Source organism: Notolepis coatsorum (assembly GCF_963971535.1).
Source record: "Notolepis coatsorum genome assembly, chromosome: 9".
Lineage (NCBI taxonomy): Eukaryota > Metazoa > Chordata > Actinopteri > Aulopiformes > Paralepididae > Notolepis > Notolepis coatsorum.
In genome coordinates, this window is record NC_140173.1 from 109,955,388 (window position 1) to 110,099,566 (window position 144,179).

Sequence of the window (144,179 nt, forward strand, 5' to 3'; positions counted from 1 at the left end):
CTACTATGACTTAAAAAAAAATATATATATATATTAGATTTCGATCTGTATGTTTCTTCCATTTCATTGGATGTTTTATTCCTTTTAATTGTTTTTTGTTCATTTAATTTTTTATCTTTATCTCCTGTAGCACTTTGAGATTGTCACAAATATAAAGTGTATTACAAATTGAATTTATTATTATTATGACAGTACGAGGTCGAGGATCCAGCCAACTAACGCTAGAAATGACTTGATGATTTCAGTAGCGGCAGCTGTACTGTATTACTAATGCTTCCCCATTTAGCCTCTAAGCATTTCAAATATATTTTATATGGCCATGCCTGAGTGTAAGCAGATTGCTGCACACACACACTGCCCCGCAACTCTTATTAAAACACTGTCAAAGTACCGGTACTAATAAAACAGGGCATTGTAGCGTTTTTAATGGCAGGGTATTGCGATACCTTTCTAGTGCAACACTAGTTAAGCCAATGTTCATTTTCCAAAGCAACTGACAACACCATGAATCGGTTTACATGGGGGAACGCTTCCTCTACTTGACGTTTCCTTACAGTAGATTATTTAGGATTTGTTTACTTGGGGCCTAATTCAGTTGTTATAAATGCAATCAAGAAGTCTGAATTATACCACAGTGTGCAGGTTCTACTTCTAAGTTCTGCACTTAACTCAGCAGCACCCACTGTCCAAGTGCATTTAGTTAAAGGTATCCAACAGAATTTAACCCAGCACCAACTGTCCATGTGCATATAGTTAAAGGTATCCAACAGAAGGGATGGGACTTTCTAGCAGAAGTGCTATTTGAAAATCTGTGTTTCATAATTTCGAATATTCGTGTGATTTTTTTTTTTGACATGACATAAAACTAGACACACAAGCATTACAGTAAATATCCACAATAAATCACAGGATTTTTTTTGATCCACTTTTTCTCCCATTTTCTATATTTTCTCCCATCCCAATTTCGTATCATCCAATTCAACCCTCCCCTGTCACGAACGCTGTTTCTTGCCTCCCACAAGCCGGCTGCAATGTGGACTAAGTCATACATAGCACAAGTCCCCTCCGGTACTTGAGGTAACAGCAGTCGCATCTTTTCACCCGCGCAGCTCGATCTCTCAGTGGCGAGGAGTAACGCGTGGGAGGCTCACGCTGCCCCCGACACTTCCTGATTCTACTGCGCAAGCGCACCAACCGACCTGTAGGAGTCGCTGTCCACAACGCCCGATCCCCACCCATCAGTTTCGCACCCCCTAATACGGCCAATGTGTATTAGTATGAACGACCAGCTAAACTGAAAGCAATGTGGAGCGCTGGGCTCGAACAGGCGAGCCCAGCGTCTCCGCATTCGTGGTGAGCGCCTTGCCCACTACGCCACGTAGCCGCCCGAATAAATCACAGGATTATACATTCCAATATTTGAATCAATATAAATGTAGTTTACGAGATATATACATTATACTTGCAATACAATACATACATATGCTCTTACTCGCTCTTCTCCCCCCCCCCCCCAGGACCCCCCTTGGATAATCCATCCATTATTTCGCTTCTAACCAAGGATTACAATTCATATGCTAACCTTTATTCTCTCCACCACTTCTAACCAGATTGCGATGCTGTCTTCATTGACACCTAAAATTCTTGCTGTAGATATCTCTAGATAAATCACATCGAGATAAGTAAGCTGAAATGACCTCACCCCGTGCTGGTGGCCTGCTTGTGTGTCCTCGTGCACATGATGCTGGGAAGAACACGTGATACACAATGTTCAGGGACCCTTTTTGTCCTGTGTTTTATATAGCACCAGTTTATAGCACTAGTGGTCAAAAAGCCCATTGGATGCCTTCTAATTAGGGCTGGGCGATATGGAAAAAAATCATATCGCGATAACGATATGATAATTTTATTTTATTTCTCGATATCGATTATTATCGAATTGTTATAAGTGTATTTTTAACAACAGATGTATGTTTATTTTGCAGCAATTCTTTGTCATTGCCGCCATCTTTAGTGTTACATCCCCTCACACTCCAGTTCTCAGGCTGCAGCTGGTTTAAAAGCTAAAGTAAACCGGCTTCTCTGCTGGCTGTGGCTCCAGAGGAGTTGAACAGTTCTGGCTCTGCTAGTTTATTTTCGATCTTTTGGCGCTTTTTTTGGTGGACAAACCACCGCACATGTGCACTGTGACTTGTGACTGGAGTCTAGTTCTGCTAGCACACATAGCCTACTGTGTACAGACGGTTTCAAAATGTATTTTAAATTAGAAAGCAAACAAAATAAATGGACAAGAGAAAAAGAAATCTGAATTTTGTCAGTATTGTCATTTGGACAAGCAAAGCCATTACTTTAAGTTGCAGGCAAGAAAGACAAGTCTGTCCACTGTCTCTGGTTTTAAAACTGCCCTGTTGCAGGTATAAAAAAAAAAAAAAAAAAAAAACGATTTTTCGATTTTTTTTTAATTTCAATATTCGATATCGATTATTAAAATATATCGCGATATTTATCGTTATCGTTATATCGCCCAGCCCTACTTCTAATCCTTCACCTAATTCAGTTGTTATCCGTCAACAGTAAAAATGATGATCAGTCAGATGGATAGTTTAAAGTTCCCCAGCACATACAGGGTTGCGATCCCAATGACATAGAATTATACTGAAGGGTTGAATAAATACAGGCTGGGTGAGTAGACTTGATAAACAGCCATGGCCCGGAGTCTAGACTTGAGAAACAGCCCTGTGACAAGTGTTGTTTGTCTGGACCAGTGAGTTCTATAATATATCTGGACTTGTTTACCAGTCATTCGACCAGAGGTTGGGAGGCTGGCCCATCTCTCATGTTACGTCTTGACTGCTGTAGCTGACCATTTCAGCTTACTGTTCTTTTAAGGTTAAGAGAGCACTTCATGATTTGCTGTGTAGTTTTCATTGAGTGGATCATCCAAATGGAAGTGTTTTTCAGAGCCCTGAAATGTGTGTGTGTGTTCAGGCTTACTTGAAACCGCTGGGGGGGTGCTTGAAACCTCTCTCCTCCATTACTACTTAATGTGTTAAGAGAATATATTTGAATATATATATCAGGGCTGTACACTGCGACGAGATGGTCGCAAATTGCCCCTTTAATTGGCCGTTGCGATTGGTAAATATTATCTGGGGGCGGGCTTGCGAGTAGTGCTTTCAAGCCTTGCATTCGCATTTCACTCCTAAATTATCCAAGGCGTGTGATGACGCCACTCACGCGAGCTAAGCAGTGAGCACTCAGCAGGTATGATCAGCGGGAACAATCGACTGAGCACTCACTCTGATAGACTGGCTGACTGTCTGATTTAACTATGAAGAAAAGTAAAGTTAGTATTGCTTCATATTTTCGACGCGTTCGACCTCCTATAGTGAGCCGAACTGAACTGAACTCAGACACACGGAGAGAGCTGCGGCGTCTGCTGCTCCCGCACCCGTGGCTGTTGTAAACACTAGTCTCTAGTGGGACACTGGGACCTCGGTGAGCCTGCCAGCCGGCTAGCTACTGATATCAACAAATGCGCCTCCAGCAAGTCTAGTAGTGCATGATAGCTCGCGTTAGCTTACTGTTCAAAACGAAACGTCCCATTAAACTAAATAGTTCAGATAGCTCCTGATATCAATGTCTTATAACACTGAGTCGATGCGTATTCGAGCTGAGGGCACGCTGAATATAGTCAATAGGTCCAGCTGCAGCGCCGGAGAATCCTGGCCGTAGCTGGAGGCTACAGTATAGGGTCCAGCTGCAGCTCCGGAGAATCCTGGCCGTAGCTGGAGGCTACTCGAGTACACACAGACAGTGGAGCTGGTTGCATATAGCGAGCATTTTGACTTGTTGCGTGGTGGCGATGTCTCGCAGATAATACAACTACAAGTATGATTATATAATATATATATTTTATTAAAAAAAATTATATAAAATAATTTTTTTTCTTTTTTTTTTAAATAAAAAACAATCGATATAAATAATGGTAAAATTGTTATTTAAAAATGTGCCCCTAAAAAATATTTTTTGCCCCTAAATTTCTCATTTAGGGGCAAGTGTGCCCCTAGTGAAAAAGCTTAGCGTACAGCCCTGTATATATGATCCATGTTTGGGTATGAGTGTGTCATTAACTATTAGGGATGCAGCACCTAATTAGGGGTCTAACGGACGGTACACTTATTAATACAGGACATTTGGTACACATATTCGGTACAGGACATTTGGTACACCTATTTGGTACACTTATTCATACAGGACATTCGGTACACCTATTCTATACAGGACATTCGGTACACATATTCGGTACATGACATTTGGTACAGGACATTCGGTACACATATTCGGTACATGACATTTGGTACAGGACATTTGCTTCAGTGTGCATATGAACCAAGTTAATAGTCCAGCTTTAACCACAGAAGTGCAGAGCGGAACTCAAATTCACAACTCCTGAGTCCTGAGTGACATAACATTCACAAAGAGCCTGATGATGTCAGAGCAACATCCTAGCAAGTAGCAACTGAATTTAGCATTTAGTGCTGACCGTCTTCGTGGACCCTGGTCATCATCTATATGCTCTCTACCTGTAGGGTTCTGGTTGGTGTGGACCCTGGTCGTCATCTATATGCTCTCTACCTGTAGGGTTCTGGTTGGTGTGGATCTGGTCGTCATCTATATGCTCTCTACCTGTAGGGTTCTGGTTGGTGTGGACCCTGGTCATCATCTATATGCTCTCTACCTGTAGGGTTCTGGTTGGTGTGGACCCTGGTCGTCATCTATATGCTCTCTACCTGTAGGGTTCTGGTTGGTGTGGACCCTGGTCGTCATCTATATGCTCTCTACCTGTAGGGTTCTGGTTGGTGTGGACCCTGGTCGTCATCTATATGCTCTCTAACTGTAGGGTTCTGGTTGGTGTGGACCCTGGTTGTCATCTATATGCTCTCTACCTGTAGGGTTCTGGTTGGTGTGGACCCTGGTCATCATCTATATGCTCTCTACCTGTAGGGCTCTGGTTGGTGTGGACCCTGGTCGTCATCTATATGCTCTCTACCTGTAGGGTTCTGGTTGGTGTGGACCCTGGTCGTCATCTATATGCTCTCTACCTGTAGGGTTCTGGTTGGTGTGGACCCTGGTCGTCATCTGTATGCTCTCTACCTGTAGGGTTCTGGTTGGTGTGGGCCCTGGTCATCATCCTGACATTTTGCTGTATCTGTCAGCACCGCCGCTCCAAACAGCGCTTCCAGCAGCAGCGGCGTCAGAACGAGATAAACCTCATCGCCTACAGAGAGGCTCACAACAACACGCAGCTACCTCTCTATCTCAGTAAGGACACACCTAGCATTCTGTTAGCACATATACTACAGTACACACACACACCTAGCATTCTGTTAGCACAGATACTACACACATTATACACACCTAGCATTCTGTTAGCACAGATACTACACACATTATACACACCTAGCATTCTGTTAGCACATATACTACAGTACACACACACACCTAGCATTCTGTTAGCACAGATACTACACACATTATACACACCTAGCATTCTGTTAGCATAGATACTACGCACATACACCTAGCATTCTGTTAGCACAGATACTACACACACATCTAGCATTCTGTTAGCACAGATACTACACACATTATACACACCTAGCACTCTGTTAGCACATATACTACAGTACACACACACACCTAGCATTCTGTTAGCACAGATACTACACACATTATGCACACCTAGCATTCTGTTAGCATAGATACTACGCACATACACCTAGCATTCTGTTAGCACAGATACTACACACATCTAGCATTCTGTTAGCACAGATACTACGCACAATCATACACCTAGCATTCTGTTAGCAGTAGCACAGATGCTACACACTCACCTAGCATTCTGTTAGCACAGATACTACACACATACACACCTAGCATTCTGTTAGCACAGATACTACGCGCACACACACACCTAGCATTCTGTTAGCACAGATACTACACACATTCACTGATTAGCATACAAACAGATGTAGCATTTTTTTTTTTTAAACACGCACAGTTTTGTGACCTAGATGAACACTTTTGTATCTTCAACTTTCTCTCACTCATTCAAATCTGCTTTATTAGTGTGACGGGATAAACTAAATCCATGCTGCAGCCATGCAGTCCCATTGATTAAGTGAGTGAGCAGTGCACTCAGTGTTGCTTTGTGGGGCAGATTTGGAGGACTTGAGAAACCTGGATGATGTCCGCCATTGGTTTTAGGTTTTATTATCTCATTGGCCTGTAGGTTTTGGGCCGACGTGGCCAACATTTCACATCATAACATATGTAGCATTTAGGACCGTAATGATGTAAAACAAACAATTCGTTTTTCTTGTCATGGATCATATTCACACGGTGCAACACATTATGCAACCACTGTACCACTGATTACTCTTCCTCCAATGTAATGTCTTGCAAAGGGAGTGCCTCTATAGCTAGTGACTGTTCATAGCAACAACAGTGATGTAGCTAATGGTCAACAATTACTGGTGCACCCAGCTGGTAGAAGCATTATTGGTACATTTATACCTTGGCACAAATTTCCACTGGTCTTGTAATTTCTACCACTATAATATCCCAACCCCTATTAGCTATATACTACTATATTTAGTACAGGAAAGCAAAGGGTGACTTAAGTCTGTGATTTCTGTGCATTTGTTGAATTTGTCCAAGGGAAGCAAAAGTTTGAGGCAACAGTTGTGATTGGAGGATAGAGGAAAAGAGGGCGGGGCTTGAGAAAGGTCAATTTGAATGTGTCTCCGTCTCTAACCCATTCTTCAGGATTCTTGCCAGACTACCTGCTGCCTGCCTACGAGGAAGTTGTCGACCGCCCGGCCACACCTCCCCCTCCCTACAGCCCTCTCCAGTCTGCGATTCCACCCCCTCATCCACCTGAGAGTCCTCAGGTCCCGCCCCCTCAGCCTGCCACCACACCTCCAGATCCAGACACTCCCCTCACTGCAGCTCCAGAGTCGACACAGACCCAGCTGGAGAACAGTCCCTCCAGCAACAAAGACTACACGCCGGGCAGGTACCGGCGTTTCACGGGTGACTCTGGGATCGAAGTGTGCGACAGCCAGGAATTGTGGGAACAGCAAGGGTTTCTGGGACAAGAGGAAGAGGAGGAAGAGCCATGTGATGATGATGGCTGTGGTCTCCAGACCAACACTGATATCCATATTACTGATCCAGAAACACACAGCCATGCAGATACAGACACACGCGTGAATCCAGATCCACAGTCTCTGAGGTAATCCAGTAACTACAGTCTTAAAGGAGTACACCAACTTTCTGGCGAATAATCCCTTTGATCAACTCGCCATTATGACAGGAGATGACAAGATTGGTTTCAGATTGGTTAGTTTCATCCTTGTCTGTCCAGTTTTTACTGCGCTGCAGTGCATGCTAATGCTAGTGCACACTATCTGTTTAGTGGTCGGTACAAACTAGCTAGCTTAGCTGCATTTTGTTTTCTTTCGGCTACAGGGTGGCTGGTGGGTCCTAAAAGTCTTAAAATGTCTTACACGTATCACTGCAGAGACCCATGTTAAATTTCCGCCAGCGGTACCTCCACCTCGGTCAGTCGTCCCTACGAACACTATTGTCAATGTTCGCGAGTGGGAAACCAGTGGGGTATGAGTCCTGGTTGTTGCAACAGTGACAGTGCAGCAGGAAGGGAATTGGTGTAACCACTACATCGGGGGATGGGAGCAAACCAGAAAAGCTATTAAAAGTCTTAAATTTACTTTTACTAATTAAAAGCATGAAATAGTCTTGGGAAGGTCTTAACTCATTGAACGCCAAAAACGTAAATACTCGTTTTTTCCCCTCCAATTATTATATTCTAAACAGTCCGCCGGACCTTCTTGTGTGAGCTGTGTGTGAATTGGAATTGAAATGACGATCAAATCTCGATAGGTGGCAGTATTGCCTACTTTTTGAACTGGGCTAGTTTACTGTGGGGAAGGGGGTTGCTCACTCACTGCTGGCCAGAGTCGTAGCCACTAGCCTGCGGACTGTCTATGCAATGGCGAGCGAACTATTGGAGATTATTATGAAGAGGACAAAACGATCACACTTATGGATGATAAGGTGCGTCTTCACCAGACTACATTGGACTCTGCACTTCTGGTAAATCATAAAAATACTATAGTCAAACCGGCCGAGCATGTAACATCTGTTCACCGCTCCGCCGTAGTCGCCGACACCAGAGTTGAGAGCACTCCAGACTAGGTCTAACTAACGTTCGGCAATGGCGATCACCTAGACGAGCAAACTATTGGAGATTATTATGAAGAGGACAAACGGTGATGATCCATCCATAGCATAAGGTGCATTTTCACCAGACTATGTTGGATTCTAGTAGTTTCAAACAGGCTGTTTGGATGTAATGATAACGTTATCTGTTGGGTGCTGCCAGGGCCAACTAATGTTATTTATTGTTCTGACCCAAGCCACTTCGGAGCAAGAGTGGGCAGGTTTTGGTGGACCTGCTGACAAAGGTAACGTCTATTTTACCGAACCCCATCATAAAACATGCCTTTGTAAGGATCCCAGCATCAGAAAACGATTCCGCGAAGGGACCCCCCATGGTTTGACAATCATTCTACTATGGTCATGTTACCTTTTGACCTGGAAATAATATAGGTGGCAGGAGGCGAGCAACCCGCATGAAATGCGCACAAAACGTGTCATATCTCGCGTTCCAGGAAACTGAACTGGATTATTTTGAAACGGGATGATTTTTAAACTGTTTTTTTTCCCCCTGTTGGAGTATACATATTTCCTTTCAAATGAGCCATACTATTGTCTCCATAACTATAATATAGAATATACGATGGGTCTGCAAACATTGTGAAAATGGTCAAAAAACGCTGGCGCCATAGAGTACGGATAGAAAAACAGCGTGGCAGTCAAAGAGTTAAAGGTCCACAATTGTTCACAATTTGGGCAATTTTACACAATTCCTGTGAGTCTATGGAACACATCTGTATGTTTTTTTTTCAATAAAATTCATTGTTTTGTATTTTTAATCAAGTACTTTGGTGCACCACTTTCTCCCCTTCCAAAGTACAAGCTGTTTTTGGCTGGCTCCGCCCATACTCGCAATGCGCTTTGACTGACAGTCACCCACCTGCACTGGCAGATACGCTAGCATGGAGGAACCTTTTCAAAGCGCACACACACCCGCTCCGTCTCTGGGTGTGTGTGTGTGTGTGTGAGTGTGTGTAACTACAGTCTTGTGTTTCTGTGAGAGGGAGAGACACAAGAGGAGAGAAGCGCTGCTGGTAAAGCAAGTCTCATCTCAGCCGCGGCTGAGTCTCCTGAACAACAGCGTGTAGCCCAAGAACTGCCACTGCCCTGGCCCATTGCTTGTGGAGCACGATATCATTGGGAAACTATTAGGAAACGAGTGCAAGGACGTATTCGCTGCTTGCCCATTTTGCTCATAATTTCAACGTTATGCTAACTCCTCGAATCACAGTTGATTGTGGGCGGTGGCTATAACAACAGTAGTGGCTGAGGTATGCAGATCAGTGCCTCTTCACGTCACACAGCGAGTCAATTCAGAATGGCTTGTTTCAGTGGGGGGCGTTCTTGTCTCAGCTGAACTGCAGAAACGGGACTTAGTACAGATTTCACATTTTATCAGTGTTGGTACAACCCCACATTGCTTGAAAAGGCCATTTTTACAATAGGGGACCTTTTTAATATTTAAATTATTTATTTGAATGCTATAAGAAGGGTACAAAATGAGCACCAAGTGCCAAATGCCTGTAAAATTTATCTTTGGCGAAATCGATAGGAGTTGCATTGGAATGCCTCGTTATCAAATTACAGTCTTTGGTTATTGCAATTTGTGTTCTCAAACTAAAGTGTCAGCAGGCACCATAGCGCAGTAAGTACTGGATGCACAATGATGAAACTCAGGGCTGTGGCCACATAGTGCCTTCTCTGGCAGAACGGTGCTGGCAGGACAGCAGCACCTTTCGGAAAAGTTCAGATGTTTCCAACTTAAAAAGTGAAGCAGACACATAAAAAAGGTGAAGTGCTCGCATGCACCTCATTGGGAACAATTGAAAAAAGATGCTATATGGATACAAGGCTCCACTGAAAATGGTGATTTTGGCTTGACTGGAAAATCTGGAGATATTACCATATTTTGCCTCCAACTACTGTAGTTTCATAAAACAATCGTCAAAAGCAACTATAAATATTACATTTTTCACATTTTTGTACAAGCTGCATAATGTAAACCAAGCTACTGAACAAATGTTAACGTCCATTTTCTCAATGACATATTCCCCTTTTTCACCTTTTATAGTTACTGCCACCAAATTCGACATGATGCTTCTTAACATAAATAGCTGGTCATTTCCAGAAGCTTTTCTTTTAATATATCTTATGTCATTTCCATTTTATGGTGTATTTTATGTGGGAAAGAAATTACCTTGTACATAGTATTTTCTTAAATAACTCATGATGGAAACGACGTTGTTCATAACAAAATATATAAAAGTTTAATTTGGATGAGATGAAAGGAGTTTTTTTCCCACCCATTAAGTGGGTGTACCTCATAATGGCAAGTTGATCAAAGAGATTATTTGCCAATAAGTAAGTTAGTGATGCACCGATGTGAAAATTGTGGCAGATACAGATAACCGATATTAATATTGCTGTTCTGGCCGATACCGATATTTACAGATGTCGGTAAATTTCTCTGTATAGAAAACACTTTTTTATGATAATCAAATAAAGAGCTATTTTCCAAAACGCATTTTCTTTTTACTTTTGTAACTTATTTTCAGAAATGACTGATATTTTGAAACTATTTAAGGCCAGAACATGTAAAGAAGAAAAAAAATTGATTTTATTTTTATTTTTTTTATAAACGTCCTATCTTGATATCGGACCGATACCGACGTGTAAAGAAAACGGCCATATCGGCCGATATTATATCGGCGGCCGATATATCGTGCATCACTAAAGTAAGTATTAATTTAAGATAAAACTGCAGCGCAGTAGTTGAATGCAATAATGTAACTTTGGTGCTCACGGGTTGTTTTGTATGTTTGACTAACAATTGTGTGTATGATTTGATTTGTTAGTTTTTTTTAATACGCCTGCCACTGTGTAACTATGTTAATATCTGTATGTACTGTCTCCAGTTCTCATAGCACAGAAGCAACACAGAAAATGTGTGTGTGTGTTAAAGAAGAAAAAAATGCTTTTATTATATGCATTCTTTTGTGATGTCCATTGTGCCATAATGATTAGCCTTTATGTAGCTTTTTAGTTGAGAATATCCAGGCAAATTAGTAGGTGACATACTAACTACTAGATCTGGGGTCTTCTCTGACAGACGCTAGATTTCTGAGTAACTCTTTTAATACATGCTGTATAGTTCATTCACCACTGTGCTTTAACTGATTTCATATGGGTTTTTTTGTGTCACAAATGATGTTAAGCGGGGTTGGTGCTTCCTTGTAATTCTACCAAAAGCATGTGATGAATCAACCCTACCTAGACCTTACAGGGATACTTTATTTTTATATATATATATAAACTCTAGCCCCATTTCTTGCCAATGATAATGTTGATTTTGTAGCTCATACTAGCTCTGGATAGTTATTGGTAGCTCATACTAGCTCTGGATAGTTAGCCACAAGCCAATACTAAGTCTGTGTGGGGCTAGCTGAAATGTATTTTGTGTGCGCAGTGGAGTAAATTTCACAGAGCCTCAGTCAGCTTGTTCAGACGGGAGCTTACCATTTACTTTGCATTGGTTGTGGCTAACTACCTGGAGCTAATATGAGGAACAGCATGGATTGTGCTGAGAAAGGACTCTACTGGTCAACATAAATGGAAAGTAAGAAATGGGGCTAGTGTTGAAAATAATAAAATAATAATCTGAGCTATGATTGAGTTGATTTTAAGACTTTGAGCCAAGTCTGTCCCAGAGATTGTGTTGAAGTGCAGATTTATTAAATGACGATTGAATAATGTACTGCCCATGAAGATGTTAATTGCATACAACCTAAATGGTTGCCATGGAGAATATTGATTATGAGATACTCTGCACAAACTTGTTTTCTTATAGCAAAAAATGACCAGGAGGGCCTGTGATGTTGATGCTGCTTGGTGGTGCCAGGTGAAGCCAAGTCTGGCTTGCATCAGCAAAGTGCCCATAATCACAGGACAACCCTCCCAGGTATTACGGCTTTACACAGCAGTTACCTGTGCTACCTGAAAACCTTTTTGTTTAACGTAGCAAGAGTGAAATCCAGGAAAAGGCCAGCTCTCTGGTTACCATGAATAGTTTGCTTGGCAACCCAACCAATATAATTTTGCACAGCGATAATTTTGCTGTGCTTTATTAGGACTGTCGGGCATGGCTGAAACACCCGTTTGACCAATCTGATTGCTTGGCCGAAACTATCCATTGTATACATGAATAACTAACGCAAAGGGAGCACCTGGAGGAGTATTCCAATTATGACATTTCCAGCTCAAAGATTGACTGTAAAATTTGGAAACGGGTAAAGCCGTCAATGAAACCAAAAACTGCAGAGCACTGGATGAAATATTCTCCAATAATGATTGAACATAACAATTTAAGTGATGTCAATTCAGCACTTTTCTACATTTAACAGTGGCTATTAAGCCTCTGGTGCTATGTTTTTTTTTTGTATATACTGTATGGTCTCTTATCTGCCAAATGAAAATATATTTTTCTGTTTCTTGGTCATGTTTTATATTTAAACAAAAATAAATTACAAATTGTTATTAAAAGAATATGGATGATAACTTACGTTGTTGGTTGTCGTTTGTACAGTTTTTGATATGCATATAAATAAGTCAACTTTTTCACAAATTCAACTGTCATAATTCTGGGGTTGTGGTAATTGGGTATATTTAGGTTAATGGTTATGAGGAGGAGGAGACACTGGATACCCGTTAACACCCTACTGTTGTGGGCTATTCTTATGTAAATGCTGGTAAAATACATAACTCACTAGTACAATATCAGGGAAAATATACATTGTTATATAGCAAATAAAGGTAACAACTTTGAGTCTCCTGCTCTTTATTTATCAACCAGACAGAAAAAGTTTAAAATATACAACATTGCTAAATAACATTACAACATACATCATCATCATCATAGGTTAAAAAAAACTGTCTTATCAGGGAATGTCTGATTGGTAGCAAGATAGTGTTAGATTTTCACCATCACAGGTTCTTCCAGGTTGCTGAGATTTTTGCCACCTTGTTTAGATTATTAGATCTCACCTTTCCTGGATAGGGATTCTCAACACTTAAGAATTACATCAACATAATATAGCAGTCTGCACTGATAGTCTAGTAGGAAGAGGGGGGTATCATGCACCCCCCGGTAATATACTTCTAACCAGACTTTCTAGATTGAAAAAAAGGTGAAAAAAATTATAGGCTATGTTAAGAAGTTGTCAGTGTCCCATGTATCATTTATATACAAATTAAGGATGCTATTATCAAAAAATCGCAAAGAAATCAGTTTAATATATCTCACCCAATATTGCAGATAACTGAACAAATGATGTGTCTAGAGCCATGTTTCGAGGGTCAAAGATCACAATAACACTATCCCTAGAGTGATCACATGTTTCTATGTAAGTAGCCTATGCAAATCTGTGCCATCAATACAAAATAATCACATTTTTACCAATTAGTTTAGTAGGAAAGCTGATACTATCATGCACCCCCTGGAAATATATTGTTAACCAGTGTTTCTAGATTAGAAAATAATAGGCTGTGCGGCTAAGTGGCGCAGTGGTCAAGGCGCTCACCACTAACACAGGATATGCTGGGTTCGAGCCCAGCTCTCGGCGTTGCTTCCGGCTTGGCTGGTCGTTCATACTAATACAATTGGCAGTATTAGGGGGTGGGAAAGCCGGTGGGTGGGGATCGGACGTTGTGGGCAGCGACTCCTACAGGTCGGTTGGTGCGCCTGTACAGCAGAATCAGGAAGCAACGGGGGCAGCGTGAGCCTCCCACGCGTTACTCCTCGCCGCTGAGAGATCGCGCTGTACAGGTGAAAAGATGCGACGGCTGCCTCCTCGTGTACCGGAGGGGACACGTGATGCAAGGCTTCGTCCACATTGCAGCCGACCAGTGGGAGGCATGGTCTAACAACGTTCGAGACAGGGGAGGGTAGAATTGGACAATACGAAATTGGGATGGGAGAAAAATAGAAAATGGGGAGAAAAAGTAGATAAAAAAATAATAATAGGCTATGTTAAAAATATGTCAGTGTCCCATGTATCATTTATATGCAAATTAATGACGCCATCATCAATTTTTCAGCCAATATTGCAAATAACTGAACAAGTAGGTTGTCTAGACCCATATTTTGAGGGTCAAAAATCATAATAAAACTATTCCCAGAATGATCACCTGTTTGTGGTGAGCTAGTATGCAAATTGGTGGCACCTTTACAAAGAATAAAGCATTTTTACCAATAAAGACACATCATATTGTAGATGACTGAACAAAAAAAGATGTGGACTCGTGTTTTGAGCGTTATATATAGTAATACAATTTCTGAAGTGGTCTGTCATGCTTATATACAAGAGTGCTGCTTTCAATGCCATTTCTTATATAGGTCTACATGTATGTAATAAGGTAAATACGTCTGTTCAGCATCTTTGCCAATGACAACTCTATTTCCCTAGGTAAATTCAACCACCAAACAAACAAGGTAAGAAGTTACCTCAGTTACACACAAATGTGGATGTCAGTTTTTGCATGGAACCAGTAACAGGCGTGTGTGTGTGCGTGCACAGATTGATGTACCCTCTTGCTGTGAGTGCATGTATGTACAGTATATGTTCTTGTGTGCATGCTCTCCAACCAACCAACCTACCCCTCTTCCTGCTCTCCAACCAACCAACCAACCTACCTCTCTTCCTGCTCTCCAACCAACCAACCTACCTCTCTTCCTGCTCTCCAACCAACCTACCTCTCTTCCTGCTCTCCAACCAACCAACCTACCCCTCTTCCTGCTCTCCAACCAACCTACCTCTCTTCCTGCTCTCCAACCAACCTACCTCTCTTCCTGCTCTCAAACCAACCAACCTACCTCTCTTCCTGCTCTCCAACCAACCAACCTACCTCTCTTCCTGCTCTCCAACCAACCAACCTACCTCTCTTCCTGCTCTCCAACCAACCAACCGACCTCTCTTCCTGCTCTCCAACCAACCTACCTCTCTTCCTGCTCTCTAACCAACCAACCTACCTCTCTTCCTGCTCTCTAACCAACCAACTAACCAACCTACCTCTCTTCCTGCTCTCTAACCAACAGGGAGATAGGTAGTTTGGTTGGTTATAGAGCAGGAAAAGAGGTAGGTAGGTTGGTTAGAGAGCAGGCAGAGAGGTAGATAGGTTGGTTAGAGAGCAGGAAGAGAGGTATGTTGGTTGGTTAGAGAGCAGGAAGAGAGGTAGGTAGGTTGGTTAGAGAGCAGGAAGAGGGTTATGTTGGTTGGTTAGAGAGCAGGCAGAGAGGTAGGTTGGTTGGTTAGAGAGCAGGCAGAGGGGTAGGTTGGTTGGTTAGAGAGCAGGAAGAGAGGTAGGTTGGTTAGAGAGCAGGCAGAGAGGTAGGTTGGTTGGTTAGAGAGCAGGCAGAGAGGTAGGTTGGTTGGTTAGAGAGCAGGAAGAGAGGTAGGTAGGTTGGTTGGAGAGCAGGAAGAGAGGTAGGTTGGTTGGAGAGCAGGAAGAGAGGTAGGTTGGTTGGTTAGAGAGCAGGAAGAGAGGTAGGTAGGTTGGTTAGAGAGCAGGAAGAGAGGTAGGTTGGTTGGTTGGAGAGCAGGAAGAGAGGTAGGTTGGTTGGTTAGAGAGCAGGACGAGAGGTAGGTTGGTTAGAGAGCAGGAAGAGGGTTATGTTGGTTGGTTAGAGAGCAGGAAGAGAGGTAGGTTGGTTAGAGAGCAGGCAGAGAGGTAGGTTGGTTGGTTAGAGAGCAGGAAGAGAGGTAGGTTGGTTGGTTAGAGAGCAGGCAGAGAGGTAGGTTGGTTGGTTAGAGAGCAGGAAGAGAGGTAGGTAGGTTGGTTGGAGAGCAGGCAGAGAGGTAGGTTGGTTGGTTAGAGAGCAGGAAGAGAGGTAGGTTGGTTGGTTGGAGAGCAGGCAGAGAGGTAGGTTGGTTGGTTGGAGAGCAGGAAGAGAGGTAGGTTGGTTGGTTGGAGAGCAGGAAGAGAGGTAGGTTGGTTGGTTAGAGAGCAGGAAGAGAGGTAGGTTGGTTGGAGAGCAGGAAGAGAGGTAGGTTGGTTAGAGAGCAGGAAGAGAGGTAGGTTGGTTGGAGAGCAGGAAGAGAGGTAGGTTGGTTAGAGAGCAGGAAGAGAGGTAGGTTGGTTGGTTGGACAGCAGGAAGAGAGGTAGGTTGGTCACTAATTTGCATACTAGCTCGCCACAAACAGGTGATCATTCTGGGAATAGTTTTATAATGATTTTTGACCCTCAAAATATGGGTCTAGATTAGGGATGTTCGATATTGGCTTTTTTACCGATATTGTCCAACTCTTAATTTCCGATACCGATATCAACCGATACCGATATATGCAGGGCCCCCCCCCCCCCCCCAAAACGGAATAATTTCAGGTAATTAACATTACATATCTCTAGTTGTGGAATTAACACATTATGCATACTTTTGACAATAAATTAAATCAGAATGTGTTCTTACTTGCTTGCCTGGGTAAATAAAGGTTAAATAAATAAAATGTTTAATTATAAATAAAAATCTTTTTTTTAAACCGATACCAATAATTTTCGATATCATATTTTAATGCCAATATCGGACATCCCTAGTCTAGAACCTACTTGTTCAGTTATTTGCAATATTGGCTGAAATAGCGACATTAATTCTTTGATGATGGCGTCATTAATTTGCATATAAATGATACATGGGACACTGACAGATTTTTAACATAGCCTATGATTTTCTACAAATCTTTTCCAATCTAGAAACACTGGTTAACAATACATTTCCAGGGGGTGCATGATAGTATCCGCTTTCCTACTCAACTAATTGGTAAAAATGTGATTATTTTGTATTGACGGCACAGATTTGCATAGGCTACTTACATAGAAACATGTGATCACTCTAGGGATAGTGTTATTGTGATCTTTGACCCTCGAAACATGGGTCTACACCTCATTTGTTCAGTTATCTGCAATATTGGCTGAGATATATTTAACAGATTTTTCTGCGATCTTTTGATAATCGTGTCCTTAATTTGCATATAAATGACAACTTGTTAACATAGCCTATAATTTTTTTCACCTTTTTTCCAATCTAGAAAGTCTGGTTAGAAGTGTATTTCCGGGGGGTGCATGATACCCCCCTCTTCCTACTAGACTATGAAGTGTGGCTACAAAATGGTGAATGAATGAATGAAAACTTTATTTAACAGATTGCAGAATGGGTACAATACAGTACGGCTCAATACACACAATCGTTAACACATTCCCTGCCATGGTTATATCCATCAATGTAGCCTCACTGCCACCACTCTAAGCCTATGGAGATGTTCACCTTCTTTGCAGGGCTATAACTTTTTAAATTGTATTGCTAAATTTACATTACTATGGCCCATTCAACATCGATTATCTATCGTTCAGGATGTAGGAACGTTATACTTTTTCATTCTTCCAAAAATACCTTCTAGAATATAAGTATGTTTTTATCGTTTTCTGCAGTAATTCATAGAACGTGAGTTATAGGCATAAACGCATATATAGATTATCAACTGCCGTTTATTCCCGATACGCGGTATATTAAAAAATTCAACTGTACATGATTGTATACGTTATGCGTCATCATGCACGGATGAAAGGGGGGGGGGTCGTTTATAATTCTGTGATCGTCAGTAAATGCTTTATGTAGTATGGGTGATATATTGATCAGATCGGTTTGCAGTGAAAAGAATAAACAATTGGGCTGGAAATAACGTTATATTCCTCTTACCGTGCGTCAATGAGACTGGCGGTGGAAGATCCCAGGTATAGGACGTCGATCGCCTAGGTCCATTTCCGGTTTGTATGTCGCAATAAACGCCGAAATCATATTGATTATTAAGTTTATAAAGCGATCGATATGTACTATAGTATCTGTCGGGAGCCTTGCAACAATGTCTGATGGCCGGATGAATTTAATGGACGCACAGCAGTCATATCCTAAAAAAAAAAAAAAAGTTATTATTATTATCCTGTTTATATATTTAAAAAATATTTATGCGTGCATGACGAAGGATAATAATGATGATCTATCGTTGATTTCAGGGAGATCCGATAATCAGGCGAAAAATTACAACGTGTTTATTGAATTACACAAAAACGCTGTTTTCGTGTCTTTTCCCTGGAATTGCTCAGAAGCGGCCGGACTATGTTCATATTCAAAACGGTATAAAACGGAAATGTACGGATGAAAAAAGAATCTGTTTTTGCACGTTGACCAGAAGCTGCTCACTGAGACTCGAGGGAGTTATTAGACCCATAGCTATAATATAAAATATAGGTTTAGCTCTACAAACTACAACTATGTTTACATGGGTTTAATGAGCGGCACGGAAGGGGCGTGGCACTCAATGTGTTAAGAGTGGTTTTGAATGTGGGTAGGGATTCACATCTTTTTACGGCGTTCCACATTGTTGTGGAACATACATAATAACACATAATTGCGAAATGTGTTTAGTCCTTTGTTTGTGCCGAATCTGGGTTGCACATGATTTGTGGAGCTCCCTCTGGTGTTGTGGGCGTGGTATTCACTGACCTTTGGGAAGTATTTCGACATGTACATGGGTACCTGTGTGGTGTAGTGTATCTTGTAGACCAGGCCCATTGCAAGTTGCTGTACTCTGTCGTCTACTCTAAGCCATCCTAGGTAGTCAAAGTGGGCAGGAGTGAGGTGGGTTCTAGGAGTAAGGTCAAGTAGTAGTCTGACCAGTTTGTTTTGTGATGTTTGAAATCTTGTTTTTAGCGCCTTTGAGGTGCTTTGGTACCATGAGGTGCAAGCATAGTCGTAGTACCCTTGAATGAGTGCTCCTGCCAGAGTCTTCAGGGTATTCTTGTTTACCAGAGAGGAGATCCGGTACAAGAATCTAGTTTGTTGGTTGACTTTTTTTGATTACATTGGATGCCATTTTGTCACAGGAAAGATTTGCCTCTAGGATGGAACCCATGGCAGGTATGTAATTTCATCTTTCCTTGTGACAATATTTGTCACCCACTGTAACTGAGAAGCCGTCGGTCTTGCTGAGTTTTTGATCCGAAGAGAATGGACTCTGTTTTACCCAGGTGTAATGATAGTTTATCAGCGAGCCAGGTGCAGATTCTGCCGAGTTCTGAGCTGAGGGTTTTTTCAACCTGTAACTTGTTCTTGTCAGAGACCAGCAGGGCTGAGTCGTCTGCGAATAAGAACAAGTTGCAGTCACAAGCTGACAACCTGGTCAACCTCAATTCACTCCTGTCTCCACTTGGCTCTAATATGAACTCTGAAATGGTATGGCAATTCGTATCAGAACTACAATTTCATAGGATTTATTCTCTAGGATTTAATAGGATTCTCTATTTCTCTTGTTCCATTCATCCAACCGTGCGATGTTACAGTAATTAATAGTTGAGGACCATTTTTAAAGCTAGAATGTGTACGATCTTCAATTACAAATGTTATTGTTTGAATTTTTGCTTGAAAACAAACATCTTAACAGGGACACTAGTTTAATTGACTAGTGCAGCAGCAGAGCGGAGTTATTCCATTTAAAAGTTTCACGGCGAGGCTCACCTTTCTAACCAATCAGAGTAGCTCAAAGGGAATATAATTGGAATAAGCACTTTTAGTGGTTGAATCTATGTGGTTTGTTTATTCCAACAAAATCCCCTTTAAGCTTCTTTGATTGGCTTTAAGGTGGAGCCTTGCAATAAAACCTTCCAATATAATATCTCTGCACTGCTGCTACACTGGTCACTGAAATGTTGGACTAGAAGAATGTGGAAACAGGCTCTTGAGACATTGTGGCTTTAACATGGCTGCAATTCACTCCCTGCAATCTCCCAACCCGGCCTGGGCACAGCATTGACCTGGTATTTCATTGGCTGAAGGACCACCCCAAACTTTCCCTCCAGGCTGGGCAGCGGCTGACCCACTGGGACAGAGAAGGTGTAGCGCTGCAGCATCCAGGACAGGAATAGGAACAGCTCCATCTTGGCCAAGGCCTCCCCCAGACACACCCTCACCCCGGCCCCAAAGGGCAGGTAGCTGGGCGAGGGAATGACCAGACCTGTCCCTTCCTTGTTCAAAAACCGACCTTCCAACCAAAAAGAGAGATAATTATCACACGGCACAGAGCTAATGACCAGCTTTAAAGGAAAACTCCAACATTTTGGGAAATTAGCTTATTTGCCATCTACCCTGGAGTTAGACAAGAAGATGCATACCTTTTTTCTTCTCTGTGCATGCAGTAGGAGTAGGAAGACACGCACCGTTAGCCTAGCTTAGCGTCAGTCACTGGAAGTAGGTTCCTCCATTAGCCTAGTTCCCAACGTCTTCCTACTCCTACTGCATGCACAGAGAAGAAAAAGGTATGCATTTTCTTGTCTAACTCCAGGTTAGATGGCAAATAAGCTAATTTCACAAAATGTTGGAGTTTTCCTTTAAAGGCCCAATCTGGATTTTTCTTATCGTAGCAGTATACATTGGGGTTATATACACATACATTCTGAAATTTGTTGTCTTGTTTTTTAGATTTGAAATATGTTATTAGGAACGTTCTTACCTCATCATAAATCAAAACATAGGTTTATCGTACTGTAATGTTTACAAATATAATGGGGTTATAAATAAAGCTATTAAAGGAAATATAGTTTTAAAACTCATTTATCTGTCTACTACTGTTATTCCTTAAGAGCTCAGTCAATCAACTAGAGAATGGAAACATGTCTCCATCCCTTTTCTATTTTGTTAATTTGTTTAACATTTATATCATGGAGTGGACCTTTTAAAAATACCACATGCAATGTAATGTCCACCACACAATGATACCTTTGAAGAATAAACAGTTGTAGTTTTCTTATATCACAAACGTTCCTGCCTTGCTGTTGAATGTAGCAACTCCATGATAAAATATGCACATGACCCACTGCATCAAATAATATTCAACTGACAGAGGCCCTTCACAGAATGTTTATAATGCCTATTAGTCCTCCATCTTGGATGAGACAACAGTTACTATGTGCAAAACAACAGTTGTCATATGTTGATATATGAGAAATATATGAATAGAAATGCTACCGTATGTCATTCCACATGAGATGACATTTCCCCCCCCCCTCCATGTTGGAAGAAGCAATGTTTGATATAAACAAAACTTTATAGATCCTGTAAACAAGTCACAGTGGAACAGTAAATATGCTTTTCCAGTGTTTTTTCTTTCTTTCAAAAGTGGTTACCAATGGTTACAGGTAGCCATGTTGGAAGAGAGTGATTCTCACCGGGGTCAAACAGATCAGGGTTTTTCCATTCTGTCTCGTCGTGGTGCAAAGACCACAGGTTGATGATGACTCTGGTTCCTTTCTTCACTGTGAACTTCCCAATGCTGTGGAGATAGAGAGAGAGAGAGAGCTGAGCTTGGTGACGGTGTCATATCAACACGTTTATTTGTACGTGTGGGTGGGATTATGTACTTCTATCCTTGTGATCACCAAATATCCTCACAAAGACAAAGTACAAAAGAAAAGTAGTCCAAAGTGCACGCATTTCATCCTTTGTCATTTTAGGGTTAGAGGGAGGGTTCAGCAATTTAGCAGTTAGGAGTTAGAGAATGCATGTAAGTCAATGGGATGTGCTCCCAAGCAAACTAACATAAGTATATTGTGTGTGTGGTGTGCATAATTTGCATACATTTTATAAATATTTAATAAAAATATATAAATTTATTTGAATAATAATGGAACAGTCACAATTCTTATTATCCTGAATTATCCAGAATTTCCCCAAGGGGATCAATAAAGGAATATCTTATCTTATTTGTTTAGGGATGGCGAGGATCACGGAGCCCTTCAGGCTACATCATGAGCGCTGCATAGATTATGTAGTTCAATTAACCAATGATTTTTTATTTTTTTATAGAATATTAAAATGTTGATATGGCTTCAAATGTCCCGTCCCTGGTGTGTGCACGTGTTTGGCCGGTCGTACCTGGTGTCAGAGAGGGCTACATGGGGCATGAGGAGGGGGGCAACAGGACGGATGCGTAACACCTCTCTGATGGTGGCCTCCAGGTAGGGCAGACTGCCTCTGTCTCTGAGCTGGGGGGTCCGGTCCCCCCCCACCTTACTATCAAGCTCCTTCTGGATGCACTTCTGCACCTGAATTCATTCACACACACACACAGTGTCAGAAATATAGATACTGTACTGGTAATCCATGTTTAAATAAAGGGTTTAATGCACAGAGTGCCTCGGATTCCTTTCAGGCTGCCAACCTCTACTGTGGACCTCTATTGAAGGTAAGCTGGACAGCCACTGTGTTTCATCTATATTAATTGTTAATATATGTATATAAATTGCCATTGTTATATATATATATATTTTTTTTTGATCAACTTTTTCTCCCATTTTCTATTTTTCTCCCATCCCAATTTCGTATCGTCCAATTCTACCCTCCCCTGTCTCAAACGCTGTTAGGCCATGCCTCCCACAAGCCGGCTGCAATGTGGACTAAGCCTTACATCACGTGTCCCCTCCGGTACTCGAGGAAGCAGCAGTCGCATCTTTTCACCTGCACAGCGCGATCTCTCAGCGTCGGGGGTCTGCGTTTGGAGGGCACGCCGCCCCCGTCGCTTCCTGATTCTGCTGCGCAGGCGCACCAACCGACCTGTAGGAGTCGCTGTCCACAACGTCCGATCCCCACCCATCAGCTTCCCACCCCCTAATACTGCCAATTGTATTAGTATGAACGACCAGCCAAGCTGATAGCAATGCGGAGAGCTGGGCTCGAACCCAGCGTCTCCTGCATTGGTGGTGAGCGCCTTGCCCACTGCACCACCTAGCCGCCCCATTGTTATATTTTTTTGATCCATTGCAGCACTCCATGTTTTTGCTTCATATGTTGAACGGACTCATAGACTGACCTGCCCAACAAACTATAGGGATCGATACAGCCATATATCGCGATATTTTGCATGCTGATATATCAATACACTGATGAAGAAGAGAACATACTGGAGAACAGGAGGGAGGTGAACAAACTGAAAACGTGATCTTATTAGATAAAACAGGTGTTATATATATTTATTTCTATTGCAGATGTTGACCAGGTTTTCTGTTGGGGACATCATTTGCAGTTGAAAAAAGGTATTAAACCGCAATATCGCAATATATGACAATATCACGATATTACAACATTGTGACTTTAGTATCGTGATAATATCGTATCATGGGGCCTCTGGTGATTCCCACCCCTACAACACACACACTTGAATTATAATTCCCCCTTTGCAAGAATATAGCGTCACACACGCACACCCCTTACAAAAAAAGTATCATGGTATGGTGATGTTAGTGACCACAAAATGTAACACTATTATCATCAGTATCATGGTTTAAATTGGTTTACTCCATGGTATTATTTTGGTGGTATCACTTGGTATCACTTTGGTGTCACCTCTAAGTACAGACGTGTTACCATGGTGATACATAACTTTTACCATGGTAGTATCATGGTAAATTATTTATATAATGGTACATAAAGGTGCTATAGATAACATTCAGCCACTAGATGTCGCACTAGAGCACCAACATGTAATTTATCCAATCAGGTGCATTCCACATGGGGAAATGGGAAGTAGGGAGGGGAAACATACACGCAATATTTAAACAACATTCATTTTGGACCCGCCTAATATATATATTTTCTTTCTATGATTACTCTACATACATTTTTTATCTACAGCATCTTTAAATTACCATCATACTACCATGATACTTTTTCATTTACATTTAGTCATTTAGCTGACGCTTTTACCCAAAGTGACAAATTGTGAACAACAAGTCAGCAAGAGGGGTACATCTCTGGCAGCTAAAGGGTCAGTGGCATTCAAATAGTATCAAGCTTGAGTGTTACACTCTGAGTGCATAGTAGTATAGACATATTAGCACGATAGGTAGTATTATAAGTATAGCAGCAATGTAGTAGGGTACATAATAGTAAAAAGACAGTAAGACGTATCAGGGACACTGTCTCGCCTGTACCTGTGGGTGGTGGATGAGGTAAGCTATGTCTCGCCTGTACCTGTGGGTGGTGGATGAGGTAAGCTATGGCCCATTTGAGGACTGTAGTGGTGGTCTCCACCCCAGCTCCGAAGATGTCGCCCACGGTCATGAGCAGGTGGTCGTCGCTAAGGCCCACTGTTTCCATGGTGACTTTGGTGGTGGTGGTGGTGGTGGTGTTCTCTGCACTGAGCTTGGCCCTGAGCAGGGCGTCCAGCAGGTCTCTTTGAATGTGGTCACTATAGTTTGCCTGGGGGGGGGGGGGGCAGTCAGATGTGCAGCAGATAAGGGGTGGGTGGGGGTAAATGAGGAAGCCCCAAAAGGTAGGAGTGTATTGTAAAAATAACAGGCAAAAGGTCTCTCTGGACAGTTTCAACTTGACATTCTAACATAACATAAACATTCTAAATGGACCCAAGTTTACTTCCTGTTGCAGTGTTTGCTCATATCAATAATTGTGTTCCCTAGCAATACAATTCCAACATTTATTGTTTTGGTGTCATGTGTGGGTTGGAGTTGAGTGAGGATAAGGAAGGGGTTGCCATTGCTGACTGGTCTGGAGAAATTCACAGTATAATAAATAAGTTACTATATAGGTAGGTATATATTATATGATATACTGTGTACATAATATACATATAATGTTATGTATCTAATATACATACTATAGTAACTTATTATACTGTGAATTTCTCCAGATCTCTTTTGGCAGAGCCTGAGGTGTGGCCAACAATAGCAAGTTGCAACCCCTCTATCCCCACTCAACTCCAAACCACAAAAAATATAAACAAAGTGCGACAGCAAGCTGGCTTTTGCCTACAGGTCGCTGTTTGGCATCACACATTCTACCTTTAAACTCTGTTGGCCATTGAAAACCCACCTTGTGTTCATCATATTTCTTCTGAAGAAGAGAGTCTCTGATGGATACACACTTCTTCAGGAGACGTAGATCTGCGTTAGGGAACACCTGGGAATGAGGTTGTTTCCATTAGAGATGCACCCATATGGATTTTGGAGGCCAATACCGATATCCTAATTTTTCCAACCCATATCGACTCCAACCCATACCACTCCAAAACGATACCACTCCAAAACGATACCACTCCAAAACAATACCACTCCAAAACCTGCCCGTCCTCAGATAATGAAGTGGCATTTTTCCTATATTCAAAAATAAAGGACACAAACACAAATGAAACGAGAAATTAACTGAAATCTATTTGTTCTTTGAACAAAAGTCCTTGTTGTCAGTATTGTTTTGTTCACTCTGCACGTCGTACATTAAGCAGAACTACCTGCATCAAGGTCACAAAAATACCAATTCTACAATCACCCAAATGTCGGCTGTAAAAAATAAAATCAACACCAATTTTGCCTTTTAAATCCCATATAGGCCGATACTGACTGTCTGCTGATATATCAGCGCATAGTTGTAGCTATAGTTTGAATATTGTTCTATACATTGCAATGACTTCTCAAACTTGACAAAATAAAACATAAAAAAAATTGGCCGAAGAAGTATCTCCTGTTGCAGTGTTTGCTGATACAATAGCCGAGAGGAAACACACTGGGGGCCCGAGCTGTTTCCCACGCAATTCTTCTGAAAAAGGTCTATATATACCTGTAACCAGGGGAAGATGTCCACCAGGCTGTCCTTGGCAACCGTATCCATGATGCCTTGGCTGTAGGTCAACATGGCCTCAAATTCGGGGTCGCCACGGCAATAAGAGGAGCTGAAGCAGAGGGAACAGATCACGTTGGTGACGGCCCGGGTGAGCTCTGGGGACAAGTCCAACGCCACGCCACACAACGCAGACTCGGAGAGGATGTCACACAGTGCCTGGGCCTCTCTGCAGACTGGGGGAGGAGGGGGGGGTGTCAACAGAGAGAGGGAGAGAAGGAAGGAGGGGAGGTGGGAAAAGAGGAAGGACGTGAGAGAGGATGGAAGGGCAAACGAAAGAGAAAGAGAACTGTTTAACATGTAACTTTATGATTGAGGACAGAAGAATGTTTGATAGAAGGGGAGGGTGTGAGAGAGAGACTGCTAACAATAAGAGGGTGTAGAGATACACTGAAAACAAGGAGAGACATGACCTGCAATGTTGAGCTCAGACTAGGGGTGTGTATGGTGTATGGTAATACTTTTGTTCAAGATATTATTTCAAAACATGATGCCCAGTATATTGTGATATTTTTCACAGCACTTTTTCCAGGTCCTTAAGGAAAGACCATATCAACATTTGAATAGTCTATCAAAAATAATTGGTTAATTGAACTACATAATTTATGCAGCACTCATGATGTAGCCAGAAGGGCCTCTGTGATCCTTGCCATCCCTAAACAAATAAGATAAGATATTCCTTTATTGATCCCCTTGGGGAAATTCAGGATAAATAATCAGAATTGCGACTGTTTTCCACTATTAGTCAAATAAATATATGTAAATGTATATAGTACAATGTCAACACTGTAGCAGATAAAGATACATGTACTGTCCATTTCCTTTGTTTTCTACACATTTGTTAATACAAAATCAATGTTATGCACTCAAATAGAACTAAACGTTTGTATCTCTCCACAGATTACACACAAAAAAACGAGTATAGTATGACTTTAGTTTGACTAAGATTTCAACATCATACAATTGCAATATATTGGATGGTAACCCCTGTATAGTGAGTTTGATTGATTGATTGAAAAGTTTATTAACAGATTGCAGAATGGGTACAGTACAGTACAGTACAGCTCAATACATACAATTGTTAAGAGGATGCAGACCTGAGAAAGACTTTCGTCTTGTTTCCATCAGGGTCCCCCATTTTCAATTCATCATATGACACACACGACATACAGATAGACAGTACTGCTACATCTATACATTTATGACATACCAGATTTTCAAATACAGTACTGTTTGTGATACTAAAAAAATCCAGAAAAAGAGTGTATATACATTTGACATAGAAACTGTGCATTGGGGGAGGTTGGGTGGGTGGGGTGGGGCTGTACATTGGAGGTGGGGGGGGGGGACACTGTACATTGGAATACTGACATACATTTGACATAGAAACTGTACATTGGAGGAGGTTGGGTAGGTGGGGTGGGGTTGGGTGGGGCTGTACATTGGAATACTGACAAAGCCATGCTTGGTCTTTATTGTACAACTGGGTTAGGACATTTGTAGGGGCCAGTTTTGAATTGCAGTCTCCCGTAGGTGTTCTTTGAGAGTGTTTTTGAAGGTGGGTAGTGATTCACATTCCTTTACAGCTTTGGGTAGGGCGTTCCACATTGTTGTGGCATAATTGCGAAACGTGTTTAGTCCCTTGTTTGAGCCGAATCTGGGTTTTACATGATTTGTGGAGCTCCCTCTGGTGTTGTGATCGTGGTATTCACTGACCTTTGGGAAGTATTTTGACATGTACATGGGTACCTTGGTCGTGTAGTGTATCTTGTAGACCAGGCCCATTGCAAGTTGCTGTACTCTGTCGTCTACTCTAAGCCATCCTAGGTTGGCAAAGTGTGCAGGGGTGAGGTGGGTTCTAGGAGTCAGGTCAAGCAGTAGTCTGACTAGTTTGTTTTGAGATGTTTGTAATTTGGTTTTTAGTGTCTTTGAGGTGCTTTGGTACCATGAGGTGCAAGCATAGTCGTAGTACCCTTGAATGAGTGCTCCTGTCAGAGTCTTCAGGGTATTCTTGTTTACCAGGGAGGAGATCCGGTACAAGAATCGAGTTTGTTGATTGACTTTTTTTATTACATTGGATGCCATTTTGTCACAGGAAAGATTAGCCTCTAGGATGGAACCCAGGTAGGTAATTTGATGAGAAGCATCATATCGCCAGATTCTTGCCAATACACAGCCCTAGTTCAGACATAATAAAACACGTTTCAAGAGTTTATCGGGAACTACTTACTGATGTTCTCGATGGAAGCTGAGCCCTCTCCAAACATGCAAAGAGCTCCGTGCACAATTTTACGGTGCAACCTCCAGGTGGTAGTGTAGTCTCCGAAGGCAATGTCTTTGCCATCTCTGGTGAGCACATCTGTGGTTACCTTGATTAAGCATAAATTGTATGAATGAACAGCATGTCAATACATGCAAGGTCTATACATTATGAACATAAGATCAAGCTCATATGATGCATAGCCTACTGTATAATGGAATTGAAATTGTACACAAGTACTTTTACGGTGGCTACTACTAATCATCATCATAAAATCTGCATGGAGATGGGGCAACTCAAACTCAACAAAAATCATCATCCACCTCCATTGGCTCCTGGTCAAGTCCTGCTGAGATCCGCTCTGCCACATCCTTGGACTCTTTTAAGACAGCCTTGAAAACCCACCAGACCTCGTCGTCTCCCTGTCTATCATTGTTACTATCATTTTTCTGATTATTTAATTTGTCTTTTTGTTGCTTTGTAAAGCGTCATTGTGTTTCATGAAAGGCGCTATGTGAATCCAAACTATTATTATTATTATTATAATTATTATTATTATTATTATTATTATTATTATAATTATAATAATAATAATTATTATTATTATTATTATTATTATTATTATTATTATTATTATTATTATTATTATTATTATTATTATTATTATTATTATTATTATTATTATTGTTGTTGTTGTTGTTATTGTTATTATTATATTATCTTGGACAAATTTCATGCCAACACAAGAATACAGTGAAGTCTTCAGTCACTCACCGTTCTGGGTCTTCCTGCAAAGATCTTTCCCTTCTTCATCAAGACCTCCTTGGCATGCTGGTGGTGGCTGACTATGATGACATTGTGCGAGCCCAGCATGAGAGAATATGTTTGTCCATATTTTGCTTGTAGGTTCTGGAAGAGTATGTGTGGCGGATGTGCACTGTGCAGCAGACTCAAGAGACTCCCGATGACGGGGAGCGCAGGGAGGCGAGGTGGACCCCCTTGGCCTTCCAGGTATGTCCTGAGTTTTGCTTGTAAGGCCAGCAGAGTCAGTACGACTGCCAGGAACACAAATACGCACAAAAACCAAGCCATGTCCTATGAGAGGGCAGAGACTGAGAGGGAATGTCTTCAGACCAAGCATCACGGAACCACCACTGCAAGAGTCTGATGTGGTTTTAAGCTGCTCCTTCAATGCCATGACGTCAGATATTATGGGATGTGCGTATCTTTTGTACTTGATGCCAATTTAAACAAGATAAGCTCATTCTCCTTTGATGCAATTTTGAAGTTGAATGGTTTTCATTCATTCACACAGGTGTTCCCAACATTTGAATGTCAAGGACCCCCAAATGTACATTCTAGGCCAAGGAACCCTGATAAGAATTTGTCCAAAGGACACTGTAGGAGGAGCACACTTAAGATGGAGAGATTGGACATTCTTCATATGTGACTTTATTCAACTTAAAGAAACGGAATTACAAATAGGTCTGACCCTGCAGAGTCAAAATAAGCAGCTGGGGCTTACACAATATTCACAGATCTTTATAATGCCAGAGTGTGGTACGATGCGACATCACTTCATCGACTCACTCATTGGGAGACAGGGGACAAGGGCCAGAGCAAGAGGCCCCCACGGTTCTGTCAGGAACAGAGCGACCGCTTGCACTCTCCCTTGTCATTTACCAGAAATCATTGATTGAGTGATTAAGCAATCTTTGTTTAGTCAGTCGGAATAACAACTTTGTCTGAATAACAACTTTGTCTGAATATAAACGTTATGTTGAATCACACAGATAATACGTATTTCATTGTTATAAGAACATTTTCCACCATCTGGGAAATTAGGGCAGACCTCAAGGAAATGAGGGCCACAGCAGCATTGCAGGTACAATTACACATATCTAGGAGAAAGTATATGCAATTGGAATACAAATAAGAACCTAATACAAATGTAAAAGAAATATATATAAACAGGGTGAGCAGCAATGTACCCACGTGTAGATGGTGAAATGGGCTGATTATCTACATGATATGTGTAGTTAATTATAGACTATGTACAGTGTACAGAGTATTCAGATATGGGCAGTGTTGGGGAAACTACTCTAAAACTGTAGTTTACCTAACTACTAGCTACTTCACAGTAGTTAAACTACATCTTAACTAAATGTAGCTTGTCAAACTAAAACTACTCAAAAAGTTGTTAAACTACATCCAAATGATCACAATCTGAGTCTGGAATCTCATATTGGTACACAGAGGTACAACCTTTTTTTGTTGTAATATTTCATTTGTAATTAACTACATAAACTACAGTACATTACCCTAATCTACGAATTCCAATCTGGCTTCAGAACATCCCACTCCACTGACACATGCCTTCTCTATTTGAACGACCACATCAAACAAGAGGTGGGCGTGGGCAAATACTGCGGCATGGTCATGCTGGACCTACAAAAGGCCTTCGACACTGTCAATCACTCCATTCTGATTGACAAGCTAAAAGCAATTGGTTTTGATAGTCTATCAGTGAGCTGGATGCAATCCTACCTTGAGGGGAGAGAACAGATGGTGGAGGTAAACGGTACCCTATCCTCCCCCTCCCAGTGAGCTGTGGTGTTCCACAAGGAAGCATACTAGGACCGCTACTATTCCTAATTTATGCAAATGACATGTCGTCAGCTTGTGACTGCAACTTGTTCTTGTTCGCGGACGACTCAGCCCTGCTGGTCTCTGACAAGAACAAGTTACAGGTTGAAAAAACAGTACTGTTTAAGAGACAGGGTTTCTAAAAGAGAGTTTGAGGGGGACCCTGATGTAAACAAGACGAAAGTCTTTCTCTGGTCTGCATCCCCTTAACAATTGTGTGTATTGAGCCGTACTGTATTGTACCCATTCTGCAATCTGTTAATAAAGTTTTCAATCAATCAAATCAATCAATCAGGGGGAAGAAACTGTACATTGGAGGGGGTTGGGTGGGGGGACTAAAATGCTCGGTGTGGTCATTGCTAATATTCTCTGTACTAGGTTTTGTCTCGAATTCAGCTAATATGATAACTAGTGGGATAAGTTAGAGAAGTAGCAAATTAGCTAAAGTTTTTTTTATTATCAAGTTCAAATGAGCTAAATTGTTGATTCAATTGTCGATTGTTGTCTTTTCCAGCTGCTCGGCCAAGCAGCCAGAAATATGGTTATCCAGTGAGCTGTGGTGTTCCACAAGGAAGCATACTAGGACCGCTACTGTTCCTAATTTATGCAAATGACATGTCGTCAGCTTGTGACTGCAACTTGTTCTTGTTCGCGGACGACTCAGCCCTGCTGGTCTCTGACAAGAACAAGTTACAGGTTGAAAAACCCTCAGCTCAGAACTCGGCAGAATCTGCACCTGGCTCGCTGATAAACTATTATTACACCTGGGTAAAACAGTCCATTCTCTTTGGATCAAATAACAAACTCAGCAAGGCCAACAGCTTCTGTTACAGTGGGTGACAATATTGTCACAAGGAAAGATTAAATTACATACCTGCCATGGGTTCCATCCTAGAGGCAAATCGTTCCTGTGACAAAATGGCATCCAATGTAATCAAAAAAGTCAACCAACGAACTAGATTCTTGTACCGGATCTCCTCTCTGGTAAACAAGAATACCCTGAAGACTCTGGCAGGAGCACTCATTCAAGGGTACTACGACTATGCTTGCACCTCATGGTACCAAAGCACCTCAAAGGCTACAAACATCACAAAACAAACTGGTCAGACTACTACTTGACCTTACTCCTAGAACCCACCTCACTCCTGCCCACTTTGACAACCTAGGATGGCTTAGAGATGTTTTGAGATGTTTGTAATTTTGTTTTTAGCGCCTTTGAGGTGCTTTGGTACCATGAGGTGCAAGCATAGTCGTAGTACCCTTGAATGAGTGCTCCTGCCAGAGTCTTCAGGGTATTCTTGTTTACCAGTGAGGAGATCCGGTACAAGAATCGATTATTTTTTTTTTTTTTTACTTTTCTTTTGCACTACCTATCTTTGTGAAAGTGGCCTCCTCAGCTCTGGTCCAACTGAAGACAAAGCAGAGGAACAGATTGGACATTGAGCATGACCTCAGAGTTGCTTTGTCTACCATCACCCCAGACTTTGAGACTCTTGTCAGGAGCAAACAACATCCCCAGTTATCCCATTAGTTCCCTGGGATGTTAAGCTAAGAAGTCTGCTAAGAAGGATATATTATTTATTATTATTTTATTTCATTGTGTTTTTAGCCCTAGTTGCACTTTTGGTGCAACCCCAGTTATCCCATTAGTTCCCCCAAACTTACTGTAGGTCTGTTATGTTAAGCTAAGAAGTCTGCTAAGAAGCATAATTATTTATTATTATTATTATTTTATTTCATTGGTGTTTTAGCCCTAGTTGCACTTTTGTTGCAACCCCAGTTATCCCATTAGTTCCCCCAAACTTAGGTCTGTTATGTTAAGGTAAGAAATCTGCTAAGAAGCATATATTATTTATTATTATATTTCATTGGGGTTTTAGCCCTAGTTGCACTTTTGTTGCACTTTTTTGTGTTTATTTCATGTTTTTAACAGTGCATGAAAGATTTTGAAAGTGTATTACTGCACATTTTTATTTTATTTCTTTAATCTTAGTGGTTAAAAAATTTGGGTCGCGACTTAATGACTAAGGAAAATGTTGGGTCCCGAGGCTAGACCAGTTGAGAACCACTGCAGTAAAGGACTGCACCTTTATTTTTTACAAGCAAGAACAAGAGCTAAGAATAAATGTAAAGTGCACACTAAAGAATTAAAACAAATAAACAACTTAGCTAACACACAATAATAATAATAATAATAATAATAATAATAATAATAACAATAACAATCAATAAAAGAATGTGCAAATTTGCTTTCAAAGAAAATTAAGAAGAAATGTAAAGTGCACACTAAAGAATTAAAACAAACAACTTAGCTAACAATCAATAATAATAATAACATTAACAAACAATAAAATAACGTGCAAATTTGCTTTAAAAGAAAATTATGTATTGTAAAATATGTTACACATATAATCAAAATATAATATGCTAAATAAACAAACAAACAAATAAATAAAAATTACAAATTCACTTTGTCTAAAGAACTATTTACATTCCACTCCCTATCATCACACTTCAAGGTTAGCCTGTAGCTCCTACTGGTTTCCATTTACAGTGCAATCCTTCTGGCCTTCCTCGCTGCAAAGTCATCAATCACATCAAATTTTCCAACTCCTGAGCCAGCTCCTTCCCATCCAAATCAGATTGCCCTCCATGGTTTAAGGTGTGTGCTTGCTTCATCAGCTCTTGGTGTGGCAGGTCTTGGAAGTTGTACAACATTTGTACAAAAACCTTGGCACGTTTCTCGTCTTCTTCTTCTTCTTCTTCTTTGAATTTCCGGCAGTGTAGACGCATCGTGGCGTATTACTGCCCTCCACAATTCTTGCTTCGCCCACACTTGAGAAAGTTTACACTCCTCTTCTTCTTCTCATCTTCAAAACACATTTCTATCGTCTCTGTCTCCTTCTTCTCTGCTCCTCTTGTCATACAATCACAATACAAACATCATCTCCTCTCTTGGAGGGCCCCCCCAAGAGGGGGAACCCTCTTCTTTTCTTCTCTTTTTATACTGGATGGCCGGATGGCTTTTGCCTCTTCATAGTTCTCTAACATTAGTCTTTCTTTCCTCAACACTCAATTCTATAAACACTTGACCGATACCCATCAATGCACAGCGCTCTAGCATGTTCTGACTGTGAACACCTAAAGCTGAGGCTCAGACCGACTGACCGTTTTAGATTTTTGGCTCATTTTCCCTTGTTAGAATTTTTTTTATGTAAAAATAATGGTTGCAGATATAGAGGGGGGTGCCAAAACTGCCCAGAGCAAAAAAAAAAAAAAAAAAAAAAAAATAATAATAATAATAATAATAATAAAAAAAAAAAAAAAATTTATTTGTTGGCGCCCCCCTCTGGGTGGCGCTCTAGGCAACCGCCTATATTGCCTGTAGGAAGCTCCGCCCCTGCCTATGAGCAAACTCACGAGTTTGTTCTTCTTATAAACCGGGTGCAGTTTGTCCCTCCAGATGCTCCGTAGCGAGCTGTCAACACACAGCAGCGATGGCCTCTGCAGAGCCGCAGCCGAGGTTCGGACAGTCTGTGAAAGGGTTGTTATCGGATAAAGTTGGCTCTTGTAGCGGTGATGTGATTGCCCTGACCCGCCAAGTACTAAAGGGGTCGCGGAGTCAAGAGGTAAAATCAATCTCCTAACGTTCGTTTGAAGTTGTTATGGTTAATGCTAACATGCTAAATGCTATCGTTTTGATTGATTGATTGAAAACTTTATTAACAGATTGCAGAGTGGGTACGGTACAGTTAAGGGGATGCAGACCAGAGAAAGACTTTCGCCTTGTTTACATCAGGGTCCCCCATTTTCAATTCATCATAACATATAATATGACATACATTCAGATACATACAGAGTCCATTCTCTTCGGTTCAAATAACAAACTCAGCAAGACCGACGGCTTCTCAGTTACAGTGGGTGACAATATTGTCACAAGGAAAGATGAAATTACCTACCTGGGGTCCATCCTAGAGGCTAATCTCTCCTGTGACAAAATGGCATCCAATGTAATAAAAAAAGTCAACCAACGAACTCGATTCTTGTACCGGATCTCCTCTCTGGTAAACAAGAACACCCTGAAGACTCTGGCAGGAGCACTCATTCAGGGGTACTACGACTATGCTTGCACCTCATGGTACCAAAGCACCTCAAAGGCGCTAAAAACAAAATTACAAACATCTCAAAACAAACTGGTCAGACTACTGCTTGACCTTACTCCTAGAACCCACCTCACCCCTGCCCACTTCGACAACCTAGGATGGCTTAGAGTAGACGACAGAGTACAACAACTTGCAATGGGCCTGGTCTACAAGATACACTACACGACCAAGGTACCCATGTACATGTCAAAATACTTCCCAAAGGTCAGTGAATACCACGATCACAACACCAGAGGGAGCTCCACAAATCATGTCAAACCCAGATTCGGCTCAAATAAGGGACTAAACACGTTTCGCAATTATGCCACATCAATGTGGAACGCCCTACCCAAAGCTGTAAAGGAATGTGGATCACTACCCACTTTCAAAACCTCTCTCAAGGGACACCTACGGGAGACTGCAATTCAACACTGGCCCCTGTAAATATCCTAACCCAATCATTCCAACCCCCTCCAATGTACAGTCATTTACCTAGTATGGTTTTGTCAATAGTTCAATGTACAATTGTGTTTGTTTGTACAGTGTCTCCTCCCCCCCCCCCCTCAATGTACAGTGTTACTTGTTTATACAGTGTGCCCCCCCCCCCCCCCAACCACCTCCAATGTAGATTACCCAGTATGGTTGTCAATATCCCAATGTACCCAACCCCCCCCACCCAACCTCCAATGTACAGTTTCTACGTCAAATGTATATACTCCCTTTTCTTGACTCCTTCTGTATCACAAACAGTACTGTATTTGCAAATCTGGTATGTCATAAATGTATAGATGTAGCAGTACTGACTATCTGTATGTCATGTATGTCATATATGTCTATATGAATTGAAAATGGGGGACCCTGATGGAAACAAGACAAACGTCTTTCTCAGGTCTGCATCCCCTTAACAATTGTATGTATTGAGCCGTACTGTATTGTACCCATTCTGCAATCTGTTAAATAAAGTTTTCATTCATTTTCATTCATTCATTCAAATAACAAAACTCAGCAAGACCGACGGCTTCTCGGTTACAGTGGGTGACAATATTATCACAAGGAAAGATGAAATTACCTACCTGGGTTCCATCCTAGAGGCAAATCTTTCCTGTGACAAAATGGCATCCAATGTAATAAAAAAAGTCATCAACGAACTCTATTCTTGTACCGGATCTCCTCTCTGGTAAACAAGAATACCCTGAAGACTCTGGCAGGAGCACTCATTCAAGGGTACTATGACTATGCTTGCACCTCATGGTACCAAAGCACCTCAAGGGCACTAAAAAACAAATTACAAACATCTCAAAACAAGCTAGTCAGACTACTGCTTGACCTGACTCCTAGAACCCACCTCACCCCTGCCCACTTTGACAACCTAGGATGGCTTAGAGTAGACGACAGAGTACAGCAACTTGCAATGGGCCTGGTCTACAAGATACACTATGCGACCAAGGTACCCATGTACATGTCAAAATACTTCCCAAAGGTCAGTGAATACCACGATCACAACACCAGAGGGAGCTCCACAAATCATGTAAAACCCAGATTCGGCTCAAACAAGGGACTAAACACGTTTCGCAATTATGCCACATCAATGTGGAACGCCCTACCTAAAGCTGTAAAGGAATGTGAATCACTACCCACTTTCAAAAACACTCTAAAAAAACACCTACGTGAGACTGCAATTCGAAACTGGCCCCTACAAATGTCCTAACCTAGTTGTACAGTAAATGACCAAGTAAGGCTTTGTCAGTATTCCAATGTACAGTGTAAAATGTGTGTGTGTCCCCTACCCAACCCCCCCCCCCACCTCCAATGTACAGCCCTCACCCAACCCACCCAACCCCACCCCACCCATCCAACCTCCTCCAATGTACAGTTTCTACACCAAATGTATATACACTCCTTTTCTGGACACTTTTGTATCACAAACAGTACTGTATTTGCAAATCTGATATGTCATAAATGTATAGATGTAGCAGTACTGTCTATCTGTATGTCATGTATGTCATATATGTTATGATGAATTGAAAATGGGGGACCCTGATGTAAACAAGACGAAAGTCTTTCTCTGGTCTGCATCCCCTTAACAATTGTATGTATTGAACTGTACTGTACTGTACCCATTCTGCAATCTGTTAATAAACTTTTCAATCAATCAATCAATACACAACATACAGAGATAGACAGTACTGCTACATCTATACATTTATGACATACAAGATATACAGTACTGTTTAAGAGACAGGGTTTCTAAAAGAGAGTTTGAGGGGGACCCTGATGTAAACAAGATGAAAGTCTTTCTCTGGTCTGCATCCCCTTAACAATTGTGTGTATTGAGCCGTACTGTATTGTACCCATTCTGCAATCTGTTAATAAAGTTTTCAATCAATCAAATCAATCAGGGGGAAGAAACTGTACATTGGAGGGGGTTGGGTGGGGGGACTAAAGTGCTCGGTGTGGTCATTGCTAATATTCTCTGTAGCCTACTTCTAGAGTTAGGTTTTGTCTCGAATTCAGCTAATATGATAACTAGTGGGATAAGTTAGAGAAGTAGCAAATTAGCTAATTTCTTTTTTATTATCAAGTTCAAATTAGCTAAATTGTTGATTCGATTGTTGTCTTTTCCAGCTGCTCGGCCAAGCAGCCAGAAATATGGTTATCCAAGAGGATGCGATTCTGCACTCCGAGGATGTGAGTATGAGACGATAGACACAGTTTGGATAAGATAGCTAACCAACCACACCAAAAAACGAACTATAGTTGCCATTGTCATGGGTAGATGTGAACCTTAGGGTAGCACTCTTGGTACTTCGCGTAAGCGGTTTCCTGAAATCTTAAACAGCATTGTCTTCTATTTTGCAGAGTCTGCGAAAAATGTCCATCATCACCACCCATTTACAATACCAGTAAGTAAGAATATGTGTATTTGTGATACAGTGTCCAACTACCTGTCTCACATTTAACCCACTAAAACATATTGTTGCCAAAACTGAAGCAATGAAACCATAACCATGTCTCAATTTTTATCACCTAGACAAGAGGCCATCCAGAAAAAGTAAGTCTAAACATACGGTTTTTATTGTTAAAAAAAATAGCTTTACATCCAAAACAGTCATAACATCATGACGCTGTATTGATTTTCTTACATCTCTGTTCTCTCTCTAGTGTGGAACATTCAAAAAACCTTCAGGATCAACTGAGACACTTGTTGAAATGAATGAGTCAGGCTTGAGGCGTGTGTGGCTGGCCATCATTTGAAACGAGTGCACCAGGCACAATAACCATCCAGTGTATCAAACAAAGTGGACTAGTTGCCCTGACGTGAATTTGAGACAAGCGGTTTGTCAAAGTGTCTCCATTGAAGAGTTGGTTTGTCGAGTTCTCCAAAGCCCCATTGTCAATTAACTCATTATTCCATTCAAATGTTTTATTTCTTGTTAATCTCTACGCTATGTACAATTGGCTCCACTTAGTGAACATCCCAATTAAAACATGGTTCACTTCACTTTTTCTTGATCAGGTTTACAAATCAAAGTATTCTATCATTATTTCACTTTGGCACAACATCTACTAATTTAACACACAACCCCCACTATCAGTTCATGAACTGACTGAATCCAACACAAGCTGCTCTGTAATCACCAAGGCGACCATAGTGGTGGCACTAAGTGAAAATGTGAAGACTGCACACATCACTGTTGCAGTTAAAACATATTTATTGGACTATGTTATCAATCCAAGAACTATTTTTAACTGCTGGAGAGAAGTGTGTAGTTTTCAACTCTTTGTGTGTGCGCTCTTGATTTCATTTCTACATACTGAAAATGTCCCACTGAAGTGAATTATAGTTTTGAGTAATTAACTATTTATGTTTGCACTATTTCTTGTGTGTATCAATGTTGTTATGTGTGTGAAATATTTACTCCCTTGATACAACACCTGTACAAACATTGATGATTATTTGGTTTGTTTGGGTAATGTTACTTGCGTGTGACGATGATGCAGCACAGTATCTACAAATATAGTATGGATAAAATCTGATTATCATAGAAATGTTTTATTTATACAGATAATATCGGCAATATCGGTTATGGGCCATAACAAATGTAAATATCGGTGCATTCCTTGTTGAAATGCTTGGGGTCTTCTCACAAGCTCCATAGGGGAGATGAGAACTTAAATCATATGAAACGACTTGTCAGCAATCTGAAGGCCAGGCAGCTGCCTGCTCTACCCTGTTTGTCTCTGATGGCTAATGCTGTGTCTCGAGTAGTTCATGCAGTGTGGGTGTTTTTCATCATAAGTAGAGCAGTGGTTCTGACATTTTTCACATCAAGGTGGTGTAAAGTGACAAAAGTAGAAGCACTTTGTTACAGTGCTTATGTCGTTTCTGGGAGTATATCTATACTTTACTTGAGTTTTTATATTTATTGCGACTTTCACTTTTACTTAACTACAAAAAAAATATGATTTTACTCATGATTTTGTTCTGGGTGACTAAAATCTTGCCGGAGTCACTTTCACTTGAAATCCGGAGATATCTTTACTTTTACTCATGTATGGCATTCAAGTACTTTTTTTACTTTGTACTTCCTTTCTTACTTACTTTTTTTACTGTAAGAAGCACACTCAGGGGCTCATACAGAACCAAGCATTTCACCGTAAAGTACGTGTATTTTATTGTGATAATTAATAAACAAACTTGAACTTGACACTTGGTTTTATCCCAGGGGGCCCATCTGAGAAGAGATTTGTTGTTTGCTATAATTTTGTCCACAATTCCAGAACTGTCTAAAGTAGGTGGAGAGAGTGACTCCCCCTGTCACCTCCTTGAGGACCTCTGGGGGCCCCCAGACCCCACTTGAAGAGCCACTGTCATAGAGTAAATGTGGGTTATGAGGTTGTGCCGGAGTGTGAATAAGAACTACAGGTTCTTCTCACTGCCAGTGCTGACACTGAGGGGCCCTGACTATCAGAAAGGCCAAGGTCATCGTGCTGTGGTGTGAAGAGCAGCCAAGCGTTGGAGCCTTGAGCCCAAGGAATGTTCTTCCTCCAGAAGAGAAATATATCTTATCGGGCTCCAAGGTCCCTGGAACATACGTAGCCAGGGATTGTTGCTACTAAGGTTAAACCAAACGCCCATGTTCTTCTACTTCCCTGATACTCTTTCAAGCCACAAGCCAATAAACGAAGCCAGGTAGTCATCTAGGCCTAGCAATAGCCTAAACACTTCTCAAATGGTCTACCGTCTACTTATACTGTGTACACCATGTACTTCACGCATTGCTTGGTGAGGAACACATTTTATTTGTTATATGTACCTAGACCCACACTCCTATGCAGGGTTGGACTATATTCCTGTGTGATGTACATAGAACCCACCTCACCCCTGCCCACTTTGACTACCTAGGATGGCTTATATATATTTTTTTCTCCCACCCGCCCACGCCCTCCTAATGTACAGTCTCCTCCCCATCATATGTATATAATCTGTGTTAGGATCTATGGGTAACAGTACTGTATATTTGCATATCGTATGTCACAAATGTAACGGTACTATATACCTGTATGTCATGTAAGTCCCTATGCCATAAATGTCATGTATGTTGTGTATGTCATAAATGTCACTATGAATTGAAAATGGGGGACCCTGATGTAAACAAGACAAACGTCTTTCTCTGGTCTGCATCCCCTTAACAATTGTGTGTATTGAGCCGTACTGTATTATTTGTACCCATTCTGCAATCTGTTACAGTTTTCATTCATTCATAGATCCTAGAGCTATCATCTTTATTACTAATTGTGGCAAAAATTATTTCAGTGCTTCACATTATTGGAAGATGTTTATCCCCCTGCTGCCTAAATGATGTAAGACTAAATCTCAAGGAATCTTCTTTATTTTACTTGCAAGTGAATATTCCAAAGTAATACATTATAAGATGGATGATCTGGTCATTTATATACATATTCTAAATATAAAGTCACCAATTAGCCAACTCCCAGTACTCGAAGAATTACTTTAGTCAATTAGAAAGTATTAGCCACCCGACATTGTATTGCATTTCATCTTGTACAAAGAAAAACACAAGCTGCACAAACATCTACCCGTGTATAATTATTTTCTTTTACTCAAATCTCAACTTAAGCAAGTGTTTGTTATTTTCTTTTCCGATTTGAATTGCAGAACTAGCATAAAGATGTCAACAAAGGTAGCCACTAAAATGTGTATGTGTGGGGAAACATATATTGTTGCCAAAACTGGAGCAATGAAACCATAACCATGTCTCCCGTTTATCACCTAGACAAGAGACCATCTGGTAGAAGTCTAAACATACCCTTTTTATTGTTGTGTTAAAACATTTTAAACATTGCTTTGCGCATCCATGTTGAAACAGTCATAACATCATGACGCTGTATTGATTGACTAAACAAATTCCCTTTTCCTCTTCTTTTTGAAAATCTAAATCTGAAACATTTTCAAAGGTATATGAAATGAATATGTGATCAGTATTACCCATTTTCTGATGAGATCAATTATTGCTAATCGAGAGAGAGCAAATCTAAATTAAATCCATACTTGTATAAAAAGCAACAACCACAGAACATGCATAAAAAACATTTGAATCAGGCATTTTAAAAACAGGATTGAATTTGACCCAACACCAGCAAACATAATCCGGTTGACTCTTTTGTCAAGAGTGGAAAAACTAAAACATGCAAACAATTGATGAGAACAGTAAATGTAAATAATAATAATAATAATTTGGTATTGCATGCTTTGAACGTGGGAAGAATCCATGGTGCAATGTGGCCCGATTCCAAACCTCTCCTCCAACACTAGGGGCAGGTAGGGCTCAAGGGGCAGGTAACTATAAGATTTATTCTTCTTCCTGCTCCTTTTGTCCATGGAATGATATTTATGATTGTGTAATGAAGAAACTCTGATTGTATGATTCCATGTGGCAAATAAAAACTCTGAACTGAACTGAACACTAACACAGAGGATAGATACTATTGCTCCCATATTGCAACACAGGACTGGGCCCCAGTAACACAAGATGAATCCAGATGGTTCTCAAAAAGGTCAGAAATAAACCAACCATTTATTTGAACACACATCCCACTGACACGTTTCAACACCCTTTGACCCACACCAGTAAAGTAAAAATAAATTGTGAAAGGTTAAAGGTGATTATGAGGCAAATCTAAACCTGCTTGGGACAGGCCAAACACCAGACATATTGTACATAACACCCAGAACACACACAAAAAGGACACACAGTACACAAGTGCTGGATTTTGTCTCTTCTCAGAGCAAACGTTCACCTCAGCTGTCTTAACACTGTACCTCACAAGTTAGGTTCGTAGAATCGTAACACATACCAAAAATAGAGACAAGAAATTCAATCAATTAGCCTAATTATTGGCTAAGTTAGACTGATGTGCAGCTTTCCTATAGGAAACGTTTGCAAAATTTGTCTAAACTGCCATGATGCACATAGTGAAATCATTCCACAGGACATCTCCATGATGTTGATAATATCAGTTATCTCTCTGTGCACAGCAAGGCAGGCTAACTGTATACTGTAGGCTATTCTAAATAATAGCGATATTATGTAACAAATAGGCCTGGAGCCAATATTAATCCATACAGTAGTTTGGATGTAAATACTAAAACCGTATATTGCACAAACAGCATGCATGTTTTACCTGGATTGTCTCTTTCAAACTTTATAAAAAAAGAAATCACACAGAAATACTCCTCTGGTATTGTCTCTACATTCACTCTTTCAAATCCAGGCTAGGGGACAAGTATGAGGCAGTGACCGTTTCAGAGGAAAGAAATGGGTCATATTTCTACAGTCAACTTGAAAAATAGACAACAGCGCTCGATTACATAAACAAGCACAAACCCTTGCAGACCCACGGTGCTACCTGCGCATTCATCCGACAAAAAACGTCCCTGCCGGATCCTTCCGTAACCGAGTGCGTGAGGGAGTCAGCGGATGAGTGACCACGGCTGGCAGTCCTGCGCGTGTCATGGGGGAAAAACTACAACACAGGCCTTTTCTATTCTATTTAGCTGTATGTAGAACTCAACGTCTGATCTATGGAATGCTGGGAGATGTAGTCTTACAGGGCATAGGTGGTTCTTGGCAAATAATCTGGTGGAGATTTCACTTTGCAGAGCACTTGTGTGAGTGTGAGCTAGAGTTAACAGTGTGTAATGTGTCATACTGCACCACTAAGGTAGCAATTACACATGAACATACTCTTCTGGAAACAGTGAAACCCCCTGATAATAATCAAGCCCAGTATAATAATGCACATAGGGAATATTAACTACATTACAATCCAGTGTCCTACACATGGACATAACTTCCACCCACGTCAATTCTCACCCACCCCAGGTCAAGTTTCAGCCTGAGCTCCTCAACTCCCTAAGAAACACAGACAGACATCACCTGACCTGCTCGACTCCCATCTCATCATTCACAGACAGACAGACAGACAGACAGACAGACACAGACAGACAGACAGCAACACCACTTCAGCTCCTCTCCCTTTGAGGCTTTAGCAGTAACACACCACCATCCCTCAACCCTCCTCCTCCACCCACTGGAGACCACGAGTATCTACCTGTGGGAAGCAATTGCTAAAATGTTCTAATAAGGGGGGGGGGGGGGGGTAGTGCATTTGTTTGACCAAGCACTTAGGCTAAACCTACATGTTCTAATGTAAGATGTTTGGCAGCATTAGCAGGAAAACAGCATCACGGCAGTGTGCATGGTTTATAAACCCTTTTCTTCATCATCAACATCATTTTGTAGGCAAAAATAAAAAGAAGAGCTCAGGAAACTAAACAGCATGCACATATTTTGTGGAGAGACTCCAGGGAGGTTCTGGATGAAAGCGTGTGCACGGACAGACATCAGACATCACATGGTGTCACTCAGTGCCCTGGAGACGTCCCAAACCAAATTGTGTACATGTCCAAAATGTCATCATTGCTTACAGACAGTAGAAGGGCCTATACAACTAAATAAATGCATTATGGTGACCACTTTCTTGGCATTATGGATCATTACCAGCCTTGAGTTTGGCCAGTCAAACTCCCATTGAAAGCAGTTCATGTGTTTTGAAATGTAACCAAATAAAAAAAACACAATGATCAAACAACTTCCAGTGTAGCGTTCGTTCACATAGTTATGTCTCCTCTCTCCCTAGTTATCATATTTCACTTAATAATTGGTTCCCTTTTATTGTCAATTTCAGTAACCTACGGGCTAAAAATAAGCTTAAAAAAAGCGAACAGACACCTGCAGGCCTCCCCATCCTAACCCCACCGCAATCTTTCTCCTTCTCCACCTATTCATCCACTACCTCGTCTTTCCTCCATCTATTCCTCCTCTTCCTCATCGTCATCCTCGTCGTGGCAGTGGGTGATCTCCTGGGGGGTCTGGGGGAACAGGTTCGGGGGCTGGATCTCGCTGATGGAGCGCGTCAGCTGGATACGTTTGCACTCGGACTCCATCGTTTCGACGTCCTGGCGGTTGCGCGTGGCCAGGGGAGACTCCGTGTCGATGGTGTCGACGTGCATGTGCTCCACTGTGGACTCGTGGGGCATCTGAGGGGGTGGAAGGAGAAGAAGAGGGGGGCAGATGAGGGCGAGAGAAGAATACAAGCTTATGCCCAGAGCAACCCCACTAGGGTTGGGTACCGAGAGCCACGTGGCACTGGTTCCAACATGGTCGATGAAACAACCCCAACAGAATCATGTGCAACACCCAAAAGAGACACCCAAATCATGAGGATCCATACACTTATACTGTAACAGACTCGGTATACTTGCTTTTAAATACGCGTGCGCAAGAGGGTGGAGCCGCGTACCCTGCTGCGCTCATTTGGAGCGTACTTTGTGCACGTCCTCAGAAAGTAGCGCTACGTGTCCGAAAGATGCAATGACGTGCGTCAACAGTGAGGGCAGTGTGGATGTTGACAGGCTAAACTCTAAACCTCAACATGGAAAGCTGCACAAAAACAGTTCAGAGAATATTCTGCCGCAATATATATATATATTTAAACAGTGTTTAGCATTGTTTTCTAGCAATGGGGGTTTGTATCAATGGGGTCTGTGTCTCTAATTCTCATTTTGGTGGATTGCTCCAATTCAGTTGAGACAATATCCTCCCCCAGTGAACTAAGCCATTCTGATTTGACTCGCTATCCTCGCTAAGGAGCTGATCTGCATAACTAACTCTATGGTTGTAGCCACAGTCAACAACAGAGCGCACTCAACAACAGAGAGAGTGGAAATACTGACACTTCCTCAAACGGGTTGATGTGGCGCGGGTGCCGACAGAGAGAGCAGAGAACGAGCGAGAGAGACAGAGAGAGACACGGAGCACCCCACACACACGCACGACCGTGCACGCGTGGGGAAACACACACACGCAGTCGGGAACACTCGCATATCACTGTCAACCTGCTGCAAAATATCATTGTGCACGCTCCCACGCACACGCCCGTTTTCCGATCCGTGCAATAATATTCACAGGGGTATATATTGTCATTTGAAACAAGTTACCAATGCATTGTCCCGTGGGATTATGCCGCCCCGTGGTGAAATGAATTAGTATCCCCCTCAATCTCTCTATGTCTCTCTCTGTCTGCCAGTGCAGAGTGTGGGTGACTGTCACTCAAAGCACTTTGCGAGTATGGGCGGAGCCCAGCCCAAAACAGCTTGAAATCTTGAAGTGGAAAAATGCTGCTTTAGGCGCAGTTTAGACGGAAACGCTTGCGGGTGTTTCCGGCAAAATATTTTATCGGATGTGCCTTTTGTTCATACGGCAACAGCGTTTTTGCGGGGAGAATCCGCAAAAAAGTTAAACCACCTTCCTGGGTGGAAATCCTAGAAACGATACACCTTCGCGCTATCACCTGAACAGTCAAACCGCATAAAAAATATGACGAAAGGGTTCTCAAGGATCTCGTCGCATACTGCTTACGTCACAGGCATGCGCCAGTAGCCTAGAAAAAAAAAAGCAAACAAGCATGTCTGATTATATCCACGGAGATCACCTGAAGGCTACATTGGCAGTACTTTTAAATACACAAGAATCAGTCCAGCGGCTATCACAACTATTTTTATCATATATTACATCAATAACGCCGACATTTACTCACTTTTACAGCCTCGTCTGCACGCAGAATTCCCTCCCAAAACACTAGTCTAAACGCAAAATTAAAAGTGAGACCGCAAGACGACTTTTGCGGTTTCTGTTCAGACTCTCTCCATCTAAACATGACCTTAGAGTACTTGATTAGAAATACAAAACAATGAATTTTTTGGAAAAAAAAAAAACGTACAGATGTGTTCCATAGACTCACAGGAATTGTGTAACATTGCCCACATAGTGAAAGGAATAGCAAAAAAGTATCGATTCAGGGCCATTTTGGAAGTATTGGTTTTAGCACCAGCATTGAGAAAATAATCACCAACATATAAAAAACTATGTTGTCTCCATCAACAGTACTTATTATAATCTTTTTTTTGTGGGGTACAGCAAAGACAGTGGAATGTGTGAGGGCCGAGGAACAGATGAGGAGGAAGTAGAGCAGCAGCTGCAAGGGAGATATTTAGCAAATAAAGTAACTCTGTCGAGTTACATGTCTCAGCAGGACCCATCGAAAGCATGAAATGTTTTCAGCGAAGACACTTACTACTGGAAAACTGGGTCAGAGGCTAGACATGACTTGTGAAGGCAGCAGGGACAGGGGGGAAACAATCAACCTAGTTTGAGACACTGCTCAAACTGGCTTCCATATTTCCAATAACTGATATAGTTAGCAATATACCTTCATTTTCTTTCTTTTTTTAATACAAAACCTACCCCTCTAACACCTGTATTGGTCATATATTGTGAGTGCCTGGACATTCTTTTCCATATTTGCTAACTCTCAGCTCATTCTCGCAGTCAGCATCAGGTGAACCTACCCTTTCTTTCTGGTACAGATCAATCTATCACAGACATTTAAAACAACTTTTTTACAGAACATAATGCAGAGAAAACATTTATTTAGAAATGTTGTCATCAGTTTGTCCAGCAGACAAACTCCATACCATTGTTTACATATAACCGAGTCATAATATCAGTCATTGTTTAGTTTACATATAACTGAGTCATAATACTCAGTCATTGTTTACAACACTCAGCACTGTCTGCATGAATCTCATAGTTAGCTTGATAGAGTAGAGAATTAGTTACAAATTAGTAGAGGACATCAAACGTTTTGCCAGTGACTGTTTATTAGGATCCCCATTAGTCATCATCAACGTGTTGACTATTCTTCCTGGGTCCTCACAGATACACATACAAATATGAAACATTCAGTGTAAATCAGTCATATATCACATACATAATCAATAGAAAATAAAACAAAAGGTCATAGGTGAATCCATTTAAAGGTCCCATGCATTATAAATGGCCTTTTCCAGTGTTTAGCATTGTTTCCTAGCAATGGGGGATTATATCAATGTGGTCTGTGTCTCTAATTATCATATTGACTCATCAGTCTAGTCTCGAGTTCACGAGATCTTCCCTCACTCAACTAAGCCATTCTGATTTGACTGTTTTGCTGACGTGAATACTACTGGTTGTAGTCACCGCCCACAATTCGCTCAACAACAGAGCAGTGAAATGACTTCCTCAAACAGAGGGTGCGACAGACAGCAGAGAACGAGCGAGCGAGAGGGAGAGAGAGAGATAGAGAGGGAGAGAGAGAGGGACAGAGAAAGGGACAGAGAGGGATAGAGAGAGAGAGGGACCGCGGCGCAGGAGTGTGTGTAAATGTGTGTGCGCCACGGGGATGGGTCTTCTCCCCGCAGTCGGGAGCACTCCATATCACTGTCAAAATATCTTTGCACGCCCGTATTCCGATCCGTGCAATAATATTCACAGAGGTATATATTGTCATTTGAAATAAGTTACCAATGCATTGTCCCGTGGGATTATGCCCCCCCCCCCCCCCCCCCCCCCCCGCGGCGAAATTAATCAGTATCCCCATCAATCTCTCTATCTCTCTCTCTGTCTGCCAGTCGCAGACTGTGTGGGTGACTGTCACTCAAAGCGCTTATGGGCGGAGCCCAGCACAAACAGCATGGCATCCTGAAGTCGAAATGTTTTTGCTTTTGAGTACTTGATTAAAAATATAAAACAATGATTTATTTTTTTAAAGAAACTTTACAGATGTGTTCCATAGACTCACAAGAATTGTGTAAAGTTGCCCAAATAGTGCAAGGAATAGCAATGCATGGGAGCTTTAAAAAAAATAATTTAAAGAGAAAATACAAAAACACAAAGTAAACAGAAGAAGTTTGGATAACATGGCTGCAGCTACACTCATGCATGACATATATTGATTTCCTTCCGGATTATGGCTCATTTAAGTTTCTTTTTTAAACTGTCCTTGTTTTCCTTATGATATGTAATGGGATCCTATTCCAATATGTTATGGCTCTATACATTTTCTTTAGAGCATTGGTTCTAGGCAGAGGTAGGGTAAAGCGACTACGTGAAGCATGTCTGGTATTATGGTCATGTCTATCATTGGTGGATAAAAGCATAGAATACAATTGAGTGGGTTTACCTAAGGTACAAATGTTCTTTAAAAACCTAATCAAACTGCATGCTAGTCTCTCGTCCACCCTCATCCGCGACAGTCTAGCATGCATTCCCTCCACACTATTCCTTATAGAGCAGTGAAGAGTGAGTCAGGCAGCTCTATTTTGAGTGAGCTGGAGTTTACTCAGGGGGGTAGGGATCAATAAGCTTAGCTTCCCTCTTTTTGGACATGTCTGCCAACCAAACACATTGCTCTTGACCTTTTGTTTATAATTCGTATTTTCTTTTTTTTTATCTTTTTTAGTTTTTTTAATAATAAAAAAATATATATATATATATATATATATGTGATATGATTGTTTGGTTTGACGGAGCTAGATCGTGATTTGTTTGGAGGAATATGGAGAATTACATGTTCAAAAATTTACTTTTTCATTCATTCATTTTCATTCATTACTAAGCTCTTGCTTTGACGCGCTAGACCAAATGGCTCAAGATGGGACAAGACTAAAGATTGTACTACCATTTTAATTGTTGTATTCGTTAGGAGGCAAGCATTTAGAATATAATATAGAATAGAACAGGGGTTCCCAAACTTTTCAGGCCGCAACCCCCAAATAACAGTGTCAGAGAGCCGCGACCCCCACTATTATGGGAGGTAAAAAAATATATATATTTTTTTAATTATTATTATTATTATTATTATTATTTTTAATAAATGGAAATGTATGGTTGAAACATGCACACGTTCAAACGCACACACACTAATAAGCATTGGAGGCTTTTAACCAGGGCCGGACTGGGGAAATCATTCAGGCCAGGAAATATAGTGCAAAATATAGCCCCAGTCAGGCCACTTTTTAAGCAGGGGGTCTGGGGGTCCCCCACCAGGAAATTTCTTGTTACAAAGACTTAATTTCCTGCATTCTGGTGCAGGATTTTTTTTATTTATACCCTTTAACACTTTGGATGCCCAACCCGAGTTTTCTCAGGTTTACCCCCCGCGGGTTGAATGCCCATAACGAGAATATTCGTTTTTTCTCGTTTTTTTATTTTATTAGCGATCTGAATTCATATTTCATCAACCGAGTCTACCGTTGGTAAATCAGCCACTCCAGGCGCTCAGATGTGAAAAAAGTGCCCCCTATCGTCTCCCAGATGGTAATTCACCCTTTTGGATTGGACTCAATGAAAAGGCATGAGGGGAAAAAAAACCCGGACTCCACATTTTACTTCTCACGCATGTGACCGGAGTCGATCAGCTTCATTCTGGACCCTCAGAGCAGCGGGGATTATGTGTTGTACAGTATACGCGGTGGATCAATAAAAGGATAGATTTTCGGAATGGCGATCAGGAATTGGAATAATCCATTTGGATACCATCTGATCTCAGGTAAGGAATCTATTTTACCAGTATTAGGATAATCAGACCCGTTTTCACAGAGATATAAGCTTTCCCCCTATATGTGATATGGCTGTTTTGACTGTAAAAGCGATCAGGGACTGAGAGAATCGATTTTCAGCGCGCGGCACCAGCGTGCACATGTACACATATACTATCGATAATCTAGCGTTTATTTGAAAACGATTCATAAATAGGCCTAAAAATGACAACGTTCTAGAATATTCCAGTACAGAGCGATTATCATGGAATCTCTTCTTTTTTCCGTGAAAACGAGGGCTTTTCAAAATGATATAAAACGGAAATGAACCGATAAAAAAACAATCCGCTTCGACAATGTTGACTGGAAATGGGTCATTGATAATGCGACGGGCAGATTAGACACATAGCCATAATTTAAAACATAGATTAGGCGATATTAACGTTAACATTGAAGTGGTGCTGGGCATTCAAGCACTAAATGTGCGCCCCCTGCTGGGCATTCAAAGTGTTAAATGCCAGTGTTTGTGATGGCATCACAAATTATTATACACATTTTTTTTTATTATTATCTTCCCCCCCCCCCCTCCTTTTTTCGATTTTCCTCCCATCCCACTGTTTAGTCGTTATGCCAATTCCCAACCCCCTTCCTGGTTGTTGCGCACTCCCCCCTACTGTTGGTCCGGGAGGCCGGAGACTGTCACATGCTTTCCTCCGACGCATGTGCAGCCAGCCGGCAGCCAGCCTGGCAGCGCAGATTCTCACCGGGAGAGTGTAACGTGTGGAAGGTCACACTACCTCCCTCCAGATCCTACCCTCGCTGTGCAGGCGCCCCGACCGAACTGTAGGGGTCACTGTCCACAACGCCCAGGACCCACCCATCAGCTTTCCCACCCCTAACACTGCCAATTGTGTTAGTATGAACGACCAGCCAAGCTGATAGCAACGCCAAGCTGGATTCGAACCCAGCGTCTCCAGCGTTGATGGCGAGCGCCTTGCCCACTACACCACCTAGCCGCCCCCCACAAATTATTGTTAAAAAACAGGCTAGCATAATATGTATGATTAGCAACAACACTGATTTTGATGGATTTTCGTTTTTTTTTTGTAATGTCAGATTGAAAATAATACAATCTTTTATTCAACTTCAGCCCTGATCATAACACCACATATTCATTTTATAATTATAACCCTTTAAATGCCAGTGTGTGTGATGGCATATATTTGCAATATATCAAATGCAAAGTAGATTTTTCCGGGGGGGATTATTACAGGCTAGCATGTGTCAATGATTAGCAACAACAGTTTTTTGTAAGGGTCCCGCCTCCACCAATCACATGCGGCTCCCTTTGTGTGTGTGTGAGAGCAAGAGAGCTGCTGCAACTAGAAACACTGGCCTGGGCCTGCTTCTAAGTTCAGTGGCCTGACTGCATACATTTCTTTTAATCATCTGGCGAACCCCCCCCCCCCCCCCCCCCCCCCGCGGTGGCTCGCGACCCCCACTTTGGGAACCCCTGGAATAGAACATGCATGATGCAATGCAAACTAGTTTACATTGTTTAATTGTATTTAAAGTGTGTGACTACATTTAAAAATAATAATACTCATATTGATATCGGAATATTTTACTCCCTAATATTGGTCCCAAAAATCCTGTATCGGTCGGGTACTAATCTGTACTTTCACTTAGTGACCGGGGGGGTGATGATTCATATTTTCTTTGAAACCTCAGGGACTGGACTTGAATAAATAAACAGAAGTCACTTATATATCCCATACCGTGTTCGATCATTCAGATGGAGAGGCCACTTTACACCTACAAATCTTTAAAAGGTCTCATTCCGATATATTATATGGAGAGCTTGGAGGCTATCGTAAGAGGGACTCAGAGTTCAGAGTAAAAGTGAAAGTCCACTTCACGTTAGGCGCATATTTGCATTATTTTGCTAACGAGAACAGACTTCTTTCCAAAGTTTTCTCCGCTAAGTTAGGCTACGTGCGGTAAGGTTATATACAGGGTCAGAACGTAGTCTCACAAACTGTTAAATTTTTTGATAGGCCACAACAATGCGGTGAAAAAAGAGAGAAGACTGACTATAGCGCAGGATTCACAACAGCTGTTGCATAATTAAATATTGTTCTGTAATCGCGGACTATTAATAATAATAATAATAATAATGGATTGGATTTATATAGCGCTCTTCATGACACCCCAGTGACCCCAGAACACTTACAGAGTCCATTATTCGTTCATACACAGTCATACCGGTGGTGATAAGCTACAGACTCACGGAAGCATGGCGAATAATCATCGCCTACGGCCCCTCCGACCACCACCAACATTCATTCACATGCATACACATTCATACGAGGCAAGTAGGTTAAGTGTCTTGCCCAAGGACACAACGGCAGTGGGATGGACATGGGCTTGAGCGGGATTCGAACCACCAACCCTTCGATCATTGGACGACCCGCTCTACCCGAGCCACGCCGCCCCACAAATTATGGCCATGTGCGTGATACGTAAATGACCCTCTCCCCGTGTTTCAGCAGCACTCACCAGTACGTGAGCAGCTCTGAAGAGGTAGCTGAAGGGGTAATACAGCAGGTTGATGAAAGAGGCGGCGTACAGGTCGGCGTAGCGCATCACCTGGGAGGCAAACAGGGTCTGTCGGGAGCCACTGCGGAACAGACTGCCCATCATGCCGTAGCACATGTCCATGTCGTGAGTCACTTTCTGGGGAGAAATACGAAGATGTGAGGGGTGGAGGGGAAGCAAGAGACCACTGCTTTTTTTGTATGGAGACGAGGAGAGGATGAGAAGAAATTACCTTAATCCTTCGCTGCAGTGAGCTGATATCTGGCCTCTCATTGCTACTGCTGTCCAGATGTCTGAGTACAAAAGACAATATTTGTTATAATAATAATCCTAATAATAAGTTACAGGACATTCTCATGGCAACAGCAGGGTACTCACTTGTAAAACTCAGCAGAAAAGCAGTCCAGAGACTGAAGTTCCTCAAATATGGCTAGAACACAAAAATGTTAAGGGTTAAAGTGCAGTTCTATGAAGCATAATGTATGTGTGCATGCATCCATGTGTGTGCTAGCACAGTAATGCTAGCAGGGCTATATACTGGTTCGATGGCTAATGCTGATCTGCTACTCATGCATGCAGGATACCCTCCCTACATTCTGTCTGTTATTATTTGAAACATTCATTAATCCCTCTGATATTTTGTGTTCTGTTCAAGCTGATCCCTCCGGCAAGCATTTAGGTAGAGGAAAAAGGCTGTAACGCTAGCTGTATAGCCTGTTAGCTTTGCAATAGCTCTGTGCCCTGGCCACAGTGAGCTCTGAAGATCCAAAACAAGGTTAACCATCAGCCTTGATGTAGGAAACATCTCTGTGCTTCGTTGACTCTGCTATGATAATGCCATTTGGCACATTTAGTATAAGTCGCGCCAAAACTCTGACAATAATTCAATGGTTGCTAACTAGTTTGGGTTAGCTAAAGTAGTCAATAAAGCTGTGGTTTGTAAATCCAGTGTGAGGAGCAGTACGGCCCCTTTTAGACCTCTGGATCAGATGATTTCTAGCAGCTGGGGGCTGCATTGTGTGTTGTGAATATTTTGCAAGTGAAAACGGGATAATGTGGATAATGACGTTCAAGGTGATGCTTTTGGAAGATGCAGAGAAAGGCATTGCTAGAACTACCTACATGTCATAGAAAACGTCCTTAAGCACGTCCCTCCACAAAACGTCCATGTATGAGTGAGTGAGTGAGTGACCATGTATCGGCAGGTTTTCCCCCCCACGTCAAACAACAATATATTTGCATTTGTGAAAGCTCACACAGATGTTTTCGTTTCAAACTACTTTTAGTCAGGGGAGTGCCATGGTTTCTCCATAAAACCCTGTTGTACTTTTTTAGTGCCACAGCTCAGCACAGGTAGAGGGCAACTCAGTCACATGATTCACCCGTCTATAGCCCAAGGCACAGAACAAAATAAGATTTAAGGACTGGCCTGGGACGGTAGATGAAAAAAGGTTTACTTCACATATAGCCATATTTCTTTTAGATTTGGGATGGTTTTTCTTCAGTTTGGGACAAAGTGGTTAACCCTGCTTACAGCTCTTGTCAGTCCAGACATGTAGCTCCTGGGCGAGCTCAGGTATGACTAGGAAGGTCCTCCAGCCCTGCCGCTTCTTGGACTTGAGAATGTCTCCAAATATGTGGTCTCCAATGTAGACAATGTCTTTCCCCTTGACCCCCAAAAGATCACACACCATATCTGAGGAACCTAGGAGAAGAGACAAGTGTGGCGTTACCAGTATTTTGACTTCTAGAAGACCCCTTTGGACCATGACCTGATGTGAATGTGTGTAGTGAGGAAAGGTGTTCCCTTACAGGGTCCTGACACGGATGCTGTCAACACATTTTTATGAGGGAAGGATCATGTCTTCATTACTGTGTTTGTGTTGTAAAAATGATTGATAGGATGTTTGACATTAGGAGCTGGCTCTTTTGACCTTAAAAAAGGGAAACTCCACCCTAAAGTAGAATTCATAATATATATTATTTCTGTAATGTCTATTATTAACACATTTGGCGCCAGCCATTAGCCTGGTCCTTGTGGCTAACGTGCCAGGTTTCCATAGCATATTTTCACTGTGCGTCACTATGTTTGGAGAGCTATATCTATATTCCTATATTATAGCTATGGAGACAATACTATTGTCATTTGACAGTGACTTTCTTCCGTTGAACATGCAAAAGAGATAATATTTTCATGCATACATTCGCGCGTTATCCTGTGGTGAATATAAGTATAGTTTAGGAGTGATCCGGGATCATTCCTGAAAAGCTGAGTTATAGGGCGCTACGTGTATTCTACTATAAGCGTTGGCGTTTCTTGCCTGGACACGCTACTATTTCCAAATCAAATGTATATAATAGGTATTATGTTTCATCATGAATGCATGAAAGGGGGGGGTTATGCTTTGATGGCCAGTAACGGCATTCGTGTTGAACACTACACACGCTGATCAGCTGGATCGATATGAAAACATTGTTGGATGGAGCTGAAATTGATGTCAGATAGTCCTTACCTTTGATCGGGGGTTATTCCAAAAAGAATATTCCAATTGTCTGATCGCGATTTCCAGTATTGGTGTCCATCTGGTCCCGGACATAATTTGGCACAACTTGCGTTTCGAAGTGGTCAAAGCGATTTAAGGTATAAGGTATTAAGCGATATAAGGTTTCAAAGGTTGGGCGACACTGCCATCTAGCAGGATGCGGCCGGTATTGCACTTAGGCAAACTCAGAATCCTTTCCTATGGCAACACCGAGGTCAGTGGATGAATAATGAATAGAAATATTGAATAAAAGAAAAAACAACAAATAACGAGTTTACTCTTTGTTGGCGTTCAACGCATGGCACCCAATAACGAGTAAACTCGTTGTTGGCAGGGAATGAGTTAATGACTAATTCAGTGTTAACCTATTCTCTGCCACCACTTTGATCATCCTAAACCATTCTCTGCCAGTACTATAAGTCTATGGAGATGTTCACCTTCTTTGCAGGGCTATAACTTTTTAAATTGTATTGCTAAATTGACATTACTATGGCCCATTCAACATCGATTAGCTATCGTTCAGGATGTAGGAACATTTTACTTTTCATTCACACATTCATACGAAAATACCGTCTAGAGTATAAATATGTTTTTATCGTTTTCTGCAGTATTTCCTAGAACGTGAGATATAGACATAAATGCATATATTAGATTATCAAATGCCGTTTGATACCGATCAACGTTATATAAAAATGTTCAACTGTACATGGTCCTAAGCGTTATGACTGATCATCCGCGGGTGAACGGAGGGGGGGGGGGGGGGGGGTCGTTTATAATTCCGTGACCGACGTTAAATGATTTATGTAGTATGGGTGATGTATAGATCAGAGCCGTTTGTATCGAAAATGATAAAGAAAAACGCTGAAACTCACGGCAGCTTCCTCGTAGCGATGGGCGATGAGAGTGGAGCAAACATATCCCAGTTATGTGATGTGGATCGATGCGATCCAGTTCCGGTTTGTATAATACTAATATACCGGTACGCCCAAATCATGTGGATTATTGAGTTATGGCAACGGATCGATATCCACGGTGTGTGTCTTGAGTCCAGGGACGATAAACGAGTGCCCGGACGGAATAGTGAGACGCACCGGGAACCCAAGAGACAGACTTCCGGTTGCAACTCGCCGATCAGCCACCAGGTGGCAGTATTGAAGCGTTGCAGAGTTGTGATGGCTCCCGCAGCATATAACAAGGCTCCGTGGGTGAAATATGAATTCCATGACGAAAATATGAAATATGAACTTGAAACACGCTGTACAGCGATATTGGCAGACAACGCATGGCGGGCAATAACGCTGAACAGCGATTTTGGCGGGGAATGGGTTAATGGACCGACTCAAAAAAGTGTCACTTGATGCATCACAAATAAAAGTTTTGATGCTCTGATGTCCAGCTTACGGAGACAGTTGTTGTTTATTGAACAGGATCATTGGAATAACACAAATAAAAAACAGTAAATTCCCTCTGTGTTTCATTCTGAGATCCCAAAAGTGCAATACCGGCCGCATCCTGCTAGGTGGCAGTATCGCCCACCCTTTAAAACCTTATTTCACACCGTGTGTTACATCGTATATGGTCCGGGCGGAGAATTTAGACCAAGCCAAGTGAATCGCTTCATCCGACCACTTCGAAACGCGTTCAGCACACTTGAGGCATATCTTGTGCCACTTCGTGTCAGGGACCCGATCGACATCAATACTGGAAATCGCGATCAGACAATTGGAATATTCTTTTTGGGATACCTCGTAGTAAAGGTAAGGACTATATGACATCAATTCCACCTTGATCCTACAATGATTTCATATCAAAGCATCAAAAAACCTACCATAATACCTATTATATACCTTTGAATTGGAAATAGTAGTGTGTCCAGGCGAGCAACGTGAACGCTTTTAGCAAAATGCATGTATTGCTCCATAACACAGTTACCAGGAATTAGCCAGGATCACTCTGAAACTATACAATATTCACCACGGTATAACACGCAAACGTATACATGAAAATTTTTATTATTTTTCACATGTTGAACGATGGATAGTTAATGTCAAATGAGCCATAGTATTGTCTCCATAGCTATAATATATAATATAGATATAGCCCTGCAAACACCGCAACGCACAGTGAAAATCCCTATACGTTACAGTGGTGGCACACCGAGTACAAAGATGGCTAAAGCGGCTGGTGCCCAAAGTGTTAAAGGACCATTTACTAGTATGGTAATCATTCAGCACACATACTGATTGTACATGTATGTATGTTACATTAACGCTGACCATTTTCCTGCGTATAGGGTACCTTTCTAGAGAAAATAAATGTTGTATGCAAATGTTATGCCGATAAACCATAGAATTACATAGAGGAAAACTACACAAAATGATCTTGACTTAACAAATTGGTCACACCTTAGATTTTCTTTTTCTCTCTCTCTCCCTCTCTCTCTCTGTGTACTTCCTTGTTTACATACATTAACTCACCACTTTCCGAAGTGCCTTTCTGGTACAATGCGCACATCGATTTAGAGGCTACCAATTTGTTAGTGCGACCAGGAGATCATACTGTAAGTTCATCACCATGTCGATAGGGTCCTTTTAAATTTTAAATTTTCAAATTTCAAGTAATGAACCATATTCAGACTGTGGCCATTTTGCTTTTATATCATGCTCAGGTTGGGATTCCTTATCACCATGCCGACAGGAGATCATAGGTTTATCACCATGCTAGTAGTAGGATCCTTTAAATTTCAAGCAATGGACCAGGGTGGAGAGCATGACATAAGAGCAAAATGGCCACCATGTGAATATGGTGACCGACAGGTCTTGTGTCGGCCTCAAGTGACATTACATTGACATGATGTTATTGACAATCCTAACAATTCACTCACTCTCATTTATCCTTGCCTCCCGGTAACTGGAAAAGATTAGATTAAAAAAGGATCATTATCTACCTCCAGAGTAGACTATGCCGTGATGGAGTTGGCCTGTGTATGTGCCAATCTTCAGCCGACCTGTGATCTGCAACACATAAACACACCTGTGTTTAAGAGTATACTGTATGTTCACTCACACACACACACACACACACACACACACACACACACACACACACACACACACACACACACACACACACACACACACACACACACACACACACACACACACACACACACACACACACACACACACACACACACACACACACACACACACACACACACACACACACACACACACACACACACACACACACACACACACACACACACACACACACACACACACACTTTCCAACATGGCAAAAGAAAAGTGAATTTCTATGACCCAGAAGCGCTAGGATATGCAGGCCGGCTTGTAGATGGTGGCTGATACAGTTCTTTCATTAAACTTGCTTTTTTTTTACCCTTAGGCTATGTGTCCACTAATAGCCTTTTTTTTCGAGGCGGACCGCTTTGAAAAAAGAAGAAAAAAAAATGCTTCAAGCGTCTTTCTGGGTCTCCCCAGAGCTCGCACCAGCCGCGGCTCCGCCCCTTCCTCGATGAGTTACATTGATGAGCGAGCTGCTTTCCAAAAAAGTTGAACTAGTTTCAACTTTATGAGCTGGGAGCGCTCCGCCAAAAACGCTGCCGTCGAGAGCTCATAAAACGCGAGGTGCGGCTCTGGTAAGAGGAGCATGCCTGACGCTTCTCCAGCATATAAATGAATGACAGAAAGGAGCTGACAACTCATAAAATGTCCCCTATGGACACAAGCCCTTATGATGTACTTCTGGTTACTCTGATACCTGGCAGGGGAACGAGGGATGCTAATCGAGAGACGATAGAGGTATCAGTCAATTCCATTGTTGTAGTTCCTCTAAATTGAGCGAGGGGTAGAGCCAGGGTGCGATCCACGGGGGAGCTGGGGCAGCCATGGCTCCCTTAGATCAGACATCAGCTCCCCTGAAAACATGATTTGTGAATCTTTGGGGGGTCTCTAAATTACTGAAAATAAATGCTACTTTTGCCATGCATTTCTCATTTTTCTGTAATTTTCTGTATCATCATCGTGTATAATAATAAACGTATGCTATTTTGGATGTATGATTAATGATTTGCGCACTAATTCACACATGTAATATGGCAACATGCATGCTATTCTTGCAATTACCATTCGGAGCGCGGCGGCGCTGCAGCCTGCACGCACGGCACAAATCAAAGCCGTTGTCGGTTACACCTGCTGCTGGTGCTGCTCCGGTGGCGGGGACTATTATATCTCTGACAACAACGCCCGGTGGAGTTAGTAAGTCAGGAGTCTGAGAGATAATCACAAGATACTGTAGACAGTGTTGGATGATGACTAACTAAATGGATACTTTTTTTTATCATGGAATGTGCTGTGGAAGCCCAGACCGTCCAAACATCAACAAGTGAGTTGTCTATGAGTTCTGTAGTTACTGAAACTGATTGAATATATGACAGGATTCAAGAGGTTTATTTGTCACATACATACATACACAAGGCCTACCTACTACAGGCTACAGTAACGTCTGCGATCACAGTATCCGACTGTCCGACTCCGCCCTGCGAGGTGCACCCCCCCCCCCCCCCCCCCCCCCCCCCGCAAAAAGGAACCTTGGCTCACCCAAAGACCATGCTATGGTTCGCACACTGGGTAAATTAGCTTCCACCGCCCATGTTTCTGAGCAGAGATTGCTCTGGCCAGCCATACAGAAAGAATTAATTATTTATGCCTCAATCTGGTAAACTAGTTTAATGTTGCTTTGCGGTGGGACTCCCTTTTAAACAAGCGTGCGCACGCACATACACACTCACCGTGTCAACCTGCCGCAGCACCGTCCCCTCTCCGAAGAACATAGGTTTGCGGGCATCCACCAGAATCAAGTCAAAGTAAGACTGCCAGGGTCTGTGGGGTGTTCCAATCTGCAATACACATCTACACTCAGCACGCCTCACTGACAAGCTGTCACACATCAAACTGCCTCGAGAAGACGATAAACTTCAGAGACTCTTGGTCCAAAGTAACTTCCTGGAGCATGCAAAGATATCGGACAATTACTTCATTAACGACTACAGAAGGCAGGAGGCACCCGCATCTTCCTCAGAGTCAAACCGTACATTCAAACCAAAACATCGGACGCTGATGAAGATTCACGAGGGTGGAAATGTTTTCTATGATGAAGTGGCTGCACTATGTCCGTGTCCAGTTATTTACTTCAGACCATCACCTTCTCCAGGCTGCCCCCACCCGACAGCAGAGCATGGGACTACATTTCCATTTCACATGGGGTCGTTTGAGTGTGAAACTTAACTTAAAACATAATAATGTATCAAGGGAAAACCACACTGTTGTCAATCATCTGCCTGCTTCACCTTTGGACCGTGAGGGAAGTCGAACAGGTAGGTCATGATTTTCTGAAAGAAGACAGGTCAAAGGTCACAAATCATTGACACTCATGTTTCAGACATTTAGCAGATGTCTCAAACCAAATTACAATAAGTGCAAACTATAGAGTCACATCAACCTAGTATCCAGTCACGACTTGTTTGGAGCAAAGAATAATTAGCTAATTCGGCAGCACTTCATTCAGTACAATTATGAGGTGATTACTGTGCAGTAACATAGAAATAAACACAAATGGTCATTTCTGCTAACATCCGGTAATGACAAGTAATTATTTGTAATTATGAACGTGTGCTTTTTCCTGTAAGCCATACTGCATATGGTGTACCGTAATATTAAATACTAATAGAAGCCTTGCATTGAATGTTGTATTGTTATTTTTTCTTCCAACATGGCTGCCTGTAACCATTGGTAAAAGAAAATACCTCATTTCTATGCAGTGGTAGAGTAGGTAAAACACAGGGACAAAATTATATTACTGTTCTATTGTTACTAGTTTACAAGATCCTGTAATAAGACACTTAATCGTTACATTACTGTTGTTATATTTTCTCATAGATATCAACACATCCATTGTTTCTTCCAACATGGAGGAAAACGGGCATTCTAAACTCGTCACCATTTCCCCCCGCCCCACGTTCTCTCCTCTCCTGCCCCCCCCCCCCCCCCACCCCCCTTGGTTTTCCCTTACTCTCCTCCCGACTGTCTCCCCTACTCACTCCCGTATTTGTTATCCGTTACTCGTGGTTTTATGTTTCCTGTGTATTCTTATTGTCCTCCATTTCCCTGTGGTTCAGTTTCTTTGTTTTCTTTGTTTCTTTTTTGCCTATTGTCAGCGACTTTGGGTCTTTGAAAAGCGCTATACAAAATAAATAAATTATTATTTATTATTAAACAATCTGTGCAAAGCTTCTATTCTATTTAGCTCACCTGTGTATATTTGTGGTCACTGTTGGTGGCCAGGAACACTTTGGCCACTTCATTCATTCGACTGAGGAGGAGCGGGAGCTTCGGCTTGGTGGAGGAAAAGAAACGCAGTCAAAAGATGTTCCAGAATATGTATCTAGGCAGACGGCACTGAGGTGACGTACTTACATCCTTCACCACGTACTTCTCCAGGTTTTCAACTGTCTTTTCTTTTAAAGATCCCTGTGAAAACCAAAAATTAAAAAAGGCAGAAATGGGGACTCGTGAATAAAGCATTGGCCGTGGAGTTATGCAAGATTGGTAGGAAGGAAGGAACACGTGGAAAGTATTTTAAGTGAAGGCGATGTCCTGTTGAACATGGGTGATCGGCTGTCCCCTGCCCTCCCTCAGATCCCTGCATGACTCCAGGGCGCTGAAGAGGGCACTGAAGATCATGGCCGACCCCTCCCACCCCGGACACAGCCTCTTCACCCTGCTCCCCTCTGGGAGAAGGCTGCGGATCCCAAAGGCTGTGAAAGCTTGTCATAGAGTAATGCCTCAGGACCCCCCCCCCCCCAAGTGACACTGGCACAATAATATCAATGACACTGGCAAGAATTCTGCACTGGGACTGACCTGGAACTCTGCACTGCACTTTACACTTTATATATATATATATTTATTCAAATGATAAATCCTGCACTGCACTGTCTTTGTACTGTTGTTATGTGAAAAGAAAATGTTATGGAAAAATGCATACTCTGTATCGCTGAGACAATTACCAATGTGGTTACACATATGGCTTAATAAAGGAATCTGAATCTGAATCACAGCTGTGCATTTCTTTAAAAGGTGCTGGTGACTGCAGGAGTCATCAATGTCCATGAATACAAATAATTTCACAGCACACAGAAAAGCCTTCGGACTGACTTCTTATTTAAATATGACACATTGTATAGTAAAAGAAATTGCAAGTAAAATAATGACAAAAGGGAAAGAAGTGTTTCTACCCTAAAGTGAACCCAGTCCACAGCGTCACGAACATCCTGGAACATGCTCTTATAGGACATGAAGAGGTCACCATCTTTGAAACCTGTCGGACAACTACAAGGAATGCAACAATGGTGTGAATACAACAACACACGTTACTATTATTATATGCTGATGGCAACATTGCGGTTGGTAATATAAAACACGTTCAATGAACCTGTACTTGTATACGGAAGCGTGCTGTACCTTGTGTATCTGGAGCAGTTGCTGAAGAAATCAACCAAGCAAGCAAAGAGGTAGGTTTCTGGACAAGAAGGAAAAAGAACAGATGGCGGTGTCTTATAAGACAAATGCATCAATATCTGAACATCAATATGTACCATAAATGAGAAATAACAATGATATGCAGGGAGGATGAAAGCACTACTAATACCACTAGAATGAAAGCACCACTGAGACCACTAGAATGAAAGCACTACTAAGACCACTAGAATGAAAGCACTAGCAAGACCACTAGAATGAAAGCACTACTGAGTAGGGATGGGTACCTTTCACATTTGAACCGATACCGGTACCGGTACCGGTACCTGTGAATCGATACCGGTACCCAACGGTACCTTTTTTCGGTACTTTAAAAAAAAAAAAAAAAAAAAAAAAAAAAAATTATTAATTTTTTTTTTAACTTTTTTTTTTTAACTTTTTTCTTTTCATGTCAACGTTCACACGCACAATATATGCTTACCTAGGATTTGACTTGATTCAACAACAAAGCAGTCGGAGCAATGACAAGCCGAAAACTGTCGAAATTTAATTTACCTACCTCAGTCGTAAAAAAAAATCCAAACTTCAAATAACTACAATTTCGACAGTTTTCGGCTTGTCATTGCTCCGACTGCTTTGTTGTTGAATCAAGTCAAATCCTAGGTAAGCATATATTGTGCGTGTGAACGTTGACATGAAAAGAAAAAAGTAAAAAAAAAAAAAAAAAAGTAAAAAAAAAAAAAAAAAAAAAAAAAATTTCTTTATTTTTTTTTTATTTTTTTTTCGGTTTCTCACTTGATTCGATACTCGGTAGTACCGACGTGTTTCGGTTCGGTACCTCAAAAGTACCGAATTCGGTACCCATCCCTACTACTGAGACCACTAGAATGAAAGCACTACTGAGACCACTAGAATAAAAGCACTACTGAGACCACTAGAATGAAAGCACTACCAAGACCACTAGAATGAAAGCACTACCAAGACCACTAGAATAAAAGCAGTACTGAGACCACTAGAATGAAAGCACTACTAAGACCACTAGAATGAAAGCATTAGTAAGACCACCAGAATGAAAGCACTACTAAGACCACCCGACAGTGACTCGGTGGTAGAGCATTTTACTGGAAAATACTGGAAAATTAAACACTGTCAAAACTAAGGGAAATAAATATTATAATATGACATTTTGGCCATGATATCATCCAGCCCTAGTATATGTAGAGAGCTACTCTAACCTGCAAAGGCAAAAAGCAGTTGCTTTTGTAAGGCAGTGAATGTGTTGATGTACCGGGGAGGTTGAACAGTGTGTTGAGGATGTAGATTCGCTCCATGTCTCCACGCTGGATGAACTTGTTGGGGTACATTTCTGTGGTCTCAGGCCTGGAGGGAAGGACAGAGAGGGGACTGACTGATGCATGATTGATTGATTGATTGATTGAAAACTTGAATTAACAGATTGCAGAATGGGTACAGTACAGTACAGCTCAATACACACAATTGTTAAGGGAATGCAGACCAGAGAAAGACTTTCGTCTTGTTTACATCAGCGTCCCCCATTTTCAATTCATAATGACATACACAACATACAGATATAATAATCTAATCTAATCATGACATTTATGACATACATGACATACAGATATACAGTACTGTTAAACAGAGATCCTAACAGTAAATATATACATACGAGGGGGAGGGAACACATTAGGAGGGGGTGGGTGGGTGGAAGTAAATATATACATACGAGGGGGAGGGAACACATTAGGAGGGGGTGGGTGGGAGGGCGGTTCAGACATTTACGGGGGCCAATTTCGAATTGCAGCCTCCCGTAGGTGCTCTTTGAGAGCGGTTTTGAAGGTGGGTAGTGATTCACATTTTTTACGGCTGTGGGTAGGGCGTTCCACATTGATGTGGCATAATTACGGAACGTGTTTAGTCCCTTGTTTGAGCTGAATCTGGGTTGGACATGATTTGTGGAACTCCCTCGGGTGTTGTGGTTGTGGTATTCACTGACCTTTGGGAAGTATTTCGACATGTACATGGGTACCTTGGTGGTGTAGTGTATCTTGTAGACCAGGCCCATTGCAAGTTGCTGTACTCTGTCGTCTACTATAAGCCATCCTAGGTTGTCAAAATGGGCAGGGGTGAGGTGGGCTCTAGGAGTAAGGTCAAGCAGTAGTCTGACCAGTTTGTTTTGTGATGTTTGTAATCTTGTTTTTAGTGCCTATGAGGTGCTTTGGTACCATTTGAGGTGCTTTGGTACCATGAGGTGCAAGCATAGTTGTAGTACCCTTGAATGAGTGCTCCTGTTAAGAGTCTTCAGGTATTTATGTTTACCAGAGAGGAGATCCGGTACAAGAATCTTGTTCGTTGGTTGACTTTTTTTATTACATTGGATGCCATCTTGTCACAGGAAAGATTTGCCTCTAGGATGGAACCCAGGTATGTAATTTCATCTTTCCTTGTGACAATATTGTCACCCACTGTAACAGAGAAGCCGTTGGTCTTGCCGAGTTTGTTATTTGATCCGAAGAGAATGGACTCTGTTTTACCCAGGTGTACTGCAGGGATTAAAGCAAAAAAAAATCTCCTGACTGAACCTTTTTTCAGGCCAAGTCATATTCTTATTTTAACCTCCACCTATTTTTTTTTAATAGCGTTAGCGTTTTAAGGGAGCCTACTTGTAGAGCCTACTGTCCTGACTGTGACTATAGACCCTACTGTTGTGGTTGTTGTGCCAGACAGGGAGGCTGTGTGCTGGAGAGCGTGAATGCAAGTCTTGTGGCTAGCTTCTGATTGATGGCAAGCTAGCACCCTTTTCCCTTTACTTTGAACCATGAACTAAACGGCTTGTTATCATACAAACAAGGGACTAAACACGTTTCGCAATTATGCCACAACAACAATGGACAGTCTCCTCCCCACCGTTTGTATATATTTTTTTACCACCCACCCACCCCCTCCTAATGTACAGTCTCCTCCTCATCATATGTATATATTTACTGTTAGGATCTCTGAGTAACAGTACTGTATATTTGCATATCGTATATGTGACAAATGTAACAGTACTATATACCTGTAAGTCATGTATGTCCCTATGTCATAAATGTCATGATGTCATGTATGTTGTGTATGTCATAAATGTCACTATGAATTGAAAATGGGGGACCCTGATGATGTAAACAAGACAAACATCTTTCTCTGGTCTGCATCCCCTTAACAATTGTGTGTATTGCTACTGGATTTACCAGATCCAGAGTGAATGAATGAATGAAAACTTTATTTAATACACGAGACCCTCTTCTTGGGACCAAGTAAGGTTTCGTCGATAATCCAATGTACAGTATTGAGCCGTACTGTATTGTACCAATTCTGCAATCTGTTAATAAAATTTTCAATCAATCAATCAATATTTAACAGATTGCAAAATGGGTACAATACAGTACGGCTCAATACAAATTGTTAAGGGGATGCAGACCAGAGAAAGACGTGTCTTGTTTACATCATCAGGGTCTCCCATTTTCAATTCAGTGACATTTATGACATTACACAACATTGACATCATGACATTTATGGCATAGGGACATACATGACATACTACAGGTATATAGTAATGTTACATTTGTGACATATATGATATGCAAATATACAGTAATGTTACCCATAGATCCTGACAGAGATTATATACATTATGATGGGGAGGAGACTGCACATTAGGAGGAGGGGGTGGTAGAAAAAAGATACATACGGTGGGGAGAGAATATACGGTGGGGAGGAGGCTGTCTACACAGATACACCTGTGTGATGTTGCTACTGTACGGAGTTAAGCTCACAACCACAACAGGGGACTCACGTATTTGTACTGTGAAGTAACGGTTAACGGTTTTGATCATGGTGTTTACATCGTTTCTTAGTCCGTTTCTTTGTATTTTGAGTTCTTCCACGTGGGCTTGGAGAACACTGTTTGAGCTTTTGGCAAGCTTTGTCAGTCTTTGTCCAATCAAAGGACTTAGAGGAGTGCTTCTCAATGTTTTGTTTTAAGGGGGTTCCCGGAAAAAACATGGAATAGTTCAATTTCACTATTTAATTCACTAGAAGTTAAAGGAACACGCCAACATTTGGGGAAATGAGCTTACCGTCTTTTCCAGAGAGAGAAAAGAAGATATGTACCAGTTTCCTCTCTGTGCGTTCAGCAGAAAGCTATCTGGCTGCATGTTAGCCTAGCTTAGCACAATGAATGGAAGCGGACATGGCCGGTTAGCCTTCGGGAGAGGTGTTAGTTGGACAATGCCTGTAAATTGTATTTAACACTGGAAAGTATTTTCTTTTGTTTTTTGTTTTCTGTTTCTTTGCTTGCATGTAATTTTAGCCATCTTAATTGTTAGTTTCATTATGCATTGTGTGTTGAGTACTGACTTTTAATAATTTTGTTTTGCAATAATAATTGTTTTTGTATGTTTTTTTTTGTGTGGACCCCAGGAAGACAAGCTGGTTGCTATGGCACCAGCGAATGGGGATCCATAATATAATAAAATAAAATAAAATCTCACCCCCTCATGAAGTTGAAGCCGTGTACACAGACCAGGATGTTGCCATACGTATCCACTTTCAGAAGGTTACCATACATCTTGTCAAACACCAGACCTCTGCAGATGGAGATATGGGGGGAGGGGGGAGATGGGGAGGGAGAAAGGTGTGAAAGAGACAGAGAGAATATTTGATATACATAGTATCACATATCCATAGTGAACAGAGAGAGAGAAATTTTATATACAGTATATAGTATCACATATCCATAATGGACAGAAAGAGAGAGAGATTTCATATATATTGTATCACATATCAGGTACAGCAAGGCGAAATTCTGCACAGAGCATCCTGACTGGATGCATCACCGCCCGGTATGGGACCTGCTCTACCCTCAACTGCAAAGCGCTACAGAGGGTCGTAAGAATAGAGAATCCAGGACACATACAACAGAGCCTTGGGGCCTGGACCAGCAGGCTCCAGGACAGTGTTTTCCCCCTCAGGCAGTAAGGCTCATAAACAAATAACAGCTTGCTGCCTGTCTGCCCACTACTCACTCACTCACTGTACTGTGACTGTCGTATTACAATTTAGTGCTATTACCGTGTCTCTGCTGCCACTTGCACATACTACACCTGTACTGTGATTATAATACTGTGACTATTATTAGAACGCGGTGCTACTTTATTGTTGTCTCTTCTGCTACTTTGCACACACTACATCTGGACTGTGATTGTATTGTAATTTAGTGCTATTATTACTGTTGTTTTTACTGCTGCTTTGCACACACGACACCCATGCTGTGGTTGTTATCTTGTAGTCTAGAGCTACCATATTGTTGTTCTGTTGCCACTTTGCACAGATTACAGCCACAATGTGATTATTGAAAATGAGTGTATTGCAGGTTAGAGCTAACAAGCTAGAGCTTGTATTCTTTTTAATGCCATTTCTATTGCTTTTTTCTTTCTTCCGACGTCATCTGATGGCGCTGCTACAAGGTAATGTATGCTCTGTATGAGAGATGTGACACATTTAAATTGTGCAATCATTTTTAAGTTCTAGTCTAGAATCTACATGTAGTTTAATTACTCCCCCATTATGTGATTAAAGACATAAAGGTTAATTTATCCCTTTGGAAGAATAGATATTGTATCTCAACGGGACCTTCCTGGCTAAATAAAAGATAAATGTGTATTTTAGTAATGATTTCAAATGGCCCATAATGTGCCCTTCATGACATGAATATCACATTATTTCAGATGGTGATATCAATATGAATTTGATACACTGTCCAGCTCTAATCTGTTGCATTTTTTTTTTACAAATAAAATCACAAATTTTACTGCTAGTGTGGACGGAGAGAGAGAGAAGGTGGAAGCTTTACTACTTCATGCATTCACCCGACTGGGAGCGTTAACCCTTTCAGTGAACAGCGGTGGGCTTTCCCAGACCAACCTGGTGGGGAACGCGGGGTCATAGACGAAGTTAAGCAGCTCCTGTGGGTATCCGATGGACACCAGGCGCTCCACGGTCAGGTCAAACCCCAGGGACTCGTACTCAGGAGACTTATACACTGGAGCAGGACAGGGGGACAAAGTCAGCATAATGTACCTACAGCAACGGTTCTCAAACTATGGGGCGCGACCCAAAGTGGGGTCGTGGGTAGGTGACAGTGGGGTTGGCGCATTGGCAAGTAAAATGTTTTTCTTTTTATGTTCTGGCACCATATTTTGGCTAAATATGCCTCGTTTTATAAATGTGTATTGATAACATAGTGCTGTAATTACATTTTCTAATAAATATGCATGATCAAGATTCAAGATTCAAGAGATTTATTTGTCACATACATACACGAGACACGTAGGGAAATGAAGGTGGCCATACCCACCTTGATTGTAGAATAGATACATAATAGAATAAAATAAATAATAAAGACATGATAAAGTATACTAAGATAAAATACAATACAATGCTAAGCTTATGAATTAAGGTAATGAGTCTTATATACACTACTATACAATATACAGTTATGCTATGTAACTATACTATACTAACTATACTTTAGTATACTAACTAACTATATGTTTTATAAAGTGACCTTTGCTTTTTCCTAAAGTGACCTGTAGTGTGTTTGTGTGTGAGTGAGAGAATGCAGGAAGTGTGGTGTGTGTGTGTGTGTGTGTGTGTCATTGGGCCTCATTTACGAAGCAATATAAGAACAGATTTCGTTCTTAACTAGAATTTCTTCTTATTTTGTTCTTACCTGGGATTCAGCAATGTTTTCTTATTTTTGCTTTTCTCTTAGGCAAGACCAAATTTCTAAGAGTGGTTGAGAGCACTCTTACCCAGATAAGAAACTCTTACCCAGATGAGAAACATTTTTAAAAGCCTACCATTCATAATAATAATACATTTATATAGCGCTTTTCCTAATGCTCAAAGACACTTAACTTATTTTTTTTTATCTACTTTTTCTCCCATTTTCTATTTTTCTCCCATCCCAATTTCATATTGTCCAATTCTACCTTCCCCTGTCTCGAACGCTGTTAGGCCATGCCTCCCACAGGTCGGCTGCAATGTGGACCAAGCCTTGCATCACGTGTCCCCTCCGGTACACGAGGAGGCAGCTGTCGCATCTTTTCACCTGAACAGCGCGATCTCTCAGCGGCGAGGGTCTGTGTGGGAGGGACACACCGCCCTCGTTGCTTCCTGATTCTGCTGCGCAGGCGCACCAACCGACCTGTAGGAGTCGCTGTCCACAGCGTCCAATCCCCACCCACCAGCTTCCCACCCCCTAATACTGCCAATTGTATTAGTATGAACGACCAGCCAAGCTGGTAGCAATGCAGAGAGCTGGGCTCTAACCCAGCATCTCCTGCATTAGTGGCGAGCACCTTTCCCACTGCGCCACTTAGCCACCCCCACTCAAAGACACTTTACACAACAAACAATACAATACAGTTTTAGTAGAGAAAATAAAATATATATAAAAAGGTGAGAGAGGAAGGAGTTCATAGGTTGAAAGCAAACCATTGGTCAATTGCCCCCAAATACGACTTTATAAACCCAGAACTTTTCAATAATAATAATAATTATTATTATAACTTATTACGTGCGTTCTGCTTCTGAAATGGATTATATATTGCTGTTAGAACAGTTGCTCTGGCCATACGCATAGAACGCATATTTACAACCTCTCCTCTCGGACGTGCGCTAAAAGGCTGCCTCGCTTTAAAGCCATTTATTTATCCTGTTGAATGGGTCAGCATGCAATGCCGAACCTCTCAAGCTGTTTTGCAGATGCCTCATTCGCCTTATAAGGAGCAGGCGAGGCATGTCTGTATGCAAATGAATTGAGTGCGAACACACATTTCAATTTAAGAACAGGTGGGATTCATCATTCAACACACCTGGGTAAGAGCGGATTTGGACTTTAAGAACGGCTTGATGAATGTGGCGGTGGCTTTTCTTATTTTTCTCTCAACAGACAGGTAAGAAAGAATATAAGAAAAATAATAAGAGAGTATTGGTGAATGAGGCCGATCATTGTTCAGTGTTCTGATGGCCTGGGGGAAGAAGCTGAGTCTGAGTCTCTCTGTTCTTGCAGCATGTATGTGGAGGCGCTTGCCTGACCGCAGCAGCTTGAACTGGCTATTGTTGGGGTGGTGAGGGTCCTTCATTATTCTGCAGGCTCTGGATTTGCACCTCCTGTTGTACAAGTCCTGCAGGGGTGGTAGTGCAATACCCGTAGTACGCTGAGCGCACTACTCTCTGCAGAGCCTCCCTGTCCTGGCCAGTGCAGTTGCCAAACCAGGCAGTGATGTTCCCAGTCAGGATGCTCTCCACAGCCCCAGAGTAGAAGGACTGGAGTATCTTCCCTGATACTTTGAATTTCCTGAGTTGTCTCAGGTGGTAGAGGCTCTGCTTCACCTTTTTTTAACACAGTGTCTGTGTGTGTTGTCCATGTCAGGTCCCCTGTGATGTGGACTCCCAGGTACTTACAACAACTGCTCACCCTGTCCACAATATTCCCATTTATCCACAGTGGTGTGTGTGTCCCCAGAGTGCCAGGACATCAACCTCCTCCCGGTAGGCCTTCTCATCGTTGTCAGAGATCAGGCCCACCACCACGTGTTGTCCGCAAACTTCACTATGGAGTTGGAGGAGCTGAACCTGGCCACACAGTCATGTGTGTACAGCGAATACAGCAGGGGGCTGAGGACACAGCCCTGGGGGGACCATCAAGTTCAACAACGTGTGCTTTTATTTTGTTATTCCTTAATTCCACATTGAAATGACGCGATACAGGTGTGGGGTCGCCAAATAAAATCCTAAATAAAATGGGGTCGTGGTATAAACAATTTTGAGAACCCCTGACCTACAGTATAGCCTGATTCAATGGAATGTTTGATGTGTTGCAAAGGCAAGACCTAAAAACTACAGTGGATTTCCTGTTGGCTTTGCTGCAGTGCTTGCTGATATCAAGTCATAGCCAAGTTGAACAGTTTAGAATAGAGAACATTCCTTTCCTATTATGTGAAAGTCGCAAATAATACCGGTTCAGCATCTTTTCCCATTAATTATGGTCAGAGAAGATGTAACTCATTGCTTGGCTGTAGTGACGGCAGGATGATTTGTGTTGGTTTCCATTTTCAAGTTGAAACCGTAGATGCTGAGGTGGGCAGTGTAAGTTTGAGGAGTGACATAGACAGAGATATATGTACTGTAGGTAGATACTAGATCCCAAGGCAAGAACACTTTTACATTAATTTGTAATTTGCAGATAGTAGGAGTGGTTAAGGTTAGGGATAGGTTTATAAACTACTTTTAAGGTGAAAATGATGAAGAGTTGTGGCTTTGCAGCTTTGGCCAACAAGTGAGGACGCCCAATAAAAGGCAAATGCTGTTATTATTGCTGTGAATTCCCGGGGGAGATAAAACGGGCGACAAAGGATGGCTAAATGCTCAAGGTCCGGCGAGCAGGAGCGGGACATAATCTTCACTATGTGGGGGCAGAAGAAGATGTATGGAACTATGGATACGGAGCAGAGTAAAAATGTATAAATGTTTCATGGGTGGTTCAGTGAATCATCATCAGCCTCAATTCTTGTAATAAACTGATCATATGGGTTGTCTGTGATTCAGGGAACTCTAGGACACGAGCCTAGTAACAGGCCGCATTCTACCATTTTCTACAGAATTCTGTGACTTGAGGGTTTTGAATACTGGATCCTGCTACGCTGGTACTCTCACTCATGATGTGTCTTCATTGTTCTGATCTGAAAGTAGAACTGATTTAAAAATATCTACTTGCAAATATTTTTACTGATAGCGATAGTGAAGGGAATGATCATTTTTGCATCATTATTCTCATTTTCATTGAAATACATACTGAAATGATCATGATGTGATTTTTTGCACACAAACACACATCACCTCTCAGTTCCTTTTTTTTTAATCTTTTTCCCCCTCCATTTTCAGATTTTTTCTCCCATCCCACTGTTAGTCGTTATGCCAATTCCCAACCCCCTTCCTGGTTGTTGCGCACCCCCCCTACTGTTGGTCCGGGAGGCCGGAGACTGTCACATGTTTTCCTCCGACACACGTGCAGCCAGCCGGCAGCCAGCCTGGCAGCGCAGATTCTCACCGAGAGAGTGTAACGTGTGGAAGGTCGCACTACCTCTCTCCAGATCCTACCCTCGCTGTGCAGGCGCCCCGACCGAACTGTAGGGGTCGCTGTCCACAACGCCCAGGACCCACCCACGGCTTCCCTCCCCCTAACTCAGCCAAACAAGTTAGTATAGCGATCAGCCCAAGCCAAGGCAATGCTGACTCTCCGGGAGTCGAGACCGCAGCCTCTTGCATTGGTGACGAGCACAATCTCCTCTACGCCACCTGACCGCCCCCCCCCCCCCCCCCCCCCCCCCCCCCCTCTCAGTTCTTAACCTTTCACCCTGCTGTGTTCCCTGGGTTATGTGGGGCAAAGGTAAAGATTGGGTTACTGCAGAGAGTGAAGGTCCAACTTGGACACAGCATTGATTGATTGATTGAAAATTGTATTAACAGATTGCAGAATGGGTACAATACAGTACAGCTCAATACGGATGCAGACCAGAAAAGAACTTTCGTCTTGTTTACATCAGGGTCCCCCATTTTCAATTCATCATAACATATATGACATACATGGCATACAGATAGACAGTACTGCTACATCTATACATTTATGACATACCAGATTTACAAATACAGTACTGTTTGTGATACAAGAAGAGTCTAAAAAAGAGAGTATATACATTTGACGAAGAAAGTACATTGGAGGAGGTTGGTAGGTAGGAGGTTGGTAGGCGGGGTGGAGGGGGGGGTTGGGTAGGTGGGGTGGGGGGGAAACTGTACATTGGAGGTGGTGTGGTGTGGGGGGGGGGTTGGGTAGGCGGGGTGGGGGGGTGGGGTAACTGTACATTGGATTATCGACGAAACCTTACTTGGTCCCAAGAAGAGGGTCTTGTGTATTATTGGGTTTAATAGGACATTTATTGTACATTGGAGGGGGTTGCGTTAGGACATTTACAGGGGCCAGTTTCGAATTGCAGTCTCTCGTAGGTGCTCTTTGAGAGTGGTTTTGAAAGTGGGTAGTGATTCACATTCCTTTACAGCTTTGGGTAGGGCGTTCCACATTGATGAGGCATAATTGCGAAACGTGTTTAGTCCCTTGTTTGAGCCGAATCTGGGTTAAACATGATTTGTGGAGCTCCATCTGGTGTTGTAGTCGTGGTATTCACTGACCTTTGGGAAGTATTTTGACATGTACATGGGTACCTTGGTCGTGTAGTGTATCTTGTAGACCAGGCCCATTGCAAGTTGCTGTACTCTTGTCTTCTACTCTAAGCCATCCTAGGTTGTCAAAGTGGGCAGGGGTGAGGTGGGCTCTAGGAGTAAGGTCAAGCAGTACGGGCTGAACGATTAATGGGTTTTAAATTGAAATCGCGATTTGGAATGATGCAAATTATTTAATTTTTTTAACCAGGAAGTCCCATTGAGATACAAGATCTCCTTTGCAAGTTTATTTTAGCCGCATTTTACAATAAACCTCTGCGGGGCTGCTTAAAAAAAATATTATAATCGCAAATTTAATTGCTATCGCAATATCTGTCAGAAAAATCGCAATTAGATTATTTCCCAAAATCGTGCAGCCCTAAGCAGTAGTCTGACCAGTTTGTTTTGTGATGTTTGTAATTTTGTTTTAGCGCCTTTGAGGTGCTTTGGTACCATGAGGTGCAACAGTCCAACAGGGGTAGAACGGTTCACAAAAATCACGGTTCAGTTCATATCACGGTTTTCGGTTCGGTACAGGTCAGTGGGGAGATATTATAGATGGCTTTCATGAATCTGAATAACTTTCTCATTCCGGTGTAATCAAAGTTGTGGGCAGTTTGGTAACTTTGCACTGGAGTCTATCTATCCCTCTATGTAGGACTATAGTAGACGTGACAATTCTGCCTCGTGTCTGTTCCAAATTTGGAAATGACCTGTTACTGAAGTGACTATGAGTGGAAGTATTAACGTTGTGGCTCGACGTTATGCACTGGAATAACAAACGCGACTGCATTGGGCTGCATATAGTTTGCTATAAATAACAACATTAAGGATTTGGTTATGGATTTTGGCCCTGTCGGAATCTAAATACAGAGGTTGTTTTGTGTAAAAACACATTCCCGGATCGGTCCTTCTCCGGACCGGAGCGATGTGAACTGATCCATAACGTTACAATTATTGACAGTCGCTGTTTAATCCATCTCTATCGTAGGCAGAACTAAATGTGTAATGCGCCCAAACAGCAGACTTAAACAATGCTGGAGAATATGACCGTGTTATATTAGAGAGGTGAAAGGCGTAAACAGGTCAAGTAGGGCGAGAGGTTAATGATGTGTGTGCAGTGTGTGGACAGTGTCATCATGTTCACTCAGGGAGAACCAAGCTGGCCAACAAGCTGGCCAACATGAACGAGGGAGCAGGACTAAGCTATAAAAAGGTCCTTCAATGTAGTAGTTCAGTATGACTAGAGGTTATACATTCTACAGATGCCTGCTGTCGTGTATGTATCCTGATTTAGAGCACAGTCTTTATACAGTCACCGCTAGGCCAATATAGAGGTGAGGAAGTTGGCACTGCCGGATACAGAATTCCGCAGAGCTGGACGTGGTCCATCAATGTTTGTTTGGAATGAAAACGCAATAACGTGAACATGGGAGTTACCGGTGGAGATATTTCAAATAATGATAATACGGAAACATGGGTTTTTACACCAAATACAATAATTGAAGCCTTTACAAACATCTCCACTTGGTAAGGGAGTCAACAAGTTCTGGTTGACACAAACACACCATTGGATAATGATTGGTTTACTCTTGCACATGACTCAGAAGCATCTCAGATACATTTTGTTCAGGGGGGACAGGGGGGAACAAGGCCGATATGAATACTGTAGGTCAGCAGGCTGTTTGGGACAAGGCCAGTATGAGTATTGTACTCACCAGGTGATTATTTTGCATAGTGTTCAACATTAGCGTAGCTTACAATTGCCATGTGTTGAGGTTAAAATAAGCTTTTGAGACTGAACTCACCTGCCAAAGTGTAATCCATATCAAAACCGAAGCACTTGATCTTCTCCATGGCCAAGCTTCGGTTGACAAATACTCTGGTAAGAGAAATACAGCCCATCAACGCATGAAACAAGGCAACCAAAGTGAAACGCTGCAAAAATCAAATCAAGCTAATAACAGCTACGGTAGTCATAGCCTTTCCTCATTGTCACTCTGTACCTCATACTAAATATTTAAATTTGGTAATGAAGAATCTATCATATATACCGGTATTATAATTATGCATATGGTGTTTATTCTAAAGGGAACTGGGAGAATAAAGAAAAAAAACATAGAAAAAAAGCTAAATATATTATACAAATAAATATATAAGAATCAAATAAATATATAATACAAATAAGAATTAGACACTTAGGTTTTACTTGCATCACTTTGATTTGAAATATGTAGGTTTGTTAAATGCTGCTATTTTATATTTGGTATTTTTTTAGGGGGAATTACCACAAAGTCACTCAAATCCAATAAAATAACCACAACAGCAACAAGCATGCAATTCTGTTGGTTATATTGACAGCCAAGAACATCTGAACTGAAAGCTTCCCAGCCACACCAATGTTTAACTCTGCCAGCATCTGGGCGGCTACGTGGCGTAGTGGGCAAGGCACTCGCCACGAAATGCTGGAGACGCTGGGCTCGTCAGTTCGAGCCCAGCGCTCCACATTTGCTTTCAGTTTAGCTGGTCGTCCGTACTAATACACATTGGCCGTATTAGGGGGTGGGAAACTGATGGGTGGGGATCGGGCGTTGTGGACAGCGACTCCTACAGGTCGGTTGGTGCGCCTGCGCAGTAGAATCAGGAAGTGTCGGGGGCAGCGTGAGCCTCCCACGCGTTACTCCTCGCCACTGAGAGATCAAGCTGCGCAGGTGAGAAGATGCGACTGCTGTTACCTCAAGTACCGGAGGGGACTTGTGCTATGTATGACTTAGTCCACATTGCAGCCGGCTTGTGGGAGGCAAGAAACAGCGTCCGTGAGAGGGGAGGGTTGAATTGGATGATACGAAATTGGGATGGGAGAAAATATAGAAAATGGGAGAAAAAGTGGATAAAAAAAAAACTGCCAGCATCTAAAGTCTCCATAGTAGTTCAGAATTTAGAAATGTTTCTTTTATGTAGGCTTTAGTGATGATGATACGAAGCCTGTGGAACTAGTTCAGGCAGTCACCTCGAGTGGTGATGTGTCAGCTAGCCTATCAGTCACACCAGTGACCAGTCTGCATGTGTCAGCTAGCCTATCACACCAGTGACCAGTCTGCATGTGTCAGCTAGCCTATCACATCATTCTGAGGTTTCCATTCAGATGGAGCGAGCGATGACTCAAGACGGGCGTCAATGGACAGGGAGGGTGGCATTATTGAGGAGTAGAAACGTGAACAGGGATGCAGGGAGAAGGGAGAAGGAAACGAAGAGCTCACACCAAGAACTCACGATGACCAGCGACTACCATCGCCATGGAGAAACTACAACAACCCGTCCCTCACACACTTAGCATCAGCATGAATGGATTTCCATGAGAGATGGATGGAGAATCAATTCACGTCATGGACATCAAAAAGGAGGGGGGGGGGGGGGGGGGGTGTCATTCAGTCAGTAGGCGCAGTTTTCAAAAACAAAGGTGGTGGCGTACCTCATTGCAGGATGAGCCAGATCCCTTGGAAAGCTTTGCAATAAAGAATAAATTGTGCGATGATGACAGTGTGAGAGGATGCAGTCCTTGCCTGCCCTTTCTCTTTTTTTTTGTATTTTATTTTATTTTTTGCCTGCCCTTTCTCTGAAGTCTCACCACTAGTGATAGACTGACTAATCAGGCCGATATCTGGCATTTGGAAATAATTAGTATCGGCTGAAGTTTTTTTCCATCCATTTATTTAGTTTGATACATTTGTTTATTTAAAAGAAAAAAGGAATAGTGCATAAAATATGGGTGTTTTTGTTTCTAATTTATAATTATGAAATAATTTATCTCTAAATATCGGTATGGCCATTGCAAACCCCATATTGGTCGACCACTACTCTCCACACTGCTGCTTGATTTACCAGTCCCATTCACAAGATGAGGACTGTTTATTAGCCTGTAATGAATAGCCTCCACATTATCCACACTCTCCAGGAATTGCCTGTGCTAGCAACACACAACACAGACATAAGACACATTACATACCCGGAAATTTCGGAACCACCAACGTTTTATGATGGATATGGATAGTACGGGTCTCCAGCACTCAGAAACTGCCGGATGCTAAGTTGTAAATGTTGGGCAACTTTATTTATTTGCATAATTAGCCTACATTTGCATAATCGTCTAAATGGAAATCTCAGAAACTACTTGATCAATTTCAACAATGTTGGAGTTGTTTTGGTGGTTATTCGGGATGCTGAATCCATATGATACTTAAGAGAAGAAAAAAGTTTCAAAATTGCAATATTTACTGGAATTTACCAAATTCCTACTCATTTTGGTGCCATTTCTTTTATGAATTTTCAGTTTATAAATGTTTCAGAAGATGCTGAATTTATAGATCATTTTCATGGAATGTTCAATCGTAAACAGAATGATAATGATAATAATAACTTTAATTTGGGGCGGCTGGGTGGCGCAGCGGATATTGCGCTCGTCACCAACGCAAGATACACCGGTTCGAATCCGGCTGTCGGCGTTGCCTCCGGCTTGGGCCGGCCGTCATACTAACTCAATTGGCAGAGTTAGCGGGTGGGAAGTCGAAGGGTGGTAGTCTGGTCGTTGTGAACAGCTTGGGGCGCCTGCACAGCAAAGTCAGGAAAATGGCAGGGGCAGTGTGAGCCTCCTTCACGTTACTCCTCGCCAAATGAGAGTCCGCGCTGGCAGCTGAAAAGATGTGACAGGCTGCCTCCACATGTATCGGAGGGGACATGTGATGAAAGGCTTCTATCCTCCCTACAACCGGCCAGTGGGGGGCATATGCGAGCAACGATCAGGACAGGGGAGGGAGAATTGGCACGGGAGGTAAAATTGGGATGGGGAGAAAAATCACGTAAAGAAGGAGAAAAAAAGTAGATAAAAAAACATTTTAACTTTAATTTGTAGAGCGCCTAATGGGGTACTCTAGGCGCTTATGCTTGGTTACTGGGGTAACTGCTGCAGTTGAGTTCTGCCATGAGTCCACGTGGCAGCGGAGCAGTTTGCTGCCACAACTAGAAACTATTCTATTGGATTTTTGTATGTGACTGTTACCTTATAAAATGTCCTCAGAACCCCAGTTCCTAGCCTTGACTGAGACTTCAGTGCGCTAATCGTTAACGCAAAACTTCCAAGTGAGTAGTGGCTAATTTGCACCATGATCTCATTCCTACTGTGGCAACAAGCAACTGCAGCTGCAGCAAATACAGACCCCTGATTTTCAAGGATTGTTGTTTCAATGCAAGTAAGTTGAGAAAATGATGTCATACTCGTTGATGCATCGCAACGCATCTACCACGTGGTGTGGCCATCGCCAGGCACCGTTGCTGACCTCGCAGCTGGCATGGGGCACCGGCTTAAACGCTACATGATGAATTGAAAATGGGGGACCCTGATGTAAACAAGACGAACGTCTTTCTCTGGTCTGCATCCCCTTAACAATTGTGTGTATTGAGCCGTACTGTATTGTACCCATTCTGCAATCTGTTAATAAAATTTTCAATCAATCAATCACAACACTCAAACATGTGTCATCTTTGACCGCTATGAGCAAGTGTCTGCCAAAGACCATGAGAGGCAGAGAAGAGCTGGGGAGAGCTCCACAGAGTACCACCTTTCAGTGACAACTCCTCTACCTAGTCGCGAAAAAGTGATGAAGAACAAAGCTAACAAACGGAGACTGGGTGAGCTTCTGTGCACACACAGTATTAGGAGATCACATCACAATGGTTAGTAGAGCAGACAGCATTGTCACACATAACGAGGCCGATGTCTCCCTGATCTCATACATGCTGGATGCCACCATCAGTGGAGCTAAAACAGTCCGCATTCTCAGCAATGACACTGATGCGTTTGTCCTGATGGTCTACTGGTGCTGGAAGAGGGACATCACCTGTCATCTACAGATGGAGAGATGGGATGAGACTGTCCCCAACATAAATCTGACAGTAGAAAACCTTGGTGAGCAGTGTCGCTCCATCCTGGCTATCCATGCTCTCTCCGGATGTGACACCACCACCTCGTATCCATGTGGGAAAGGAAAGGTATCTGCGCTTAAGGCCATGACAGCAGTATCTGGTGATCTGCTTCACATCATTGGAGAGGAGGGAACTACAGATTCACAAATCACAGAGACAGTCTTCATGGCTCTGTACAACCAGAGAAGATCAGCATCTCTCAACAATGCCAGATATGAAATCTACCGAAAGCGCAAATCCCCCCAGCACTGAAGACACTGCCTCCGACAGACCTTAACGCTCTTCTCCATGGACGACGTGCCCAGGGATGCACGATATTGATTTTTTGACACAGATACCGATAACTTTATGCTCCTCAAGCCGATAACGATAACCGATATTTATTGTATTATAATCTTTTTTTTTTAAATGTATATATATATATATCAAATTTATTTTTATTTTTTTTAGTATTTATAAGCTCCGACGTCATCGGTACTGCTATCGGTACTCGAGAAATTATGGAGTTTTTTTTGAGGAATTTAAACGTCGCAAACTAATCTTGTTGGCCGCTTTCTATATCTCTCCTGCCTCGGTGTCTCTGCCTGCGCGAGGAGCGGGCTGTGTTCACACTCACTCACTCGCTCGCCCACTCACCCGCTCGCCCACCCACCCACCCGCCCACCCACCCACCCACCCACCCACCCACCCACCCACCCACCCACCCACCCACCCCACCCCCCACCCCCACCACACACACACACACACACACACACACACACACACACACACACACACACACACACACACACACACACACACACACACACACACACACACACACACACACACACACACACACACACACACACACACACACACACACACACACACACACACACACACACACACACACACACACACACACACACACACACACACACACACACACACACACACACACACACACACACACACACACACACGGGTGCTGCCGAGTACAGACAGCTCTGCTCTCATCATGGCAGACAGAACGAAACGTTCAAAAGTCTGGGTCTATTTTACTAAAGTCGATGCTGACAACGCTCGTTGCCACAAGTGCAACAAGACATTTGCCAGTAATGTATAAGCGCTGGTACTTGTCAATGTGGCTGGCGGGGAGCTAACGTTATTAGCCTGAGCTCCGAGTAGAATAATGGCCGACAATCCGGAGGTAAATAAACGAACGAGAGCTTCTGATTGGTGGTAAGAAGAAGAGGTGGGTGCAAGCGGTGGGACGTAATTGGCAGATCGACTGTCTGCCTCCGAATGTAGCGTGACTACGTCACAGCCAAGAAAGGGAGCGCTGGATTTGTGAAAAACTCCCTGTTCCTAAACCACACGCTGTCAGTACTGGCAAAACGGGAGGAGGCTATAATAAAAACAAGCGCCCTTCATCCAAATCCACCCACACCGGATTTCTTTTAACCAAAAAATGTATTATATATTATCGGAGCTATCAATAACGTTATCGGGTTTATCGGGATGACGTCATAATTGCTGATATCGGCCCGATAATTATCGTGCATCCCTAATCTACAGGTGCTGCTTTGGAAAGCAGCAGACCGCCCAGACCCACCAGCTGTAGTGTGGACATCACAGAGTTTGGATGGAACAAGAAGGAGGGTGAAAAGGAGGGAGAGGAAGTCATCATGCCTGTCCTGGATGCAAGCCCAGTTGCTCCGCCTGCCCTCTTGGAAATGATTAGTTGCAACTGCAAAGCAGGTTTGAAGCCATGTTTAAAAGCAAAGTGCAGCTGCGTAGCTGCAGGCCTGGCTTGTACCAACTACTGCTTCTGCAAAGGCAATGACAGCACATTGCCTTTGCACGTTGCAACTCACTGACACACTCGCAGAAAAAAGATGACATTAAAGTAAATTCAGAGGAAGATGAAGACAGTGGGGAGGAGTTTGATGATGAGGAGTTTAATGATGTGGATTCAGAGTTCTGAACACAGTAGCCACTTTCTGAGTGAGAAGTTTCAGGAAGACTTACAATCCAAAACAAGTAATTATCTACTACTATGTAGTAGGAGGAAGCGCATATTGTTATGTTGTGGCCTATATGCTTGAGTAATGTAAATACCTTTCTTTTGTTATTTCTGTTTTATTAAGCTATGTTATTGTACTCACCTGAACACTGACTGGTCTAGGAGAACATGGAGATACACCACCTGAACAACACTGACTGGTCTGGAGAGAACATGGAGATACACCACCTGAACACTGACTGGTCTGGAGAGAACATGGAGATACCCCACCTGAACACTTACTGGTCTAGGAGAACATGGAGATACCCCACCTTAACACTGACTGGTCTAGGAGAACATGGAGATACCCCACCTGAACACTGACTGGTCTGGAGAGAACATGGAGATACCCCACCTGAACACTGACTGGTCTAGGAGAACAGATGAAGACAGTGGGGAGGAGTTTGATGATGAGGAGTTTGATGATGTGGATTCAGAGTTCTGAACACGGTAGCCACTTTCTGAGTGAGAAGTTTCAGGAAGACGTACACTCCAAAACAAGTAATTATCTACTACTATGTTGCAATTTCGAAACTCTTGAATATCATCAATGGATTCAGCATCCCGAATAACCCCCAAAACCACTCCAACATTGTTGAAATTGATCAAGTAGTTTCCGAGATTTGTCCATTTAGGTGATTATGCTAATTATGCAAATAAACAAATTTGCCCAACAACTTAGCATCCGGCAGTTTCTATGTGCAAGTGCTGGTGACCCATACTATCCATATCTATCATAAAAGATTGGTGGTTCCAAAATGTCCGGGTTCATTGTGTTGGCAAATAATAGTATACAACTATAGGGACACTGTGTCAGGAGGAATAACGGGCTGGTGTCTTTCTGTTGTTTCAGCAGCACTGACTCGGTTTCTTTCATATCGTCAGAATAATTGTGTACCTGTGGTGCGCTTCGCGACGATATTTCTTCATCGCCACACCGTCCATGTTGTTGACCGGGAGGTCGGCATAGTTCTGCAGCCTGTCGCTCCACGACGTCGTCATTTCAAACTGTTGAAACCGTTTCTGATCAGAAAAAGAAGTATCGATGCCGACGGAGCTGCCGTTAAAAAGTGATCACATTTATTTTCAATACCTGCTTAAAACCATAAAACTTGTTTAAAAAAAAAATAACATAAAACTGAGAACATTTAGGGGTATTTATTTAGATAAATTGGGTGATTTGTGGTTGGAATAAAGTGTTTGGTTTAAATAGCATCAAATTGTAGTCCGATTGTTTACTGCATTGTTAACACTTTCAATGCCAACAACGCGATATGTCGTTTGTTCATGCCGACCGTTCATTGCCAACGACGCGATATGTCGTTTGTTTTTTTATTGGCGATTTGAATTCATATTTCATCAATCAATCTAGTCTCACGTTAGTGCTGCAAACTCTCTCTGAGCTCCATTGGGAAAATACTAGGGCTGCACGATTTAGGGCTGACCTTCAAAGCTTTTTTTGGCTTCGGGGCCGAGCTTCGATTTTAATTCGAAGCTTCGGGGGAAAAAAATATATATATATATATATATTTTTTTTTATAATATCTTTTTTTTTATGTTGTGGGACTTGTACAGCACTTTGGTAAACTTTGTTGTTTTTAAATGTGCTCTATAAATAAAGTGGATTGGATTAATTAATTAAGTAGCCCCTTTCGTGACTGTGACGCAGCCAACAAGGTTTCACTCGGCTGTGTGATTTAATTCAAGGTGGATCGCTGTTGTCGTTTGAACAACTTCAGATTTCATGGGAACTACCAATCCCCCAAATCAAGAATTTTTAAGATGAATGAAGTAAGATTTTGATTATTTGAAATATGGCCTGTGTAGACTAAACTATGCACAAAATTATGTCAGTCTACAAGGTCCGGATTCTACATGGTCCGGCAATGTAGACCTTGTAGACTCCACTACAGACCAATTATCAGTGAATGTTCATGCATTTTTAAGAAGGGCTACTTCCACAAAAAAACAAAGAACTCACCAAAACATCTCAGTAGCACCTTATCTAAATGTTCTATTTCATATATGGAGATTCATATTTATTTATGTATTGCATGCATTTCTACATTTTATTTCCTATTTTGTTTATTCATCCCAGTATCTTTCTTTCTCATGTGTGGAATTCTACAAGGCATGTAGGTGTATATGTGTTTGAGGATGATATCCTTCAAACAGGCAATAGTGATGATATAATTTGGGCAGTGCTGAGCTGGGTTACTTTCCTCCAGTGTATTTGTCCCCCGGCCCCACCCAATGGCCCCATGCGCGCGCACACACACAAATAGAAGTTAAAAAAATTTTAAAAAAAATTTATATATTTTTTTATTTAATATTTTTAAACTTCGATTTTTTTTTATGTTCAAAGCTTGTGCCATCGAACGAAGCTTCGAAGTATTTAAGACAGCCCTAGCACGATTAATAGATTTTAAATCAAAATCGCGATTTGGAATGATGCAATTATCAAATCGCAAAAAAAAGAAAATCGCATTTTTTTTTTTTTTTGCTTTTTGTTTTATTTAACCAGGAAGTCCCATTGAGATACAAGATCGGTTTGGGAGAGGGAGGTAAGGGGTTTTAGATTGTGTGTTGTGAAGTTTAGACTTCAGAGAGGGAGAGTAAAGTACAGAAAAAAAGGTACCGTTGGGTACCGGTATCGATTCCCAGGTAAAAAGAAAAAATTTCAGGCTCGGTGTCCTGAAAAGACCCACCGCGTAGGCAAGCCGCATTTTACAATAAACCTCTGTGGGGCTGTTAAAAAATATATATATTATAATCGCAAATTTAATCGCAATCGCAATATCTGTCAGAAAAATCGCAATTACATTATTTCCCAAAATCGTGCAGCCCTAGAAAATACCACCCCTATCATCTCCCTGTGGTACTGCACCCCTTTGGAATGGATTGCATGAAAACACATGGGGGGGGGAAATCCAGCTTCCTCATTTTACTTCTCGGGCAAGCCACCCGAGAGGATCCAAGTCATTTCCGAGCCCCAAAACAGCGTGGAATATATATTTCCAGTACCCAGCATTGGATCAATAAACGCGATCGATATTTGGAATGGCGATCAGGAATTGGAATAATCTTTTTGGAGAACATCTGATCTGAGGTAAGGAATCTATTTTACCAGTCTTAAGCTATGTGTCCACTAATAGCGTTTTTTACGAGGTGGACCGCTTTGAAAAAAGAAGAAAAAAAAGTTCCAAGCGTTTTTCTGGGTCTCCCCAGAGCTTGCGCCAGCCGCGGCTCCGCCCCTTCCTCGATGAGTTACCTTGATGAGCGCGCTGCTTTTCCAAAAGTTGAACTACTTTCAACTTTATGAGCTGGGAGCGCTCCGCCAAAAACGCTGCTGTCGAGAGCTCATAAAACGAGAGGCGCGGCTCTGGGAAGAGGAGCGCGCCTGTCACGCCTGTAGCATAGAAATGAATGACAGAAAGGAGCTGACAACTCATAAAACGTTCCCTATGGACACAAGCCCTTATGATAATCAGAGCTTTTTTCACAGAGATATCAGTGGGTGCCCTATGTGTGTGTGTGTGTGTGTGTGTGATCAGGAAATAAGAGATTTGATTTTTCAGCTCGCTTCTCTAGCGTGCATAAGTACACATATACTATCGATAATCTAGAGTTTATTTGAAAACGATTCATAAATAGGCAGAAAAATTACAGTTCTTTGTGTATTCCAGAATATTCCAGTAAAGGGCGTTTATCACATAATCTTTATATTTTCCTGAAACTTAAAAAAAAAGTTTTTCAAAATGGTATAAAACGGAAATTAACCGATTAAAAAACAATCAGTTTCGACAATGTTGACTGAAAACAAGTCATTGATAAGCGACGGCCAGATTAGACACATAGCCATAATTTAAGACATAGTTTATGCATTTGCAAACATGAGAGCTCGATCATTGAAGTGGGTGGTGGCAAGGAAGCACTAAAGCTCGCACTGATCTCCGGCATTGAAAGTGTTAAGAGAAGACATGACCATTCAGTCGGACTGTGGTAAATAAAGAACTGGAGATATTTTGTTTCTAGACAACTGTGGCTTTACAAATACGTCTACCGATGATAAGAGTGTATCATCGAATACCAGATGATGAGGCAACGTCCTGACCAAAACAATGTCAGAAAGGACACGGTAGCACCATGTACTGTAGGAAGACTGAATTAATTATAGTATGTTACTTTTAGCTGCAGGGATTGACTGCAGTTTCCATCTGTGAAAATCAAACAAAACAATATCGATATGGAACTGACTACTTTGCTGATGAGCTACTAGTTAGCAACGATTTGACAACAGCAGCTAGTGCCAGACAGTGGTAACAGCTGCCCCTCCAGGCTAAGCTAACTTAGCTGGTTAGCCAAATAGTGCATCAAACTTAAGCAAACGTCATGACTCATGAGCCAGAGCCTCGCATAATAACACGCACAATTAAAGCGAGCTATAAATGGAAGCAAGCGCTCTACTCTCGTGTAAAATGTGTTTTAGGAAATGCATTTGAAAAGGAAATGACCTATTTATTTACTGAGGGCAAAAACACTCACCCTTCTTTATATTTTGTAAAATCCCAGTGATTGTTTACTTTACTGGGCATGCGCAAAGCCATCTAAACCTGTTGCAGCTAGAAATGCATTGCATAGAACGGACAGTGCAGGCTTTTTGTATGGCATTATTCTCACCTGAACACATACGTATTTTCAAAAAGAGAATTTAGACGACAACAATGACATTACAAATATATTAGAATAGCAGTGCGTAACTAGTGATCATGTAACAATTTGATTATGGTGATTTGGTGGATTTGGTTAGGTTAGGGGATCACTTGTGAATGCATTGCAGACATATGTATTTGGTCAGTGTTTACAATTAATTAGGTTACCTTGATGACAGCCAAATTACCTAGACATTCATTTTCATCTAAGGTTGTCGTTTTCTTTTATTTTTTAAACCAAAATAAAGCTTTTATGGCAGACAATATCCTGGCTTACTGACGGAATCAAATCGGATAAAAATACCATACATGAAAAGTGTTAGACATATTTGGGTGAGTTATAGATTCTAGTGTAGGGTATGGCAGCCACATCCTTCATCTAGGGGTTCCCAAACTTTTCAGGCCGGGGCCCAGAAAATAAGGCGTCAGAGAGCCGCGGCCCAATGCACATCGTCTGGCTTTTTTTTCTTTTTTCTTTGCCAGGCGACCGATTTTTTAAGCCAAATATCACTTCAATCCTATTAAGTTAGTTCAAGTTAGTTATTCATTTATATGTGCTATTTATGAGAGGGCTAACTTGTTGCAAAATAATAATGATAATAATAATAATAGCCTCATCAAAATACTATTGTTGCTTCGGTTGTTTTCAGCGTTTTATGTGCATAATCTGTTATTTAGTTTGAAATGTTCGTTGAAATAAGTAGATTTTTCGTTTTTGTTTATTTATTAAGTTAATATAAAACCATATAGTCACATTTTAGAATACAATAGAATATAATTTTAGAATACAACTAGAAACACTGTCCTGGCCTGCTTCTAAGTTCAGTGGCCTGACAAAAAAAATTAAAATTAAAAAAATTAAAAATTAAAAATTAAAAAAATATATTTTTTTTTTATTTTTTTTTATTTTATTTTTTTAAATCATCTCGCGGCCCACCCGTGGCTGCTTGCGGCCCACATTTGGGTCGCGACCCCGACTTTGGGAACCACTAGACTAGAGTTTGCACAACAGCTTCCTCTTGCAGCTGCCTTGGCCAGTTCTCTTCCACGGGTCACAGTACATTCACAACAACATCATTTTAAAAATACCCTTTCCAAAGGTTTCATAGGAATTACCATTATTCAAAAGATTATGTTCAGTATTTTACTAGTGTAACCAAATAACTATAAGAAGCCAGAAATAAACCAGAGAGGAAATATCTTGCGTTCTGGATATTGACAATGTACTGTTATTTATGTTGATTATGATTCAGTATAGCTACAGCTGCAGCCATATCACATGATCTGAGAAGCATTCAAATATAGGAGTATACACTCTGTACCATTCAGCTCTATGAGGTACAAATTACATAACTGTATATTTTATGGATACTAGCATACTTTAAAGAAGCAGACATTGTACAAATATGTACCTTGTTTTTACTGAAAGGTTCAAATATGTCTCACATAATTTCATTTTATTTATTTGTAGAAATTGTACAGTGGCCTTCACAAGGTTGTCCCAATGTCCCAGTGACAAGGCACGGCCGCTGAGACCTACAGTAAGTGGTCCTGTGTAGCTCAGTGGGTAGAGTGCTTAATACCCTGAGCATGGCACTCGAAACACCAGTGAAGGGAGTTGCCCACTTGACAACCCTGGTGCTGTGCTGGCTCTCACTGCCTATGTTGCCACGTTGTGTTGTGGTGGCCATTGGGGGCCATGTGGTAGGGTATGTAGCATCAGCATGGTCAAAACTCACATTTGAACCATTTCCTCCTGCACCCACACCCCTTACCTTGCAGTTTGTATCCTACCCCCTGCCCCTACTACACCCCTTACCCTAAACCGGGTTTGTATCCTAACCCCCCCCCCCTCCACACACACACACACACACACACACACACACACACACACACACACACACACACACACACACACACACACACACACACACACACACACACACACACACACACACACACCATAATACACATATTATGTTTCTTCATTCAGTGCTTATCCTTATCATTAGGGCACAAGTATCTTGTGTTTTATAATAATTAAAAAAACGGCAAAAAAAACTGCTAGGGTTGGAAGTTCCATTTCCACTGGGGACACATTGGAAAATGTGTCCTAGTACTATAGAAAAGTGCAACATTCAGTAATTCATGAAAGTGCTGTGTTGTTCCATCTTCCCCCAGAGTGAAGTAGAAGTAGAATGTCTTTATTGTTAAGTAAATTTTTACATATAACGGAAATTTTTCCTCTGCGTTTAACCCATCCCAACTAATTAGAGGTAGTGGACAGCTTACATTAACAAGTTTCAACATAAAACAGGGCATTAAACAAAAAACATACAATTCAAATATAAATACAGAAGGCCATTTGTGCAGTGGCAAGGAGCATAATCAGATCAGCAATAGCATCAGGTAAAACAGTTACATGTTTCATAAAGGGCTAATCATAGCATATTTAAAAGCATTCACAGTAAGAAGAGCCTCTAGACTGATTGATTGATTGATTGATTGATTGATTGAAAACTTTATTAACAGATTGCAGAATGGGTACAGTACAGTACAGCTCAATACATACAATTGTTAAGGGGATGCAGACCAGAGAAAGACTTTCGTCTTGTTTACATCAGGGTCCCCCATTTTCAATTCATCATAACATATATGACACACACAACATACAGATAGACAGTACTGCTACATCTATACATTTATGACATACCAGATTTGCAAATACAAGTTCAAGTTTCAAGTTTCTTTAATAGTTGTCATACAGAAGTACAGAATACTTTTGTACAAAATGCTTCTTACTGTTGCGCTCCAGAGACTGTGCAAGACAAGATAAGTATGAAATAAAATAACATAGTAAAATTAGAAGTAAAAAAATGAGGTCACAGTGTTCAGTTTAGACATATGTACAATGTTCGATGCAGAATAGACGTAGTTACCATACAATATACAATACTGTGCAGTGTACTAATATACAATACTATATAGTGCAAGGCAGAAATGGAGAAATGGGACGAGGTGCAATTTAGGTACAATTCACAGTAGGTGTACGAGTTGTAGTGCAAATCCTTTATCAATAAATATAAAGTGTAAGTGTGTTTGTGTGATCTAAAGTGTGGAGAATGGGTGCTGCAGTGTGTTGTTTGTTTGAGTGAGTGTGTGCGTGTGGGTGTGTGTGCTGTGTGCATTTGATGGTTGTTGCATAGTGATTATTGTTCGTTTAGCGATTATTGTTAGTTTAGCAGCCTGATGGCCTGGGGATAGAAGCTTCTTCTGAGTCTTTCTGTGCTCGCCTTAAGACTCCGGTATCGCTTGCCTGACCGCAGCAGTTCAAAGAGGCAGTTGTTCGGGTGGCTCGAGTCCTTAATAATTCTCTTAGCCTTCCCCTTGCACCGCTTGTTGTAAATGTTCTGGAGGGTGGGAAGCCCCCCTCCAATTGTGCGTTCGGCTGAACGTGTCACTCTTTGTAGTCTGCTACGGTCTTGTGCAGTGCTATTCCCAAACCAGGAGGTGATGTTGCCGGTCAGGATGCTCTCTATTGTACATGAGTAGAAGTTCCTAAGGATCTTCTGACTGACTTGGAACTTCCTTAGGCGCCTGAGGAAGTAGAGGCGTTGTCGTGCCTTCTTCACAACACTGTCAATGTGTGTGGTCCATGTCAAGTCCTCGGATATGTGGGCTCCGAGGTACTTGAAACTGTTCACTCTCTCAACCGGTGCCCCGGCGATGCTGAGGGGGCTGTAGTCCTTGACCCCCGACCTCCTGAAGTCCACAATCATCTCTTTTGTTTTGCTGACGTTCAGGGAGAGGCAGTTCTCCTGACACCACTGTGACAGGTTCTCTACCTCTTCCAGGTAGGCCCTTTCGTCGTTGGCAGAGATCAGGCCCACCACTACTGTGTCATCAGCAAATTTGATGATGGTGTTGTTGTTCCGCTGTGCTACGCAGTCATGTGTGTACAGGGAGTAGAGGAGGGGGCTCAGAACACAGTACTGTTTGTGTTACAAAAAGTGTCCAGAGGGAGGTCCACAAATCATGTTAAACCCAGATTCGGCTCAAACAAGGGACTAAACACATTTCGCAATTATGCCACATCTATGTGGAACGCCCTACCCAAAGCTGTAAAGGAATGTGAATCACTACCCACTTTAAAAAACACTCTGAAAGAACACCTACGGGAGACTGCAATTCAAAACTGGCCCCTTCAAATGTCCTAACCCAGTTGTACAGTAAATAACCAAGTATGGCTTTGTCAGTATTCCAATGTACAGTGTGCAGTGTCCCCCAACCCCCCTACCCAACCCCCCCCCCCACCTCCAATGTACAGCCCCCACCCACCCAACCCCACCCCACTCACCCAACCTCCTCCAATGTACAGTTTCTACGTCAAATGTATATACACTCTTTTTCTGGACACTTTTTGTATCACAAACAGTACTGTATTTGCAAATCTGATATGTCATAAATGTATAGATGTAGCAGTACTGTCTATCTGTATGTCATGTATGTCATATGTTATGATGAATTGAAAATGGGGGACCCTGATGTAAACAAGACGAAAGTCTTTCTCTGGTCTGCATCCCCTTAACAATTGTATGTATTGTATGTAAGTGGTGGAGAGAATAAAAGCTAGCTTATAATGGTGGTGTCTGGTTAGGAGTGAGGGATAATGGAGGTACGATCCAAGAGGGGGTCTGGGAGGGGGGGGTTTGAGCTGGAGCATATGTGTGTAGGGTTTTAGAAAATAGGTATTAGGGAACTCAAGAAGGCCATATCCGGAATGAAAAACGGCAAAGCTCCGGGAATTGACGGTATCCCATCAGAAATGTACATTTCTTGCTGGGACATATTTGGACCCTTATTACTAAATATGATCTTATACTCAGTCAAAGAGGGAAGCTTCATTGAACACCAAAATACCGCACTCATTTCAGTTCTTCACAAAAAAGACAAAGACCCCACTGAATGCGGTAGTTACCGTCCTTTAAGCCTCCTCGGAACCGATGTCAAACTGTACTCTAAGATATTAGCCATCAGATTGCAAAAGCATATGACGTCTTTAGTTCATCCGGACCAAACAGGCTTCATAAAAGGTCGCCTGATCAATGATAACATAAGGCGAATACTGCACGTACTAGATACAGACAAAGAGGACATCACACCTAAGGCGATACTATCCCTGGATGCTATGAAAGCATTTGACAGGTTGGAATGGTCGTTTCTATGGGCAGTATTGGAAAGGATGGGGTTAGGAAAAGGTTTCATTGATATGATTAAAGTACTATACAAGGACCCATCGGCCAGGATTACAACAGGCACATTCATCTCCGATATCTTTCCGGTATCACGCTCAGCCAGACAAGGTTGCCCTCTTAGTCCCGGACTATTCGATCTATCATTAGAACCTTTAGCACAATTTATAAGACAATCCCAACACATAGAACCAATAGTAATCAAGGGCACACATCATAAAATTAGTTTATATGCGGACAACGTAATATTGTTCATGCAAAACCCCAACAACACATTGCCGCTTATACTCAAGTTGATAGAGAACTTTGGTGATTTATCGGGATTTAAAATAAATTGGCCTAAGTCGGCTTTTCTTCCTCTTAACACCAGTGCAAAAAAAGAGACAACCCTCCCAGGTGCGATACCCATGGTCAAACATTTCAGATGCTTGGGTGTGGAAATATTTCCCACCATAAGACAAACGGTGAAACACAATTACACAAAAATACAGAACAAAATCAAGGACGACCTGGACAGGTGGGCAAAACTTAAAAACTCAGTACAGGCAAGGGTATCAATAGTTAAGATGGATGTATTACCAAGAATCAATTTCTTCAGCTCAATGCTTCCGTTACCTCCTCCAGAGGGCTACTGGAAAAGATTACAAACCTCCACATACAAATTTATTTGGAATAACAAACCACCTCGCATAAAAAGATCCACCACACAGAGAAATAAAGCAGACGGTGGCATGGCAGTCCCAGATTTTTTACAATATTTTAATGCCTTCACATTAAGACCATTGAAGAAGATATGGTTTGACCCCGAGGCTTTGGTATCTTGGAGAAAATTAGAAGAAAACATAGTAGCCCCACAGAGATTGAAAGACATAGCATACACTAAACTTTCAATCAAGCATTGTGAGCGAGAATTTGGCCCAATAATAACCCATGCAATCAGGACATGGCGGGAAACACAAAGGAAATGTCCTAACCCTCAAGTATGGCATAATCACACTCCCATATTCAATAACAAAGCTCTCTTAATGGGAAAACGACCTATAAGATTCCCTATATGGGAAGAAAGAGGCATACACTCATTAGGGGATATTTTTAATAACAAGGGCCTCTGTAGTTATGTCGAAATATGCATAAAGTTTAACCTCACCGAGTCCACATGGCTTTTTTACATACAGTTACGACTTTGTATGAGATCTCACAGTGTTCCATTACACATACCAATTGAACACCACAGATACCACAAATTTTTCTATGAAAGAGATACATTGGGAGGTTTTGTATCAGGTTTTTATTACCAATTACTAACGTCCTCGTATGAAACCCTTCAACTAGACAATGTCTGGAGGAGGGATATACCAGACCTGGAAAATGACTTTGATTGGCAAGGAGCCTGGGCAAATGTCCGACTTACATCAAGGAACCCGGATCATCAACAAATCAATCTGAACTATATTCACAGGACATACTTGACTCCTATAAGGCTGTGCAAAATGGGGCTTATACAAGACTCCAAATGCTCCCAATGTACAAATGGGGACGAAGGAACATTTATGCACATGTATTGGGACTGCCCACCAGTTAAGGCATTCTGGAAAGATGTGTCCCAACAATTATCAATACTCGTATTCTGGAATATACCTGTACACCCCGCGGTATTGCTATTGAATGATGTTTTTGAGTTTGCAGTGAATCCACAACTAAAAAGATTGGTTTTATCGGGTATCACAGTAGCTAAAAAACTGATCGCATCACGTTGGTTTCAACCGGAAAAAATGTGCCGGAAAGTGTGGTTTCTTACATATCTCGATGTGATATATCAAGAAATATCTACAGCAAGAATTCTGGGGCTCAATGAATCCAAAATGTCAATGTGGTTAGAAGTGGTGGAGAGAATAAAAGCTAGCCTATAATGGTGATGTCTGGTTAGGAGTGAGGGATAATGGAGGTACTATCCAAGAGGGGGTCCGGGAGGGGGGGGTTTGAGCTGGAGCATATGTGTGTAGGGTTTTAGAAAATAGGTATTAGGGGTATATTATATACTAACATTTATATAATTGTAACTTCGCTGGATATACACTGTATACGGTTAAAATGTTATTATTGACTATTTTTGTTTTATCCTGTTTCTGTACTTGCATATATTTTAACCACCTTTACTGAAAGTTTCATTATACATTGTGTGTTGAATACTGACTTTTAATAAGTTTTGTTTTGCAATAATAAAAAAAATTAAAAAAAAAAAAAAGAAAATAGGTATTAGGGGTATATTATATACTAACATTTATATAATTGTAATTTCGTTGGATATACACTGTATACGGCTAAAATGTTATTATAGACTATTTTTGTTTTATCCTGTTTCTGTACTTGCATATATTATAACCACCTTTACTGAAAGTTTCATTATGCATTGTGTGTTGAGTACTGACTTTTAATAACTTTTTGTTCTGCAATAATAATAAAAAATATAAAAAAAAAAAAAAAAAAAAAAAAAAATTGTATGTATTGAGCTGTACTGTACTGTACCCATTCTGCAATCTGTTAATAAACTTTTCAATCAATCAATCAATCAATCAATCAATCCAGAAAAGAGTGTATATACATTTGACGTAGAAACTGTACATTGGAGGAGGTTGGGTAGGTGGGGTGGGGTTGGGTGGGTGGGGGGGGGGAACTGTACATTGGAGGTGGGGGGGTTGGGTAGGGGGTGGGTGGGGGACACTGTACACTGTACATTGGAATACTGACAAAGCCATACTTGGTCATTTACTGTACAACTGGGTTAGGACATTTGTGGGGGCCAGTTTCGAATTGCAGTCTCCCATAGGTGTTCTTTGAAAGTGTTTTTGAAAGTGGGTAGTGATTCACATTCCTTTACAGCTTTGGGTAGGGCGTTCCACATTGATGTGGCATAATTTGCGAAACGTGTTTAGTCCCTTGTTTGAGCCGTGTGTGTGTGTGTGTGTGTGTGTGTGTGTGTGTGTGTGTGTGTGTGTGTGTGTGTGTGTGTGTGTGTGTGGTTGTGTGGTTGTGTGTGTCTGTGTCTGTTTGTTTTTCTACCAGTTTGTCTGTCTGATTGATTGATTGATTGATTGATTGAAAAGTTTATTAACAGATTGCAGAATGGGTACAGTACAGTACTTAAGCATTACATACAATTGTTAAGGGGATGCAGACCAGAGAAAGACTTTCGTCTTGTTTACATCAGGGTCCCCCATTTTCAATTCATCATATGACACACGACATACAGATAGACAGTACTGCTACATCTATACATTTATGACATACCAGATTTGCAAATACAGTACTGTTTGTGATACAAAAAGTGTCCAGAAAAAGAGTGTATATACATTTGACGTAGAAACTGTACATTGGAGGAGGTTGGGTAGGTGGGGTGGGGTTGGGTGGGTGGGTGGGTGGGTGGGGCTGTACATTGGAGGTGGGGGGGAGGGTTGGGTAGGGGGGGGACACACACACTGTACACTGTACATTGGAATACTGACAAAGCCATACTTGGTAATTTACTGTACAACTGGGTTAGGACATTTGTAGGGGCGTGTTTTTGAAAGTGGGTAGTGATTCACATTCCTTTACAGCTTTGGGTAGGGCGTTCCACATTGATGTGGCATAATTGCTAAACGTGTTTAGTCCCTTGTTTGAGCCGAATCTGGGTTTAACATGATTTGTGGAGCTCCCTCTGGTGTTGTGATCGTGGTATTCACTGACCTTTGGGAAGTATTTTGACATGTACATAGGTACCTTGGTCGTGTAGTGTATCTTGTAGACCAAGCCCATTGCAAGTTGCTGTACTCTGTCGTCTACTCTAAGCCATCCTAGGTTGTCAAAGTGGGCAGGGGTGAGGTGGGTTCTAGGAGTCAGGTCAAGCAGTAGTCTAACTAGTTTGTTTTGAGATGTTTGTAATTTGGTTTTTAGTGCCTTTGAGGTGCTTTGGTACCAACGTTTTACTTGCAGCGTATTCCATAAAAAGGGAGCATAGTGGGAGAATGCAGCTTTACCAAGCTCTGACTGCATCAAAGGAACATTTAAAAGCATCCCATTTGCTGCTCGTCTGTATTAAAAAAGCAAGTATAAAAAGACAGAAGTCTGGAGATATATAAGGGCAGCAGGACCCAATACCGATTTTCTTGCTGTGGGGTAACAGTGAGTTAATAATGCAGGACCTCTTTAGATAGGTCTTTATTCGGCATGCAACGACACGACACAACGACATGCAATGGGTAACAACTAACCACTATGTATAGATGTAGCAGTACTGTCTATCTGTATGTCATGTATGTCATATATGTTATGATGAATTGAAAATGGGGGACCCTGATGTAAACAAGACGAAAGTCTTTCTCTGGTCTGCATCCCCTTAACAATTGTATGTATTGAGCTGTACTGTACTGTACCCATTCTGCAATCTGTTAATAAACTTTTCAATCAATCAATCAAACCACTATCCGCCATGTCAAATCAGCACTGCAACAAATGGACAGTTCCACAGTTTTACGCACGATAATTACCTATTTACCTTTACATGTTTCCCACTAGTTTGAATACTTTGTACTAGTAACTAGAATACCCAATCAAGCGACGTACATGTCTCTGTACAAAAGCAAGTGCATAGTCATACATTGCCGTGCGTAATAATGGTTCGGTCCGCTCTGTAAGACTATAAGCTCCAGCAAATCTCATAAGTCTCCCAGTCGTATCTGCCTCACTGCGAAGATGAACTACGGAGACCAATATACTTCGTCATCCTACCGAAAACTTTTCGGAGATTCTCCTCGGTTTCCAGCCTCATCGTCTCGCAGCTTCACCCCCTCTGGCTTCAGGTCACTGACTCCGTCGCGCAACAATGCATCCTCCCTGGACTACTACAGAAGGACCGGCCGGTCCTCCTCCTTCTCCCCGGTCCCAGGCGACTGTCTCGACCTGACACAGACCTCCGCTGTAAATAATGAGTTAAAAGCCATCCGGACCAATGAGAAAGAGCAGTTGCAGGGTCTCAACGACCGCTTCGCCATGTTCATTGATAAAGTTCGGAACCTCGAGCAGCAGAATAAAGTTTTGGAGACAGAGCTGGTGACGCTGCGCCAGAAGCAGCACGACGAGCCCTCCCGCATCGCTGACCTCTACCAGCAAGAGTTGCGCGACCTCAGGGCACAGGTGGAGGAGTTGGGCAGCGAGAAGAATCACATTCTCATTGACCGGGACAACATCGAGGAGAAGCTGCAGAAGCTTCGCGGTAAATATGAGGACGAGGCGATGGCGCGTGAGGAAGCTGAGCAGATCTTGAAGTCATTCAAGAAAGACGTGGACGACGCGACAGTGGCGCGGCTGGACTTAGAGCGCAAAGTGGAGTCCCTTTTGGATGAAATATCCTTCCTGAGGAAAGTACATGACGAGGAAATCCACGAGCTGAATGGACTGATGCAGGCGGCTCAGGTATCCGTGGAGGTAGAGCACGCCAAACCAGACCTGACTTCAGCTCTGAAGGAAATCCGCGGTCAGTACGAGTCCATCTCCTCCAAGAACCTGCAGTCCGCGGAGGAGTGGTATAAAAACAAATTTGCCACTCTCAATGAGCAGGCAACCAGGAGCAACGAGGCCATGCGCGCGAGCAGGGAGGAGATCAATGAATTCAGGAGGCAGCTGCAGTCCAAGACCATCGAGATGGAGACCCTGAGGCGAACCAGTGAGTCTTTGGAGCGGCAGCTCAGAGAGATGGAAGACGTACACAATGGCGAAATCAATGTCATGCAGGTATACGCAGGACCATATTCTTTACATTTTCTACTTAGGCTTCGACGTGGAAATTACGACATTAAAGGACCCCAAATTGATTACATTGAACATATATATTTTTAAGGTATATTAAACTTTTAACTTAAACAGAACAGCATGTTGTTGTCCAGGGTGCTGAAATGCGCCCCGCTGTCAGAACAGGTGTCGCTGTCCAGGGTGTTGAAATTGGTAGCACGCAGATAGCGTGTTCAAGTTCTTTGCCAATGCTGATCCTCACACCGCGTGATAGTTGGGGAACTTGGGGTTAACCTAAAATTGTGACTGGCCAATGTACTTAGACGACTGACCCCACGTGTAATAGACTAACCCTTAACTTTATCCTAATAGGATTGGAAGGACACCGGTTTTGCTTGGCTTCTTAAGGAATGGTAAAGGAAACCCTAACAGATGCGGGCAATCCTCCTGCAGTGGTATATATTAGGCTACTATTATGCTATAATAGAAATTAGTGCAATGTAAAATGACCGCATATGTTTGAAAAGCCCTATCTTCAATATAACCATATGAGATTCCAATGACTTAATTCAGACCAATGGCAGTTAGAGTCTGGACTGCCCGAACGTTTTGACAATTTAACATGGGCAGTGGGGTCACAGGGCAAACATATAGTTGATGTTTATTCAGAAAAGTAATATAATATATCGTTTCTTAGTTGTCTTCTTAAATAATGAAGATGCTTATATGCTTATGCTGTATAATTCAAAATTGTTCTCTTCTCAAAATACCTTAATTAATAGAAGATATTTTACTCCCCTTTGGGAGAATTTGGAGGGCTGAAAGTGTGTTGTGGAGGGCCAAAATAGCCCCCACAACACTTTGGGAAAACCTGCTTCTAATAATCTCTCTCTCAACACAGGACACTATTGGCCACCTGGATAATGAACTCAGGAGCATCAAGGGTGAGATGGCCCAGCACCTGAGAGAGTACCAGGATCTACTCAACGTCAAGATGGCCCTAGACATAGAGATAGCTGCCTACAGGTACAGTATAACCTACTGGTTCAAACACAACACACAGGCCTATCAATCAGCTTACAGCTCTGAAGACTAAACCTTGCTGCAATGGTGTATACTGTAGTGAGTGACAAGAAATAGAACCATTGTAAATGTATAGATCCTTATGAACACATGTTGGTTAGGTGTTAGTTCCTACTCATTAGCCTCTCATTAGGCTTTACAGGGGAATTCCCCTCTGGGTCTCTCTTGTATTTATAGAAAAGTTACAGAGTGAAATGAGCCCACAGCCAGCTCTGCGCATTTCATCAGGCTGGAGTTATAACCCTAAACTCCTGCACATGCTCCAGCTTCCTGTTATACAAAGGACTACACTAAGGTGAAAAAGGGCGTGTTAGGGTAATGCCAGTCAAAGGTCGCCACTCCTACTAATCACACACAAGGAGGGCAGGGACTGAGCACACTTCTGGTTACACTGTTAGCTGGCGAGAGAGAGAGGGAAGCTGATGTAGAGACGATCAAGGTATCAGGAAACTCCATCGTTGTAGTTCTTCAAAATTGAGTGAGGGTAGAGCTACATGTCATTATGACATAATATAGCTCTACCAAATTAGCACCTTCCACTGCTGATATGTTTGAGTAGAGATCGCTTTGGCCACATAGAGAAGAAATCCGTTATACTTCAATCTGGTAAATTAGTTTAATGTTGCTTTGCAGTTTAATTTCCCTTAAAAAAACAATGGGCCTTGTTTATAATTTATTATGACCGTTTTTTAAATATACAATATCATACTCATTTCCACTTTAGTTATAGATTATAATGAGTCATTGGAAACAGTTGGCATGTTATATGTTTGTGGAAAAGTATTTGATCAATGTCCTATGACCACAAAACCAGTAAACTCTTAAAGCAACAATATATATTTTCAATCAAATTATTTAGTTTGAATCTTGCTCTAAAATAAACGCACCAAACTCACAGTCCACTTTCACTGAAACTTTATAATGGAATATATCTGCACCGCTGCTACCCTGGCCAATGAAACTCGCTCTCAGTAGACTGTGAGTCAGTGTGTCTATACGTTAAGATATGTTTTGGAGAAAAATTCAAACAAAGAAAATCATACACATTGTAGTGTCAAGTTAAAAACACAGGTTTTTTATACACAACCCTTTGGTCCCCAGAAAACTGCTGGAGGGGGAGGAGACTCACTTCAACACAGGGGTGTCATATGGCGCCTCCAACCACAGCGTTAGCTACAGCTACCAACGCCGTCCTTCAGGACCTACGAGGAGCATCAGGAAGGAGAAAGATACCACTCAAGTATTCAAGGATATTGCAGAGGAGAAGGTGGAGAAGCATGATGAGGCAGACATCAACTCTAACAGCTAGAGAGGGAGTGTGTATTACGTGTGATAACCTCAAAACAGACACTAATCTAGATATACAGAGATAATGTACTGTATGTCTTCATATGTCACTAAAACAACGGTTTCCTTTATGTGTCGCAGATATAATGCTACAGTATGTCCCCGTGAATATTGCTAGATGGATTCCTTGTGATTTGGTGAGTTGTTGAAAGGTGATATAGTTTTCTAAAGAAATCTATTGTTATCTCCACCAGGCGGAAGCCTGGGGGGAAATTATGTAATCAGTTGCGTCCGTCTGTCCCTCTGTTCGCAGAAAATCTCACAAATTACAGGACAGATTTGGATGAAATGTCGCACATAGGCCAGGGACTTGAATTCTGGAATATTATTCAGATCGGTCAATGACAAGTATTTTATTTGAATGAATTTCCATTCAATTGTCCATTGGGATTTGAATTAGTGTGGGTGACCTGGCGAAGCCAGGTTGCCACCCACACTATAGTAATCTATACTCTTTTTATTTCTGTATTCTTTATTCCACCGATTTTGCCACCCACACTATAGTAATCTATTCTCTTTTTATTTCTTTATTCTTTATTCCACCGATTTTGCAAACACTACTCTTGCCAGAGCGTTCGCGCCCCATACACGTGAAAGGTATCAAAATGACCGGCTTGCCTATGGCAACAGCGCTATTCAAACTCTGAAAGTTTCACTGCACCGTTTGGCTACGAATCGACTTTAAACGGGAACATTTCGGTCCCATTGGAAATGCATTGCAAGTTAGAGTGCGGGAGCTGGAATAATTTTTTTTCCACTACCTTGGGTAAATTGCGAGAGTGATCTCAATTTTGGACGTAGAAAAAAAACAAACACATCAAAACGATGACACGACTGTCTGTTCGCTCACAAAAGAGAAATAAATGGAATTGGACATTTCTATCTCAACTGATCATTTGTTTGAAGGTTCTCCTCCCCATAGACACCAATGTAATCCCACTCTAGAAATACGATTTTTGAGCTTTTTTCCCCTTCTGTTCCGATCGCCACCAGGGCCACAATTGTCGACGGAATGCCACAATATCGCACACAACCCTTCACCTACTCCTTGAAGTGCTCATGTGCGCTTCACAACGCTTCATCTCTTATCGTGTTTTTAATCATCGTGACAGTCATGCATCTGCCCCCATTGGAATACATTCAAAGTGAAAATGCAAAGTCATTCGTGATTGCATCACCTGATGCATGATTGGTTCAGCCTAACAGCTGTGAGGCTCATGGCTCAGCTGACCTGCCAATGACCTCCCCTGGACTTAACCCTTAAGTTACCCTCTGTGTTACAGTACTGAATTGCTTGACAGCGCCCTCTGTCTTGCGGGTTGTGTCATTGTACTCAATATCCTCTTTCATTGGTCGATGTTGACCACTCCCCCGATCCTTAGACCACACCCCCTCAGTGTATCTCTTGAACCGTTTGTCGTAGAGACTTGCAGGTTGTTCCATTGTACTCGGTAGGGATATCCTCTTTCATTGGTCGATGTTGACCACTCCCCCGATCCTTAGACCACGCCCCCTTAGGCCACACCCCTCAGTGTATCTCTTGAACCGTTTGTCATAGAGACTTGCGGGTTGTGCCATTGTACTCGGTAGGGATATCCTCTTTCATTGGTCGATGTTGACCACTCCACCGATCATTAGACCACGCCCCCTTAGTCCAGAAAAATTTCAAAAACTCGGAAGTCAGAAAAATGTCAAAAACTCGGAAAAGCCAGAAAAATTTCTAAAACTCAGAAAAATTTCAAAAAGTCGGAAAAATCTGAAAACATTTCAAAAACTCTGAAAAGTCAGTTTTTTTTAAACTCTGAAAAGTCGGAAAAATTTCAAAAACTCGGAAAAGTCAGAATTTTTTTAAAAACTCGGAAAAGTCTCATTCCTGAGTCGTCATTTTAATACGTTTTTTTGTTTGTCATAGAGACTCGCGAGAGACCCTCTCCCGTTGGCCGGCGGTGCACAGGCGTCACCCACACTTTCACAATTTCCCCCGCACGGAATTGTCTAGTTGGGATTACTTTTTATCTCCACCAGGTGGGAGCGTAATACAAGTGATTGAGTGACTTATGAGGTGTCAATGAACTCAGTAGACTATTACTTTAATTGTGTGTGGCGTGATAGTATAATAGTTTAGTAGTGTAATACCATGTAATAGTGCAATGGTGTATAATAGTATGTATAGATTGTGTCTGATTTATGAAATATTGTAGGCATGTTTGCTGTGAGAAATGTGTGGCTGCCACCTGGTAGATTTGTGATCTACTGAGCACACCTTTCTAGTTTAGGAGTCTATATTTCAATCCGATACATTTCTCTGTGTGGAAACACAAGTATTAGCTATCTCATTTCAGTTGGAATGCCGGCATCCAGCCACCATACCAGTACGGCACATGATCAAAGTATGGACATGAAAACCACTGATTGTGAATTATGTCCTCATAGTGATTAAACTTGGAAGTTAAAATAAATGGTTGAAATGTCTTATCACTTAATACGTTTGAGGAAGTTGGTCTACAAGAATAGAAAATAGGCTTGGTTTCCCTCCAGGCCTCACTGAGCTGGTGGATTAACAGGTGACTCTCCACTAATAGGCCACATTTTCTCCAAACAAAGACACCTTGGCCTTCACCCTTTGCTACTTGACCTGTAAAATAACTTGACTTTCTCTCTGCACAATTAGCAGTATCAATTATTGCAGACCTCCTATTCTAGTACCTTTCAAGTTTCTCTGCTGATAAAAAATAAAAATAAATCTTTTTTAAACCACACATCTGAATTGGTGATAGAAATGTTAAGTGGAGATGCAACTATTTCTCATTACCGTCCAAACATGAGCCGTGTATTAATACAGCTGCAATCAAGAGCTTAAAGGGGTAGTTCAGATTTTTGGAAACCTAGCTCCTATCAGTGATAATCAGTAGTCCTTTCTCAGCACAATCCATGCTGTTCCTCATAGGATAGTTTCCCACAAACTAATGCTAGGTCAAGAGGGTCATGCTCCAGTCTGTAAAATTTTACTGAAATCTACTTTGCGTGCAGTGTGGTGTACACTTCAGTCAGCTTATACGACAGGGGCTTGACCCCCTTGACCTAGCATTAGTTTGTGGCCAACTAGCCGGAGCTACTAAGAGGAATGGATTGTGCGGAGAAAGTATTCTACCAATTGACATCATTGGTAAGCAAGAAATAGGGCCATCCTATTAATATGCAAATTGAAGCATAGTATGTCACAATAAAATAAAAAACAGTCTCAACCCCACCAACAAGGTAGTCAAGTCACTTGATTGATCGAGGAGCATACGGTATGTCAGCTATATACACTGAAGTCTTCACTATAACCACATTAGCATTTATAGATTATACGATATCATTATACAAATGGAGGGTCCAGATAATCACTTTTAAGACATTGTTAGTAGCAATTCATATTTCCTTGACCTAGATGAGTAGATAAAGAATGCCAGAGTAATCACCACATAACACAGCAGGGCCACCTTCAGATTAGTCTTACTGCTGACTAACGGTAGACCCCATACACACGACACAAACTCCATGTGTCTTAAGACGTCTTGGTCCTCTATGGATTTGTGTCTGGCCTCTTTATTACACATTTCTTTTCATTTGACCATAACCTTTTGGCACAAAAAAAGAAATAAAACAGATATCGCTCACAGTTGCAGTCATTTTATTTATTCCATTTAGGAAAATTATTATTTTGTAACAAACTCCTCCAAAGTTCTATTTATCCCTTTAAATACCCGTTGCTTATAGAGAAACAGGTTTATCTATAAGCATCGACAGTCTGAAAATAAAGTTAGTAGCCCTTGAATTACATGTGTAAAAAATCTATTCAGAGGCAATAAATTCTATATAGTGTAGATTTAAACTATGTTTAAAAAAAGAGCCTTTGGTAGCAGTCCAGTATGTGTCATTTAGTTTCGAGCCCTTTGAAAACACAAGCATCTCATTGAAATCTAAATAAACAAGACATTAACCTAAAACCACAAGGTCCACATATCAGAACAAAGAAAGTGGTCCGTTGTTTTCAAAGAGAGGGTGAATTATACTGTATTTAGCCTGTGGCGGTAGACCGCAAACTGGACAGAATTAATTTTCAATGACATAATGGCAAAATCAATGTCAAAAATGTAAACATTTTAAATGAGGTGTTGCTGAGCCTGTTAGAATTAGGCTCTTCTTTTACCTTGTACAACACATTTTCTGACATGTTATTTGCAGAAATAGTTTTATCACCAACAACTTCCCAGTGTGATCAGGCCTGCAAATTCCCAGGATGGTCTCTAGAGGGAAAGAGGCCGGCCAGTAACCGAAAGGTCGCTGGCTCGATCCCTGGCGCAGACAGGAAGGTGTATTCCAGTTGTGAGCTGGTGACTGATCTTACATGCGTCTATACTTTCCGTAGCCGCATTTCTGGCGGACGCTCTCTGATTGGCCACTGACTGACGCTCTCTGAATGGCCACTGACATGTTTGCCAATCGCGTGACGAGCTGTATCTTTGCCCATTTTCGCGTCGAACAGCTTGCAAACTACCTGGTGGTCTATCGTCACGCTCCAAGACAAACTCTAACCTTAACCAACTTCGAAGAGTGCCTAAGCCTAACCAGTGTAGAAACTGACGTCGGACAATCAGAGAGCGTCTGCCAGAAATGCGGCTACGGAAAGTATAGACGCATCTTACATCTACGGTGTCCACCATGTCTGCCAAAACCCCTTGAGCAAGGCACTGAACTCCTAAACTCAGCAATCAATGCAGGTGACCCTGCGCTCTGACCTCTCAAACTGAACAGAATATGCCCCCCCCCCCAACTGATGCTGACCAGAGTGGTCTTTTTTTTTTTTTTTTTTTAATCAGCCAAGCTTGAACATTACATAGGTTTTAAAGATACAATATTGTGTTGGCTTGCCAGGCACATTGGCAGCGAGGTGAAGAGTTGCTGTTCCTCCTTCAGACAGTAGTAGCTGGGTGGCGAAGAGTTGTTCCCTGAGAACCCAGACTTAGCGTCAGAATTATATCCTTGAGTAGGCTAATGCTCCAGTAGGATTACATCATGTGCATCTCCGTTTCATTCAAGACCGGGAGGGCAGGACGAGGCCAAAGTGGAGCACCAGAAGTCCATCCTATAGGAGGGGAGAGACATTACACATAACATGGATAAATGTCCATATTCACACTCAATATCACCGTCTGTATAAGTCCTTGTGTACCGGTGTTCCCCTCTACATCCCAATTGCCATTAACGCTATACGTATGAGAGTCCACACCTCTTCACAATTGAGTACCTCAGATGAAGAACCATATAACTCTGTATTAAGAGGAACACTGTTTTCAAACTATATTACCGGTATGTAAAAATGGTAAGTTAAGAGTGTTGGGTTTATTCATAGTTAAAGACAGTAGAGTGATTTGGATCGACTTTACAACTGCAAATACATGTGCTGTCCAAAACATTTAAACTGAGTTATATGGTTCTTCGGGCCAAAGGTTCAATTATTAATTCTTCTTTTCTTTTTGGGTGCCGCCATAAATGATTCAAGCTTTTGATGACTTGTGTTTAATCATGGTGAATATTTTGAACAGGATAAAGGAATACAAGGATTGCAGCCTATACTTGTGAGTTGCCGTGACCCATAAAAATGCTATTTGATGTGCCGTGTGTGTATTCTATAATAGAAAAGAATATATAATTGCAATTATCTCGACTGATATTGCGATATGATTCACGATATTGGAGGGAATGATAGCTTTTGCCTCATTATTAAAATGTTCTTTGATAAACAATCAAATGACCATGGTGTGATTTGCAGGGGGATCTGTACCACACAACGTGCAGCACCACAATATACATTTTAAATGGTATTCTGACACATTTAGCCTTAAATATTGCCCCTCCTGTGATTTGGATACAACGCTGATTAATCGTCCTGCCCTAGTGTGTATTCATAGTATTCTCATGACGTGTCATGCCTACCAATATGGCGCAATGCCACAGCTCACTGGCCACGGTTGTCATGTAATGATCAACAACAGTTACTTGATTGCAACCAGCTGTCCATGTTGGAATGCTATGCAGTTGACCCACCTGTACAGCGTCCTCTCCCATGGAGTCCTGAATTTCTTTGAGAGACTGGTAGTCGTCCAGGAGGTGGTCTCCGCAAACCACGTCCACCTGTGGGACACACAGCAGTGTTACAGTAGGGAAAAAATAAAGGAAAGAAATCCATAGCAAATAGATTCATTTGAATCGAATCAAATCTTAAAATCCAGAGATGGATCTTTAAATCGATTGTATCGACATGTAGATGTCTCTAGTTTGCCTTGCACCAAGTTTCTGCTGTACTACTACGGAAACTTAGTGCATTCAAGCCTAAGTGAATCGGTATCAAATCGAAATTCTAATACAATTTGAAATCTGGTAATCAGTGCCGATACTCAGCCCTATTATATAAGCAGCATAGATTTATTTGTGGTGGCCCACCACAATATCAACCAAGCCCACCACAAATAAACGTCCAGAACCGTTTAATAAACCGTCTTGCATGTGTCCAGTCCTTTCCACTCCCCGTCCCAGCACTACCAAGTAGTTGTGGGAAATACTGCTAGATGCTCATCTGTCAAAGAATTCTGGAAATAACTAGCTTTTTTAAGATTTAAAAAGCTGCAGTAGGCAAACGTCAGAGAAATTAGCAAGGGCACGTTTACTTGGTTTCCTGATGCGACCCTGGGACACCACAAGCCAAAAACATCCGATTGGCTAAAAACAGCTCCCTGCATCAATAACCAATCAGATGTTTTTGGCCTACTAAGTGGTGTCCTGGGGTCGCATCTGAAAACAGACCACCATCACGTCCCTCGTCAAAAAGTAAACGCAGTGTGCAAAATCACCTGCCGATCAGGGGCTGGGAAATATTTGTTATTGTTCTTTTTGCTAAATTCTGCTTAAAGCTGCTGGTGCCTCTAGGAATCTGTGGAAAACCTTTGTTATGTGTGCATGGGTTTGAAAAGTGATGCAGATGCTCCATTTCTTCTGGGCGGGTTTCTTCTGCAACTTTAACCTTTTTGGTATTATTCGCCATTTGCGTGCATTCAGGGATGATTATTTTAACACGAAGAACTGATATTTAATATGAACTAAATGTGATTTTGCATACATAAGCACACATCAATATCTAAGAGGGGGAGAAATGTATATTGATAATAATAAATATGATATTAATTTCCTCTATGTAGTCTAGTTCTAACTAACTCATACTGTAGGACTAGTTTAACTTTATTTGTTGAAGACAGAATGAAACTTTTTAAGTCTGAGCCTTATGTATGTCACCCTTCCTCTGTCCTCCACCCCTCCTTCGTTTGCCCTTTCAGACAGGCCAGGGGAAGGGAACAGCCTAAGCTCTAAATCCCTTCACATGTGTGTTACAGCTTAGTACACTTACTGGCGGGGGGGCGCTTAAGAACCTACAGTAACCATGACATCAAGTGAATGTAAACGTGGAATAGTATTCATTTCACGTCCTTGCTATGTATCTTTCTCTGTGCTGAAAAGATCAAATATCCAACTGGAAAGGCAAGTACTTTTCTCCCTGTTAACATTCTAAAACGCTCTCTACCTTGTGTCGGAGTGTGTATGTCTGTTTCGCCAATAAAAAAAACAATTCTACAAAACAAAAAAAACATATAGTAATGCTATCCTACTGGACGCACCTATTTTGATTATAATTTCCGTCATTGAAAGAGTATTAATAATAGCTCACTTACTCAACTGCAGACAATAGGAGGTATTTCCTTTTACAGTTATGCCTCCATCAATCGTTCATCACGGCTTCGACTACCTCCCCATGTTCCCTTTATGCCAAGGCGGGTTCGCACCGATCTCCTGGATGATTGAATCCATGACTGCATTTTCTTTTTCTTTTTACTATATTATGGTTGATTGTGAAGCACTTTGGTCAATCTTGTTGTTTTTAAACGTGCTATATAAATAAAGTTGGATTGGATTGGATTATGGCTAAACTAGTCTGACACTCGCATTAGAGTCTATTGACAGGACTTGTTTTATTTGGAATATAATGTATAATCATTGATGTCATTCTTTATATAGCATATCAATTGTTTTAAGCTCAATAAACACAGATGATATTTGACCAGAATTTCTCCCATTTGTCCGGGACATTGAAATCTTCCAGGACAAGTGGAGCGGCACGAAGCAGAAACCCTGAACACGATACCACAGATGTCATATTATCCAGGACTAGTTAAGCAAAGTATGAGGACCAGGGTCCCGATGACCCGATGGCTAGGATGCACACACCAATCCTCCCTCACCTCTGCTTCTTTGTCACTCTACACTGGCAAACAGAAATGCCCTAAAATATAAATATATATAATAATGTTTTCATAAAGTAAAAATCAAGGTTCCCTTTAACTCAATGGACACCAACCACGTTTATATATGCGTTTGGCGGGTTAGGATTTTAATATCCTATTCAATGTCAGGGACCCGTATGTTGCTGGTAGAAGGCATACTGCAGGGGTGGCCACGGCTCTTTGCCCGCCAATGTGTGGCTCCTCCCTCCATTAAAAAATAGAAAAATTCATATATATATTTTTTTGTCATTCATTCCATAAGACATAGAATACACATTTACAGAATTTTTTTTAAATGGTTAATTTGCATGTTCTTGGTATCTGATTCTAGGGACATCTATGGATCTCAGGGAATGTATTCCCAGTGTCAGAAATATTGTGTATGTTACTAGGCTTGAGTAAATTGTAATGAACCAAAAGACCACTATAAGTCTATGGCAGACCTGGGCATTGTACGGCCCGCGGGATGATTCTGACCGGCCCGCGAAAGATTACATGATAATTAAAAGAAATATATATCTTTTTTTATACATTTTTTCTTTTCATGTCAACATTCACACGCACAATATACGCTTACCTAGGATTTTACTTGATTCAACAACAAAGCAGTCAGGGCAATGGCAAGCTAAAAACTGTCGAGTGTGGTTTTTCCCCACAACCGAGGTAGGTAATAAAAAAAAAAAATTATTTGCAATTAATTTCAAGGCAACTAGGCAGCAACAATCTCGAACACATGAAAACCCTGAAAGAAGTCAAACCATCAGCTGATCACCGGCACAGGTACTCATCCATGTTAGGAGCACTGCATGATGAATTTTCAAGGCGTTTAAGATTTCAAAAAGGTTGAGGATGAAATGCAGCTGGTTTCCTCTCCCTTTACCTGCAGTGTTGATAGTGCACCCACTGATGTTCAGCTTGAACTCATTGACCTGCAGTCTGATTCACTACTGAAAGAGCACTTTAAGTCAGCATCACTGCTAGAGTTCTACTCTGCTCTCAAGGAGGAGAACTTTCCAAACATGAGGAGACATGCTCAGAAGATGTTGGTTCTCTTTGGATCCACCTATATTATGTGAACAGACATTCTCAGTCATGACGTTTACCAAGTCCAGGTACAGATCCTCTCTCACTGATGAACATCTGGCAGCTGTGCTTCGCATCTCCACCTCAGACATGCAACCTGACTTTGATGGACTTGTTAAAACTCAACAGATACTGGATTTATCACTGAATGAAAAAAAAAGAACTGAAGAACACTAAAATGTGGAAATGGGACACTTGATATATATTTTTTTTTTGCACAGTTCTGAAAACATTAAATGTTTAATATAGGCATGAAAAGTAAAAAAGGCTACAAAACTGGGACACTTTTCTTTACACAGTTCAGTGACATGTCTTGTTTATTTTGGCTATAAGATGATGTGATGTCTTTAGAAAGCTAAGAAAATCCTTGTTTCAATAGTATATGAAACTCAAAATAATAACTTTATTTGTATAGCACTTTTTCATACATGCCCTTTGTTATTAATGTTTCACATTTTGTTTATCATTTTGGAAATAAATTCTATTTGAATAAATAATATTTTTGAAAGCTAACCTCACCTTTTAATTGCCAAATAATAACATACACTCTTACCAGGGGTCAAAACAATGCCATTTACTGCTTTTTATATAGAAATAAAATGTATATTATGCATAATTGAGTTTGGAATTTTGGCCCGGCCCTCCAACATATTTTCAGTTGCTCATTCGGCCCCCCGGGAAAAATAATTGCCCACCCCTGGTCTATGGAGATGTTCCCCTTCTTTGCAGGGCTATAACTTTTTAAATTGTATTGCTAAATTGACATTACTATGGCCCATTCAACGTCAAGTATCTATCGTTTAGGATGTAGCAACGTTCTACTTTTTCATTCACATATTCATACTAAAATACGGTCTAAAGTATAAATATGTTTTTATCGTTTTCTGCAGCATTCTGCAGAACGCGAGTTATAGCCCTAAATACATATATTAGATCATCAAATGTAGTTTGATACGATTGACGTCAGATAAAAAATTTAAATTGTACAAGGTCCTACACGTCATGCCTCATCATCTGCTGGTGACCGGAGGGGGGGGGTTATAAGTCCGTGGCCGACGTTAAATAATTTATTTAGTATGGGCGATATATATCAGAGCAGATTATACGTTTAATAATAATCAAACACGCTGAAACTCACCGCAGCTTCCTCGTAGCGTTGGGCGATCAGCGTCGAGCAGAAAGTTCGCTATTATGGGATGTTGATATATGCGATCCATGTCCAGGTTGTATAATGCTATATACGTCCAAATCATGTTGTTTATCGAGTTATTGGCAACGGATCGCTATCCAGTGTGTCGAGCTGGAGTCCCGCTAGCGATAGCGAGTAGCCGGACGAAATATGGTTGAGCACCACTTCCGGCGCGTCACTTCCGGTTTTGGCGATTCGCCGATCGGCCACCAGATGGCGGTCTTGAACCGTTGGAGAGTTGAGAGGAGATCAACAGCAAGTCTCAAGTCTCCGTGGGTGAAATATGATTGCCATCACAGATTTTTGAAATATTGATTACGGCGTCATTGGCAGATTACGCATGGCGAGCAATGACGTGGTAACACGTTCTTGGCGAGAAAAGGGTTAATAAAGGGAAGATGATTAAAAAGAAGGTTTTGTAGATACAGTACTGAATTCTGCCATCCGGACACACATGCAATTTGAAATATGATTATAGAATATCAGGCCTATAAATTACAATATTATGGCCAAGTCGCACATCTATGGATCGGGCCAAATCTCCCCTTTCCAATGGCAGAATTCAATCTGGATTTAGTATCACCAGGTGTGATTCACAAGTACAGTTACTTTTTTATAATGTACATTTCTCCAAAATATTTCATCAGATTGCAAAGCCGTTTTTTGCTAGACGTTCACAGAAAGGTAGAGAAACTAACTGTCTTCTGTATTATGGCAATAACATTCAGGTTTGTGGGAGATAATCCCGAAAAATAAGAGAAATAAAAAAAAGTTTATCCAGAGGTCAGATGATTGAGCAGGGTAGGGTAGTTTTTCGAAATTCGAAAGTCCATCAAAAGCCCTGGGTCTCTTCCTTCAAAAGACTACACTCACTTTTGGCTGCGCCACTTCCTTCCGTCAATATGCGCCGGTTTCCGACTCAATGCCCTGAGATTTCTATAATCATATATTTCACTAATAACAGTTACAATCATTGGTAAACAAACGTAATGCTGAAAATATACACTTTGACTGCTGTTTTGACAGGGTTAGGGTCTTTACTCTTGGCTACATTTGAAAAGAAAACGCAAAATTAATTCATACATTCTGTAGAGATGGATTTATGGCCCGATGTCATTTGCGGTCCAGTACCGGACCGCTCAGGCTTAAAAGATTAACCCTGCGAGGCCGAAATAAAAAAGACATTAGCAACATCAGAAGCCAGAGGTTGGGACCTATAAACACATGAAGGGTGCCGTGACTGAAAAAAAGGTTGAGAAACGCTGGTATATATGGTGTGGCTCTTTGCGGTACCACAGTAAATTTTGCAGCCAGATCCTCCCAGGTGGCGGTATCGAGCACTCTTTGAAACCTTGTATCTTGGCCTGTGCGTCGATCAAATGTCTCCGGGTCGGCTTTTTTTCCCCGGGCAAGCTGAGCGGTTATAGCGGTCGGAGTGAGAAGGATCAAATGCTCCCGAATCCCGATGCATGATGTGTGGTGGATTATGTTTGCAACACGATGGACATCAATACTTGGAATTGCGATCAGATAATTGGAATATTCTTTTTGGGGTACATCATAGTCAAGGTAAGGGCTATACGATATCAATCTTGCATTGATCCAACCATGTCTTCATATCGATCCGAACGTGTGTGTGTAACGTTACTCCACAACGTATGCCGTTGGTGACGATCAAAGCATCAAAAAACGACCCCCCCCCCCCCCCCCCCCCTTCATGCATTCATGATGAAACATAATACCTATGATATGGATTTGAGAATAATAGCGGGTCCAGGCAAGAAACGGCAACGGTTATAGTATAATACACGCATAAGGCTATTCCTCAGAATTTCGGGAATTACCCCAGACCAATCTAAAACCATACTCATATTCACCACGGTATAAAGCAGGAATGTATGGATGACATTTTTTATTTATTTTTTCACATATTGAACGATAGATACTTTATGTCAAATGGGCCATAGTATTGTATCCATAGTAGCTATAATATAGAATATAGTTATAGCTCTACAAACAAGGTGACTCACTCCTATCTTTTAAAGCGTGGCAGTGCTACCACAGGGCCAAGGCTAATAGCTGGCAGCCAATGAGTTAATGACACTTCATGGTCTCATTATGTGTAGGCTACACCCACTGACCTGGCAAGCAGGGCCGAGTTCCATTTTCCTCCTAATAAACAGCTCTACGTGGCGGATGGTGGCCTCCCCCGACACACGCACATAGCGCCTCTCCAACGGCTGCAATGGAACAGAAGATGATACATTTTTCGTCAATTGAACCCTTGAGATGAAACTTGAAATTTTGTATACATCCCATACGTTTACAGTTGTAAAGTCAATCCAAAATAATCCAAATGTTTTAGTTGTTTAGTGCCTTGCTCAAGGGCACCACAGGGGTGTTAGGTTTGTAATGCATGACTAAACTGACCCACCAGATGGTCTGTTACACATTAAAATGGTTTGGAATAGGGCCAGCACAAAACATTGGCAGGTGAATGGATCAACCATCTGTCCATCACTGACTTTGCTCTTCTTTCAATGAAGACACACCCTCCAGTTCTGATATAACAAATGTTATAGCAGCAGCTAACCTCTTCAACAATCGCCCTCGTCGTTTTTGAACAAACTCCACACAACGCTCTTCCCGCTGTTGTCACCCCTGAATCACACCTGTAGCTGCCAGTAGTTCCTCAAACCCGCTGTGGTTCAGGCACAAGCGCTAACTTGGAAGCCTAACAAGATGGATTCTCACATGATCTCGTGACTGGATTTAGTATCAATGTGAGCTGCACTGTTTGAAGTCTTTGAAGTCCCTGCTCCATTAATGGTAGTGTTTCTCTGTGACACAATTGTGATATTTACAACAAATGAGGTACGATAACATGATTTGAAAAGAGCTTGCCTTTAAGTATTACCTTGTAGTTGTTGATGCCTTCTTCAGCTCTAAAGAAATACAAATAAAATAAACATACAATGGTTATTGAATTGTAGCTATTTATAAGGAGGTAATTGTGAATTTAACACTATATGGCCCTCTGCTGGTGAAAGTCATGAAGTACAACTATTTCTATGGACTTTTCACAAAGTACTGTGACATGGGGTTTCTTCCTCACTTTATTTGGCAGCTTTGTTCCCTTTTCACTGAAAGTGCCCAGACTAAAGAACTAGACAAACTTTCACCAAATAAAACAGACAAGTCTTCATCGCAAGAAGACATTAACACTTTCAGTGCCAGCAGGGGGCGCACGATTTAGTGCCACCATCCACTTCAATGATAGCGCTCTCATATTTGCGAACGCATAAACTACATCTTAAATTATGGCTGTGTCTAATCTGGCCGTCGCTTATCAATGACTTGTTTGCAGTCAACATTGTCGAAACGGTTTTTTTTTTTTTTTTTTAAATCGGTTCATTTCCGTTTTATACCATTTTGCAAAACCCTAGTTTTTTGAAAGTTTCAGGAAAATATAAAGATTCTGTGATAAACGCCCTTTACTGGAATATTCTGGAATACACAAAAAACGTCATTTTTCGGCCTATTTATGAATCGTTTTCAAATAAACTATAGAATATGTGTACTTATGCACTCTATAGAAGCGGGCTGAAAAATCAATTCTCATTTCCTGATCAGCATACACACACGGCACACATTGATATCTGTGAAAAAAGCTCTGATTATCCTAAGACTGGTAAAATAGATTCCTTACCTCAGATGAGATGTTCTCCAAAAAGATTATTCCAATTCCTGATCGCCATTCCAAATATCGATCGCGTTTATTGATCCAACGCTGGGTACTGGAAATATGTATTCCACGCTGTTCTGGGGCTCTGCAATGAATCCGATCGTCTCGGGTGACTTGTCTGAGAAGTAAAATGAGGAAGCAGGATTTTTTTTCCCCCATGAGTTTCATTCAATCCATTCCAACGGGGTGCAGTACCACAGGGAGAGACGATAGGGGGCGGTATTTTCCCAATGGAGCTCAGAGAGAGTTTGCAGCACTAACGTGAGGCTAGATTGATGAAATATGAATTCAAATCGCTAATAAAAAAAAACAAGATCTATCGTCGTTGGCACTGAACGGTCGGCATGAACAAACAAGATATCTCGTTGTTGGCACTGAAAGTGTTAAGAAGCAGGTGTAGACCGATAGACAGGACAGTGTGGCCTCCTCCTCCTAATGCTGAATGAATTACAGGAAGTCTCACCCAACAAACTCCAGCAACAGGGACACGTCCAGCTCTGGAGGGATGGAGAACACCGACTGGTGTATCACATCCTTCTTCTGTTTCCGCTGGGCGGGACCTAGTATAGAGGACACCATCACTGCATGGTGTAGAGAGAGAGACACAGACAGACAGACATGAGTGTGTGTGAGAGAGAGAGAGAGAAAGACAACAGCTACAAAACCATTTACCATTATTGCTACAGATCTGTCATCTTGCTTTGAAATCTCAGAACCATGTTACCTTGCTTTGGAACCTCAGAACTATGTCACCTTGCTTTGGAGCCTCAGAACTATGTGACCTTGTTTTGGAACCTCATAACTATGTCACCTTGCTTTGGAACCTCAGAACTATGTCACATTGTTTTGGAACCTCAGAACTATGTTACCTTGTTTTGGAACCTCAGAACTATGTTACCTTGTTTTGGAACCTCAGAACTATGACCTTGCTTTGGAACCTCGCGACTATGTTACCTTGTTTTGGAACCTCAGAACTATGTTACCTTGTTTTGGAACCTCATAACTATGTCACCTTGCTTTGGAACCTCAGAACTATGTCATTGTTTTGGAACCTCAGAACTATGTTACCTTGTTTTGGAACCTCAGAACTATGTTACCTTGTTTTGGAACCTCAGAACTATGACCTTGCTTTGGAACCTCGCGACTATGTTACCTTGTTTTGGAACCTCAGAACTATGTTACCTTGTTTTGAAACCTCAGAACTATGTTACCTTGTTTTGGAACCTCAGAACTATGTTACCTTGTTTTGGAACCTCAGAACTATGTTACCTTGCTTTGGAACCTCTATGACCTTGCTTTGGAACCTCAGGACTATGTTACCTTGTTTTGGAACCTCAGAACTATGTTACCTTGTTTTGGAACCTCAGAACTATGTTACCTTGCTTTGGAACCTCAGAACTATGTTACCTTGCTTTGGAACCTCTATGACCTTGCTTTGTAACCTCAGGACTATGTTACCTTGTTTTGGAACCTCAGAACTATGTTACCTTGTTTTGGAACCTCAGAACTATGTTACCTTGTTTTGGAACCTCCAGGCCTCTCAGTTTGTAGAAGTTATACATTCGGTTTCTCTCCCCTGCAAAGCAAATATACACGGTGTTCAACTGAACATGATCAACATGAACAGAAGGTGATATATATGTAGCCTAAACATTTGATGCAGGCACAAGGTAGAATAGCACAGCAGTGCAAAAATCACACTATAGCCCAATAGTGTATTATTGCCATGATACCACAGTATTACGTTTTATTAATAACTGTTGATAACTGCATTATCAGGAGATTTCACACACTCCTACACAGAGTTACCACCATTAGTCACTCATGTTCATGGAAATTACCAAAGAATGCAGCCATAAAGGTATGGTTTCCTTCCGGTTTACTTTTCTGATAACTACAGCAATGCATAAGTCATACATGTTCAGACAAGCATAATATTTGGTTATTTTTTTATTTGTGATACTGTAAACATGCAATTCAAATGGCCATGGCGGTGCAGCATAACAAAGATCCAGTTGCCAACCATTTTTATAATCATGTAGTTGTTGCACTTGCAGCCCTATTATGATCATGTGTGCACTTACTTTCTTCTAAACATGGAACCATTTTATAAACGATATCCTGCAGCTGCCTGTCGGGCCTGGAGAGGAGAAGGAGAGGAGGGATGCTCATCTGATATGTTTAAATCTGACAGATGTGAGTTATAGGTTTTGAGTGAACAGTTAACAAAGTCACGTCAATTTGTATTTTACAATGCATAATTGTCAGAAGGGGGGGGGCGCTATGTGGGATTAATTCAATAGCGGTCAACAGTTGATGCTTCTACAAATAAAACAGTAAACATTGTTACAGTATGTGCGTCAGAACAGCATGAAGTGTTCCTATCTAATTCTTCAATGGGGACACGGGACTGACACCGGTTCCTGACAGGGAGCGAGCGAGCGAACTAGAGACGAAATCGCGCGCGACACTGTCCTGATATGAGGCGGCGCGTGTCCGAGTGTGTCTGTGTGTTACCTGGAAGCACACGTGGGGGGGGGGGGGGGGGGCTGCGATTCTTGACCAATAAAAAGTGTTTAGGGGCGGGACTCGGCCGCGTAATCGCTCAACTAGAGACACAGCGAGCGAATATCTGAGGGGTGGACGACATCGCTGCTCAGTTCGCTGTCGCTCGCGGCAGGTCAGGATAGTCTGATTGAAACTAATACATTTTAATCATTTTCGCAATCACGCTCGCTCGCGTCGCTCCCTGTCAGGAAGGGGTGTGAGGCAACATACTCTCATGGGAGCACTCTTCAAAAAACTGATAATAAATAAGCGCACTAATGTTTTATGGGTGGGGTGATGAGGGTTTGAAGACAGGCATCAAAGAACTTGGTTGTGTGTCTTTCTACTCTGATATATTGTGGGTTGTGTGAGAGGCTGCGGTTGTGTAATTTAAAAAAAGGAATACCACCCCTGTGCCCCAGGACAGTTACCACCCCTGTGCCCCAGGACAGTTCAGTCAGTATGGAATACCACCCCTGTGCCCCAGGACAGTTCAGTCAGTATCTATGAACATGCACCACTCTCTCCTAAAGCTAGAAATCAGAGATAGAACCCTCCAATCTGTGATGTTACTAGGATGTGAAATCTGGGGGTGCACCATAGACACTGAAAGGGGCTCTGACTATGAGATTTATATTCTGGCATTGTGAGAAGGTCTGAACCAGAATTCAAACCTAAATTAATTGCAAGAGCTCACACAAACATTGTATGGCCTCACACACATGGACAGTAACAGATTTGTATGTAAATTTGTTTATTTATAGTTAAGTACTGCCATGTACTGTGTATTATCGTGAAGGTTATGACTGCTTTGCATGTAGTGGAGGAACAGTCACTTTTATAGCTGAAAGTGGATGGGATGCGGACCAGCTAGCCTAGCTTTTGGCCAAAAACTCCTCTCCTGGAGTTGAGCTAGGCTAGTGGTCCGTATCAAGTTGTTTTATTTGTCACATATAAGGTACATGTACATGTTGGTTCTGTATGACCCTCCTGAGATTGTGCTTTATTACAGTAAAAGAGTAAAAGACCAAACACTATACAAAATATATAATATCCGCTTCCATTAATTTGAGCTAAGCTAGGCTAGCTTGCAGTCAGATATGTTTCTGCTGAATGCACAGAGAGGAAATTGGTATCCATCTTCTTGTCTGACTCTGGAGAAGACGGTAAGCTGTCATAGGGCTGGGCGATAAAACGATAACGATAAATATCGCGATAAATTATTTCCTCGAAATAAACATGAAACGTGGTCGCAATGTTTCGATATATCGATTTTCCAAGTTTGGCTCCGTTCAGCCTCGGCTCAGCACACTCACTAACAACAACCAACGTTACGTGATGACGTGCTTACGCACCACAGCTCAGGACTCAAGGCTGCTAAGATACTTAGCTTGCACGGCGCTATTTTATATATTTACGTGCAGAGTATGTATGTGGCGTGAATTCTGATGCCACGGTTATAGTAGTGTGTGGTATACGGTGGACATCGTTGCAATGTATTGTGGCGGAACAGAGTATTTTACGGATATTTATTTAGTACATTGTCATGGAATACATCGCTTGGAAACGAAGCTGGCTAGGATACTTAGCTTGCACGGCGCTATTTTATATATTTACGTGCCGAGTATGTATGTGGCGTGAATTCTGATGCCACGGTTATAGTAGTGTGTGGTATACGGTGGACGTCGTTGCAATGTATTGTGGCGGAACAGAGTATTTTAGGGATATTTATTTAGTACATTGTCATGGGATACACTGCTCGCTCTGGCTAACTGCTAACGTGTGCGGACTGATGACGACATCAACTCGAGACATTCACAGCAGAAAAACAAGTCTATTAATAGCCCGTCCATCGGCGCCGGGCATAAAAAGTTAATTAAACTTGACAGACATTATATCGATAATTATCGATATCGAGTTATATGAAAATCATTTTATAATTTTATCGCAATAACGTTTTTGGCCATATCGCACAGCCCTTACCCATATTTCCTATAATGTTGTGAAGCACAGAACTCTTGATTGACTGTTAACCTCTTAAGGCCGAGCGGTCCGGTACCAGACAGACAATGACATCACGCCATAAATCCATCTCTACAGAATGTATGAATTAAGTGGTCCGCACACTGCGGGCGATTTTTGCCAGGCGACCGATTTTTACAGCAAGGCGACAGACAGAATTGTATCGCGTCCATTGTTATGAATGAGACAGCCCACACGGCAGGAGATTTTGAAGCGACGGTCGCGCAGAAATGTCTGTCGCCTGGCAAAAAATCGCCTCGATCCTATTTTTTGAGGAGACGGCAGGCGACACAGCAAGGACAATGAGGAAATAACATTACTTCTACTGGTGTATCATTTGTACACCATTAATTTATCAATACATTCATTGATCAATAACCTACGTATTATTACCATGCTACTTATGTTCATTATTATTAACAGGAACAATTTAAATAAACAACGTTAGTTGGAGAAGCTATAGTGGCCGCTTGTCATTAACTAATAAATGAACAATGCGCCACGATGCACCTACTAGATGTTTTTATACTCGGGTAACAAAATAAGTTGCGGATGTTGACAAGAGTTTAATGTCCAGGCTGCAGCTGATGTGGTTTATAAGGTTTATTGTCCAAAGAAAATGATGGTTGAGAACATTACAGCGTCTTCAGTAAAAAAACATTCTCTCTCAGCGGGTGCATAATACTTGTCCAATCGGTGGTAATGAAGGTATTGTAGTGATCAGTCATGCAGTAATGTCAGGAAGAATGAGGAGAGGTTGTATTCGTATAGGTGGATTAATTCCAGCTCAATATGGGTTTAGTTCCCTCGTAATGCACAACACAGCTACCTGCTAATACGCTCGCTTCACAACAACCTAACGTCCGGTCCGTCCTCTGATATCTCCCTCCGGGGGGAAACAAGTAACCACACCCCCAGCTAGACAGAGCGACACATATAGCTTATTATACCTGAACGGTCGGCTCTGGTGTGGGGGGCCAAGCGATTGTCGCCAGGCGATCGCATCGCCAGGCGGCGTCACTCGCTGGCCGTGTGCGGACCACTTTAATGTTACGTTTTTTTTCTCCAAATGTAGCCAAGAGTAAAGACCCTACCCTGTCAAAACAGCAGTCAAAGTGTATATTTTCAGCACTACGTTTGTTTACCAATGGTTTTAAGTGTTAGTGAAATGTGAGTTATAGAAATCTCAGGGCATCGAGTCGGAAAAAGGTGAGGATTGGCGCGAGGATTTGGCGCAACCTAACTTGAGTGTAGTCTTTTGAGAGAAGATACCCAGGGCTTTCGAATCCTCTTTATTTTCTGATCATAACTCACAGCAGGAACTAACCTGAACGTTATTGCCATAAATTATAACGCAGTTAGTTTCTCTACCTTTCTGTGAAAGTCTAGCAAAAAAACGGCGTTGCAATCTGATGAAAAATGGTGGAGAACCTTTCATTATAAAAAAGTAACTGTACTTATAGTAGATTTCATTCACGTTTTTGCTGCATGCCTGGTGATACTAAATCCAGATTGAACTCTGCAATTGGAAAGGGGAGATTTGGCCTGATACATAGATGTGCGACTTGGCCATAATAAGGTAATTTATAGGCCTGATATTTAATATCATATTTCAAATTGCATGTGTCCGGAAGGCAGAATTCAGTACTGTATCTACAAAACCTTCTGTTTAATAATCTTCCCTTTATTAATTTGCTTAGATTTGCGTACATGTGATCTCAAGAAGGTGCTGAATGAGCTCAGTGACAATTTTTCATGTCTGGTAAATTTTTGCATGGTTGGTGCTTGGTGGTTAGCATTGCTTTGGTTCATTACATTTTACTCAAGCCTAGTAACAGACAATATTTTTGACACTGGGAATACATTCCCTGAGATCCATAGATGTCCCTAGATACCAAGAACATGCAAATGGACCTTGTAGAAGTGGAGCAATCTTCCATTTATTTATTTTAGGCAGATTTTCAGAAAATAGGGCTAGGGCTTAAGAGGTTAATGGATGATGAAGTGGATCCTAGGGTCGGAAGGTATATACAATCATCCATCGATATTACACATAAATAAATAGCAGCAGTATGAAATATGTAAAAGAAAATAGACACTTTTCTATTGCACTTGTAATATCCGTTTAACTAGCCTGCAAGGTTAACAAGCTAAGAAACGCATGTCTTGAGCCTAGGGGTGCTATGTACATTTAGACCTACCTGATGTTGTAGAGTGGCTGTGTCTGGTGAACCACAATGCTGCAAGTGGGGCACCTGTTGCTCAGGAAGAAGTGCTTCACTATGCAGCTTTTGCAAACTGGGGGAAGGGGGCAAGCAATATGACAAATAGGAATATACAGGATGTCATAAACTGATTCTGCTTTAGGTGCAGCATGAAAGGCAAGCTCAGTTCAGCAACATTAAAGACAGGCATCATCATTAGACATATAAGACTAGCAAGATAGACAATAATCAAGACAGACTGACACAAAAGCTTGAGCGCGGGTACTAGCCGTGTGAACCAGACCGTGCTACGGGGACTGTATAGAGTCAGGAAGGGGTTTACTTACAAATCAGTTGCAACCTGCCTGGGGGCACCTAATCTATTTTAATCTCCTCCGAAAACTCATCACGGGCAGTACAAAGTATGTGGAGACGATTGGAATAGATTGTTACTGATTAGTTAAGTGACGCCCTGTCCCTGTAGCAGAATTGGGTATACATGGCAAATTCTCCCCCAGAACTATGTAGGGTTTGGCTTTAAACGTGGTGTGTATTTCTGCAACGTTAGCCGAACTCACATGTGTGTAGACATTCTGTTATTGTGGCGGCATCGATGAGGAATCCACAGCAAAGAGCACAACGAATGTATGGGTAGAACTGGTTCAGAGGGAGTTGGGGCTGTACAACAACAAAACAACAAGTCAGCCAAACCAAGGTGAATAATTACAAATACTTTGCAGTTGCGGTCACTCGTGTAGCCAGCACACCTTTCTTTAAAAGGTTTCCAAATGTCTCCACTGTAATTAACATTAGCAGTACAGTACTAAATACCTGTATGTCCCTATGCCATAAATGTCATGTATGTTGTGCATGTCATAAATGTCACTATGAATTGAAAATGGGGGACCCTGATGTAAACAAGACAAACGTCTTTCTCTGGTCTGCATCCCCTTAACAATTGTGTGTATTGAGCCGTACTGTATTGTACCCATTCTGCAATCTGTTAAATACAGTTTTCATTCATTCAGCATATAAGACCAATGCTATCGAGGTAGTATTAAGTGACGTGACTTAACGTTACCTCGTCCTCTGATGAGTCAGACTCGTGTTTGTCTGGCGAGTCATACTGAGAGTTTGAACCCGCGGTGCTGGAACTCTGACGACTGTCTTCCTGGCCATGTGTTGGTGTTGACATCCCCGACGACTGGTTGCCCAGACTGGACCAACTTTCAATTTCCAATGCCCCCCTCTCCCGCCGGGTCTCCCCCATTTAGAATGATAAATTAATTAGCGTCCTCAACTAAACAAACATACAAAGACAACCGTTGCTCTCGTCGACGAGGTGGTCCTCGCTCGTGCCGCCCCGGACTACTAGAACAGCAGGCGTCGCTCCGTGACGCTGCTGACTTGACTGAGCTAACAGTTAGCTCGGCAGGTTAGCTTACGTGCTATCTCAAAGAGTAGAAAGGAAAAACACAAACGTGCGCTACATTAAATACACGCCACTTTAATAAGGAATCGATGTCATATTCCTCGATGCCACGCCAAAATAAACCACCCCCTGGCTGACACTTTTAAACTTGTTCGTACAATAGTTGACTTCTGAAAAGAACGGCTACAAGTTCCCTCGAGTTTCAGCTGCTTCCGGGATTAGTGACGAAAATTGCGGCAAAACGAGCATCCAATGACATAGTAAGAGGAGGAGCTCTTACAAACAGCTTACAAATGGGTACAAACAGCTGACTGTTACATTTGTGACATATACGATATGCAAATATACATTAGATCCTAACAGAGATTATATACATATGATGGGGAGAAGACTGTACATTAGCAGTTTCGCAATTATGCCACATCAATGTGGAACGCCCTACCCAAAGCTGTAAAGGAATGTGGATCACTACCCACTTTCAAAACCTCTCTCAAGGGACACCTACGGGAGACTGCAATTCAACACTGGCCCCTGTAAATATCCTAACCCAACCCCCTCCAATGTACAGTCATTTACCTAGTATGGTTTTGTCAATAGTTCAATGTACAATTGTGTTTGTTTGTACAGTGTCTCCTCCCCCCCCCCCTCAATGTACAGTGTTACTTGTTTATACAGTGTGCCCCCCGCCCCCCCCCCCCAACCACCTCCAATGTAAATTACCCAGTATGGTTGTCAATATGTTGTCAGTATGGTAGTCCAATGTACAATTTTGTTTGTTTGTACAGAGTCCCCCCCCCCACCCCTCAATGTACAGTTTTGCTTGTTTATACAATGTGCCCCCCCCCCCCCCCCCCCCCCCACCTCCAATGTAAATTACCCAGTATGGTTGTCAATATCCCAGTGTACCCAACCCCCCCCACCCAACCTCCTCCAATGTACAGTTTCTACGTCAAATGTATATACTCCCTTTTCTTGACTCCTTCTGTATCACAAACAGTACTGTATTTGCAAATCTGGTATGTCATAAATGTATAGATGTAGCAGTACTGACTATCTGTATGTCATGTATGTCATATATGTCCTGATGAATTGAAAATGGGGGACCCTGGTGTAAACAAGACGAAAGTCTTTCTCTGGTCTGCATCCCCTTAACAATTGTGTGTATTGAGCTGTACTGTATTGTACCCATTCTGCAATCTGTTAATAAAGTTTTCAATCAATCAATCAAGGGGGTGGGAGAAAAAATATACATACGGTGGGGAGAAAATATACATACGGTGGGGAGGAGACTGTCTATTTGGGGGAGGGGGTTCAGAGAGATTGCGCATGGTCACTGAGTATTATAAAGTGTTTGTGATTGTACCACAGTTTCATATTAATGTACAGTTTCATATTAATGTACTTATATACAGGTATTTATATACAGGTAAGGTAAACACAGTGGATGAGTTCGGAGAGATATTGGCACAATGCGAGGTCAACTAATTTATTTATTACACAATACACCACATCTTATCATTGTCTCTTTGCATATCGTATAACTTTTATATCTTTAGGCATATTCATTGATTGATTGAAAACTTTAATTAACAGATTGCAGAATGGGTACATTACAGTACAACCAGTGATGCAGTGGTGATTTCATAAGTGGTTGCACAGTGTTTTAATGACGTCACGCGCATAAATGTTCCCTCGCATGCGCACAGAACAGCTCCAACCTGTCGTAATGGGGAGTTTAGGAGAGGTGTAGGATTCAAACGCAGGACAGTGTAGGGTGAGAGAGACGAGGCAACGAGTCGACGTTCCAAAATAATAGGCTTTACTGAGCAAGACACAAGGATACAAGTTACAGGGGAACCAAACAAAACCGAACTTCAAACACAGAAACAAAAACCTCAGCTGTGCTGGAAAGTGAGGCTAGGAAGCAGGAGAGGACTCACGGGGAAATACAGAATAGCACGGCAGGATACAGGGGTAGACAGGATAGCACAGAAGGGTACTGGAACAGGAAACAATGGCGCAACACTGTTAACAGGGGGGCGGCACGTATATATACAGACACTAATTATAATTGACAAGGAACAGCTGGGGGCTGACAGGCTAGGACACATGAATATCAATACACACGAATACAAGGGAAAGAGACTAGACACTAAACTAACAGGCAGGAATAAATAGAGACACAAAATAATAGGTAGCAAGGGATTAAACATTGTAAACATAACAACACTGGGAAAACAGGACTAGACCAGGACATAAGAATATACACAGGGAACACAGGGCTGGACTAGGACATCTGAACATACTGGGGAGAACACAGGACCGATAACAGATACAGGGGGAAAACAATAGAAAACACAGTCAGCAGGCTCCAGACAATCGCCTGTAGTACCGCAAACAGAGCGCCAGAGGGTGGCAGAGGATAGTCTGTGTTCAGATAGTTCAGATTGTTCCTGAGGCGATAATTCAGATTATGACAAAACCAGCATTATGATTAGAATGATTATTATGCATAAATAGTAGGAAACATGTTTGTATAGGAAATTACTAGTTTTAGTTTAGTTTTTGTAAATATTGCCTTTAAATAGAGAAGCTGAAAAAGGTAGCAGGATCACCAGGATGTAGCATTCAATATATAAAGAAATTATATTGTCAACAAATATTAATGTACTACTCAACACTGCCCCTACACCTCCTCAGTCATCAACGGTTAAGTGTGAAGAACTTGCACTATTCTTTGACAACAAAATAACCTTGATCAGGGCCAGCATTACTCATGATGGAAATAAAGCTGATTGCAGCAAACCGCGCAATGTAACCATGAGAAGATTCACATGCATCACATTAGATGTACTCTGCAAAACTGTCTCAGAATGTAACTCCTCCACCTCAGACATTGACCCTATACCTACAGCTTTCTTCAAACGGTTGTTTAATAGTGTTTCAAGCCCTGTGCTAGATATCATAAACACTTCCCTTAGAACTGGTATTTTCCCAGATGCCTTTAAAACAGCAGTTGTAAAGCGATTACTAAAAAAACCTAACTTGGATAGTAATGAAATGGCAAATTATCGTCCAATATCCAACCTACCATTCATTAGTAAAGTACTTGAAAAGATAGTTTCAGTTCAAATAAATTCCTTTCTTGAAGAAAACAACATCTTAGAAGAATTTCAGTCGGGATTCAGAAAATATCATAGCACTGAAACTGCCCTCACCAAAATAATCAGTGACCTCAGGCTAAACTCTGACGAGAATAAGATCTCCATCCTTATCCTGCTAGATCTCAGTGCAGCATTTGATACAATTGATCACGATATTTTAATCGATCGTCTTGAAAACCATGTCGGTTTCTCAGAACATGTGCTAGGCTGGTTTAAAACATACATCAGAGGGAGGAAATTCTATGTTAAACTAGGAGATCACATGTCTGATATATACGACAACAACTATGGAGTTCCACAAGGGAGTTGCTTAGGTCCTTTACTCTTCTCCCTTTACATGTTACCGCTGGGTGATATCATCAGAGAACATAATGTAGATTTCCATAGCTATGCGGATGATACGCAACTGTACATATCTGCTGAACCAAATGATACAGCGATTAGCTCCATTACAGACTGCTTACTGGCAATCTGTCAAACTGGCAAACTTCCTGAAACTAAACGAGAACAAAACTGAAATTCTAATTATCAACCCCAAAACTAAAAAAGAAACATTAATAAAGAACCTGGGAGGACTAACCCCTTGGATCAAATCTGAGGTTACTAGTCTCGGGGTTATCATAGATTCAGAACTGAACTTCAATTCTCATATTAGCAAAGTGACGAAAACATCGTTCTTCCATCTCAGAAATATAGCAAAAGTACGACCATTTATTAATCAGAACGATGCTGAGAAGCTAATTCATGCATTCATATCTAGCCGGTTAGACTACTGTAATGCACTTTTCACAGGTCTCCCTAAGAAAACCACAGAGAGGCTTCAGCTAATCCAAAACTCTGCAGCCCGACTGCTAACCAAAAGGAGAGAGCACATTAGTCCAGTCTTAGCTGCTTTACACTGGCTTCCTGTAACATTTAGAATTGACTTTAAGGTCCTTCTCCTTACATACAAAGCTCTAAATGGACAGGGACCTAGCTACATCGCCAACACTCTAATAAATTACACACCAGCAAGAACACTGCGATCATCAGCTGCTGGATTACTAGAGGCTCCCAGAAACAGTCAAACTATGCCCCAAAACTGTGGAACAAACTACCCCAAAACATCAGAGAAGCCAACTCGCTAGACATCTTTAAAAGACAGCTTAAAACCTATCTCTTTGCTCAGGCATTTCACTGTGGGGTAATGCAGGCAAATACTTGATGCTCTGTTGTGAGGAGAAGATGACTTTTGACCTAAATCTTTTCAAAGTTGTTTAACATTCCAGTTAGGTGTTCACCGCCTAGCCAAGGTTGATTCTCCTAACTGGGCCATTTTCATCTGATTGAACAATCTTATCACGCTTTTTACTGTAACCTTGCTATTTACATTTAAAAAAGTGTATGCTCGCTTATGCCTGTATTTTTTACTGTTGTTGTACGTCCGTTCTATTTTATAATTTTTAAACTTAATAATTTTAAACTATTTTATTATTTGTATTACTGAATGAAACTGTAAACAGCCTATTGGGATGCTATACCCTAATGTGAAACACTGTGATTTACCATACCTTGCTATGCTCGCTCATGCCTGTATTTTTTACTGTTGTGAAGCACTTTGAACGATAGGTTATGACTATAACCAAGTTCTGTTAATTAGGGGTGACGCTTGGCATCACTCATGCACTCCCTCGCGTACGTGCACGCGCACTGAATAAATTCCACAAATGTACCTTTAATACCAGTATTAGTCTGACCACACCCCTCATCAGCTTACCTTCATAAGCAGGTGTGTGGTCACCTGCTCTCCTCCTACCCAAGCTTTCACCACAAGGTGAGGTCAAGGGCTGCAGCGGCGTCGGATGCCAAGCGTCACCCCTAATTAACAGAACTTGGTTATAGTCATAACCTATCGTTCTGTTTCATTAGGGGATCCGCTTGGCATCACTCATGCACATAGGGAGGCCAAGCGGAGCCACTGGCCGACAAATACACCCCGCTGAAGGCCCCCCACAACCAACAGAACAGGGAGGGCCGAGCCCCCCCGACCCCCCCTAATGGAGGGCACCCCCCCTATTAGAGGTTTCCCGGGAGGGCGACGGACCCGACCGTGCGAAGAGGCACTCAAGCAACTCAACGCACAGGGTGAGCAGACCGTGGCTTGACCCCACGACTACACACACGCACAACCCGCATGCCACCCGGGAACGAACGGAGGGAAACAACCTCGTTACTGCCCCCAGAATCACGGGGTCAAGGGCAAACCCAACCCTGTGGCAAGGCCGTAGCAGCGGAGCGCGAAGGAAGACCCAGACCCACCAAAGGGACTGGACCCCCTGGAACGGGGGCCCGGAGAAGTCCATGATGCCAGCATCAAGACCCCACCAGGTGGGCACTTAGTGACCCCGCCCCCCACATCGCCAGCGGATTCGGACAAAGGCCCCTCAGCCGAGCGGGCCCTGTCCTCCCCAACAATACACCGCCTGGCACACTGACCCTGCAACAGGCAGTCAGCATGGCCGTAAGCACACAAAAAAGGTTAACCAACGGAAGCAGGCAGCGTACCGGGGAAAACCAGGCAACAGGCTGTTAACCCTAGCCTGGAGACTGCGGACGAGACAGGCGCCAGAAAGGACAGCTGAACACAGCCGCCCCGGCGGAAGGGGCGTATGCTGGCGTTGTTGCATGACCAAGCCTCCATTTAAAAAAAAACCCACCCAGAGGGGTCGAGGCAGAGAAGGCTGACACGATTGGCAGACGTCATGAACGTGCAGGGGCACCCTCAAACCGGTTAACCCGGGAGTTGACACTGCAGCAACACACCAGAGAACCAACCACCCAGGTGTTACCCTATGCGGTGGTTGGTCCCATAACCCCTCAGGAAAAAACCCCAAAACACACCTGCGGCACTGCCGCAGCCCGTGTTCCAGTTTCCAACAGGGTTATCCCGGGCCTACGGGTCAACGAAAACATTACTTTGGACCGGGCCCGGTGATACGGGGAGCACAGGGTCCCCCGAGGAGGTCAAGACCACCCCAACAGGCCCCTCTTCGCCATGCGTAAGAGAAGAGCGTAAGAATGGAAAACCAGCCCCAGCACCCCGTACTTGGTATTCCCAGGAGGTCACCCAACCAAGTACTAACCAAGACCAACCTGCATGGCGGCCGAGATCCGACGAGATCGGGCGCGTACAGGTTGGCACGGTCGTAAGCCATTACGACAGTGTAGAATACAATGTACCCAACAAGGGTTCCATAGCGCTCAACCCTGTGACACCCGGACCGACCTAGCATTTTTCCCCCTGAAAAAAGCCCAAGTCCCTCAGGGTACCAGAACAGCAGATCTGCATCCCCGGCGGACAACGGGTTTAACTGATCCGGACCAGCGTGACCAGAACCAGTCCCGTGCCCTAACCACGCCGACATGCCAACTCCAGGAGAAGGGGCAGATATGCGTGTTGATCTTAAACATAAAAAGAAGGCGCCACTCAGACGTTTCGGTGCGAACCGCGCCCGGCGGCCCACCCCCAGGGCGTGAGACCCTTCCACATATGTTCAGATCCATTCCGTTATCATCCCCTGATATGAACGAGAACCCGTCGACAACCACACAGGGCGTCGGAAGAGGAAAAACCCCCATCCCAATTGCTTTATAAAAACGCTGTTTTAACCCCAAGCAATCAAGGCACGCCAGTCAGTTACCTAATGTCCAACAGAACATCCTGAGCTAGCACTATGTGTGCGTTGGGCATACCCACATCAATAATAGGCTATTTAGACCATCTTATTGAATCCCCAAGATGCCCAGGGGAACGACAAGAGGGCGGGATGCAACCAACTCCATGAATGAATGAATGAAAACTTTAACCAACAGATTGCAGAAAGGGTACAACATAGTATGGCTCAATACACACAATCGGTAAGGGGAGGCAGACCTGAGAAAGACGTTAGTCTTGTTTCCATCAGGGGCCCCCATTTCCAATTCATATAGACACATCCAACTCTTTATAATAAAGAAGAAGCATCAACCGTATGAACCCAACTGCACAGCTGGGAGTAAAAAACCTGTTTTCACATGATTTTACATCCAGTCACTCTTTTTAATCAGAGAGTAAAGACTAGACCCTCCCAGAAACCTTCCCACACGAGTTGTAGTCATGAGAAAGACATGCCAACTGTGAGTCACGTGACCAACTGACTCAAGTTACACATAAATCGAGCGCAGCAGACCCGTGAGCCCTACGCTCTAACTCGACACCTTAAGACACCGTAACTCATGGAAGGCGTCGCCATAGCAACACCGCTACGACGGGGGGAAACCCTGCCGGCTCCTGTTTGTAATAGGAGTTGGCAGGATAACCCTTCCCCCCCCCCCCCCCCCTGCCAAGACGTCCTACCGGCTCGGCCCTGACTGGCTCAGCAGAAGAGATAAAAATCTCCTAAACCAATCAAGTGGGAAGGAGGGGTTTATTCGACACCCCCTCACAAAAAACCCTTCGTTCCCTACACACAGAAAACAACCGTAGCCATTTTGAAAACCTCCGGTAGAATGCTAATGTATAGCATTGTAATACAATGCCCGCTACCCACAAAATGTGAACAGGATTTACAACAAAAAACAAGTCGTATGTGTGTGAATCCTACACCCGTTGACTATGTCGTACATAGCAAAAACGCTGACCGAGAGTAACGGCTAGGCCGTGGAACGTGTGTGTACGAGTATTACTGCAACTAACAACACAGCATTGTGAGACACATATACTTAGTTCAAGCAATGGAATAACACCAGTTTCTACCTGCATGTGGAGCGTCAGGCTAATAGAACCCCCTATGACTGAGTGTATGTTGCAGACCTTGCTTAATCTCGTAACACAACACAACTCATCTCACAACGTAAAAGTGCAGATTCATATTTACACAACCCCACCATATGATTTGTTGAAGAAACACACAGTTTGTTTGCCAAAAAAAAAAATGTCGGGGAACTTTTTATTATCACAAGTTTTTTAAGGCACAAAATCATAGAGGGGCCGGGGAGGGTGTAAAGGAGAGGGGACACAGAGGGGAAAAGTCACTCTCAGCGGCGTCTGCCACCTCGCGCCGCTCGAGTCTTGCCACCCCGAGGAGCCCCGGAGGGACGGTAGGTTACTGTCTGCTGGTCTCGACGTTCCCTACCGTCTCCTCCGGTTGTGGATGGGCCGGCGGTAGCAGAAGCGCCGTCTCTTCTCCTGGCCTTCTTGGAGGGGACAGCAGCGGCGGCGGAGGCAGTGGTAGGGACGACGGAGACAGCTCAACGTCGTGGAAGCCTTCTGACTCCACCGGCAAGGACGGGAGGCGGAAAATGGGGTTGGAGGATGGATCTCTCCTCTGCCATCTCTCTGCATGTAGAGGTCATCAACCGCAGGGCCTTCCCGAACAGACCAGCGTCGGAGAGGGCGGCCGTCAGAAGAGGGGCTCTCTTCCGTTCCGGCACACGGGCCTGCTCCAGCCAAAGATGACGCTGGCCCAGGGTGGCCAGGGCGCGCACTTTCCCCATGGCTATGGCCAGCACCTGGGTAAGGTGCAGGACAGCTCCTGCCGCCTGGGTGATCTGATCGCATTTTACCTCGTTCAGATCCGTGCCGCCCGTCATAATCCCCGATACAAATCTAGCCAGGTGGGTGATGTTAGACGCCGCAGCCAGCGATTGTGTACCAGCGATGAATGACTGGTCACCCCAATATGCCAATCGCCTAGCCGATCTACCCTGGAGGACCGGCTTGCATAAGGGTTCCCACACCATATCCGGACAGAGGAGAGCGGCCATCGGACTATCAAGCCGAGGCACGCCCTCCCCCATACCTTTGACTAACCCCGACACCCGCGTAACTGGTACGTAGGTGGGGGTTAGTCCCATGATGTTGGAAACCGCCTGACCCTGACGAACATAGGCCCCCATTGAGGGGAAAAATGGGTAGACAACGTCCACCCCTCTCACTGGGCGACGCTGCCAGAGATGACCTATGAGATCATCAGGGACAGGAGCAGGCAATGGCAGCGGCAGCGGCACGCCGTTTGCGGCGGCGGCTACCGCCATGAGCTCGGGAAACAAAGCCCGCAGTTCCCCCTGCGGACCCTCCTCCACCGAACCCGCATCCCTCACATGCAGCAGGCTGCAACTGGTCAAGGAGCCACAGTCTGATGTGGCCGATAGTAGGGCATCCTGCTGATGAGGCCAAGGTGGTTCCTCGACATCTTCGAACAGGGAGTCCCACGGAGCCATTTCTCCCCCCTCCGGTGTTTCCTGGATAGGAGGGATACTCTCCTCCACGGGACCATCATACAAGAATCCGTCCGCCTCTTCCATGAAGTCCTCAGTTTCCATCGGAAATCCAGAGCCGGACGCATCCTCGCTGGTCTCCAGCAGTTCCCCAAAACCAGGCCGTTCGCGCCTGCACGCTACCATCTTGCGACGTGAACGGGCAGACGCGAAAAGTTTGCGTCGCAAATCCTCCGGCTCCAAGACAACCCCCCGTTCACCAACGGACGATTCCCTGGAACCAGAGGAACCAGAGTCGAGATCAGGCCATCGCCGGAGCGACGGCACCGACTCCTCGGCTCTTCGGAGAGGCAAACTATCCATCGGCTGTCTCCTGGGCTGGGTCGGCAACCACGAAAGTGGCAACAGCCCAGCACCAGAACGCACGACGGAGGCGGGAATGGAGAACCGCTGGTGAAGAGTAGGTCTAGCGGGTCTACTCTCCGAAGAATACATTATGACCCAAACTTTTTCTTTACAACAGATATGAGAGAAGAAAAAATTAAGCACAATGTAGACTTGTCACAACTCTTTTCAACTAACAACACGTCAAGTGGGGTACTACCGGGCACTTCCTTGTGGTGAAAGCGAGAAGGAGGAGAGCAGGTGACCACACACCTGCTTATGAAGGTAAGCTGATGAGGGGTGTGGTCAGACTAATACTGGTATTAAAGGTACATTTGTGGAATTTATTCAGTGCGCGTGCACGTACGCGAGGGAGTGCATGAGTGATGCCAAGCGGATCCCCTAATGAAACAGAACTGCAACCTCTGTATGAAAAGTGCTATACAAATAAAGTTATTATTATTAACAGATATGGTTGAAAAACAAACAATGTTTTAAATGTAATTATAGATACAATATTTTAGTTACAATTTCTTTAATTGAATTAACTTAAACTAGAAAAGTAAATACAAACTAAATTAACAATGTAACTTACAGTTTACAGAAGGACAGTTTCCTTCTGAAGCACAACTTAAGAAATGTCTCATCCTTCCACTCGGGACCATTTGTCACATAGTGAGAGGTTCCACAGCTCAAGCAAACCCCCACCAATTGGTACAGGGCTTGTATTTTGGTTTTGCTCTTCTCGTTCTTTGTTATGCTATTGTTATGCAAAGACAAGTGTCACAATCACGGCGAGAGCGTCTCTCTCTCTTCCTGCTTCCACACCCTTATATGGGCAGCTTCCGGCTCCAGCATTCTCACGCTGTCACATGGCAGCAAGCACCACAGCTGAGTCATCCGCTCATCACCAACCCCGATATCAACCCTATATATGGATCCTGCCCCTCATCGTCCGAGTGTTATCCTATCAACCTAGGTACGAGGACGTACCCAACCTTGCTGCTCTGTCTTGATTGCCTGCCTTGTCCTAACCTCTGTTCTCCCTGTGCCCAGGACCATCACTCCCGGCCTACGCCGTCTCCTGACGCACCGCCCGCTCGGACATTCCTGTGAACCTCAAGCAAGCGCCCCTGCTCGTCCAAAGTCGCACATTCTTGTATATTCACTGTTGCCTTGTCTGCTTCGTACCCAAGTAATTAAAACCAACCTAAAACGCTCCATTCTCTCTCTCCCTGTGTGTTCTGCTATTGGGCTCAGCCACCGCTGCCGTAACAACAAGTACAGTAGCTAGGTGAGTACCGGTACTTGGCACACGGCACGGCGAGTCGAGTGAAAGTTGTGAACGCATTTTTGTGTGCACGCTCGTGCATGTGCGTGCTTCTGCTCAGAAAGGTGGTGGAACGGCGTGGTACCGCGTGGCATGAGCACTGCACCCCTGAGTACAACTCAATACACACATTTGTTAAGGGGATGCAGACCAGAGAAAGACTTTCGTCTTCTTTACATCAGGGTCCCCCATTTTCAATTCATAATGACATTTATGACATACACAACATACAGATATACAGATATAAAAATCGAATCTAGTCATCTAATGATCAATCTAATCTAACCATGACATTTATGACATACAGATATACAGTACTGTTACATTTGTGACATACAAGATATGCAAATATACAGTACTGTTAACAGAGATCCTAACAGTAAATATATACATACGAGGGGGAGGGAAATGTACATTAGGAGGGTGTTCGGACATTTACAGGGACCAGTTTCGAATTGCAGCCTCCCGAAGGTGCTCTTTGAGAGCGGTTTTGAAGGTGGTATATACATTTTTTTTGCCAGACGTTGCTTCTCCTAAACACACACACACGGTTGGATAATTTCTCATCGATTCTCTCTTATTTTTGTGGAAATAATTGTAAATAAACAATAAATACTATACTGTGTTCTGTTTAGTACGTTCCATACCTTTGTGAGTGCTTTTTCCCCCCACACAATGCAGATATCATTACATCTCTTGATATTTGCAGGTGCTAACTGAAATCTGACATCATCTCCTATCTCAGGATTGCTAGGGGGGGCAGTCATATTTCAGCAGAGCCCTGCCGAAATATGACTTGTCAGGTCATTACCAGCTCTGATATGAGCCCTGCGGCCCCGGTCAAATACCGCCCGCGCCTCCGTGGACAGGCTTGGCCGGCCGTCATACTGGCTCAATTGGCAGAGTCAGCGGGAGGGAAGCCGGTGGGTGGTAATCTGTTTTATTTTTTATTTTTTATTTTTTTTTATTTTTGCACAAATCTTTCCAATATTCACAAGACATCTTTCCACAGCATAATATGCAACATCCAAGATTTGTCTTTTTCTTTTTCGTAACATCATACAAAACATACAAAAGTCTCATACAAACACATTAACAACTGACATGGAAATTAAAAAAGCACTTACAAAAAAAAAACATTACTATACATTGTGCATATATATCCCTGATGCACATATGTTACATGTAGACCGATCTACCTGCGAGCAGGTATGTGCTGCATCTTCTATCGGGATGCCATCTTTCTCCATAGTGCATGTGAGAGGATGCGTCTCAAATATATGTAGGTGTGCGTGAGAACATGTATGAATGTGTGTCTCAGATATGTGTATGTGGGTATGTGTCTCACGTAAGTATGTGTGTATGTCTCATATGTGTGTGTGTGTGCATCTCTCAGGTACGTGACTGTAATCCTACCTTCTGTGTGTGTCTCGTATCCATGTGCGTCTCTGGTAATCTGGTTGTTGTAAACAGTGACTCCTACAGGTCGGTCAGGGCGCCTGCACAGCGAGGAAGGGAGATGGTGAGGGTAATGTGAGCCTCCCACACGTTACACCTCGCCAATGAGAGTCCGCGCTGGCAGGTGAAAAGAAGTGGCTAGCTGACTCCGCATGTATCGGAGGGGACATGTGATAGTATCTATCAACCCTCCCTAGACCGACCAGTGGGGGGCACATGCGAGCAACTACCAGGAAGGGGAGGGGGGAATTGGCATAACTAAATTGGGATGGGAGAAAAACACAGAAAAACAGGAGGAGAAAAAGTGGATAAAAAAAAAGTAAATGAATAAAGGGAAGATGATTAAACAGAGGTTTTGTAGATACAGTACTGAATTATCCCATCCGGACCGATGCAATTTGAAATATTATTATAGAATATAGAATAGCAGGCCTATAAATGACTTTGGATTTAGTATTACCAGGCGTGCATGAAGAACAGATAATGAAATCTACTGTATGTACAGTAGGTTTTTTATTCTTGCAAGAGCTCCGCCATTTTGAAACTGATTTCAAATCGGATGGTTGCTAAATGCTCAAAATAGGGGAGACAAACTAACTGCGCTCAAATATATGCCAATAACGTTCAGTTTTGTGGTATATAATCCAGAGTAATAAGAAAAATAAAAAAGAATAATCAGGAAGTAATTTGCTTGCAGAAAGCTAGAAGCCTTTGGGAAGTGTAGTTTTGAAAAATTCCAACGCTCATTGAAATCTGCAGTAAAAAACTTAAAACCAGGTTCTCAAACATAAACATAAAGACGGACAACACGCTCATCACAGACAAGCTGGATGTAGCCAATTACTTAAACACTTTCTTCACAAACATAGCCACAACACTGGTAAACAAACTACCCTCCCACTCAGGGCAGTATGGGGTAGAACACATAGTAGCATACTACAAGAACCTAGGCGTCCACAAAGACGACTTCAAACTGTAAATGGTATAACTACAGATGAGGTACTCAAAAAACTGAGCGCCCTCCAATCAAACAAGGCCACTGGCCATGACAACATCCCCTCCAAATTCCTCAGAGACTCAGCAGCAGCCATCACCCCAGTCATCACACACATAATAAACCTCTCCATAAAACGGGGACACGTCCCCAAGGACTTCAGAATTGCGAGAGTAACACCCCTGCACAAAAAGGGCAGCAAATTAGACCCGGGCAACTACCGCCCTGTTTCTATCCTTACATCCATCTCGAAAGTCATGGAAAAAATAGTATACGAACAGATCGAAAAGTACCTCGCGGAAAAAAATCTAATCTACGAATTCCAATCTGGCTTCAGAACATCCCACTCCACTGACACATGCCTTCTCTACTTGAACGACCACATCAAACAAGAGGTGGACGCGGGCAAATACTGCGGCATGGTCATGCTGGACCTACAAAAGGCCTTCGACACTGTCAATCACACCATTCTGATTGACAAGCTAAAAGCAATTGGTTTTGATAGTTTATCAGTGAGCTGGATACAATCCTACCTGGAGGGGAGGGAACAGATGGTGGAGGTAAACGGTACCCTATCCCCCCCCCTCACAGTGAGCTGTGGTGTTCCACAAGGAAGCATACTAGGACCGCTACTATTCCTAATTTATGCAAATGACATGTCGTCAGCTTGTGACTGCAACTTGTTCCTGTTTGCGGACGACTCAGCCCTGCTGGTCTCTGACAAGAACAAGTTACAGGTTGAAAAAGCCCTCAGCTCGGAACTAGGCAAAATCTGCATATGGCTCGACGACAACAAACTATCATTACACATGGGCAAAACAGAGTCCATTCTCTTCGGTTCAAATAACAAACTCAGCAAGACCGACGGCTTCTCGGTTACAGTGGGTGACAATATTATCACAAGGAAAGATGAAATTACCTACCTGGGTTCAATCCTAGAGGCTAATCTTTCCTGTGACAAAATGGCATCCAATGTAATAAAAAAAGTCAACCAACGAACGCGATTCTTGTACCGGATCTCCTCTCTGGTAAACAAGAATACCCTGAAGACTCTAGCAGGAGCACTCATTCAAGGGTACTACGACTATGCTTGCACCTCATGGTACCAAAGCACCTCAAAGGCACTAAAAAACAAATTACAAACATCTCAAAACAAGCTAGTCAGACTACTGCTTGACCTGACTCCTAGAACCCACCTCACCCCTGCCCACTTTGACAACCTAGGATGGCTTAGAGTAGACGACAGAGTACAGCAACTTGCAATGGGCCTGGTCTACAAGATACACTATGCGACCAAGGTACCCATGTACATGTCAAAATACTTCCCAAAGGTCAGTGAATACCACGATCACAACACCAGAGGGAGCTCCACAAATCATGTAAAACCCAGATTCGGCTCAAACAAGGGACTAAACACGTTTCGCAATTATGCCACATCAATGTGGAACGCCCTACCCAAAGCTGTAAAGGAATGTGAATCACTACCCACTTTCAAAAACACTCTCAAAAAACACCTACGTGAGACTGCAATTCGAAACTGGCCCCTACAAATGTCCTAACCTAGTTGTACAGTAAATGACCAAGTAAGGCTTTGTCAGTATTCCAATGTACAGTGTAAAATGTGTGTGTGTCCCCTACCCAACCCCCCCCCCCCCACCTCCAATGTACAGCCCTCACCCACCCACCCCACCCAACCCCACCAGTTGTACAGTTTCTACGCCAAATGTATATACACTCTTTTTCTGGACACTTTTGTATCACAAACAGTACTGTATTTGCAAATCTGATATGTCATAAATGTATAGATGTAGCAGTACTGTCTATCTGTATGTCATGTATGTCATATATGTTATGATGAATTGAAAATGGGGGACCCTGATGTAAACAAGACGAAAGTCTTTCTCTGGTCTGCATCCCCTTAACAATTGTATGTATTGAGCTGTACTGTACTGTACCCATTCTGCAATCTGTTAATAAACTTTTCAATCAATCAATCAATCTCTGGGTGTCCTCTTCTCAAAATTACTCAAAATTACTACATTCACAGACGGCCGGTAATTCAAAATGACCGATTTCCACGATGACAACAACACATTTAAACAAACGTATTGATGAAAATATACATTATAACTGCTGTTGTGATATGGTTATGATGTTTATTCTTGAATAAGTTTGGAAAAAAAAACTATAATTATGTAAGACAGTCTGGAGAGCTTGATTTATGACATGATGTCATTTGCGGTCGGGCCCCGGACCACACGGGCGGAAGAGGAAAGTTTTCAATCAATCAATTTCAATCAATCAATCAATCATTGACATACATAGTGATGGCCACGTAATATTGGTTTTCTGGAGAACTCACAAGAAATAAGGATCCTTTTGTTGTATTCTGGCTATGCAATAGTCTAATTCAGTTAGGCCAGGTTGAGATTCAGGTACAGCTTTTATGTAAGAAGTGAACCTTACAGGAAAGTGTGTCAACATCCTTATTCACTTGCAACATTCCAACCACATTGTTATTTTAGGAATATTGCAAACTAGAGATGATGCACCACATTCATACCGGCATCAGATTTCAGGTAGATTTGCAGGCTCAAATAGGGTCAGCATCGTGGAATTTGTCCAATACTACAATCTGATTCCAAGAGCCACATAACAACAATGTCTGAAATCAAAGCAAAGCTACCTGGATTTCTGTAATTCTTTCCCCATATAGATGAAAATGTAGAATTATTTTTGTCTTACCATTCAAAACGAATGGTGTACTGTAGGTCTATGCCTATATATTATTTTGTAAAGGTATCAGAACAGAACTCTATATTGGCTGACACCTACATTTTTGTATTGGCAGTGAAAACTGGTCAGTGCATCCTTATTCCAAAGTGTTATATTTAACACAGGTATATACATGGCAGCATTGCATGGTGTCGAAAGGGTTACCACAGGGAGGGATATGCCATCATGCATCTCACTCAGACAAGGAACCGTAGCTGAAACAACAGGCTCTTGATATCAGCCAAATGTGCCTATTTATATCACATCAGCACAGAGTGGTTCTTGGGTCTTTGGAGCAAACTTTTCACAGCGGAGTGGTTGGCTCAGTCCAAGCTTTACACAAACACCAGTCCAGCATCCACATATTTCAGAAATGACAGAGCCCTTTCAACTCACTGCAGCACCCACTTTACACACTTTAGAACACCTAAACACACTTTATATTTATTGGTAAAGAATTTGCACTACAACCCATACCTCATTACACCTTACTGTAAATTGTACCTAAATTGTACCTCATCCCATTTCTGCTTTGCACTATATAGTATATTGTATGGTAACTCAGTTACTTCTACTCTGCATTGAACATTGTACATATGTACATACTTATCTATTTTTGTCTAGCACAGTCTCTGGAGCATAACAGAAAGAAGCATTTTGTATAAAAGTATTCTGTACTTCTGTATGACAACTAATAAAGAAACTTGAAACTTGAACTTGAACTTTGAAACACTATACTTTTTATTGAAAGCCAGTTATTATGATACAAAACAACTCCTTAGAAATAACTTAAAAGACTATGTATATACTATATTGATGTGTTATTTAGTGACTGGTCACTTGTTAAGACCCTTGTTGTAGCTGGATACCTTCTTGTACAGTGTGACAGCTGTGGGAGTGGCATGTGTGGGGTTCTGTTCTCCAGTGAGACCCCGTACAGCTCAAGCCACTAGCCCGTCAGCGCTATCTTCACTCAGCTTGGCAACATAGGACGGAAGGTACCGGCTGTGCAATAATGGAAGAATACAGTCAATAAGACACTATTCTCAGTCCGTCATCTCCATGTGCTTTCACACGACTTCTCTGACCTCCATTTATATACATCGTGATTTTCCTCGTATAGCCTCCATTGCACGTATTTGTGGTCTCTCCACTTCCCTTTGGGGGCAATGGAGAGTTTAGGAAGGGGGTGGGGCTGTGGGTTTGGATTGGGGAGGGGGGACTGGTTGATACTTCAAAGCTGGTGCTGGGTGGTTGAAAATAGATTTGAATTGAGGGTGAAAGGTCAAGTTGATTGTGATCTTAATGTGATTTTAGGGCAATCGGGTGGGACAAGGGGGTATAAGTGAAAGGGAGCCCCTTGAATAACCTTGATTGGATATTGACTTGAGAGAGTCTGTGGTTTTCCCTCCACTCAGACCTCCAGGCGACTCTGTGGGCCCTCAGCCCCCTGCGGGGGGTCTGGCTGTAGACGGCAGATGGGCTTGTTACACATGGGGCAGACGCTGCGGATCTCTAGCCATTTCAGCAGACACCTGAGGATGAGAGCACCAGACAACATGGTTATTACATAATGTTCAACTTCTCAGAAACGGAGGACATACGGTTGGCTGAGGGTGAGGTATAGGGAGGAGGAATGAGGACAAATAAAAAGCTGTAAAGTATATATGAAACTAGAGGTTTGTACATATTCATATATATATTGTACATATTGTCCGTTTGCGTCCCCCCTACATAGTCAAACATAGACAGAATGGTGAACTTTGACACAAAACAATGATTTTTACTTCCCCTTTTCAGGCTATTTAACTTGATTCATGTTTGGAGGAGGGCTTTAAATATTAAAAAATCTCCATTTCACAAGAAAAAAATCATCTACGTGTCGTATACCAAAAATGATAAACTTGATGTATTATTTTGTATCTTTTTGTGACCCCCGAGGTTGAGAACCACTGTTTCATGTCTACTGATGCTGACGATTTAAGCTGAGAAGAAAATGTTAGCAATGTTTGCAAAGTGGTCTGAGAGCTGTCAGTGACAACGTTTACATGCACAGATTAAACCAGCTATTGGTCATATTCTAGTTAAAGGAACACGGCAACTTTTTGGGAAATTAGCTTATTTGCCATCTACCCTGGAGCAGTGTTAATTTAGTCAACAAAAATGATGACTAAATATGGTCGTCAAATAATCTTTTCCCCCTAACGACAACGAGACGAAACGTCACGTTAATGGAGATCATGTGACACTAACGTGACGAAATTATTCATGCAATATTGTTGACTAATAACGATGACACAAAATGTAGTTTGCAAAATAAAATCTTGCTTTATTCCACTTCAACGTCAATACTTTTTACTTGCTAGCTAACAGGAGCTTGTTTGCAGACAGGAAAGTAACAAACATAATTGTCCGTTCGGAACCCTTATCCCCAACACATTGTTCCGTGGGTAGGGGGGCACCACTGTTATGCTGGGGGTGTTGTTTCCCCCTGGGAGATATGGGAGGACGGACCGAATGTTATGTTGTTGTTGTTGTGAAGCGTATTAGTAGGCAGCTGTATTGTGTATGAGAAGGGAATTATCAACCTGTAAAACCCCATATTGAACTGGAAATAAAGCACCATACAGAAAAGGAAACTCTCCTCTTTCTTCCCTACATTACTGCATGACGGAGATATGGACGGACCGCACGTTGTTGTTGTTGTGAAGCTAGCGTATTAGCAGGTAGGCAACTGTATTTATTTTTTTGCTCACGCCAATTTATAATGATAATAATAATAACTGTACTTTGGAGAAGTCTTTATTCGACATGCAATGACAAACATGCAATGGGCGGCACACACACAGGAACACACACACATGCAATTAGTTGGGTCACTGATGCGATTGAGTCTCTGCACTTGACCCATCCCGTTGTCCTTCCCCCCCTTATTAGGCTGTACTAAAGACTAAACAAAAAAGACTAAATCGAGACTAAACGAAGAATAAAATAATCAGACCTGTAGTTGACTAAAACGAAAAATAAATGAAGGTGACTAAATATGATGAAAACGAAAAAAGAGCATTTGACACATGACTAAGACTAAAACTCTGTGGATGCATTGCATTAGGCTTAGGGAACAGCCGCGCTGTTAGCCTAGCTTAGCGTTATTCACTGGAAGTAGGTGTGCCAGTGTAGCCTAGTTCCCGACAGTCACGAAATACACTCAAAATACAACTCCAAAACTACACTCCAAATATAACGCCAAAACTTTCCTGTAAACATGTTGTGACCTGTGTATTTACCATGTGGACATTTCTGTTGTTGTTGTTGTTGTTGTTGTTGTTGTTGTTGTTGTTGTTGACATTTTCGTTTTCTAAGCAGATATATACTCTGATTTGTTTTTTGCTGAACCACTGCAAGCACAGAGAGACTCAGAAGGAGCTTCTATCCCCAGGCCATCAGGATGCTCAATGAACAATGAACAATAACAGACCATCAAATACACCCACAACACCCACATCCACACGCACACACTCACTTTAAATAAACAACACACTGTAGCACCCACTTTACCCACTTTAGACACTAACACACACTTTATATTTATTGGCATCAATCCCATGCACCTCATTGCACCTCACCACCACAAGGTGGCACCACAAGCTAAGCTATACCTCACCATTCTACACTGTACTGTATAGTAGCTGACTGTATATAGACTGTACAGAAGAAGTAGACTATACATATACCAGGGTTTCCGTTAGAAAAAATTGTTGCCGGTCTCAGGGTCCGGTAGATTTAAATCTACCGGTCAAATGAGAGAAATTCCGGTCAGAGTTTATTGAACTTAAAAACAATTGATAGGCAGGCTATATAAAGAATGACATCCTCAATGCATGTAGATTTATAATATTTTAACTTAAAACTATGCTACTTTTGCGTATACAGTCATTATATTCCAAATAAAATAAGTCCAGAGACTCCGTGCTCCTGCCGACTTTAAATCAAATAGGTGTCTGTGGGCAGTCGCCCGACATTAACAGCAGTCTGTTATAATCACATTTTTATGAGCTAACGAATTCCGTTATATTGGACATTTGTATTAATTATATCAAGCGAAGAACTGAGAAATTTGGCAGAGAGAGACGGAAACATTATCGTGTTTTTGCGTGATGACTCTCTCCACCTCACCTTGCGAGAGTATGGCGCTGCAGAGCAGCAGATTCAGCTGTTTTCTGGCTCTATCTGGGGACCGCTCAACAGCGCCCCCCACCCAACAGCTGAATTGCCAATGGCTGAATTGGAGTACTGCACTGTGCCGCTGCTGCTCCGGCTCTGCAGCTGCACATGCACTCGCAAACCCAGCACTAAGCTCTCGCTGACAACATTATTATACCTGCTTGGTGAAGCAACGATGAAACAAATGTAATGATTGTTTCGTTCATCGCATAGGCTATTTAATTTTAGCCTATTTTAATACAATTCAAATAATCAAATTGTGCTTAGAGGGAATAATTTTTACCGGACATTAAGACCGGAGAGATTAAATATGTCGGACTTCAACAGATTTTGCCGGTCAAATACCGGTAATTACCGGACAACGGAAACCCTGACATATACTGTATATATGTGTAACGGATGGTATCGTGAAGCGCAGTCAAGAAGGGCTGGGGTGAGTAGCGGTGCTATGGGTTAAACTCACTCTCACATCCTCAAAAGACGCATAGACCCAGTACTTAGAAGTGAGTTCACCTCATGGTATAGCGGTCTGTGTTGCTGCCCGCGGTGTGGGAGACCGGGGTTCGACTCCCACTCGGGGCATCGAAGTTTGAGGTGATGTTGTCACAACCGTTACAATGGTGCCATGACCCGGATGCCTTGGGTGGAGTGGAGTGAGTTTGAGAGGGTGAGTGTAACAGATGGTATCGTGAAGCGCAGTCAAGA

At 42.2% G+C, this 144,179-nt stretch overlaps 7 protein-coding genes across 13 annotated transcripts in view; 3 read left to right on the forward strand and 4 right to left on the reverse strand.

Moving 5' to 3' along the window:
* The window catches only part of fbxw4 (F-box and WD repeat domain containing 4), a 184,130-nt gene extending 171,277 nt beyond the window's left edge, over positions 1–12,853 (forward strand). The window contains 2 exon segments of the mRNA XM_084321959.1: positions 5,164–5,325; positions 6,832–12,853. Coding sequence (XP_084178085.1) covers positions 5,164–5,325; positions 6,832–7,304 — 635 coding nt within the window. The 3' untranslated portion in view covers positions 7,305–12,853.
* Positions 12,854–20,101: 7,248 nt separating this feature from the next.
* cyp17a1 (cytochrome P450, family 17, subfamily A, polypeptide 1) lies at positions 20,102–29,382 on the reverse strand (the record flags this gene model as incomplete). Its single annotated transcript, XM_084321960.1, has 8 exons — positions 20,102–20,388; positions 21,572–21,675; positions 22,278–22,447; positions 24,372–24,599; positions 25,230–25,316; positions 25,971–26,206; positions 28,261–28,399; positions 29,065–29,382. 8 exons carry the CDS (start codon positions 29,380–29,382, stop codon positions 20,102–20,104), a joined length of 1,569 nt encoding a protein of 522 aa, XP_084178086.1.
* Positions 29,383–34,415: 5,033 nt separating this feature from the next.
* Positions 34,416–39,784, forward strand: borcs7 (BLOC-1 related complex subunit 7). The gene is made up of 5 exons (XM_084321674.1): positions 34,416–34,565; positions 37,704–37,766; positions 37,938–37,981; positions 38,110–38,130; positions 38,241–39,784. The coding sequence occupies exons 1-5, from the start codon at positions 34,434–34,436 to the stop codon at positions 38,290–38,292; spliced, it is 312 nt and encodes a 103-aa protein (XP_084177800.1). The 5' UTR covers positions 34,416–34,433; the 3' UTR covers positions 38,293–39,784.
* Positions 39,785–40,956: 1,172 nt separating this feature from the next.
* nt5c2a (5'-nucleotidase, cytosolic IIa) lies at positions 40,957–86,741 on the reverse strand. The gene is made up of 18 exons (XM_084321653.1): positions 86,694–86,741; positions 83,047–83,171; positions 75,931–76,004; positions 68,765–68,882; positions 67,333–67,428; positions 64,071–64,162; positions 62,768–62,825; positions 62,542–62,635; positions 61,721–61,774; positions 61,556–61,639; positions 60,595–60,636; positions 60,037–60,144; positions 58,171–58,237; positions 54,215–54,385; positions 53,059–53,110; positions 52,913–52,973; positions 52,642–52,818; positions 40,957–44,703 (listed from the first exon to the last, which is right to left on the reverse strand). Exons 2-18 carry the CDS (start codon positions 83,148–83,150, stop codon positions 44,476–44,478), a joined length of 1,680 nt encoding a protein of 559 aa, XP_084177779.1. The 5' UTR covers positions 83,151–83,171; positions 86,694–86,741; the 3' UTR covers positions 40,957–44,475.
* Positions 86,742–96,843: 10,102 nt separating this feature from the next.
* Positions 96,844–100,270, forward strand: inaa (internexin neuronal intermediate filament protein, alpha a; the record flags this gene model as incomplete). The annotated part of the gene is made up of 3 exons (XM_084321963.1): positions 96,844–97,881; positions 98,780–98,904; positions 100,063–100,270. 3 exons carry the CDS (start codon positions 96,844–96,846, stop codon positions 100,268–100,270), a joined length of 1,371 nt encoding a protein of 456 aa, XP_084178089.1.
* Positions 100,271–103,981: 3,711 nt separating this feature from the next.
* On the reverse strand, positions 103,982–123,108 carry pcgf6 (polycomb group ring finger 6). The gene is made up of 10 exons (XM_084321666.1): positions 122,558–123,108; positions 122,055–122,154; positions 121,474–121,570; positions 116,788–116,843; positions 116,220–116,279; positions 115,167–115,284; positions 113,876–113,903; positions 113,100–113,198; positions 106,402–106,488; positions 103,982–105,439 (listed from the first exon to the last, which is right to left on the reverse strand). Exons 1-10 carry the CDS (start codon positions 122,744–122,746, stop codon positions 105,389–105,391), a joined length of 885 nt encoding a protein of 294 aa, XP_084177792.1. The 5' UTR covers positions 122,747–123,108; the 3' UTR covers positions 103,982–105,388.
* A 16,898-nt stretch (positions 123,109–140,006) lies between these two features.
* LOC311234472 (RING finger protein 122) overlaps positions 140,007–144,179 on the reverse strand; it is a 17,485-nt gene continuing 13,312 nt past the window's right edge. For all 7 annotated transcript variants that reach the window (XM_084321672.1, XM_084321671.1, XM_084321670.1 and 4 more), the window contains one exon: positions 140,007–140,785. In XM_084321672.1, coding sequence (XP_084177798.1) covers positions 140,665–140,785 — 121 coding nt within the window. In that variant the 3' untranslated portion in view covers positions 140,007–140,664. The remainder of the gene's footprint in view (positions 140,786–144,179) is intronic.

Coding starts and splice junctions, on each gene's coding strand:
- borcs7 (XM_084321674.1), top strand. CDS start 34,434: ATGGCCTCTGCAGAGCCGCAGCCGAGGTTCGGACAGTCTGTGAAAGGG. Junction 37,767..37,937: donor CGATTCTGCACTCCGAGGAT/GTGAGTATGAGA, acceptor TCTATTTTGCAG/AGTCTGCGAAAAATGTCCAT. Junction 37,982..38,109: donor ACCACCCATTTACAATACCA/GTAAGTAAGAAT, acceptor TTTATCACCTAG/ACAAGAGGCCATCCAGAAAA.
- nt5c2a (XM_084321653.1), bottom strand. CDS start 83,150: ATGACGACGTCGTGGAGCGACAGGCTGCAGAACTATGCCGACCTCCCG. Junction 61,640..61,720: donor AGAAGTACGTGGTGAAGGAT/GTAAGTACGTCA, acceptor TCCTCCACCAAG/CCGAAGCTCCCGCTCCTCCT. Junction 54,386..58,170: donor CGGCATAGTCTACTCTGGAG/GTAGATAATGAT, acceptor CTCTTCTCCTAG/GTTCCTCAGATATGGTGTGT.
- pcgf6 (XM_084321666.1), bottom strand. CDS start 122,746: ATGGGGGAGACCCGGCGGGAGAGGGGGGCATTGGAAATTGAAAGTTGG. Junction 116,844..121,473: donor CAGCCACTCTACAACATCAG/GTAGGTCTAAAT, acceptor TCTCCTCTCCAG/GCCCGACAGGCAGCTGCAGG. Junction 113,199..113,875: donor AAGGCATCAACAACTACAAG/GTAATACTTAAA, acceptor GTTCCATTGCAG/CCGTTGGAGAGGCGCTATGT.